Genomic DNA, 144,179 nt, shown 5'->3' with positions numbered 1-144,179 from the left:
GAAAGCCACGTTCTTAAACTCACATGCCCAACTTGATCTTTCCGCTTAGGAAATCCCCTGTCAAACACCGCCAACGGTATTGACACCAAATTCGAATAAGGGCAAATACAGACAAATAAAAGTAGGGAAAAATTACGAATCTTCCTAATCCATAAACTGCTTTAGCTATTAAAAGGGACACCGCAAAACTGTGACGGCTTTGTGGTCCGAACGCTCGTCTGAACACACTGGGCCTGTGCGCGAGACAAAGGGCCGATTGAGCCAATGTGTTCGCCCTCTGCCTTTCAATTCCCACTCTTTCAACTCGACCTTCATTGCCCTCCTCCTCCCTAGAACCCTTCACGCTGAATCAAACACTTGAAGTAGTCTTCTGGTCTTGTTCTGTGCCTCTGTGGAATGCATTTGGACAGAGATTCACTGATTTCTGCACCAGTCTATTCCCAGACACTAATGATCCAAATGTCAAATGTGCTTAAACGAGACGAAAACTCTTTCCATAAAGTCATGGAGCCAACTGGCAGGGTATTTTGTTGTTGTTCAGCCCCTAAACAGAATTTCACACTCACGGCTGTGAGAATCGTAGCGTGTAACTGGTTTGAGATTGCACACCTTAATGCGTAGATCCAAGATCGAAGCTTTAAAAGGATTAAAACCAGTTACATTACACTGAATTTTATCAATGTATTTGGGAGTTTTTAATCCAAACCACTTACAGTGCATTACATTTGATCAATATTTGTGTTCCCTGGGGGTCGAACCCATTACATTTTGGGCTACGCATGCAATGCTCAAACAACAGAGCTGCAGAACAGGAACAGGAGCTTATGTTTATCTAAAAAATTCAATAAGGACAGCAAAATAGATAAACCATATATAGCAGCCATGTTTGACCATATTCAATATCCATGTACACTCTCAGAAATAAAGGTACAAAACTGTACCTTTTCTGTCACTGGGGCTGTACCCTTTCAAAAAGTACAGCTTTGCACCTAAGGATTTCATTTTAGTACCTCAGAGGTACATACTGGGACCAAAGAGAGCTTATTAGTACCTCAAAAATACATATTAGTATTTCAAAGGTACATATTGGTACTAAATTTACATATCTGTACCTAATGGTCCATACAATTGCCTTCTTAAAGGTGCTGTCCCACTGACAGCTAGGTTATATATTTTGACTTTTTTCTAACAATGTAGGTTCTAAAGGTACAGTAATCTACCCAAAATTGTATTCTGTTTTTTATTTGTGTAAAGGTACCAAACGGAAACTTAGGGTACAGCCCATGGACGGAAAAGGTACAGTTTTGTACCTTTATTTCTGACAGTGTAACCCTGTCTGTGAAATTCAGGCTAAAGTCTCAATCTAATTATGAGATTAGAGCAGAAAAATAAAAATATGAAAAAATATGGGGAAAAAATATTACATAAATATAAATATAAATATAAATATAAATATAAATATAAATATAAATATAAATATAAATATAAATATAAATATAAATATAAATATAAATAAATAAAATAAATAAAATAAAAATTAATAAATATATATATAAATACATAAATAAAAATAAATAAATACATAAATATAATAACCCTTGATATTTTCATATCTATATATTAATCTATATGTTCTTTGCATTATGAAAAAATGTTATATGTAGAAAACAATTAATCACAAAAAAATGACTTTAAGATGGGTTTTCACAGACTGGGTCAGATATCACTAAAGGTTAGCGCTGCATTAAAAAAAATTACATATTACAATATTTCTGCTTTGAACTGACTGTAATCCAGATGCTCAGTTCTTAAAATGTACGGAGAGGGCAAAGCCTCCATAGTGGACGCTATAGCACAGGGTGGTACCCAGACAAAGGAAAATTCTGGGATTGAGGTTAAAGGGTCAAGGGATACAGGAAAATTATTGTTGAAAAACACTGAGTGGAACAAGAGGAGAGTTAGGTACAATGTGTGTGATGTCGTCATGTCAAGGACAGTGTGGGAACAAGTGAGAAAAAAACCCAGAGCCAAAACAAATAATAGACTTAACAAAATGTCTTACATAAGTGACAGGTGCAAACTGGAAAACTGAAAGTCCTAAATGTGAACAGCTATATCGAATTTTTAAGAAGTGAAAAAAATCCACAGCTGGAAAAGTTTCGGTTTAACTGACGCATGTTTTTTATTTCAAATGACAGATGTTGATTTGTGAGTGTTAAAGAGCTGCATTCCTCTGACAAAGCCAAGCATTGACAGTGAACCATTCAGCCTGTGCATGGAGACATTGCGTTTAGTCAACATCTGTCTTTAATGGATCGCTGCAAGAACTCCTGACAGCGTTTAAAATGACAGCTACGATACAAAGTCACTGCAGTTTCGTAGGATATCACTGTGGATGCACTGTATGATTTTAAGCCGTCCCTCTTGCCCCTAAAGAGGGATTTTTTGGCAACCCTTGGGAGGGCACTTCCTGTTTCCTCTTGCATATTTGAAGACAGGGAATATTATTGGTCTCGACCCCAAAATATTTTGATTAACTGCTTCTGGTTCCACTGTGGGATTGCATAGTGCTGCAAAATTTACCGCTGCAATGCCTAAGACTACATTTTAAGATTTACTAAGAAACTATCCAATTAAACATTTACTATACAATACAGTATATGTTTTGCATATAAATGTTATGCGATATACATTGTGAAAAATTGTGGGTGGAAATTGTCCCTAGTTGTCACTGGGGTGGCACCCTTTCAAAAAAGACACACATAAAGAGTTCATATTAATACCTCACACTGTAAAAAGTGAAAGCTGCCCTACTTAAAAAAAACATACTTTAATTGGTAACACCTTAAAAAAATAAGCTTTCATTTTCTTAGTTTAAGTGAAAAATCACTTTAAAAAAAATAATTCTTTCAATTGGTAACACCTAAAATATTAGACATTTTCAACTTACATTTTTTAATGAAAGTGAGAAAAATAAAGAAAACAAAACATCAACAAATTTAAAATTTTGTAATTTTGAAGTAATTTAAAGGAACACGCCCACATTTTGGGAATTTAACTTATTCACCGTATCCCCCAGAGTTAGATAAGTCCATACATACCTTTCTCATCTCCGTGCGTGCTGTAACTCTGTCTGAAGCAGCCCGCGCTAGCTTAGCTTAGCACAAAGACTAGAAGTGAATGGCTCCAGCTAGCAAACTGCTCCCAATAAGTGACAAAATAACGCAAACATTTTCCTATTTATGTGTTGTGATTTGTATAGTCACTCCGTGTACAAATAACAAGGTCATATGGGACACAGCCATCTTTTAAAAGTATACATACTGGGAACTATATTCTCAGAAGGCAAAGCACTGCTACTTAGGCGGTGATTTGCTTGCAGCACCCGAGAAGCCCCCTGGTGAGGAGCAGAGAGTTCGGTCAGAGTTGTGCAAATCACTCCACCCAAGTAGCAGTGCTTCACCTTCTAAGAATATAGTTCCCAGTATGCATACTGTTAAAAGATGGCTGTGTCTCATATGACCTTGTTATTTGTACACGGAGTGACTATACAAATCACAACACATAAATAGGAAAATGTTTGCGTTATTTCGTCACTTGTTGGGAGCAGTTTGCTAGCTGGAGCCATTCACTTCCAGTCTTTGTGCTAAGCTAAGCTAGCGGGAGCTGCGTCAGACAGAGTTGCGGCATGGACGGAGATGCAAAAAGATGTATTGACTTATCTTACTCTGGGGAATACTGTGAATAAGCTAAACTCCCAAAATGTAGGCATGTTCCTTTAAGTTAATCCAACTTTTACTTTTCACAATGCCAAATTATTGGTACCAAAGACTCCACATTAGTACCTCAAAGGTACAAATTAGTACCAAATGTATACTGTACCTAAATAGTACATAGTAGGCCCTCTTCAAAGGGTACTGCCGCAGTGACAGCCTGGGACCCTTTTTGACCATTTTTTTCTAACAGTGTAGCCAAAAATGTAGCATATAATGAATCACAGAAGATAAAAAGTTCAAAAAAGCTTTTTAAAAATCTCAATCAATGGATTGCCAGACTAGTTTAATTACACAAACTTTTTAACAACGTTTTATATTACATCGCCGATGATTGAAATATCACCCAGCTCTATGAAGACCAGCACAATGACCAAAATTTCACACAAAAGAGACAAAAACACATGAATGAATGATTGTAGATTCACAGAGTTTAAGCAAAGCCATAACATGGAACTTAATCTGAGAGATTTCAGCCCACACCAAGTGCTGTTAATGAGCTATCCACAGTTTCAAAGCAATCCTACACCATAATCAAAGTGGTGAGTTGAAAGTAGCGACATTTTGGAAACTAAGCTTTTATGTATTGAACGGCTACTGACAATTCCCTACTACAAAGCCCTCACTGTGATATCACAGATACAAAGCGGTCGCTTTTTTTTCTTTAAAGATAAAATGAGAGCCAGCACTCTCTCTCTTTCTGTATGTCTCTCTCACTCACTCACCCACTCAGTTAATTCTTTTGATCACTTGAACAATAGTTATAATTTATTTACTTTAGCCACTGGAACGAAAACCAGTTGCTTTATAAATCCCAAAAGACTGGCCGGTAATTTTTTACGAACGTTTCGACGTGTTGAACAGGAAACCCCTGAAGCACAATAAAAATGCTGAGCTGTGATAAGAAACAATGATGTTTCCATACGAGCTCAAATGAGTTTATTCAAAACCCTCTTATATTGTATATTAATCAACTTAAACCTACAGACATGGCACAACAATGGTCAATCTATTAAATCATCAGGTTGTGAAGACATGTGTTACATCATTAATCTGTTATAACAATCTGTTATAATCTATATGACTTTCAAATATGTTCTGTTTCATATTGTAAGGACATTTGTGACTGTAAATGTGTCCGCTGAGAGAAAAGAAGCACAGTTTCCAATGGAGGTGGATAAAGATTTTCCAAGGCAACGGTTACGTTACTTCCATAACAGAGTATCAATATTTTAGGCTGAAAATTAAAGCTTATGTGGAAGCCAGGAGACGGGCTATTACCTGACCAGAACCACCATAAAAATACCCTCGAAATTAAGTAAAAAAAAAAGCAAAATGAAACATTTATTTTTTCATATTACCAAGAACAGTGTAATCCTAAATATTATTATTTTTAACATATGAACGGAAATTTTCCATAAGCTTCTACAAATGAATGAGATCAGGAGGATCAGTTAAAAATCGCTGCTTGCTTACAAGACTTTCTTTATTTCCTCAATTCTTTGCTCTCTCTTTCTTACAGAATATTTACGGGTCACTAGAAATGCAGCTCAACAACAGCACAAAGACTAAAATAACCGCAGCTGCCTCTCCATGTCTCCAAATCCTGCTGTATAACTATCCCCTTCACAGCCTTAACACAACACCACATCAGCACCAGAACAAGCTGGGTGGCCTCAGATGTTTTAAAGCCCCCCTAACTTAAAAAATGCACTTTTAAATAGCAGAAAATGAGCTGCCAGTATGTGTGCAGAAACATCTTGTTATTATACAAATCCATCTATTCTTCTATGTGTAATCTCCTTTATACTGAACAGTCACACAAAACAGGCTGTTGGGGATTCCCTATCAATGTGATGGTTATGCCTAGGTTAGTGGGCCTTTAAGGTCATAAGACCTTATAACTTTGTAAAGTATTAAGTATTCCACTATGCAAACTGTTTCCGATATGCACATATTTCGGTAATTTCAATATATCTAGCTGTGGTAATAGCAATTATAAAAAACATACTTTTTATTTGACAATAATGTTTTTTTGAGTTTCTCACCTCATGAGCATCATATCAAACACAAATGCCATGTGGAGGTGTTGAGAAAAAAATTCTCATGGCCTCAATCCAAACTGATCTTTCAGCAATGCTTTCTAAGTGAAAGTCTATGTGTATGCTGTGGTAACCTTTGCCTCTGCAGTTTAAAGTGGCTGTATAACCCAATGTTCAGGGTCTCTGTGAGGGCCTGTGAATCCGCTGAAGACTTCAATCAAAGAAGAATGAGTGTCTTCTACATCTTTATCAGGCTATAAATAAACAGGTCGGGAATACACAGCGGCTCAGATAAAAGATAAAGCCTCTTATATGGGATTAAGGAATGATAAAGAAAGAATGCAGGATATTACTATTTTCAAATGCATATACTGGTATGTTCTTGCTATAAATAATGTTTTAAAATAATGACATTTGACCTTTTAATTATTGGCTGTTCAGCAAATGCCCTCTTATCACATCGAAATGTATGATTTTTAATTATACAGTACTGTGCACTACAGTAAATTTAATATACAGGCAGTACCCAAGAGCACCCATGGGTTACAGCTCAAAAATGTTCCAGCTCATAAATCATAATTTCTGTGGTTTAAACCAACAACCATTGGGTAACCAGCACAGATGTTTAACCACAAAAGCTAAAACCACTGCAGTTCAAACGCTCTAATGAATCAAGAGCTTTAGGATCTGTCTTACGAAACAAAAACCTCTTTGATCTCTCTAAAGTCAGCATTTAAGTAAACTGAAATAAAAACTTTTCTTGGGGCAATACAGAAACTTTTAACATTTTCAGACCTCAAATGCTGCCTGTCTCATTTGTAAACGTACAGGACAAGGAAATGCATTACAAAAACAGGATATGCTGTGTAATGGGTCTTTAAAGGACATAACTCTCATCATTGACAGGGGAGGAAAGGTGGTCACAAAGACCTCTGTGACAAAGCACAGGTTGGACATCCACAAATACTTCAATCCAGGAAACATTCCTTTTCCAAGTGCCATCAGACACGGATCTATAAATGGCTTTGGAAAACCAACTTCCGCACATAGATGTGGGAATTACCCCTGACTCATAACGTAAACCTCTCCAGACCCATAAATAAAGCCAATATGTGTTGTGTACAGCTAGGCAAAATTCTGTACTAGTCAATTTGGTCAGAGCAACCTTGTAAGAAGCGTTTTGGGGCCGAGGAAGCCCCAGTTCTTGAGGTCCCTTTTGCTCCTTCTTGAATTACTTGTTGCGCTCCACTGGTCTATTAAATAAGAAGGTAAAAATGGCAATAAATAGACTTAGAAAACTGATGCAAATTCACTGAGATCAGAAGTTGGCAAACTGCTTGGATAAATAGAGGGATTCTGACTTGAAACAAACCTCAAAACTAACCAACATGTAACATGGTGAACCTCAAAGATCATCACTGGGTCATCTGATGTCCCTTGTGCTCAATTTTCAGCTCAGTGGGATACTTCAAGCTAAACTTAGGCCTGAACATACCCAAACTATATAACTATATAAAAAACAGTGTTCACTTCATAATAACACGAACACTACGCCACAAACATATAATTACCTGTATTGCCAAAAATACACACACCTTCTTATCAGGTTCAGTAGTTGAGATCCAACATTTCATAGTTGCATTTTCTGGCACTCCATCTTTTGAATACATTGAAGCTCCTGTACAGCAGAAATGTCTCTTTCTAAATTAGGGCTTCAAATATTTGTGTGGAGGTGTCCAAGTGGTGCTATTTTGAGAATCCAGCTCAGGTGTCAGAACGCAAAGTTCTTACCAAAACACTCATTCCACCATGATGTCATGCAATACAAAGGCCGAGACTGACTCTTAAAAGGGCAAGCTGTGAAGTAAAAGTCATTCTGAAGAAAATTTCCAAAGATAGAAAGCTTTAGGGGGGAGAAATGCACCAGTTTGGACACTGAGGATCGTACACTGTCAGACACAATCTGAATAATGCAGGTCGGGATAAAAAAAAAAACGAGATTCGGTGCCACACAACTTTCAGGATAAAACCAAATTAACTGACTGGATTACAATTTTTAGTGGAGTCCAATAGTCTGAGACTACATTAACCATCTAGGGAATGTAATTTCAAACAAATTAAATCAAGAAACCTTTCATTTTAATTCACAATATTTGACATCCAGCACTATTTATAGACTACTAATCAAATTTGGGCCGTTAACTCAGATGTCTTTGCTTCATAAGTACATGAAACGCTCTTTGTAACTTTCTTAAATTAGACTGGGATCATCTGAATTTGCGCAACTTTTAGGGGTCATGCCAGCTCTATTGCATAAAGCAAAATGGGGACTTTACTAAATAGAATACTAAAAGAAACTGAGCTTTGTTTTATTTAATTGCAAAAATGTAATGAAAAATTATAATCTCATGGTGATTCATATGCATTTTAGGAAGTGACTAATTAGTATTAATTCGATGATAGGGGTGGAGATGGTTTCTTTTCTAATAATCTGATTTACTTCATACAAATTCATACAAATAAACCTACTTGTAAAATACATATGAACTCCTGTGGGTTCAGACTGGACCCAACTATATGACATGCTGTACAACTACACAAAACACGTAACAATATTAGAAAAGTGCTCACTCAAAAAGAAACAGATCTGCTATATGTAAATGTCTGGGAAACCACTACAGTCTGACATCACTGTTTGCATCATCTGTTGCAAGCTTTTACATGTTGCGCTTTGCATTCACCTCCATTGCTCATCTGGTGAAAAGAGAAGTCTGCATTGTTTGAATCTCTGACACAGATCTAAAGGGCCCTGTTATGACGAGACTACGCCTGATTCACTGAGAAAAAAAGGACGAGTGTCAGGATGTGCCGGAGACACAATTCAGACATATACGACAACTCTAAATAATGCCCCAAAAGATGATTAAACTGTTTCCGGTTTTACAGCAGAATCTGTTTAGACCTCTTTTGTACCATAGTGATATGAAACATGGCTATTTAAAGTCTCTTTGAAGGAAGTCATTGCACTCTGCGCCTACATGGCCAAGTCCAATCTACTTGAATGGGCGAGGACCAGAATAGTATATTTATTCTTGCCTAATAAGATCAAAATAAAATCAGCAAGTTCAACCTGATATAAACAATACCTCAAATTGTAAAAAAAAAAAAACTTTTCCAAGTTTCTCCAATTACTGCACATGTGCAAAGGCCATCAAGTACTTCACGTAGGTCACACCCCTAGAATATCATCATTCTTTAAAGGAAAACACCACCGTTTATCAATATTTTACTATGTTCTTACCTCAGCTTAGATGAATGAATACATATCTGTCTTCTTTCAATGCGTACACTTAATCTTTGTACAGCGCGTTGTGAATGTGTTAGCATTTAGCCTAGCCCCATTCATTCCTTAGGATCCAAACAGGGATGAATTTAAAGCAACACTAAAGAGTTTTTGCTCTTTGCTCCCCCTACAGGTTGGAAGCGGAATTGTCCATTACCACTGTCGTAAATAATTTAGCCTACTGCAGCAAAGCTGGCTCTGATTGGATTGTAGGTCTGCCGTAAAGCAAGTTTTTGTAGTTTTCACTCGGACCGTGACCCGACGGTTGGAAACTTCTTTAGTGCGGTTTTGGCCAATAGAGGGCTGCAAAGCGAATATGAAAGTGCCGTTTCGAGTGGTTGAACGATTGAAACTTTTTTGGAAATGCTATTTTAAGGTAAAAAAAAAAACTCTTTGGTGTTCCTTTAAAAGCCACCAAACACTTCCATGTTTTCCCTATGTAAAGACTGTTACATGAGTAGTTACACATAAGTATGGTGGTGCAAAATAAAACGTGTTAATTTTAAGCAGATAAAATTGAGAACTATATTGCATGGCGGAAGATCACTTAGTTTGTAGCACTTCAACCTGTATGTATTAATTTGTCAAAGTTGAGGTAAGAACATAGTCAAATATTGAAATACGGTGGTGTTTTCCTTTAACAACTGATGATTGGCTCTTTTTTTTAAAGCTGTACTTTCCAATTGTCCACCACTGCTCCAACTTTTTAATATGTATACTTATAGGTGCTACTCTCAAGTAATACTTCCTCTCAATAGGATAGACAGATGAATATTTTCTCACTTGTTGTGCCCGGGTACACCGTGCTTGGTTCCGGAGTGCTTCCATCCTCATCTCCACTGTTTGACTCTGAATGGGGAAAAAATATGTTTTTTTAACTGTAACATTGAATATTTTTTAGAGAATCTTAAGGAAACGTACCTCCCGAGCCTTCGTAGTACTCTTCATCATCCACGTAACCTCCCGGCAGCTTGTCTTCCTCCTCTAAATCCTCTGGAAAGGGCACTTCATCCCACACTTTGGAGCTCTGAGCCACCTGCAGACAAAACACACGAAACCACAATTTATGGGATTGTAATCAGCATTTTCAAACAGAAAGGAGGGGCAGAAACAACAGCCTCCGGCTCCACTGAAGGAGGGAGAGATAAATATCATGCCTTTGTGTTGTGTTTGGACAAAAAAATGCATATCGGACACATCACAAAGTGCATGCAAAACAGCCCCCGGTGTCATGATCCGTAAACATCAGTGAGCGTGTGTTTATATATTTGAGGGGGTGGTAATTTACCATGGTAAATTCCTTACACAAGAATGATAGATACAAAAAAATCTGTGTGACAAAACAACTTTTATGCCTCAGGTCACAAACTAATCTATGGTTAAACACAGGGCTGGTACTCAGGAAATACTTTATCATTGAGAGATTATGTCACACCCCTGAGGGGTAATAAAATCATAGCCATAACTGTAGCTTCCAATAAAGCCGAGTTTGCTTAAGATGCTCACCTCTTTTAAATATTGGTTCTCGTACTATAAACCTTATCATGATCTAGTACAAATTATTAGACTTTGAGCAAAAATGTGACCCTGCCTGTGAAAACCCACCTAAAATAATTTTTGTGATTTTCTGTTTTCTACATAAAATAGTTTCTCAAATTTATGGTCATGTCAAAGTGATATCAATGATTGAAATCAAACTTTAATGCTTCTAATCTCATAATTAGATTATGAGACTTAAAGGAACAGTATGTAGGATTGTGGCCAAAACCGGTATTGCAATCACAAAACTTGTGGCTAAAACTGGTACTGCAGTAACACAACTGGTGGCCAATACACAAAATGACAACATAAACATCAGTTGAGGGCTGCAACTCCACTTTTTAAATGACAATATCCTGGCCAGACCACTGTTGTCAGTAATATAAGTATTTGAAATGAAAATTATTTCTTAATGTCTAGTGACATATCAGGGCCATTTTATGATTAATTGATATCAATTTCTTACATACTGTTCCTTTAAACCTGGATTTCACAGGCAGGGTCGCATTTTTTATGTTTGTTTAGTTAAACCCCCAATCTTATCATCTTTACATTTGTGTACGTGTTTGGCAACATGCCATGATTGGCATTTTCTGTCTTCATAGTCTGCCAGTTCCTATTTCCCTACATCTCCATCATGGCCGCCATTCCCATTTAACCAGCTCCCAAAAATAAATAACTTGATCTCCCCCCCAAATCCTTTCTCCCCTGACTTAACACTCTGAAACAACAATCCTGGGACTTTCGCAAAAGGAAAGCGCTGACTGGCAAATTATTTTCAATCGGAGTTGCTCAGCAAACCTTTGGTCTGACTGTCGACTGCTTCCCCGTCCCTCGAGCCCTCTGAGAATGAGACGCTGTGTCATTATTCATTCATATCTGTAGCATCATTTTACTGAGAAGACTCAGCAAAAAAGACATGTGCCAAGATATACAATACGTCTACAGATATGACAGCACAGGGGGAAAAGAGAGATACTATAGTATTAAAAAACTATTTGACAAAATTGACAAAAAGTGAAATATCTGCAACAATTCAAAATTTTTGGTACATCTGCTTTCTTCGTATACTAGTTCTTTTGGAGGATGGGAAGACGTGGGGTATCAGATCGCTGTTATTGGGTCTTTATATAACTCGCCTGGAAAATTCATATCTCAACCTGCTCGAAATCTTAGGTCACTCAGCACCTTTAAAAGGCTTGAGATCACCTTGCCAAAATAAATAATAGCACAGACACACAGCAAAGGAATCCCAGTGTTTGCTTTTCAATCATGCTCTTCACAAAGCCAACTGTTTGTTTCACAGAAACAGCAAAGTAGATCAAACAAAGAGCAACATCAGGTCCCGGAGCTCGACAAGTGACATTTGAACCTGCTGGAACATCTCAAGACTGCCGCAGTTTGCCCAGCTGTTGTTTACAAGGCGAGGAACCAAATCACCATCGCTGCCCACAGACAATTGATAAGCACGAAGAGCCGATAAGAGGAACGTGATGGTCCCTCTAAGCTTAATGAGTGACTCACATTCAGCCTCTAAAGAGCTATAATGATGTCTAGAAAGGACAGATGTGCACTGCTGAAGTGTATTGGAAGATAATCTGCTCCCACACACACCCCTCTCTGGCATGTCTAACCCCCATTCAGATCCACGTCCAATATCCAATTGCTTGCAAAAGCACTGTGAGAAAAGGTTTTATGTGCACATTTAGTGCACAAACAAGTGCAGCTGTTAAACGGACATTATAGTATTGTGTTGAAAGAGATATCGAAATCAGAAAAAATTCAGCAAATGTGCATATCACAATAGTTTAAATGTTTTAAAGGGACACTGTACTTTTTTGAGCTCCTTTGGGGTTAAACAACGGATTTTTACCTTCTTGGAATCCATTCAGCCGATCACTGTGTCGGGTGTTACCACTTTTGACATAGCTTAACATAATCCATTGAATCTGATTAGACCATTAGCATTGCGCTAAAAATAACCAAAGAGTTTCGATATTTTTCTTATTTAAAACTTGACTCTTCTGTAGTTACATCGTGTACTAAAACCAACAGAAAATTAAAATTTGCGATTTTCTAGGCCGATATGGCTAGGAACTATACTCGTATTCTGGCGTAATAAGCAAGGACTTTGCTGCCGTAACATGGCTGCAGTAGGTAGATATTACGCAGTGTACGAAAATAGTCCCCTGCTATTGAAAGTTAACAAGGGGACTATTTTCGGGGACTGTGTAATATTATTGCGCCTACTGCAGCCATGGTGAGCGCGATGCTAATGGTCTAATCGGATTCAATGGATTATGCTAAACTATGTTAAAAGTGGTACGCCAGACCTGGAGATCGGCTGAATGGATTTCAAAATGGTAAAATGAAATGTTTAACTCTAGGGGAGCTGGAAAATGAGCCTATTTTCAAAAAAAGTCGAGTGTCCCTTTAACGCTACTTGGTTTAATCATTTGTAAATATAATGTCATACAGTATACTGTATGTTATGAAAATACATATTGTGTAATATTGTGTAAGTTTTGTGTAATATTAAACTGTACCTGTAAAAATTATTTGCAGCATCCGGGTTACCGTGTGTTACTAGTTTTGAGCAGTTGTTATGCAAGGAATAATTAACGACGGGCCATTAAATGATTCTAAAATAATGCACACCCAAGGTGGTAATGCGGCGCGAAGTGGAGTCAATTATACCACAGTTAGCACAGACATTGCCCTGGTGGTCATTTTAAGACATCAGGTGCGCGTTCATCGAAAAATAATGCATCCCCATGGAACATTTCTCAACTAATCAAAATAAAACATTCAACAGCACAATGGTATACCTGGCAATAATAAATCTGCAAATGTTGTGACTGGCCAATCAGAATCAAGAATTCCAAAAAGCTGTTTAATAATACAATTTAAATTGATTTTACAAATGTAAACATTATTGTATCACATATTGCACATCATATAACCCAGCGTATTGCAATACATATCGCAATTACATTTGTCTTTATTATCATGCAGCTCCACTAACATCCTGACTGCAAACTCTGCCATTAATTTACATCCAATATTTTCAACATTCCCCTTTTATAAGGCTGTTTGAAAGTACCAAACAGTTAAAATGTTTAAAAAAAATATTCCTGTACATGAATGATTTTGCTGTTGAAACAAAATTTTGAATGATTTTAAAAAGTATTTTTAATTTGTTCAGGTTTCCTAAGCACCACATTACTAGACTGACTTCCTCATCAAAAATCAAGCAAAGCTGATAAGTTCATTTCTATGAATCAGACTGTTGAAATGTTGCAATGCTTTAAAACTCTAACCCATTAACTTGTTTGCTTCAGCTTCAATGTAAGCCCATAACTTACAAACAGGAAACAAGCCCTTAAATGCACTGACTGTAAAACAGAATAAAATGTTGAAATACGGCAATAAATACCAGTGAAATTCTGAACTTGCCACACTGTATTACGTAAGGCTCGAGTTAATGTGAGCATGCATGGCAGGTTTTATAAACACGCAAATGGAATGTAAACTGTAGATCCCTAAGTGGGTGATAGTTTGAGATATGCACTTTATACCCTCATCTAAGTCCAAAGCACAACCTGACACAGACACACTGGAGGGCAAACAATCTGAACTCCATTCAAAAAACCTTACTGTAAATGTGCTTAAAAGTGCTTCCATTAACTTTCGGCTTTCATACAAGGCACTTAGTGCACTGATAAGGGGCGGCTTTGAGTCCTGGCACTCTCTTGAGGAGAGTTGTAAGCTATGGGTGAATTGGTGACAGGTGATGTTCTAAAACCAATCAAAGCGTCTAAAGAGACAACTTACAGTGGATTCAAGCACTGGATCACTGGAATCAAAGCCATGACCTTTGTGTAGCTAATGCGATGCTCTATCGTGACCTACAGGAATTAAGTAGTTATTTTTTTAACTTAAAGGGACATTCCACTTTTTTGAAAATATACTCATTTTCCAGCTCCCCTAGATTTAAACATTTGATTCTTACCGTTTTGAAATCCATTCAGCTGATCTCCAGGTCTGGCGCTAGCACTTTTAGCATAGCTTAGCACAATTCATTGAATCTTATTAGACCATTAGCACCATTAGCATTAGCGCTAAAAAAATAACCAAAGAGTTTCGATATTTTTCCTATTTAAAACTTGACTCTTCTGTAGTTACATCGTGTACTAAGACTGACTGAAAATTAAAAGTTGCGATTTTCTACGCAGACATGGCTAAGACTATACTTTTAAACTGGCGTAATAATCAAGGACTTTTTTACTGCAGCAGTATTATTATTATTTATTTTACGCACTGACCGAAAATAGTCCCCTTGATTGCTTTTAATTATCAATTTAAATGAAAATGACTAAACACTCAATATGTTCCTATGTGGCCAACTATAGGGTTTCAGAACAAAGCCCTGGATGAATAGAGGGAAAATTGTCATGTTCACTTTTTCCATATTCATCACACACAAGAGCTATAGAAAACACAACCTGACAACCAAAGGGATGACAATAGGGATACGACAACAGGAAGAGTTAACGCTTGCATGTACACGTACGTGAAGAAAAAAATAAACATACTGCTGAGAGAGCTGCGATTTCACTATAAGTTTAACCCCTAACAGGATGTCAAAATCCTGATAAGCTGACACTATTGACACTAAACTTCAGTTCAAACCCCTGTAGGACAAAGAACATGATGAAAGATCCTTCGGCTTAACAGACCACTACAAACAAGGGTTGACATATTGAACACTAGCCTCTCAACAACAACACACACACACTTCATCCACTTCTATCATGCACTTACACAGCGCTCGCATTCCTAAACAAGTCGTTACGGTCTTCTGCACGGGGTGGGGGGGTGGACAAAGGCCTACAGCAACTCAAAATCTTCCCCCAGGTCATTCATGCATTCCCACATACAGTGGAGCCATGGCATGCATTTGGGAATTAGTGAGGACTCCCTCCCACAGGCATTCCATCACGTAGTGGCCCGATTGGACATACGTGCTTTCAAAATGTGTCCATCACAGCTGTTTCCCATGGTGAAATCTAAGCTGGAAGCTGTTTAGACATTTTGCTATTCCTCATTTTTGCACAAAGTCTCTGTCTGTGGAATGAACATGCCTTCCTTATTGGGTGGCTCTGGTTGGAGCAGTCATCCAGCTCAGCCTCTTACCGATCTTCATACACGGTGGTCTCCTTTATCAGCAGCACTATCGTAGACTATAAGAATGAGCACTTTTTTGCAAAGCCATTTTTATAAGCTCATAACATGTCACACAGAATGTTCTTTACATGATTTTATGTAGATAATAAAAAATGACATTATCTGGGATTGGGTCACATTTCTTATCCACGACACAGCAAACATTTAGGAACCCAGAAAGCTCTGGCAATTTCCTTCAAGTGGAAACATATGTGTTGGCAGTAGAGATGCACCGATCGACCTGCCAGAGACCGGGTTTGGCCGATTTTACCCATGAGCGGCATGGACCGGTACCGACCGGTCAGTCTCACAACATTCCGATTATGAGCCGGTCTTTTTGTTGCCAATAACGTCACAGACCACACGTACACTCGCAGTGGAAGCAGCACTCGACCGTTATCCAAAACCAGCATTAAAGATCACCTATTGTCCGATTCACATTTTTTTAAAAATGAATCGTTTTGAAAAAAAAGTGTTATTAGTCATTGTTTACGATTTGCAAAAGGTACATACCCTAACTGTGGTTTTACACCAGATGTGTGTTCAACGATTTGCGTGAGTAGATTACATACAAAGTCAATGCAAAATCAGATGCGTCCTCGCGTGGGATGATGCGAATGATGTGATATGGGCGGCGCGTTTCCCGCGAAAACATGCGGTATTCGCCTCAAACGCATCTTCGCCCAAGTTGGAAATATTCAACGCGAGTGAAAAATTCGCATGACACGAAGTTAAATCCCGCGAGTAATCTAGAGCAAGTATCGCGATGCCCCGCTTTTGGTGTGTACGCAGGGCCGCAATAACACTGTAAGGGGCCCCTGGGCTTTACTTCTTGTGGGGCCCTTCATTCACCATTATTGAAGCCTACATTCACGCAATCTTTATAATCACTAAATGCAAGTTGTCAGCCTTTTATTTTGCTGGAATAAATGCAATAATAAAATAATAAAACCATAAGTGATCAGAATGCCCACAATCTACACAAATATCATTGCATAAATACACACACTGTAGTCCTAGTTAGGGGTGACCCGAATAGTCTAAGATTCGATTCTTTGACAGGAGAAGCCTGGTTCAACTAATGCACAGTCGAATCGTCGCAGATGTGTTGTAAAATGAGGATCATTTAATTATAGTTCTAAGCAAGAAAATCGGAATCTGCAAAAATCTGTAACAGCAGGTCACACTTACAGAAGAATCGGAAATCGGCCAAGAATTGCAATCGGTACATCTCTAGTTATCAGAAAAGCCAACTTCATCCTAGTGCATACTAGCAGCATTCAAAGTACACAGTTTTGCTTTGAATCCTGTGGCAAAAAATCCAGGTTTAGTGGATTTCACATCACTATTGCAATGATGGTGTCGGTGCAAAAAAGTGCAAAACAGAATGTTTGTCAATGGGCGTTTTTGCTTATGTTGTCAAGGTGCATCTACTTAATTTCCTTTCCACAAGCCACAATGGAAAGTGCAATGCAAGATGGATGTGGTTAAAAAACATTATTATGGAAAGTCTGAAAATGCAGCTTTCTTTGAATGAAGGGAAGTTTTTGGGAGTTGCCTTGTCTTAAGTTTTCTGACACATAATAGTGCCCATTTTAGCAATGTAATTGGTAGTGCTACCAAACTGATGCATTCTGACATGATGACATTCGAGTCAGAGAGAGTCAGGGGCTGCGCATAACACGGTCGCGAAACAGGAGCCTGGATGTCGCGCCTACACTTAAAACCAGGTCTATAGCCAGAAGACAAACCTTATCCAACTCTAATAATGGCAACTACAAAAAGAGTTGCCTGGACTTGACAACATGACTCAGACGGGTTGACAACATGACGCTATATGACCAAAAGCAAGGGAGTGGGCACAGTCTATTAAAAATGATTTAACTGCCTTGACACTATAATAAACAGAGAACTCAGCTGGTCACATTTGGAGTCTGATTGTGTCCATTGAACTACAGCTTTAGTCAAGTGGACTGATACCATCTTAATTGCCAGTTGTGTTTTGGGTGGGCCAAATGTGTGAGTGCATTCCTGTGAAAGCAGCTTTCTCTACTTGTGAGGGCCCAGATGGCACCTATAGGTGAAATCTCCCCTCAATTATCACCCCAGTAGGGGAGCGTCACTCTTCCAGACCCCCTATGTATGAATCCCAAGGTTTCAATATTGCTTCAGACCACACTGTCAGCACACTCCAATTTACACATTCAAAACGATCCTGAGGAGCCACAGTCGCTCCACTGTTTCAGTTTGGAATGCAGTTTTGACAGGTGAAGTTAATGCAGACCGAGTTTATGGACCTTTGCAATTATGCCACAGATATTATGGTCAGGGCTCATAAAACATGGGTCAGTATAGCAAATACTTGTAGTCTGTGTTTTTTAAGAGTTCTGTAAAAATTGCTTAAGCTAGGGGTTTTCAAACGTTTTAGTCAGCTGAACCCCCTTGACATGAGATTTTAAATAAATATTTAAATAATTTAATACCACATATGCACGTTTAACAAAAAAAAAACATTTATTGTTGTTGTCACATAAAACGTATGTCCATTTTGCCTGAGTTATCAGTTTTTTTTATATTTGGTAGTGTTATGACATGGTCACATGGTAAAATATTAAAATATGTATTTTTATTAGAATTTATCTATGTAGTAATGACCGCTGCACCCAATGATTTTGTGCATCACAGCGCACCACCCTTGTTCACAGTGGTTCAGGGACTATTTTTTCTGGTGGAAGAAAGGCTTTTAGTCATTTTACTTCATGAAAGTTGCGTTTATATGATAGAATGTAAACAATGTGAAGATAGACGTCACCCATTGGTTTGTGAAGGGCTTTTTTGAAGCCAATAGTTGGCGAGGCCTGCCGTCACCATCTTGGCATTGCGTCACCACCGAGGGGCAACCTTTCGCTTGAGGCTGTCTCCAAAAGGGAGTCAATTCCCAGAGACCTCCATGTTAAAATGGGCAACTTTACAGTAGAAAATAATATATTTAGAGCCTTGTACAAAAATTTTTTTTGTTCATGTTTCATGTGTAAAAAACGCAGTATTTTTCACACAATTTATTAAAAAAATTGGATCAGAAAGAACGTGACCTTTAAGCTTCAAAAACGATCTTCAGAAACCTATGGGTGATGTCACGGACACTACGTCCATCTTTTTTACAGTCTATGGTCTGAAATAGACTGTAATTGGGTAAAGAATTGGATAATTCTGAAATTGGATAACTGAAATTGGGTAAAGAGGCAGGACATGGGTGGAGCTGGTTGCTGAAACCACGCCCGCCTAGCTCGGCAGTAGTGACAGCAGTGGCAGTTCACTTGTCACTCAAGTGGCCACGCCCTTAATTATGCAGAACTTTAAGGCTTAAAGGGATAGTTCGGCCAAAAGTGATATTAAACCCATGATTTACTCACCCCCAAGCTGTCCGAGTTGCATATGTCCATCGTTTTTCAGACAAACACATGTTCGGATATTTTATAAAATGTTTTAGATCTTTTAGTTGATTAAATGTAATGTTACGGGGTCCACCCATAGTCCACGACCTTCAAGTCCAAAAAAAGTGCGTCCATCCTTCACAAATTAAATCCAAACGGCTCCAGGATGATAAACAAAGGTCTTCTGAGGGTAATCCGAGCGGTGTTGTTGTAGAAATATCCATATTTAAAACTTTATTAACGAAAATAAATACCTTCCGGTAGCGCCGCCATCTTAGTCGCGTCCGCATTCAGGATGAGATCTTACGCAGCCTACGGAGGCTACTCTGCTGCTGCTCTGTGCCCCCGCCCTCCGAATTTGTCATACGTCACTAAGAAAAGTGCGTACACTACGCTAATACTCTCTCCTGAATGCAGACGCGACTAAGATGGCGGCGCTACCGGAAGGTATTTATTTTCGTTAATAAAGTTTTAAATATGGATATTTCTACAATCAACACCGCGCGGATTACCCTCAGAAGACCTTTGTTTATCATCCTGGAGCCGTTTGGATTTAATTTGTGAAGGATGGGCGCACTTTTTTTGGACTTGAAGGTCGTGGACCCCGTAACATTACATTTAATCAACTGAAAGATCTAAAACATTTTCTAAAATATCCGAAAATGTGTTTGTCTGAAAAACGATGGACATATGCAACTCGGACAACTTGGGGGTGAGTAAATCATGGGTTTAATATCACTTTTGGCCGAACTATCCCTTTAATAAAATTTAAACGGATGGGTTACAAAAAAATTCCTTCACAGTTGTCATGAAGGGAAAATTAGCTATACAGGCCAAAAACACTTTTTGTACCAGACTGTAAAAACATTTATTTCTGCTGTAAAGTTGGACATGGGGGGTCTATGGTGTTTGACTCCCTTTTGGAGCCTGCCTCTAGTGGCCAGTCAATGAATTGCAGTTTAAGTTACTTCTCTATTGGCTTCACGATAGTGATCGGAGGGTTGTGTGACTTTACGTCGTGCCTAACAACGCCCTTTAGCTCTAACTTATTACCAGCACACCCTCTCATATCTTATTGCTTAAGTAGGCACTATTTGCGTTTTAACAGTTAAATAAAGCTGGTCACGGGTCAGATGCTAAAACAACACAGACAACACGTGTAAGTAAACAATGCCACCATCAGACACAATTTATTCATAGTGCATAAACCTGGATAAAGAGTAAGTAGCTGGTAGGCAAGGCAAGTTTATTTATGTAGCACACGTAATACACATGCTAGCCTATAGGTAATAGGTAAGTGTTTTACGCAGAAATATAATTTTAAATTACAAAAAGTTTGTAAAAAGTCAGAACATTCGTGGCCTCTTTTTCATTGACTACAAATAAACATAAACATGGCAGGGCAATGTAAGGGACTAAAAATACAACAGTGTTTCCGGTAACAGGAGCTTAATGGTGACCTGCACTTTGGAGGCAGCTCCAGTTCCTCCAGACGACAGCTGAGCAGGACGCTGCTGAGAATGGTGGCAGCATGCAGGGGAAGGGCTGTTTATTTATAACAGGAAGGGCCTCTGAACTGCAACAAGCTGTCATTTGAAAAGAAACCCCTTTCTTGCCTGTAAGACACACTGTCCGCTTTCCTAAGGAACTTTGACCTCAAGAAAGTGAACACATATTACCTTGAAAAGTGACACCGCATGAAAACTGAGGCACATATATGGACATAATCAAACTGAATAACGTTTTTCAGAAGGGAATGTGTCAAAAAAAAACTAAACCTGAATGTCAACACAGTGATGGTAGATGAGATCCTGAAAGTTTAGGAGTTTAAGAAAGACAACGATAGAGAGCCACCTGTTTTACAACAAAGCACAAGTTGAAAATAATAATAATAATAGGAATAATAATATCTGCTATTGGCTGGATAAATAGATAGCCCCGCCCAAAATGCATAGCATTGGTTAAATGAATGTTGGGCTTACTAAGATGCTTAATAAATACGGAAAATAGTAAATAACAAAACAAATAGCAAAATAATTATTACATGCATGAACCTGCCATGTTGCTTAACTAATTCAAAGGAATATAGTGACAGATATTTGTTGATTCTCACCGAGCTCCGATTTCCCACAAAGCCAGTAGTGTTGAATTAAACTTCCTTCGCTCTCACCACTAATCTGGCACCACCTGATATCTTGGCTATAAACTCACTGTGATACGGTCTCCGTTCAAATCCAATTGAATAAATCTCCATTTATTACATGCTGCACGTAGATGTTTAAGGAATGCGTGATGCAACTTAATCATTCTGTGCATTTACTGAAATACGAATATTCAATGGACAATGAGACAAAATGATGGGAATAATATTCTGCAGCCTATTTTTGCCAAAGAAAAATGTGAAGGAAACAACCCATTCTTTTAAGATTGCCTGTGCCAGTGTGGGAAGAGAGGTTTTATGTCGGATAACTGCTTACAATATGCTCTCAAGGTCCAGGCTCCATTTAAGACAGCTATGTCATAATTAAAGTGGATTTGGCCGCGTGGCTTTGTGAGCGGGCTTGGAAAGGTCAGCTATGACAATGGTTCAGGCATGTCATAACATCATTTGAACTATAGAGAATGTTGTTTAGAAACCTAATAGGGTGACTGAGTGTATAAGCTCATTACAAGGCACCTATGGTGTATTAATAAACAGTGAGAGACTATTGGCTGCTACTTTCTTCTGATCCTACATGTTTTAAAATCAAATAATAAAAAATAGGGTTCCTGTAATTTAATTGTTAGAGCATTTTGGTAACAGAGCAACTGTAATGGATTTAATCCCCCTTTAAATAAAAGCATCTGGCAAATAAATAAATGTAATGTGATAAAAGTTATTAAGTTTGTGCTCCACAGAAAAAATCAAGTCAATAGTGACAAAGAATTTATTTTCGGGTGAACTATTCTTTTAAAAATCCATCCGGAAAAGTCACAAGCGTGATCAAATGTACCTTAAATGCAGTATAATGTTTCTGGTATGATTTGCAATAAGTTTTAAAAGAATCAAATAAATCAAATAGGAAGTTTATCATATGATCAAAGGGAATCACTGCAGGCTTCAAAGACCTGTACATGCACCACACTTGGAAAATAAATTATAAAGCCCTGATAAGGTGGAGTATAAATGAAATTCTCTATAGCAGGTAAGACACAGGGAACAGAAAACAAAACACTACAGCGCCATTGACCCTTCTGTCCTGACTGTGGCACTCAAGATGGCTACCAGTTAAGTGGTTTCTTATTTTTTCTCTCCAAATAAAAGTTAAAATTTTGTTTGTCATAGTACCTAGACAACTTTTAAGTTCTCATTACCGAAACATGAGTTTGTAAATGTATATATTTAATGTAATATCATGTTGCGGTAATGATAATTTTTGATCATGATAATCTAAAAATGTAAATAATTCTATAGGAAATATTTTTTTAAATCCTCTAAAAATAATAGTTATAGTAAGTTCAGACCTTATTCTTATATGTGCAAAAAATTGGCTTTAAGGGCTAGGCCATTATGTTCTTAGATTGGTGTAATTTCTAGACGGTTTCAGCAGTAACAACATGAACAAGCGGCTTTCGTGGAAAACACGTAACTTCTAAGCTCCACTAAGATTAAATAACATCAAAATCCGTTTAAAGTAGTTTATTTATATAACAAGCAAAAGAAACGTAGATTACCTAGAACCAGAACATTTGTTATTTTCGACGAGGTATTTTTTTTAAGAGTTGAGTTTCAGTAACTAGTCAGACCATTAAACAAACAGAAACCAGAAGCAAAGTTCCGACCAGACGTTTAATCGCGTCACCGCACGTGCGTCCGATGAAACGGTCTATAAAAAAAGTTTCATTAATCTTTTAAAAGTTATTTTAAACAATGCATTTCTCCATTGTGTCATCATGGCCCTAGGTTATACATTCTGACCAGTTAATAGTAAATTTCAGTGAAACCGTGTAAGTATACTTCAGGCACTGGATCTAAGATAACAGTAGCCAGAGGACAACATTCTTTCAGGTAGTAAATTCCACAGAAAAAAAACATATTGTCCTGTTCTTACACTCCTTACTGTCACAATGTTAATGTTTTACATAGAAACCATTCCGCTCAAAGTATCGGTTAAAATAAAAAGGAAGACTGAAGAACCCAGATGACCTTGTTTGCAAATAAAAAACTATGTTACTGCTCATGGTTAAATATTAAAAGAGTGACAAAATAAATGTACACATTTTTAAAATACTCTGAAAGATATTTATTTTTTATGAGTGAATTTTTTCAGGTGGGACCCATGACTGCATCTTTAGTCAAAGCCTCTTTTGTGAGACTTCATCCAAGCTTTCCTCACTTCCTGGCGTCTTTGCTCAGTATGTACTAAACTCAACTAAATGTTCTGCACTGCAGTTGAGGTTAGTTGTGGCCACGCGCCAGTAAACAAATAGGAAAGACCAGTTTTACTGACATTTCTGTGCTAAAGGTGTTCATTGCTCAGCAGTTTAAGACCACCAGAGACCTGTCATTCACAAACAGCTCACTGTTGTAGCTGCTCTAAATCACCGAGTCCATAAAACAGGATATTGTGTAGAACTTTTTATTCATGTGTCATATAATATCTGCCATGAATTATACTTACTGGAAATGTTTACTTTAATCCTTTCAATGTGGCCTAAATGTCTTTAATACTGTACTTTTTAGATAGACCTCTTAACAGATGACGGATAATCTAGAACGTAATGCTGTCAAGAGACTGTACATAGTTTCAAAGGCCTGGATTCACAGACAGGTTGTAAGGTTAAGTTTGAGTTAGAGTTGAGCAGGGGCGAAAGTACCTTTTCAGAAAAAACTTTTTAAAAGATAATGTTTTAAACAGAGATAAATCTTCACAAGTCTGGTGTATCAATACCAGGTGGAATTTTTAACAAATGTAAAAGGACATATAATTTCACTTTGATCATAAGTAGCGCATTGTTACTTTTGACCCTGTAAGCTGGGACCAAAGTAACACACAGACAGGTGGGTCAAAAGTAACACAACAAAACAAGATAGATTTTGGGGTTACACTTGTTTTTATTAAATTTACATGACTATGACTATGAACTTGTTAATATGTAACTGCAAACATATTTTGTAGTTTATCTTTGCAAAAAATAATTAAACTACATTTTCATTTTAAATTTCAGTTTTATCAAATGTTTTAAAAGCAACCCGACAGTACAAACCTTAATTGTTTAAAATAAAAAAAAAGTATCAAAACTATGAAAAATGTAATTAATTAAAATTAAATCAAATTAGACACTATAACATAATGCAACAGTATTAGCAGCGGGACAAAAGAAACAAGTGTTAACAGGAGCTTTTAACATTTAAAATCGATTTACTTTTATTTTGGAAAAACTCTGAGAAGGCAAACTTCAGGATGTGTTAGAGCACTAAATAACCTCTAGATTGGTCAGTACTGTAACATAAAATGAGTAACACAACATTTTATAAGAAAAAATGACCGCTATAGGAATTTACTTATCATGGTCGAAAAACCGCTTTCTAGACCGCAAAAAACCCGAAACGATGACAAAATGATGACAAAATAATGCAATACAGTATTTGTCAGCTCCGTCAGGGATTGCGTGCTTAAGATGCGGTCATAGTTTGGAATGCAAATGTAGTCAGGGCTCTGAGAATATCACTTTGTTACTTTCGTCCCGCGTTAATTTCGCCCCGGTTCTCCCGTAAATAATTACATTTAAGTAGCTTTTATAAACGCATCTTAGAAATAAAAATGCCTATTGTGCATCTTGAAACAAAACAATGGCACTGATATATTTATATGATATATAAATGGCACAAGGTATGTCAGTGCAAATTGTTTATAGTAAAGACATTGCAGCTAGGGCTGCACGACTAAACGATCGGGACTACAATTACAGGTGAAACAATTACATAGCGCCAAAGCCTTATTTACAGCTCTCCATTTTTGCGCGTTTCGCAAGTGTTTGGGTACCAAATACAGTGGTGAATCAGAAATTTTAAAATTGATAAGTTGATGTGTCCTTTAGTCATTTGTTTTGGATTTTTTTACTAACAACATATATTTACATTATATTTAGTTTTGGATGTTTAGAATTTACCATGCAGCTGCTTCACAGAAAGTTATCAGAAATCTATTAATTGACAATAATAATCGCAATTACAAATCAAGGTAAATAATCAACAGTTATTTTTATCATAATCCTGCAGCCCTAATTTCAGCAGCCAATTATTTAGTTAAGAGGAAATCAGGTGCCTACTTCATCTTGAAATGTACATGCTCCAATTGGCTCATTTTAACTACATTCATGATTTTAAATCCTTGGGTTTAGCTTTGTCATCCATTGATAAAGGATCAAGAATCTGGCCGGTCAAAATCTACAGGATTATCTTTACTGGGTCAGAAAGGAAAAACTCTTGAAGCCCCACGAATGTTTCCATCAAGTGTAAGACAAAACTAAAGGAGTTTCTATCTACCTATAAAGAAGCATCCTTGCTTTTTTCAACACAGCATATCCTGAGATGATAATGAACAAGAAACTTGAATCTATGTGTTTACATATTGCCTATAAAATATAAATCTGGACTATAATTATCTGGGCACTATGCAATTTAGACAGCAAAAGAAGAAATTACAAAAGGAAAGGATTAAATTTCATTCGTTAATTATGATGTCAGACTGCCTTTAACTGAGCTTAGCAACTGTGATTTATTGGCAAGAGTATTTTAAAACATTGTAATGGATGGTATTTAAAAGTGCGGTAAGTGCAATTTATTTATGGAAGCCAAGGACGTACAAGACATTAATCAACAAAATTCAGTAAGGGTCCTGAAATATCACTCAAATTAACATTTCAAGAGCTCAAATGCAAAACCTGCTAAGTGTACGTATGATGACAAAATTTTCAAAAACCCCAAAGCTCAACATTTATCACATGACAAGACAGAGCAGACATTCCCATTTACAAAGATACCTTGATTGTAAAAATCCGTTGAGGATTAAGAAAGTTATGATATTTGTAATATTAGAAATCAGAGGGAAAAATTATATATGGATGTCAATGGTAGGTGTGTGACTGAAAATGCTGCTAATTTGCATGTTTTTGCTTGTAATATTTGCATGGAATTGTGACAGATTGTAGAATTTTGTAAGTTCATTCAAATGAAGTCATGAACATTTACTGTTTTAGTTGGAATAGGCCATTTAGTTGGTATTAGTTTGTCATATTCAGACTCATACCCATGGTTTTTAGAACGATGCCTGCAGTTCTGATGTTCTGACAGGATGTTCACTAATCTACCATCACAAACGTGACTACCAAATTTCCACGATTTATTTAAATACCTTCTCCTCCATAGGTTTCGATGAAATTTTGTCAGTACCAAGATAAAAGATATATATTTTGTCAACCATACTTTTCAGTTGTTCCCCGAGTCTACCGAAAGCACAGCGACCGGTTGAAAGTGACACAAATTTTCATACAGTTGCTGTAAAATAAAAACACCTCAGGACTGAAAGTTTAAAATATCAAACCCTTCCGATAGTTTTTCTCCTTCATGTATTTATTGTAGTATTTAGTAAAAAAAAATACTACAACCATGCGCCGAGAAGTGGATATTGCATGACACGCATTTTAAAGTAACACTTATGTTACTTCGACAGATTTTTCGACTGAGAAATTTGATGCGCGTGCCCACAATGTCAGCATTGCGACCTACTAAGTGTGTCTGACATTAGCATTTTTATCAGACAAACCGGTATTTCTGAATTAACTGAGGCTGGGATTAAACAAATTAAAGGAAAGTATCAGATGAATGTATAATATGTGCCAAGAGCATTTTTGGTTAATATCATTTTCTCATTTTTGACGCAGGTGGCGTTTAGTGCCGTTTGCGTCTGAGCTCCTCGAATTAGTCATTTCCTGCCTGTCAATTCATATCTCTGTGATCTTACAGTAAACAGCAGGCCACATGGACACCATGTCTTTATTGTAATTGGTGGCCGGTGAAAAATAATAAAACAAACACAAACAGACTCTAAACTTAAAAAATTACAAGCAAACCCATCTATCGACCCCTCGTGTCCCTGTGATGTCATTTATTTTTATTGTCCGACTAAAGACCGCTTTACCGCAAATGTATCCAAACAATTGTCTATTATAAAGCACTGCACCATGTGTTTCCCATTTCATAATCTATTTAACAGCAGCTAACAGCTGTGTTACGGATGCCGGGTAAAATTATGACTTGCAAAAAACATACTTTAAGCCTCTATCTTTGAACCCTAGACTCATAAAAAGTGTGGCACCTTAACAAATCTATCTTCTCCGAGTTTCACAGTAAAGACAAATCCTAAGCAGTATAAAGCAAAGACAATAGACTGTGTGTGTTGGAGGGAGTTTTGATGGTCAGTGGAAAGCTGGGAAAAGCTGTTGTGCTGTAGATAAACTCTCACCCAGTCCCGCTGTCCAAATAAAACTAACTGATACTGTTTGGGATGTTTATACATTGTATGATTCATGTGTCGGTTAAACTTTAAGCATTGTAGAATCCAACTTTATCTCTTGACCTGCCTTCCAGAGACATTAACCTTAGTTCTGCTTTAACTTCAGGTAAACTTAGTACAGTTTATCCGGTGTTGTTCCAGAGGATACAAAGCCTTGTGCTAATCTAAGTGTGGCTATATTAGCTGCTATTTTAAATACTGTGTAACGCAACACTTACATGAGAATGTGTAGACAAACTGAATGCACATACATTGCAAAGATCTAATACGAAACAACAGGTATTAAAAATTACAGCTGTAAATTATGCCAATCTTTGGGACCCCTCACAGTACCCCTTGACCTACAAAAAGGTTTGTGAAAGCACATTCGCTGCTAAAATTTTACTAATATAAAATTGGCAGTAATGAATGAATGGTTGTTTATTTGGTTTATGCCATTTGCTTTATGGCTGACTGAGAAGTTCCCTTGGAGAGCAAATTTGCTGACTGAGATTCTTAAAAGAAAGAGGCTTTTGTGGCATCCTAAGTTACAAGAAATGTCTTTAATAAAAAACTACATCAGCACTTTAAATCACTAAGATGCATGTTTAGGTGATAGCAGTAGTGACAGTCAAGTGTATCCTCAGGATAACAGCTCCATTGTCAGCGAGGGCTGACTAAGGAAGGAATTCCCCTAGACTGTACCACGCCTGTTTGATCTCATGCAATGAAAAGGCTGATAAAACTCCCAGACTAAAATTACACATAACTTTTGCCTTCCTGCCATGTCATCCAACACAAACAATCACTTAATAATAAAGCTGGAAACAATAACCAAGTACAAAACCAGTCGTTTCTGTTAAATAAACAGACAGCTGGTAAAAGATTTACAAGGTTATTAGCAACATATTTATTGGATGTTGAGCTGGCGGGCTGAACTGGATCTCTAAAGGTAACAGGAAATAGGAAATAGGTCAAGCACACAATACAGAACTAATGAGACTAGCTACTGTTGAATCTACTGACCTCTGACCTTCTCCACATTAGTGTGTACCAGACTTAAATTCTCTGAAACATATCATTTTTTAAGGCAACAACCACAACTCCGACTTAACATCTGCATGCCGGGAGAATTCTCACAATAAAGGAAAGCGAAGGGCCTCACCTGCCCATTCATTACAAACAGATGTCAAACATCATTTCCCACAGGCTAAGGCCTTGTCCACACTAATACTTTACTTTAAACATTTAATTTCTCTCTATTTTGGCATTCCGTCCATACGTAGACAGCATTTTTGTCAATTAAAATGAAGCTCCCGAAAGTGGATCAATTTGAAAACGATGATGCTTTTTTAGTCATCTGACACAGCTATGTGAACTATTCAGCCCAAAGCAAGATGCCGGACGAAATGGTCTGCGCAGCATGCATGATGTCAAAGACACCCCTGTTTGATCTGGGGTCATTTGGGATGGGGTGATACGCGGCTGTACTTGCCTAGTTCAGGCCACCAGCACCTTTCTCTCTGTGTGTCGCCCACAAGCCCTGAAATGTGAAGCCAAAACGTCTTGATCACCCCCCCAATGACTGGTCCTAGTATAGGTCATAAACCCTGCCTCCCCATGTTATCCAATGGGACTTGAGACCAACTTAACAATGTAATTACACTTCAATTATCTTTTTTCCGAAGCTGGTTTCCGTCATTAACTGTAGTTTTTAATAACGCTGATGTAAATTCAAGTGTTTGTTTTAAAAATAAGTTAGTTTTTAGTTAGTTATTTAATGGTATAAAAGCAGTGCTGTCACGTCATGATTGACAGCTGTGATATGCGCATTCTGCGAGAGAGAGGGCGGTGCCTAGATTTCGCGGCTTTACTTCCTGCTCACTACTGCGCAGGACTGGTCCCGAAATCGCTATTGCGCGGACTCAAGACCCAAGATGTCACCGCCATATCGGGACACTGTCGGCTTTTCACCAATGGAAGAGAGCTAACTGGCGTTGTCCATCTTTTTTTACAGTCTATGGTCGCCCACCTCTTTCAATGAGGTGTTTCTAAATCAGGTTGTCATAAACAAATGAATACTTCACTGCTTCGTTCCCATTGGTAGTCGCTCCCAAAAATCGTTCATCATTTGCATAAAGTTTAACTTTTCTTAGCTTTCTCTCGTGTTGCTGGACACGACCATACGGTTGTCACTCGTGTCACCGGAAGTCTGCAAGCCAGGGCCGGCGCCACGAGGGGGCGTGAGGGGGCGTCGCCCCCTCACTGGCACTATCCCGCCCCCTCAGATCACCATTAATGTTGAATGGGATTTTAATGATAAAATGCGCTATTTAAAAATCACGTTTGCCTCGTGTATTGTCTTCCTAAAGTGAATTTTAAAGTCTAATTATTTAACAAAACAAAAAAACAAGTGTGCATGTATTCTACCGTGACACACGCCCACTCATGTGTAGCCTATAGGCTTGTTCAAATTCATCAAGCGAAGACGTCAAAATGCCCCGAGAGCGAGACGAAACGACACATAGTATGATTTCTCGAATCGTTCTCGCGGTACTTTGACGTCATGTGGTTGTTGGTTCTTGCAGCCGCGCCTAAAGTTGAACAAGTTTGTGTTGACGGCTTGAGGCACGCCGACAAGCCCGCGTTCTGAGTCTCAGAGGGAAATCAAGATGTCGAAGTGGGAAATTATATAAAAATTTAAAGACAGGAGTGTGAGAGTGACCTGGGCCTGCCCTGTAGCAATGGATATATGGAAAATAGCATTGGAAGTTCTACAAACCGGACTCCGGATTGCCGTGGCGTGGATGAATTATCGGAGCATTTCAGGTGCAAAGATCCAAATGTTCGGCTGTCATTAAGTCAATTCGGGCACCATGAAGTTCAGCCAGACTGTACATAGTTTTGAAAAGTTCAGATGTTCATGTTCTTCAGCATCCTTGCAAGTCAACGTACAACCAACAGCCTATTATTGTTCTGCATTTAACGTTAAGGTAAGCCTGTACGATCTCTCTCTCACACACACCTGTTTATCAGGAGTAAATAGATAAAAAACAGACATTGTTAAATTTATTATTAACGAATTTGAATTAGCCTATCCTACAGCATATCTCTATATGTAAACGAGTTATTGTAGTTCTCTAGCTGCTTAATCGCTAGCTAATGGTGCATTACTTGTGGCAGTTAAAATAACTACGTTATATGATCAAATTGAACCAAAATGTTGATAAAATCTTGCGTTTGGACCGTTTTTGGGCTGAAAACCATCAACTCTATTTGCCAACACTGCCCCCCACCATTACGTAAAATTTATTTCTACCTCTGGGTCTGGACTTCTAATGAGTAGTGTTGTGCTAATATGTAACGTTAGGTATGCGTTTTTGTTGTTGTTGTTGTATTGTTCAGAGCTCTGTACGTTGCTCACTATAGCTGTAGTTTTTGTGGTTGTATTACAGAGATGTTTGTGTTTATAACACTTTAAAACTTAATGTACCAAACCTATGTATTTTCTAGCTGGGGGAATTATATGCATTCATGTGATCGCCCCCTCATCATCGCCCCCCCCCGCATTTTAGACGCCCCCTCATCAGCGCTCGGCTGGCGCCGGCACTGCTGCAAGCTTCCATTGAAATTAATGAGATTTTGTCGCTCTGCTTGTCGCTGGCTGTCTGAATGTGCAAGTCTTACATGACAAAATGCACAGTCGAATGCACAGCCTTCCAAAGTATAGTTTACTTGACTCGTACGTGTAGTAGAGGCTGACATTTTGTCGGGAATCCTGTGGGTCCCGCGGGTCCCGCGGGATTCCTGTGGGATCGGGAACAAAATCACTATTAATCACGGGATTGGGACGGGACAGGAAAAAATGTCAGCGGGAGTGGACGGGACCGGGATCGTAATAAAACTATGATACCCAACTTTATACACAAATATGCAGTTTCTATAAATAAACTTAGTTAATATATTGTGTGCGTGCATGCCTGTGTGTGTGTTTGCATGTGTAAGAAAGGTTGCATGAATGTTCACGGATGCGTCTCCCTGGTGCATAAGCACTCCAACGCAGCCTGAGCGCTTATGAGAAAAGGGAACAGCAGCAAAGAGTATAGCGGCTCTGATCAAACGGAGAGATAAGTGTGTGACAAGAGTTGTGTTGCGAAGAGATTTCCTGCTGGATAGTTTCTGTGCTTTATTGCGTGCATCAGTGCCGAATAGTACGTTTTTTTCTAGTTGTCTTTAAATTAGCAGCAAGATTACCGCGTCTTTTATGTTATATTGTCAGTTATCATTCATAATGTAAATGAAGCTGTTAGATAGCGCGAATCTTCTCATTAATAGTCATGGTACCCAGTTTATATTTGTGTTAGTTTATCTTGTTCATATTTATTCAGTATTATTTCCTTATATTGGAGATTGTATAGTTCTAAAACTTATACAGTTATTTAACAATTCTAACAAATATAGTTATTTACTGTATGTGTTATCTGATACATGTGCTAGTCACATTTTAGAACATATGACACCATTTCGCGGTATCTTGTATATTTTTGCATATTTTGAACTTAATTACAGCTGTTAATGCTTGTTATTTAAACAAATCTATATTAATGTTCTTTCATAAGGCTTTTATTCTTGTTTATTATTTGTTGTTGCAGAACCACACAAACACAGATACTTAAGTGCATATTAATGGAAGGTTTTATGCCCATACTGCAACTGTGAATTAAACACACATAATCCAATTATTCGTCTGGTTCTTGTGTTCTGGACTCCAGACTTTGGGTTTATTAAACTATTGTAGACATGGAGTAAACTATGTATTGTTTTTCTTTTATTTGCTGTATTCCATTTTCTGGATAAAATCTAGAAACCAGCTCAGCAACTGGTCCAAAACAGGATGTAGAGCAGATTAAATCAAATTCTTTGTATGAACTAAACACTAGTTGAAGAAAAAAATATATGGGAGCGATACAGGAGCGGGAGTCAGTTTAAACAGGAGCGGGATGGGAGTGGGAGTCAATTTACCAGGAGCGGGATGGGATGGGATTATTTTTTAAACTTTTGTCTGGGAGTGGGACGGGACAAGATTTATTTCTATGGGAGTGGGACGGGACAGGAGTGAAAATCCACTCCCGTGTCATCCTCTAACGTGTAGACGTTCAACGAATGTGCATTGCAACAAAATGTAACATCTTCTGGGCTACATACTACATTCTCCTGTAGGTGCACATACATGTACTTGGGTACGATTGCGCATGAAAAAATTAAAAGGATTATATTTAATTTTGTCTTGACTTTAGGGCCCTTATTCTGGCATAGAGCCCTGCACGGGTCAAAAACTCCAGCCCTAACCCGGCCCTGGTCCGTAGTGTTCAAGCTCTACCCGACCCCAGCCCGACAATGCCTGCAATTTTTTCAGCCCGAACCCGACCTGACCCGAGACTAATATCAATCACTTTTAAGCTCTCTCGGACGTGCACTCTCAGATGCGCACTGTCTCTGCTGCACACGCAACCACACACACACAATGAGGAGAGACGCTAAAATAAGCCAGACCCGAGCCCGTTCTGTAAAAAACGGCCCGAGCCATGCCCAAATGGGCTTGCAGGGCTCTATTCTGGCACTACCATGTTCCCTTCTTTCCCTTTCTTGCCAAATAAAATGAATAACTATTAAATCAAATTAGAAAAAATATGTAACGCCCGCACACTGACTTAACATTGACCAATCAGGTCTTCATCAGGCCCCAATTATTTTTAATTATGAAACCTCTTATTCTGTCAAAGATCTCAAAGACCGTGCCCATTCTTCTGTTCCTAGCCTCCACACTGCAGGTTTCCATCACAAAAGAACAAAGTACAGCAAAACTTGTACCTACAGGCAGGTCTTGTACCCGTGCCAAAGAATTTGACTCGCCGAATCTCGCCTCTGTGCCAGGTCTCAACAGTGGCGTGCCCCTGACATCACCTTTTGTCCTCATGTCAAGAACACAATAGAGCTCTGCAGTAATGCCAGGGCCTTGAGGTATACAGCTCCCGTCTAGTGCCTCTACAGCAGCAGGACATCCAGTTAGTCATAAATCACCACTGCAAGGGCTGTTTCATTATCTGCTTTGAGGTATAATTGCTTTTGCTGGCTCTAAGTTGTAGGCGATTATGAAGTCAGGGGTAATTAAGTTCTGGTTTGAAATGATGCCGCTGCAAGCTCCGGGTAACTGTCATGGGAAAGCAATACTTATTGCTTAAACTTCTATATTGCATTTTTTTCTTTCAGTATCATTTGGAAACATAAAATTCATATGAGTACAGAATTTGTTTAATAAATCTGAATCTAAATTAAAAACATAACTTATTGACTAATGCATGGGCAATACGTTGTGCCATGATCCAATAGGTACACAGTATACAAACAAAGACAACTACTGTAGGGTTGGGATACTTTCCCTTCTCAGCATTTATTTTTTCCAGCATTCAAAATAACTGCATCCGTATTTCCAGTGACAGATTTCCATGTTTTAAAACAAGGGGGTCCAATGATAGACTTTTCAATAAACACAAACAACTACGGTAAGCACGCAGTTGCCTGTCCCAATTGACTTCAATTGGATAAACAAATACTATGGAAGTCAATGGGTACAGTCTACTGTGTGTGCTTACAATCTTTTATCAAAATATCTCCTATTGTGTTCAACAGAATAAAGAAAAATACAGGTTTAGAACTACATGAGAAAGAGTAAATGATAACAAAATTTTCATTTTTGGTTGAACTATCCCTTTAAATGGGAAATTGTAGTTTAGGCCATAGAATGACCATGAGATGTGGGTAGAGACCAAATTACACACTCCAAATTTAGTCACCACAAAAAATTCGTTTTCAACCCAAAACCAGCTCCCAGCATGCTAAGATGCACCCTACTGTTATTTCTCAAAGTTAGCTCGTGCCCATAAGACAAGTATTTATCAACCAGTTTCAAAGGTTTTGTTTAACACCGTCTACTTATATAACCACAGTATACTACAGTAAACTAAGCTATGACTAATAAAATGGCAATATAAAGTAGTTAAATCAATTAACTGTGGTGATTATCATCTGGCAACGCACTTAACCGCACACATGATTCACATTTTCTCTTTATCATACAACAGATCAGGTTTCTTTCCTACTGCTCATGCCAGCATTCATCACATATGTGACTCGGTCAAGAAACGCTGAGCTCAATCATACAGGAGCTCGTGCACAGGAACGTCACCGAGTGAAATAAGAGTTCAGTTAAGATCAGCTACTTCCTTGCCATGAGATAAAGCCAACGTTTTAAGGCCAGCGGAATCCACAACAACCGTAACGTGCTTGAAATCACACTGATGTGTAATAACAGGATTCAAAATAAATTTGTGTTTTTTCCACTGGAGGGCTTTGGCATAAAACATGGCTCGGAAAAGTCAGTGGCAAAATTCCTACATGGAAAACCCTGCAGCCAAGCATTGAAACTTCTGGTCATGGAAATCTAAATGAGAGATCTTAAGTTTTAAAGAAGTTTGCTGTGTGGGATGTGGTTTTGGCTCTTTTAAGAGCAGGTGGCAATTTTTTCATTTCCAGTTTGAACATGTTAGCACTTATATTTTGCTACCAGGAATGCTGCTACTTTATCATCTCATACTGTACTCACCCCAGCATATTTATTTCCCTGGGAGGATGATGAATCAGCAAGTTAAAAACAAATAATGTTTTTTTCCATAAAGACATCCTCTGCTAGAACAGAGCAGATTTCCTCTCTTATCATAAACTGAGGGAAACTGGGGACACTGAAGTTCTTCATGCTGGATTTCATCCAAACGTCAATCTGCCAATCTGGCAACATGTACACTACACACAGTTTATGCAGTATTTGCTCAGGTGAGCTCCAGGTAAAATCCTATCTTTCTAAAACCACGTCCTCACCCATAACCCAGTTGAATTGCCTAACGTCTTGACTCACTCATCTAAATAACAAAGAAAGAGGCTGCCTGCCAACGGCGAAGTGCCAGAACAGCCAAACTCCTGCAGTGGAGCCGTTGACATGCTAATGTACATCGGTCTCCTGGGTGGCTCAAAGAGTTTTATCCGGTTGAACTCAGCAGGCAGAGCGGTCTTGAGAAGAAGCCTGATATGCTGAATAGAGGTCTAATCGCTCCAAGGGCCAACCACAGCAAGGCAAACTGTGACAAAACCTGGCAACCGCTTCAAAAGAAAGCATATTGCCAGCGCACTGGACTGAATATCACCATATCATGGGTACACTAGGTCAACAGCTCTTGTTAACAGTCACTCTCTTGTTTTGGTTAAACACACCAAAGCAAGTTTTGTTATGTCTGGTGTTCAGCAAACATAAAAGGCCACAATGATAGAAATCACCTGCACTTTGTTTTTGTCAATAGATAAAAGTAAAATTTATAAAATTAATGAGAGAAAAGGAAACATGGTTCATCTTGGTATTTTATTTCTCTTTAAATATAACCTTAGGGCACTTATATTCTGCACGATCTTAGGCTATGTAATAACAGCCTGGGAGATTTTGCTTTCTATGGGGGTTGAAGGAGACTTGGAAAAGTAAGTGGCAGGCTGAGGCATGTCTTAAGATTAATGGAAGAGTCTCTGCAGAGAGCTCCATTCACATGCTGCTTTCACAAGACAGCCATTACACCATCTTACCATAAATATCCCGCACGTGCTGACACAAGTCAGTTTATAACAAAACGTATTGAGTGATATGGAAAGGATGATGTGTAAGGATGATGTGCTGGTAGTATAAAAGAAACGAATGTCTTTCCAACTGACTGATGATAGTACTTACTATAGTCATGCCGTAGGTGTACTTTCACCACTAAAACAAAACTCCATAAATAGTAATCCTGCATAGAAAACACAAGTTTGGATAAATACTTACTGATATTTTTAGTACAACAAGTTATGCACATGAATCATGCGCTAGGCCGAGGGCTTTTAGGGGCTGTTGACACCGTTTTCAACTAAAAATGGAAAACTTATTTGTTTTATCTGTTTATTTACATGGCAACAGGAATTTGGGGTAGGGCTGAGTGATATTGACTGAAATTCGCATCTTAGTAATTTTAGGATGAATGGTGTTATATAATAAATATCTCAGTATTTTCTACAAATTGGAATAAATGTTTAAGTGTAAGGGATCCCCACATGCAAGATATCAAAATCAAAGTTTATTATGAAAATAAAAGAAAAAACATGGTTTCCTCCCCCGTTTAAAAATAAACAGCTGTACAACATGCTATCTGATTGAAAAACTAATACCAGACCTCAGTGTAAATTTTTTGGCAGAACTTCTGTTGCAAAAAAGGCTCATCTCAGAAAATACAGGAAACTATAAACTTTTCCTTTAAAGGCGGGGTGCATGATTTTTTAAAAACAATTGTAGACAATCAGCAGTAAGGGGCGTGTCTACTAACCAACATCGTTGCGTGAGTTGCGTATGTGTGGGGCAGGTCTATCAAAAGAAGGTCCAGATTCTTTTGGGGTAGGGGCTTGTTTGTTTAGGTGATTTCACATGTCAACATTGGCTTTCAAAGATCATGCATCCTGCCCTTAAGGCCAAAAAATTTCCATTTATGGTCCAATTTTCTTTATCAGAAGAGTGTGCTCATATTGTACGCACTAACTGTACATGCACCGCCAAATGTTGAAATTTTGTGTGTATTGTATGTGTAGATCACGCATGTGCCTACAGGAGAATAAAGCCCAGGAGATGCATTGCATTTTGTCACAATGCGCATACGTTGAATGTCTGTGTACATGAGTCAAATAAACTACACTTTGCACTATAGTCAGGGCCGGCGCCACGGGCGGCACTATTCCGCCCCCTTAGATCCCATTAATGTAGGACGGTCTGTGAGGCACGGTCGAATTTGATTCGTTGCGTGACTAAGTGTGGGTTCACACCAGACGTGAGTTCAATGATTTGCGCGAGTAGATTACATACAAAGTCAAAGTCAATGCAAATGGGTGGCGCGTTTGCCACGAAAACACGCGCTATTCACGCTTCTTCGCCAAGTTGAAAATATTGAAATTGAGCAAAAAATTTGCATTACACAAAGTTAAATCCAGCGAGTAATCTAGAGCGAGTAACGCGATGCCCCGTGTTTGGTGTGTACGTAGCATAAGTGTGTTCCCCCACCCTAATAACATTACGTACAATTTCTTGCACAACGGAAAGCAAACACAAAGGCTACAAACATTCCATAATTTGAAGGTTGTATATTGATTACCAATTTAACCATGGATATTCAAAAATGGATTAAAAAGAAAGAAACAACAGCAACTATCTACGTCTGGGTTGATGCGTTTTTGTTGTTGTTGTTGTATACAGTAAGATTGTTCAGAGCTCTGTACGTTGCTCATTATAGATGCAGTTTTTGTGGTTGTATTACCGAGATGTTTGTTTATAACGTCTTAAAACTTAAGGAACCTACCAAAGCTAAATGTATTTTCTAGCTGGAATAATATGCATTCATGTGATCATCCCCTCTCGGTATTTCAGACGCCCCCATATCATCGCTCGGCTGGCGCCAGCACTGACTAATAGTCCAAGCTAAAGTCCATTTCTGAAGACCCAACGTCCTGAAGAGAACACCAGGCTCCAACCCTAATCAAACTGATAATCTAAACTTCTTAGTTAAGGTGCATTTAATAAGAGTTTAAGCTAAACTCTGTAGGGCAGTACATTTTTAGGAGTAAGACTATTGAAGGGCCATTGCTTCTAGGGAATAAATAAGACATTTAGGATGGTCCCATACAAGAAATCAAAAGTTTTTAAGAGACAGACACCTAAACCCTTTCAGAGAGCTGAAACACTCTTCTAACTATAGGACAACCAAGCAAACACATAACTGGTTATGCAGGCATACTGACAAACCAACTTTGATAACATTGCATAAAACCGCACTATGACTACAGATGAACTTTTGGCTCATGTCTGCGCATGCAAGGGTTACAATACCAGCTGAGGTGCAGCTGTGTTTGGAGTCCAACCCCTCCTACTCTATCACAAACAGCTGGCAAATGAAAGATGAAAAATCCCACAGTGATGAACCACCACAGGTCACCTGCAAACGACGCGGAACGGTGGGACGGACTGATGTGCACAATCACAGAGCAAGGAAGGAACCATGAAAGAATCCTTTGGAAAATCCTGATAAAGATTTTCAACCAACGAAGCAAACTACAAAGAAATGTGCAGCACAAAAACAAAAAGCAAGCAAAACAAAACCATAAAGATGGTTTGGTTACTCAATTCATTATGGATTAAATGTTGGTTTTCTAACTGCTTTAAACCTAATCCAAACTTCAATCACACATCATTGCAGAACAAATAAGAACAACAGTATAGCTGCTCTCCATGTGTGTCAATAAGTCCCCATGTGGCTGTTTCTCTAAACAAGTCACACAATCTACGAGAATTAAACAACATTGAAAGACTGAAATAATACCCCAAAATCATCAAAGATCTGAAATTAAAATGCATACATATTTCCAAATCATATAGTGTGAGATATCATTAAAAAGATTGCATTAACAGTACCTAATCCGCTAGCACTCGCTGAATAAAACAAACAAGACAAATAAAAGCACACATTGAGACTATTAATAATCTCCTGTCCTCAAAATCTCATTGAACACGTTCCCAGTTATCCAATCGCTGTGTGCTAGATTCCCGGTGCTTACTTGGAAGATCACGTGGGTGTTAAAATGACCAGGATGTTTGGACTATATCTAGATGTCACATAAGATACAGTAAATGTGGGCATACTACAGATGCCAAGACAGTGAAAGACACAACAGAAATATGTCTGTGACTACGGACTGGTGCAGGAAGCCGAATATATCTAAAGGAATCGAGACCTGCATAAAAACCTAATAGTACTCTGCAGATGATGTCATGGTTTACTTGCAATGGCCTATTCGAAGAGGGATCCTAAAATAAAAAAGAACGTTGGATAGTATACCACCCAGAGACAAGCAATCTATTAAAAGGGTTTGTATAGTCAAAACAAAGCTGAAAATAAGCTGCAATACCTTTTAAGGTAACAAGTTTAAGGTTAATAAATATGCACAATTTATTCAATCGTTTTTAGAATAATTGCATTTTTTTATATTTGGAACACGATCTTATCCAAAGCAATGTAGAGAGTATTCAAGCTACACATTTTATCAGTAGGTTCTCTGGGAATCTGACCCATGACCTTTGTGCTGCTCTAACAATTAAGCTACATGAATTATAGGATACTTGAGTTGACCCATAGAGATTGACAAATAGAGTTAAGGTAATGTAAACTAAAATATGTATGGTGCCTATCTGCCTGGTTTGGCAAAACCAAAACTTAATTTGTTATTATCAACTAAAGTCAAATCTGACTACATTTGTATTCATCTTTAATTAAGATAAAATGATACAAAAGTGGAGATAAAGACATACTCGCGACCCACGTTTCAGCAGACCTTCAACGACCTCACAAGTAGCCAGTTTAACCCAAAAATTACATGCGTCAATAGACAGCAAAGAAACTTCTGTCAATTACCAGGCCATGGATAGTTAACAGCAGGGAGGGAGCACTTGATTGTGTCAGTAAACTAAAAGGTAATAAAGTGCTTTTATTGGGGTTTTGTCAGTGCTGATTGTTACTCACGACCCTGAAATTCCAATAGGCCACGCAGGACGCCAGTGGCAACGGGACCCTAACTGTTCAGCTGAATCAAACCAAGTCTTTGTCAAATCTTGGTCGGGCTTATAATGGAAAAAACACATGCCACTGCCTCCATTTAATTCAATTACGGTGCAATTGACACAGCGGTCCCTGAAAAAAAAAAACAAAGACCATCTCGAATTACGAAAGGCTAAGAGCGTAGCCCCCGTTACAGATCAGTAAGGTAACAGCGGCTCATTTTCACTGCTGTTTGAAGACAGCTACACAAGAAAGGGATTATATGTGGTATGCAGAAGGAACGCATAGCTGGGCAAACGGATTTAAAGAGTTTGATGCTATTCAAGACAAGACTTTCCGTTAACATGTGACCCAGGGGTACAGGATCATCGGTGGTCAGGTGATAAATGTCAAAGGCATCTCTGGTTTCGGCTAACTAGTTTCTAGACTACTAAAAAGGATATAAATGAGCACATAAACAAGCATAGGGGAAAATGATCATAGCCTATCAAGTGGCTGCATAAAAAAAACACTTCATGCTTGACAAGATCAAGAACTGAATCATTCAACTCTATGCGAAATGGAGCAGCACAGTTTGGAAATGTTTTAAGTTTACTTTGTGGCATAAGAATGTCAAACTTTTCCCACAGAACAATGCCAGTCAATATCTTAGTTACGCAATGGAGCCCAAAGCAGAATGGAAGTGATACAGTAATGCAGATTGTATTCAATCACAAGAAAGAAATATGAGATGTAGTAGAAAGCCTATTTGTTTTTTACACCATAGATTTCTTAATCCAGATGAATTGTTTCCTTTTTCACTAACCACATAAAAATGCCTCTACTCGAGTGTTTATTTATAATGGATGAGTGCGCATGACTCTTCACAGAGCATGCTGATATTTTGGATAGTATAGGCTTAACACAAATACATATAGCCTACGTATAGTCCACACTATCTGTTAAAAAATGTATACCATAAAAGTTGTCATTTCATGGGCTCCAAATGTTTTCATGTGCTAGTCTAAAATACAGCAGCAGACATTCAAGACGCCACTGAGAGCAACTATGAATAGCGCGTGCCTATGGATAAAATTAGACTTATAAAAGAACACACATGCAAAACTTCACATTAAAAATCCTTAAGAAACTGATAGTATTCATTTTCCTTACATGCACCATATGAAGAATGAGTAGAAAAAAATGAATGATTTATGTACGTGCAGAAAACTTGTTAAAGTTACTTTGTATTCTTTCATTGATACAATTACCTGCAGAGAACTTCCCCTATTGATAAGAGAGAGTAGGCTACAGGCAATGCACTATGTGTTATCTTAAATAAAAGCGGATAAATGACTTCACTTACTTTAAATAGATGCGACGCAAGTGCCAAAGAGATGATAAACACATAGAGTTTAAGGGCACTTATCCGAGTCCCCATTTTCTGCCAACCCAGCACGATTAAAGCACGCAGCTGGGGAAAAAATCAAAGTCCGTCACTTGAAGCCACCGAGTAGTTTATAAGTTTATAAGTCTTTCGCCTACAGCAAGACCACAGTCGTTTCTCCGTCCCACACTTCGTGGGACTTCATTTATCAAAAAAAAGAAAGAAATCCGTCCGCTATTGGCATGAAAGCAGAGGCAACTGATGGTTGAGTTGTAAATATCCGTTTGTCCGCTTGGTCCCACTTTGAGATGGGCTGCTGAAAGTTAAGCATGCGCTACCTTAGCGGATCACGAACCATAACCATTGGTCGAGTGACGTGTTTTTAAAATGTGGTTCAGCAGCCTACCAAGACAGCATTTTGGCTATCGTTCTGCCAGAAATAGGATGCCTAAAAATGTGATCTAGATAGGGATCTTATTGGTTTTAGACACAGCTTATGACTGACTATAAAAGACGGACTGGAATTCCTGTGTAAACGGACTGGAACTCGTGAATGCTACAGATGGCAAATATCTCTGCTTTTAACACGATGAAAATAAAACTTTGATATTCATACACAAAAATAAGACTTTTTGTTTAATTAATTATGCATTAAACCACGTAAATATCTTTAAATATGTACAATAAAATATTTAAATATTAATAACATAATATTTAATAACATTCGCATGACTTGAGGGATGGGCTGCTGTGCATGTATCTCAGTTTCAGAAGTCAGGCACAACAAACAGTGGTCCCACATCCATATTTGACAGTAACCAAATATGTAAATGCAGACTTTTAAGCAATGAAAAGTATATGAGAATATTTAATGTAAAATGTAAACTCTCAAAAATAAAGGTACAAAAGCTGTTACTGGGACGGTACTTATATTTACCATTATCCACATACATACCTTTGAGGTACCAATACTTCTGAGGTATCAAAAAAGTTAATAAATCTTGAATAAATCATATAAAAGTACATAAATTATTCTGGTCATACTTTTAAGGTCCAATTCTTATATGAACTAACTATTGACTACGTTTGCCTCAATATAATCCTAATTACTGCTTATTAATACTTAGTAAAGTAGTTGTTAAGTTGTTAAGTATTGGTAGGAATTGGGTAGGATTAAGGATGTAAAATAAGGTTTTGCAGAATCAGGCATTAATATGTGCTTTTCAATAATTAATAAGCCAATTTAAGCCAATATCTCATAAATATTAATGCTAGTAACTAACCAGTTAATAGTGAGAATTGGAAACTACACTTGAGTGTTCCTAATAGTTTTATTAACTCACCAAAGTATTTATAGTAAGAAGGATACATAAATAACATGAATTTTATCCATATACTTAAAGGAACAGTATGTAGGATTGTGGCCAAAACTGGTATTGCAAAAACAAAACTTGTGGCTAAAACTGGTACTGCAATTACCCAACTGGTGGCCAAAACACAACATGACAACATAAACATCAGTTGAGGGCTGCAACTCCACTTTTTAAATGACAATATCCTGACCGGACCACTGTTGTGAGTGATATAAGTATTTGAAATGAAAATGATTACTTAATGTCTAGTTGCATATCAGGGCCATTTTATAATTAATTGATATACATTTTTTACATACTGTTCCTTTAAAATGTTGATGCTAAATCTCCTATTGTATTATATATATAATTTTCCTTCTGTGCATATTTAGTTCAATCGCATCAGAAGTAACTGTATATAAATTACTGGAATCCCTATACTTTTTCAAGGAAACAGTAATTAAATGACAGTAACTAATTAGTTAGTAACTATTTACGCCCAACACTAGGTATCAGTAGGCTATCCTTTAAGGTGCTAAGATGCAACCTTTAGGTGCAAAGATATACTAATACTTTCCAATACTTTTCCCTTAAGTTACAACTAAGTAGATGAAAAAGTAACATGGTAAAATTTTTTGTGGCAGTACAATGATTTATCTTACCTTAAGGTTAAAATGTACTTGTTTTATGTAACTGATAACCTAAATAAAAAAACTTGGATATGCATACATGATCTAGTTTATAATCCAGTTCATGATTGGTTGATTAAAAAGCTTGTTCATGGATGCTTTCAGGACAGAATTTTCAGTATATTCAATTACTGTTACACCTGGCACAGTTCACATGAAGCGTCTAACAGGCCTAACTAAAGTATGGTCTGGTTAATGTCACTTTGTAGCAGTTGAACCTTCTAACAACGCAAAAATTCACGAGAGTTAATAAAAACCCTTTGGAAGATGTCAGTGTTTATTACATCTGGTAATATTTTGGCTTGGCCCACAAGGAACTCTCTTCTGAATAAAGTGAGCTTGCAGTTACATCATATTTGTACACAGCAAAATCACCAGTGTTAAATGCTTTCACATTTCTTGTACAGTTTTTTCAATTTTTTTGGCAAGCTAGACTCTTGGGGCTACATTCCAAGATGAAAATTGTCCTAGCAAGAATCCAAACAGAGCAAATGTGGTGTCAGGCTTCCTACCCTGAAAAAATAAAAGAAAATTGAACATCAAATTACACATCATTTTAAAATCATCAGTGATAGTCCAAGCGTATCCGGCCTGCTTATGCTTATACTACAGTAAAACAGGTGCATGAAGTATTTAGTCACGTGTCATGTGACATAAAATGCCTTTCTGGCCTTTAAAATAAAACATCTGAAGCTTATGTGAATAGATGTTTCAACATTTAACCCCAGATTGCTGATCACTGCTTGATTATTGCTGTCATTAAGAATAATTTGGCTGGGCCGGTCAGAATTTCATCCATCCGATATCACAGGACATCTGCATGGGATCTGTTTACATGCCCAGTCACATCCAAAACAAGGACAAAGTATGGCTCTGTCCAACAATGCGTTCTTACAGCAGCTGCTTTCAATTTAGACCGCATCTGCCCAGCTGGATCTCTACATACTCCAAAACAATACTGAAGAAAATGAATATGTCAATGAGATGCACTTTATCAAATGTATAAAGTGTTTCATTTGACACAAACTGAATAATGACTTGAAGCTGATGTGAATTAATCCAAATTGAAAAATCATGGTAGATTGTTTTTGGACTATTTCAGAACTGTTTCCTGTTTTTCTGATTTGAAAGGAGTAAATAAATTAAAATCCACCCTAAAACATGATATTCATTTTGTTTCAAATCATAATAAAATATTTTAAAAACATTAAAAACACTAAAATAAGTTAAATACTATAATGAAGTGACAATTGGTTTATCTTATCAAACGTGGCGAAAGGGGCATTGCATGTAGCCTACAACAAGTGTTGCCAAACTTGCCATATGCGTTTCTAAATCACTGTCTCCACCTGCTGGAGAGTTGCATACTTGTCTAGGCCAACCTTATATCAGTCAAGAACAGAAGGATGTGAAAAATATGTGTAAACACAAGATTGTAAATGTACTATTGTCTCCTACACTGATTTAAATGTTCCCCTCCACTATTTGGCTGCAGTAGCCTACTGAATAGAAATTGAAAATATTTTATAAATCAGTTTGTGCATTCACAATAATGTTATTTATTGTAAATCCATCAATAAATAAATAAATAAATAAAGATACTCTTTGTCTGTTTTAAACTTGACTTACACTTAACTTTCCAATGTTTAATATTTTCATTATAACATAATTAACAATATTATAAAAAATTATGTTTTTTTATTACTGCTTTACTGCTTTCTTTTCTTTTTTCATTACTACTCTTACCTGTAAAGAAAATATCATATTTTTATATATCATATTTGCCTTAAAAAAAAATGATGTGTTATTGACAAAAACATATTATGTGTACTGTAAATTGAAATGTGATTTAAAAAGAAATCTTTAGGAAACCCATTTTCTTTTGCAGTCAGTCAGGTTAAGCAGTTTATCAGGAAAGTCAAGTTTCCAGAGTTACTGTATATAGAAAGAGGAGAGTCAAACTGAGAAAGAAACAAAAACAGACCAAAGATAAGTAAATGTGTTCAATGCAGTCAAGCAAGATTGGCAGTTTTTAAGGACTCTTGGTTTTATGTATGATCATTTTGCAAAAGCAAAAAGCATGACATTACTTCAACACTTCAACCACCATGTAATCTTATTTTTATCAGTAAATTACATTTTTATCAGTTTTTATCAGAAAAAACCTAAAGAATTTAGAAAGATAGAATCTATGCTTATATAAGCAGAATGTACAGTATTTAGTATTTCTTCCGACAAGGAAATACAATGGTTTTGACCACCATAAATCCGAATATTGACGTTTTACGTTAAACTACTTTTAAAAAGTACGTTATATGTTAATCGTGTAAATTCATGTTTTATTATAAGTTTACATTTATTAACATTTTATTTAAAACCTTTTTTTTTGGTTTTACATCACATGACATGTATTAAACTGAATTGCGGCTACCTCTTTGGATAATCATGCATATTCATAAGGACATTCATCCAATGAAACTTGAGTATGCTAATTCTGCAGTACCGGTGTGAAGCCTCGAGGTGAGGAGAAGTCCAGTCACAAGTTAAACTGTTACGGACTGCGCCAGTCTTAATTTATTTTACTTAAAAAGTATACATTACACAAGCGTATTTATTGAACTCGGATAACCTTCTTAGTCTAATAACGTCTAATTATAATGCTTATATTTGTTCGCTTCATATGTTAAACGTGTTTACCAAGGTGGACAGCTACGAAACAGGGTAAGACCCTCAGCATGAGGGTGAATGACAGATGAAGTGAATGAATGTTATATGATAAGAGAGGAGATGGAGATAGATTCAGTGAGAGTCGAGTCCAGTCTGTGGATCGACAATAAGCGTTATAAGGCTTTTCTGAGCGGATGGTATTTCAGCTGGACTGAGATCGACAAGAGGAACCGCGAGAAGAAAACAGGTAACGTTATGACATAATCATAATGCCTCGCGACGCACCCGTGAAGCTTACTAAATAGACAGGTCACCAGTGTGAAGACGCACCTTAACTATTCTGTGTTAAAATCGGATGGAAATTAGTGGATAACATTTACAGTTAGTGTTTTTATAAGGTACTGTAGGTGTGCCAAGGGTGTGTGAAGATAATACTTTACATGACGCATTATAGTATAGTCTTATAGTAAAGTTGAAGTACTGGATTAATATTGACACATTTGTATGCATGCCTAGCCTATAAGTAATTTATTTACAGCCATTCATAGTTAGTAATCCCAGTAACCAGGTTTTAATGATACAGTGATGTGACATTACTAGGTGAATGAGATTTTATCAAGTCGAACATGAATACATTATCAACCTTTTTATCAGATTAGGTTGGATTATAGTTTAGGACTAGGTTAGGGTATTGCATAACACTTATCAACCCATTATTCACTCTTAAAAAATAAATGCTCCTAAAAGGTTTTTCAAACTATTAAAAGTTAGGAAGTACCTATTCATTTTAGAACAGCTGATTAAAAGGTTCTTTAGGGAACACAAATGGTTCCCTACAGTATGTCTTTGGTGTGAAAAACCCTTTATGGCGGTGGTTCTCAAACTTTTTTGGCAGGCGTCCCCCCTTGTGTACGGTGCATCCCTTCATGGCCCCCCAAAGAAAATGTATGATCTAAAACATTCCATAACTTATAATATGAATTAAACAAAACATATTAAATTATAAAATGTATTGCTGTTGGTTAGTAGCTATATTTTTCTGGTGTTTTATTACAGACAATGTATGATAAATTAATGTATTTTATAAAATGTCATAAAACTGGGGCCCCCGGGGGCCACGTGCCCCAGTTTGAGAACCACTGCTTTATGGGACCTTAGTTTTTCCTTCTGATTTCAGGGGTAAGTTATAACTGGTTATTGGAAGGGATTAGGTCAGGCTTTTTTGACAGAATATTGTTTTGGGACAAACAAAAGATGCTGATCCAGAAACACATCTTGGTAAAATCACGGCAACCACTATTACCATTAGTTAAATTTACATAAACTCTGGCAAAGATACAATAAACAAAAATCAAAAGCCAATGTGACACTTGTAAAGTATCTGCTGCCATATGCAAATATGTGTTTACTATGTTTCTAAAGCAATATTGCCATTACATAATCCACAAATAAATTAAATAAGGGTCTTTCGTATTGAGAATTGACATTTGCGCATTTGCTAGATGTTTTTTTCTAAAGCAGTATTGCCATTTTATACCATTGGAGCTACAGGAATGCAATTTGCTCTTGGCTGTGTTCTAATATCTAAAAACAAGTTAAACAGCACCATCCAGGCCTAACAATAAACACAAAACACATTACACTCAAAACATAAAACGCCTGAGTAGGAAAGGCGGAATGTTTCTTGAGAAACGGCTTTATCATTTTGCAAGAAACAAACTTTTTAACTGGAACAAAATTGACCCTTCCTTGTAAAATGTGTTCAATAATTCTGTCACAATAACCTTGATATCTTTAATATTGATTAAGGCCATGTCAACAATTAAAATCAATGTGAAATCAACTTAAAGAAAAACTTAAATACTCAAAGACATTCAAAGACGATTTTTTTGCACACAATTAAATTGCATTTACACATAAACAACACTTTATAGGTACTTTATCATTACTACTGATTTTAGTTTAGTTCTTTTAGCTATTTAGTTTAAAAAGTTTAGTGTCTTTTAGTTGTGTGCAGTGGCAGCCGGTGACTTCACTTTGGAGGGCGCAAATTCAAAATATGTGTTCAGAGTGTCGTGTGGTGCTCGTTATTTCAAAATATGTGTTTGTTGCGTCAGAGCGTCTCTTTTATCATAAACTTTTATCATAGCATCTGCAGCAAGCTCGTATTTTGACATCATGTGTAATGCACATAAGTTATTTGACTGTACAGTACAAATATTTTGAAATGATGGGCCACACACATGACGGGCTACATACATGTTGTGACGAGCTCTGCGTTGTGCGCCCTTTAAAAAAAAGAAGTCACCGGACGCCACTGGTTGTGTGTGGTGATGTCACATGTCTGCCTGTTTTTAGTTTCAGTGCCCATGTCAGAGGTGATCGCGGTAAAAGAGGGTCGGGTCGAGATCCAACCCCAGAAGAAATTGGAGGACACTGACCTTGATTTTACTTGTAAGTTTTAGAAAGTGAGATCTGTCTTGCATAGAGATCAAATACCACCAGGATAGACTAAACCACATATTTTCTTTTCTAATCACATAAGTATTTTATGTGAAGCGCAACCGCAGATGCAACACACGGGGGACGTTGTGGAGCCTGGGCAGGACCCAGTTCTGCTGTCCTAGCCGAGATGTTCGGGATCAGTGGATCACTCAAGTCAGAACGGCACTGAAAACTCACAGTACGTAAAGCTGCAAATATTTATTCATCTAGACTCATTATTCTCTAATGACTCATTAACATCTCCCCCTCCATCTGCTTCCCTTTATTAGGTCCTTCGCGTCCACACAGGTTGTTGGTGTTCATTAATCCGTTCGGAGGAAAGAAGAGGGGAAAACAGATCTACCACTCTCTGGTGGCTCCTCTGTTTGAGCTGGCTGGCATCAGCTCTCATATCGTGGGTGAGATACTGAGACGCTTCCAGTACTGTTCAATAACCAAGCGGTTATCAAGTGTCCTTCTGCTTGGTCTCTGATACGTTGTACATGTCAAGTAGCACGGTTCTCAAGTAACATCAGATGTTTATCAGGACTAGGGACGAGAGCTAAATTAAAGGAAAACACCACTGTATTTCAATTTTTTTCTATGTTCACCTCAACTTAGACTAATTAATACATATCTATCTTTTTCAATGCGTGGACTTAATCGTTGTACAGCGCATCGTGAATGTGTTAGCATTTAGCCTAGCCCCATTCATTTCTTAGGATCCAAACAGGTATACATTTAGAAGCCACCAAACACTTCCATGTTTTCCCTATTTAAAGACTGTTACATGAGTAGTTACATGAGTAAGTATGGTGGCACAAAATAAATACATGGAAGTGTTTGGTGGTAGTTTAAAAACAGCAGATAGTCATGACCGATATATTCTGTCCATCAAAAGAAAACAGGAAAATGCAATGAATTTGAGCTCTCTGTTTAGAAAATGTAAAGAAACATTACTTGTTTAAAGGTATTGCGGAGGATTTTCTTTTTCCAGGTGGATCATCAAGACTATTGGTCCTCCTAGTTGTCAATCAGGAGTGTTGCGCAATTGCATTTTTAAAAAAAGTGGAGAAGGCGGTTCTTTTCTAAAATTCGAGAAAATCCTTCACTACACCTTTAAAGGTTCTCTAAGCGAATTCACGCGTTTTAGACCATAAAACATTTTTTGTTACATACAGCACACATCTCCTCACTATCTGCTTGCTACCTGACCGCTGATCAAACTGTAAAAAAACGCGATCTCTGTAGACAGCCCAGGCTCTACAAACTTCAATATACACACAGTGGCCAAACCTGCACCACGAAACAAAACAAAGTTTTACAGCCAATAAACGGCAAGAAGGATTTGGGGGTGGGGGTTGGTCGCGTTCACGAAAGCACGGAAGGGAGGGGGAGGGGAGGAGTTAGCTACGCTCCGTTTGTTTGAAAACAGTTCAAATATCAACAACAAGTGACGTTGAACATATTCGCTTAGAGAGCCTTTAATGTTCAATTTTTATGGTCATTATATGAATGAAAACCATTCAGAAAATGTAATCTATAGAATTTAGTTAATGGAATTTAATAAAACTATCGGTATCGGCAGATATTAGTCTGAATAATCGGTATTGGTGGAAAACATTTTATAATTTTTTTTTAAATAGGATCTGTGTATATGACCCATTTATAAAATATAGAGGGTTTCTTTTCAGTGACTGAACGAGCAAATCAGGCCCGGGACTACATTTTGAAGAAAGATTTAACCGGGTTTGATGGGTAAGTTGTCCTTCCGTCATTTCTTATAAGAAATGTGCAGCAACAATAGTATCATTGTCACAAATTGTGTCACATGAGATCTGTTTTTTGTTCAAGCAGAAGTGCTTTGTGTGCTAACTGTAGAAATGTGACATGTTTCGATCTGTTAATGATACCCTACGTTCATTCTTTCTGTAGTGTGATTTGTGTGGGAGGAGACGGTATGTTCAGCGAGCTGCTGCACGGCGTGATTGGACGAACCCAGCAGGAGGCGGGAGTTTCAGAACACGACCCTACTGTAATGCTACAACCATGTGACCTCCACATTGGCATCATTCCAGCAGGTGAATATTTGTATAGCGCTGTGACTGACAGGTGTGCAGAAAAGGCGGCGTCTGTGGTCTGTTTATAGCCATTTAGATGAACGGCGAGATAGTGAGAGAGGAGTGCTAGTTTATCTTCCTGTGTTTACTCTTCTCCACAGGCTCAACAGATTGTGTGTGTTTCGCTACAGTGGGTGTAAATGACCCTGTTACATCAGCACTTCACATCATCATTGGTAATTTTTACTAAGTGAGAATTCTCCTTACTAAATGTCCAATTCAATACATTTATATATAATAAATGTGTTTCATTTTTTTATATTCAGGCGATTCTCAGCCTCTCGATGTATGTTCAGTCCATCATCATTCAACACATATAAGGTATTCTGTCTCTATGGTGGGCTATGGATTTTATGGAGATGTTTTAGCAGAGAGTGAGAGACACCGCTGGATGGGTCCTCTCAGATATGATTACTCAGGTAGTCTGCACTTTACATGCACATCTGTAATTGTAACTTCAATTATTTTTTACCTGCACCTCATGATGCATTAATTGTTATAACACAGAAATCGAAAATTAATAGTTAGTTACATCTTCAATCTTCCCTTGAAGCTCAGAGACGCTGTCAATCACAAAAGTCAATCATAACAACACGCCCCATTTCTAATTAAATGATTAGCTAAAATGAAACTAATCACAAAAATGAACAATGAAATCCAGATCTCATAATCTAATCATGCTTTGATTTCAAATTAATTAGAATCATTGACATGACCTTAATCAGTCAATATTAGAGATGTCAAGGTTATATTTTCACAGAATGCTCTTTACATTATGTAGGATGATTTTATGTAGAAAACGGTTAATCACTAAAATACTTTTCAGACTAGGCCACATATAGTCTAGATCAGTGGATCTCAACCTTTTTGACTTTAAGTCCAAATTTCTAAAACAATAGATATTTATATTAGGATATAGAAAATTTTGTTTGGCAATACTATATTGACCCTCAAAATTAGGGATGCACCGATACCGATACTGGTATTGGGTATCGGCCTCGATACCACATTTTCTAAAGTACTCGTTAAAAGTCCCCCGATACCAGGGATCGATACCACGGTCTGAGAAATGTCTATGTTTGAGCAGCGTGTAAGAGGTTAATGCCTCTTGTGTTGTCCTAAGAGGCAGAGTTTACAACAAACTGGAAAACTAGTCCCTTGTTTTTTTTTGTTAAATTATATGACTAAAGCTGTTACCTGTAAATTTAAATCATGTTTTCTATTAAGTACTCGATATCGGTATCGGTAAGTACTGAAATGCAAGTACTCGTACTCTTACTCGTATTCTAAAAAAGTGGTATCGGTGCATCCCTACTCAAAATAATGCAATTTTAATATTTTAAAATAGAAATGATACAAGATGCATGGCAGTTGTTTCATTTGAAGTTTACACATCCTGACCACTAAATAGCATTCTTCTTATGTCGGAACGGAAACAGTTTCAGGAAGTACTAGCATGGGGGGGCACCACAATTTTTTTGCTAAGGTTTGCATATGGGGGTGTTTTCTATGACAGCTTTCTAAAAATGATATCCTATTATACTCATTATATTATAATCAAATAGGAAATGTCGTAATATTCTGCATCGCTTTATAATATCCCAACGTATTTCAGCACACACCCTGTATTGATTCTTGCCTATACACAGTACTATTCTAGCCCATTCTTATGGAGATGAGGATAAATAGCACGAAGTGTAAAAACTCATGCAATTTATACACCAAATTCCAATTTGCATGCATATCAGTGGCGGCTCGTAACTCCTCATCCGAGGGGTGCAAATCCAAAATATGTGTCCTGCGTGTCGAGAGATCCTGTGTGCATCACGTGTTTTGTCAAAATAAGTGCCTGCTGCACACGCGTCAAAACCGTTTATGATAAAAGAGACGCTCATGTTCACAAAAAACACGCAAGACACTTACTTCCTTAATATTCAACTCTTGATTACGCATGAGATTATGCGAGTATCTGGCAAACGCGAGCGTCTCTTTTATCATAAACCCTTTAGACGTGTCTGCAGCAGGCACTTATTTTGGCACGACACATGATGCACACACAATCTCTCAAAGCGCAGAACACATATTTTGAAAAAAAACACACACACATGATGGGCTACATACATGTTGTGCCGGACTTCACATCGAGCGCCCTCAAAAAAAGAAGTCACCAGCTGCCACTGATGCATATGATATGCCAGTCCTTCCCATTCACTTAATACGGCGCACGTTCACAGGTAAGAACAATTTTTTGTTACCGTACATAAAATGATATCCTAACCCAAACCCAATTCTATCCCCAACTCCAAGCGACCTATGGTTTAAAAATGTGCAAAAACATGGTTATATATTAAATAACACCCTAAAGCAAATCTAACCCCAAACCCAAGCAGAATAGTTAAAAAACAGAAACATTTTGAGAAACCAATACATCAAAAGACAAAATATCGGGAAGGACTGGGGTATCACATGCACGCAAAAGTGGAATTTGGGGGATAAATTGCATGAGTTTTCACACTCTGTGCTATTTATAGGCATCTTATGAGACTGGGTAGCCTATTCCGCACTAACAATTTTCACCCAATAAAATATTCTAGAGATTGCCATAATGATTTTAAGTAATTTTTAAGGCCCCGTGTGGCTCCCCTGGTTGAGAAACATTGGTCTAGATGGAACATGAAGACATCAGCAGTGTGTACATTCTTTTATTATACGTAGTACTTGAATTGGAAAGCACTTTGTGTTTCAACTTTCAATGTCTGTTTGTTTTGCTTGTAGGTTGTTTAATGTACCTGTGCAACAGGAACTATCCAGGACTAGTGCAATATCTCCCTGCTGATTCGCATATCTCCAGTCCACGGGACAACACTCGCTGCCTCGCAGGGTAAAGATCAACCTTTATCTTTATATACCATAAAACATAGATGTTTCACTTAAGATGTTACATAGATGTTTATATATAAAGTACAACATTTGCTTTTAATGCCCCCTCAGGTTAAGTAAACCATCAAAATTGGAGGTGATACAAAATGGACAAAGCACTATGGGGCGGTTTCCCGGACAGGGTTTAGATTAAAGGTGCTCTAAGCGAATTCACACGTTTTAGGCCATAAACATTTTTTTTGTTTCATACAGTAAACATCTCCTCACTATCTGCCTGTCCCCTGAACACTCTGTAAAAAAACGCTGTCTCTGTAGACAGCCCAGGCTCCACAAACTGCACCAAAAACAAAGTGGCCAAACCTACCACCACGAAACATAACAAAGTGTTCCAGCCAATAAACGACAAGAAGGATTTGGTAGTGGGGGTTGGGCGCGTTCATAACTCTTTTAGAAAGCACGGAAGGGAGGGGGAGGAGTTAGCTATGCTCCGTTTTGTTTGACAACACTTCGAACGTCAACAAGAAGTGACGTCACACAGGGGCTGTTTACACTTGGTATTAAGATGTGTTTTCATCGATCGGATCACAAGTGGACGAGAGAGACACATTACGTTTACACCTGGTATTTAAATCCGTCTCTTTTGTCCACTTTCGACCGCATCTGTCCTGAATACTGTAAGGGGGGTGGTCTGTGAGACCGTGGGCGAGTCTCTCTGCTGTCATTCAAACCCGAGCGGGAGTAATTATGATTTTATATGGACGCAAACTAATATTATGTTGGAGTCCACTGCTTGTTTAGCAAGTAAACATGCTGCACAGAGTTTTGTACGTGTGTATGTAAGAGCTTTCTTTGAATTTTCAGCGCAATTGATGAAATAGGATCGCGCAACTTTCATATGCTTTCAAAACGAAACTACAGAGATCCTCCGCTTTAGTTTGATCAATGAAAGGCTAAAATAGCGCTGTTCACCGTATGTTCACGCCAGAATTCAGAAAAGACGTAAAACTTGTGTTTAATACCTCAGATTAGATTAATGGGCGGAGAGAAGGCGGTCGCGTGTGGCCGTTCGAACACATTCAACCACATTGCGTTCCGCAACTCCAAAGCGATCCGATCGAAAGTGGTTTCGACTACCTCTGGATGTGGTTGAAAGTGGTCGAAAGTGGACGAGCTCAAAACGTTTTGAACACCGTTTACACCTGGCATTAAAGTCGTCCACTTGTGATCCGATCGACGAAAACGCATGTTAATGCCAAGTGTAAACAGCCTCACAGATTCGCTTAGAGTGCCTTTAATCCAGGACTAGGCCTTACTGTGCATTCAGACCGCCACCGGCGAGAGCGTCAATAAAAGCTCTGGCTGCCCTGACAACGACGCTAAAGAAAAGTTGTAGTGGACGCTCTGACGCTCGAATGCATTCTCTGAACTCCTCTCAGGTGGAGGTTTACGCCTTCCGATTGGTTGCCAGTGAACATTTCCGCCTTCCGATTGGTTGCCGCTGAACCGCGTCATATCTCATTACCATAAAGTTGAGCTGATTTCAACTCTCCTCGACCCTCACGCTTTACATGACGCGCCGCACCGCTGCTCGCCGGAGCTCGCCGCCGGCTCTCATTGAAAATGAATGACTTCCGGCCACTTTGACGCTCTAGCCGGTGGAGGTCTGAATGCACAGTTAGTTATATTAGGACATTTATTTAATTTTTACAAACATACCTTACATAAAACATTACTAATGTGCATCCTGAGACAAAACAACGGCTCTGACATATTTTAGTGTTAGTTAAGACAGCTCAAACATCCATTTTAGTCTTATACTGGACTAAAGCCCTTTCCGGGAAACCGCCCTTATGCTGGATTCACACCAAACGTGGTTGAGGTGTCAAAAACGTGCTATTTTCACACGTAGTTAGACGCTTGGACATTTTGTGTTAGTTTTAGTCATTTCTAGACATTCAGACTTGCTTCCTGTAATCACGTGACTACTAGAGCAAGCTCCTGATTGGTTAACACAGCACAATTTTCCGACAGAGTTCATATTTTTTAACTTGCGCGTTTCCCGCAGCAACTCTCAATTCGTGTTTGAGCGAACTAGATGCGCGAATGAGGCGGATTTGTGTCTACCGCGCAGCGATAAATGGCTCATTTGCGCCTGAGACCACCAGACGCACGTAAGCGCGTCTTTACATTGACTTAACATTAAAATCATTAGCGCTTGACACCTCTACCGCGGCTGGTGTAAACGCAGCATTACACATCTTTAGTGGGCACAATAATTTGGCAATTGGCAAACCAAAGCATATTAGGGATTTAAATTTTAATGCAACTAAAGTTGTCAATTGTTCAAGTATGCACAAGTATGTATGGTATACACACAGCTGTTTTCATATTTATTTAAAATGCTTTTAACTTTAGCAACATAGCAAATCCAAAATAGTTTCTGTAGCTCAACTGGTTAAGCAAGGTGCCATAAACACCAAGATCATGGGTTTCCTTACCAGGTTTATTAAGACAAGCAAGTAATGCAGTGCATTATATAAAGTAGTAGTAGTAGTAGCAGCAGCAGCATTGAGTTCTTAATGTGATCATGGCCTTATCTTCTAGGTTTAATACATAGCAGTTTCCTCATAAATATATCACAAGTTGCTTGTTAAATTTATTTTACATTTTTATGTGTATATGTATGTATGTACAGGTGCAGAGTGTGTTCAGAGAGCAAAGAGAGGCTGTTCCCCCACTTTGATAGCTCCAGTTCCCTCTACAGCACAAATCTCAGTCAGCACAGCAGTGAGTTAGAGGGTAAGACCAGACTCATCTACAGCGGGCATCTGTTGCTTGACAATGCTGTCTGTGTAACGGTTGAGTCATCTCAGTAGAGACCCTGTTACTGGGATCACACTCGGCTGTTTTTCCCTTGGCTTTACTTCATGTGACTGTTGTCATGTTTGTACCAAAGCATTTGCATTGGTAGGTCTCTAAAGCAATAACGCACTTGTGATTTTAGTAAGAGACAATGCAAAATACTGACATTTCATCTGATCTTAAGAAACTGAAATAGGAAACAAGGTAATAGAGAGATAATAGTGAGGAAGAATTATTGGTGAAAATTCATTATTTGTGATTCTCACTGAAATCATCTTAGATAATGCAAAGTAAGTAAGTTTTTAGTAAGGTCATGTCAAAGATTGAAATCAGTGTGAAGTCAAACTTTGATGCTCCTAATCATAATTAGATCACAAAACTTTAGGCTGGATTTCACAGACAGGGTCACAGTATAATATCATCTTAACCTTCACCATTTCTCATCATCTTAGGTGAATGGGTCACTATTGAAGGCAGGTTCAAGTGTGTCTATCTCACCTGTATGTCAAGCTCATGCCCGCGGAGCCCGACGGGTCTCTCGCCCTCCGCTCACCTGGCCGATGGGACGGCGGATCTCATCCTGGTGCGACAAACGAACCCCCTGGGCTTCCTCACATACCTGCACCGGCACACAAACACACAAGATCAGGTAAATCCACGTGACATTCCCGTAATTCCCTACTGAAAAATACAGCTAAGACCAGCATAAGCTGGTAGCTTAGTAGTTTAAGGTGGTTTACGCTGGTCCTCCCAGCCTGACAAAGCTGGTCATGCTGGTGGGCCAGCTAAGTCCAGCTAGACCAGCTTAAAACGTGACCAAAACACAGCTAGACCAGCTTGCTACACCAGCAAAACCAGCTTCCTACACCAGCAAAACCAGCTAAAACCAAGCTGGAGACCAGCTAAAACCAGCTTATCCTGGTCTTAGCTGGATTTTTCAGTAGGGTTGTTCTTTGTGCTTTTGGAATAAACCCACAACTGACTGCTGAATCCATCATTTTAGTTTGACCTTCCCTTCGTCGAGGTACATCGCGTCAAGGCGGTTCGGTTTTCTCTACCACCTGGAGAAGAAGAAGAAGAAGAGGAGGAGGAGGAAGAGGTAGAGGAAGAGAGAGAAATACAGACCTCAGCTGAGAACGTATTGGATGATCCCAACAAACTTGTGAACTCTCAGAACAAAAGTACCTCTCAGCAGTGTCTCACGGGCCAGGAGAGAGGAGTTGTGAAAACCGGCAGGAAAAAGAAGAGAGGTTTTGTGTGTGGACCCTGCTGCACTAAACCTCCTTCAGTATCTGTGTGGAACTGTGATGGAGAAATTCTACCTCACACCAAAATTTTATGCAGGTAAGGGGACCTATTAGAAAATCATCTTAGAGTAAGTCAAGTACATCCTTGTGCCCTTGGTTGAGATTTTGCATACAGTTCTTATTTTGGTGCATGTATCAATAGAGCTGAAGAGTTCAAATGCAAAACCCTTTAACTCTACGTTCACACCACCACCAGTAAAAACGTCAAAGTGGCCGGAAGTTGTTTTTTTTATATGTGAGGTGGCGGCGAGCACCAGCTCGACGCGTCTTGATGGCGTGAGTGTCAGTCGGTTGAAATCGCTCAACTTGCAACCAGTCGCTCAACTTGCTGACGGCAACCAGTCAGAAGGCCAAAAATCAATAGAAGTCTTCCGCAGTTTTATCAGGCTCTTATGTTTAGGTTCAGGCATTTTATTTGAAAAGCAATGCTAAGGTTATTAGTCAGTTATTTTTACAAATTTCACTTAAGTTATATCATTGGTTTTTAACTAATTCAATTTTCTTAGCACTTTGCGGATTCTGCCAAAAAAAAACGGTATTTCTGAAAGGCCTGAAGTTGGGATTAAGTAGACTGAAGGGAAAGTATTTGATCAACGTAAATTTTGAGCTTCGAGGGAAGATTGCAGATATAACTAGCTATTCATTTTCGATTGCTGTGTTATTTCACACCGAAAAATGAGCCAGTCAAATGAGACGTTTAAGGGGCATGGTTGAACTGGGCAAAAAGTCCTGCTCCAAACTGACGTTTTTGCATAACATGTCAGCGCCCATCGTCTGACATTTACGTTCAGTTCATTACAATTGAAGGAAGTAGCGTCACATCGTGTCGCATACAGATCTGAGCTCTTCAGTTATTTCCAATTAGCTTTTAAGAAACAACACAAAATAATAGAGCAAGCTATTTGTCTGTCTTGCACGATGCAAGATTCACATGCATTGACAGGCTCACAACTCTTTACTAAATCCAGATCCAGTGTCTGGACAGTAGTTTATAGCTAAGTTTTGTAGTATAAATTCTGTTTTATTAACATTTAGATGCAAATTTGACACCCATAGTTGGGTCTCCATGTAAATTAGATTTTAAAATGATCCATTGCTTTATTTTGTGTGCATAGAAACAATGACTGTTGGAGTCATAGTGTTCCTTTATGGTTTATATGTAAGCCTATATTGTAAAACAGGCCTAATGGCTTGCTTGTGTAAAGAAATAAGAGATCACTAATCTAGCTCTGTGTTTTATACTGTGTTTACGCTAGCGAGCCCAAATTTAAGCCACAGGATTACATTTACATGTAAATTTGCATTGGGCAGATGCTGCTTTACAAGATATACATTTTATCATTATGTGTGTTCCCTGGAATCAAACCGACAACCTTTTGCGGTGCTAACCCAATGTTTTACCACTCAGCTATTGAAACACTTTAATATTGCCCTTTAACAAGGTATTCGAACCAAAATAACTTCTCTGCACTATAAGTGAATTGTAGTTAAAGATAAAGATTTACATAAAGTAGATAAAGATTTTTTTAAGGGAATCCCGTGTGTTACGCCAGCACTCTTTATCAGAAGGAAATCTCACTTTTATTTAATTGTATGCATTTAACATCCGGCTCTGATGATGTAAGCAAATCATATTTATCTATATCAAGTGAGAGTTCAGAGTTTCAGATTCAGAACTTTGCATCGTGTCATTTGAATGTTTTCAGATGTACATTAATAACACTTCTACTTTTTTCCACACTGTAGAGTTCATGGCCAGCTTGTGCGTCTCTTTGCCAGGGGCATTGAAGAATCAGCAGGTGCTTAACAATGGCGTGAAGAATACAGGAGCTACTGTTCAAAGAGAGACGTGTTCAACACAACGAATGATCTCACGAATAGTGGTTTATAAAAGAAAACAAATGTTAATACTATATGTGGCAGTGTGATGGGTAAGATATTGTACATGTAAATGCAATAATGTCATGCAAGCTTATTTGCCAGAAGGTTATTTCAGCTGTTTGTATGTAAGTTTATAATTGTTCATTTCAATTATTTAATATTTTTGCAGGGCAAAAAGTAAATGTACTGTATGCAATGTTTTAGTGCAATATGGCGTACTAACTCTTTCCCTTGCCACTGCTTGTTTAGGCCCCGTTTATGTCCATCCAGCGCAACTATTTTTTTTTTTTTAAGTTTTAAGAGACTGGATTGTGCTTTAAGCAGAGGAGCTACATTTTCTGGCAAAGGCTGTACATGTTTCAAACAGTATGATTGATGTATGGGACAGCTTTAAGGGAGGAGCCTCATTCCATTACCATTTTTAAAGATGTAGTGATCGACAGGAATGTGACCATACTGGGTGTCAAAGGGTTTCGAGCTCATTTTTGTGAATGTGGTAACCCCATGCATGCATGACTGTGTAGTGTGTATTAGATAAGTGTCATAAATATATAAACTATATATGTGGAACTGTCACCACTTGCTAATCTTTCAAAACATGTTATTAACCCCAACATACAGTACACTCTCAGAAAAAGTACAACATTTCTCACTGGCACGGTACCTTTTAAAAAGTCCTAGTATCATTTTGGTACAGATAGTGTATGTACCTTTGAACTACCAGTATGTACCTCTAATAATGCACCAATATGCACCTTTTAGGTGCAAAAGTGAAAAGGTGCCACCCCATTGACAGCTTTTGTACCTTTTTGTACCTTGTTTTCTGAGAGTGTAGAAATGTCCAAACAAAAATTATCCTTCAGCTGATGGCAGCTATGAAAGCCATATTTGAAAAAAGTTAGTATAATTTAAAGGAATGATAATAGCTAGAATGCACTGTATAATTTACATGAAGAATTATTCTGAGTAAATCTTTTCAGAAATATTAGAAGCATGTTACAGGGCTCTTCAGCATGACGTTTATCTTCTGATAAATTGATCTTCTTCTGCCTTTAGAGCAGACTTTTGTTCTTAGAAAACTACATGACAACCAAAGACAAATTATTGGAAGGGTTGCATTTGTTGATTATTATGGTGGAAATAAATTCAGAAAGTTTGTGAATTAAGTAATCTGGGAATATGATGTGACGTTTCACTTAAAAGTTTTTATGTTTTCTTATAGTTTCTGTTTAGACTTAAAGGAAACTCTGATCTCCGGGTCTGGTGCTAGCACTTTTAGCATAGCTTAGCACAATCCATTGAATCTGATTAGACCATTAGCATCACGCTAAAAAAATAACCAAAGAGTTTTGATATTTTTCCTATTTTAAACTTGACTCTTCTGTAGTTACATCGTGTACTAAGTTGAGATCTCAATTAAAAGTTGTGATTTTCTAGGCAGATATGTTTAGGAACTATACTCTCATTCTGGCGTATTAATCAAGGACTTTGCTGCCGTACCATGGCTGCAGGATGTGCAATGATGTTACGCAGCACCCAAAAATAATCCCCTTAGTAACTTTTAATAGTAGGGGAATATTTTTAAGCGTAATATCATTGCAACTCCTGCAGCCATGGTACGGCAGCAAAGTCCTTGATTAATACGCCAGAATGAGAGTATAGTCTCTAGCCATATCTGCCTAGAAAACCGCCACTTTTACATCTTAGTACACGATGTAACTACAGAAGAGTCAAGTTTTAAAAAGGAAAAATTTTGAAACTCTTTGGTTATTTTATAGCATGATGCTAATTGTCTAATCAGATTCAATGGATTATGCTAAGCTATGCTAAAAGTGGTACTGCCAGAGCCGGAGATCAGCTGAATGGATCCCAAAACGGTAAAAATCAAATGTTTAACGCTAGAAGAGCTAAAAAAAATAGCAGATTTTCAAAAAAAGTGGATTGTCCCTTTAAAGCAACACTATGTAGTTTCCATGTAAAAATGACTTACAGCTCCCCCATGAGGTTGAAAAGCGCAACAGTGCCTGGTATCAGACACTCTTTTGCAGGCAGGTGGAGGGGCTGGGCTCTGTTTCCTACCCTCCACCGCCACTTTCAGAGTGTGCTTGTAGCAGCTAGGAGGCTGCTCGGGTTGCAGCAACAGTACAATTTGTCCAGTTAAAAGTTGTTCTATCACTGAAATAATTTTAGAGACATTATTTAAATGTAAAAAAACTAAATAGTGTTGCTTTAACATAAAAATTGGTATTTTTTTTAAGTGTTTTTATGAGTTACATTATATATTATCTATAGGATCTGAAATCAGTTACCTTGGCTGTATGATCAAAAAAAAATGTCTGGGTTCTGGCATAAAATTAAAGACAGAAGTTGATAGTGGAGGCAGCAGTCATTGTCTGTTTTATGGCTGATTAAAACATTTATTAACTACAAGTCACGATAACCCTATAAGATTTAAATCTGCAAACTGGTTAATTAATAACCACCCATTGTGCCTCTATTGCAGAGAGCGTTACAGTCTGAAACTCAGCACTGTACGTAGCTTAAATCCTGCATGTAACATTATAGAGATGACAGGGTGTGTGCTTCGGTTAAACATATTTAAAGTATTCTCCCCTCACACGTGTATATTTATAAAAATAAAATGGTTTACATGCTTTCCACTAAACATTTGAAATGGATAAAACACTCAGCTAATCAATGTCACTTCTGAAGAAGGGGTGGGACAAATATCACAACAACCAACCCGCTCATCGTTCAACGAATGATAAACAAAGCAGACGTATCATAGCAACCAAAGCGCTCAGCTGAAAAAAGCTGGCAAGAGTCTACAGTCGGAGTCCGCCTGGTGTTTTAAGCGTTTAAACGCTTTGGTGTACACGGCCCTATCTTTGGGGAAAGAGAATCCTGTATTACAGTATTTGTGGTGGTTAAAGAAGTGAATCAAAAATTTGTATTTCTAAACAAGATAGGTATTTCTGCTAATAATATAATCTTTGGATTAGGGCTTCAGATATCCATAGTGAATGAAATAAATAAACTGTGAAATACAATAGTAGCTAGGTATTTATGTGGAAGCTAACAATTCTAATTACACTTGTTGAATGAGGTACTGTAATAGAGCCAGTAAGTTTAACTGAAGCGTGAATACAGTAAACCACATTAAGTACAATGATATGCTATAAAAGAATCATTCATGTGAAAAGAGGAAGTGAAATGCTTATTTCACAAGTTTACAGTAAAACAGAAAGCAAGCTACACTTCCTCTTCATTCACACAACAGTATTGAGAGCAGTACTGACTCAGCACCTTCATCTTAAATACTCACACTTGTTGCAGTATGTATAAAGACTTTAGGGGCGTGCACACCAAAGCTTTTACGCCAGCGTATGTCTTTATTGTTTCCAATGGAAGCGCAGCTTTTTTTTAAAAACAACTGATCAACAAAGCAGAACTATCACAGCAACCAAAGCGCTCAGCTGAAGAAAGTTGGCAGTCGGCTGAAATAAAGCTGTACACCGACTGTTTTCAGCCGCGTAAAGAAAGCTTTGATGTGCATTCCCCAAGTTTTTACGCCAGCGTTTGTTTTCAATGGAAGCGCAGCATTGTCAAAAACACCAGCAGCTGACTTTTTTCCGCGCTGAAAGACGGTACTCGGCACACTAAAGACTGTGATTGGACGGCCGTGTGAGAGCTGACATTGATGAGCTGAGCTTTTCATCCAAAGTTGAATATTTTTCAACTCTCAGCAAACTGTGTGGAAAAAACACCAAGTGCCGGCTTACAGTGTGGAAAAAAACTGCCAGCTGGTGGCTTTTTTGATCTTTCATTGGAAACAATTAACACAGTCTCACCCCATGTCGTCAATATTTGACGACACTTGACCATTCGTCAATATGTGACGCGGAGGGTATACCTTTCGCGTCATTTTTTGACGAACTGGGGACTTCAATACTATTACGTCCGTTGCATTCTCTTCTCCTATTTTCTTACCATTTTCGCGTCAATTTAGGGTTAGATTACGCAAAATTAAACAGTGTACGCGAAATTAAACAGTGTACGCGAAATTAAACAGTTGTCACCTGGCGTTGGGGTTAGAAACAGTTGTCACCTGGCGTTGGGGTTAGAGTTAGGTTTGGGTAGGGATGTCATTATGTAAATCTAACCCTAAACCGACGCGAAATTGGTAAGAAAATAGGAGAAGAGAATGCAACGGACGTAATAGTATTGAAGTCCCCAGTTCGTCAAAAAATGACGCGAAAGGTATACCCTCCGCGTCACATATTGACGAATGGTCAAGTGTCGTCAAATATTGACGACATGGGGTGAGACTTAAAAACATACACTCGCCATCGGCGTAAAAGCTTTGGTGTGCACGCTACCTAAGGGGTTGTGTACACCAAAAGGGGCTGGACACACCTAAACTTTTAAACGCGGCTGAAAACGCCTTGAGGATGCCGAATGCCAGCTGTTTTTCAGCTGAGTGCCAGCTTTCTTCAGCTGAGCGCTTTGGTAGCTGTGATACTTCAGCTGCGAGCCGGTTGGTTGCTGTGGTAATGTCCCGCCCCTCCTCCATTGTGATTGGGCGGCCGTGTGAGAACTGACATTGACACAACCCCAAACTTTTACGCCCGCGGCCGGCGCATGTTTTATCAATTATTTCCAATGGAAGCTCTGCGTTTTTCAAATAAGCCAGCAGCTAGCGGGTTTTTTCCATGCTGAAAACCGGCGCTCGGCGGTTTTTCCGCGCTCGGCGCTGAGCGTCGAGAGTTGAAAGAGATTCAAATTTGGGAGAAAAGCTCTGCTCGTCAATGTCAGTTCTCACACGGCCGCCCAATCACAGTGGAGGAGGGGCGGGACATTACCACAGCAACCAACCGGCTCGCAGCTGAAGTATCACAGCTACCAATGCGCTCAGCTGAAGAAAGCTGGCACTCAGCTGAAAAACAGCTGGCATTCGGCGTCCTCAAGGCGTTTTTAGCCGCGTTTAAAATTTTTGTTGTGTCCAGCCCCTTACCCTTTATGTGGCGCACCCTTTTTTGAGTGGGGGGTGGGGTAAAAAAGGTAATGTACACCTTCAAATTAATGACATCTAGAAGCCTAATTTTGGTCTTTTTTTTAAGAAGACATTTAAGGTTTTTACTGTAGTGTCTGGAGGGGAAATATTAAAGAATAAAAAAGTTATAGCAATTTAAAAAAATTTTGTTATGAAAAAAATTATTAAATATAGCTTATATTTTATACATAAAATTATCACACAAAAAATAGGTTTGTGTTGGTTTGCTGCATATCCTTGTCATAAATTAATAAATTAAAGTCACTGCATTATTATTACTGCTAAAAGGTTTTGAAATATGAAAACTACATTCTTAGACCTTTCCATTTGTATATAGTTTGTCATGCTAGATTAACATTTACATGAAAAATGTTGAAGTAAACTCAGGTGTCCCGCTCACAGGACAGCACCAATTAATGGGTTTTAAATATCCAGAACTGAAACATAATATCTACAATTTTGTATAATTATCCGGCATGCAGCTTATCACCTTGTTTTAATTGGGGAAACTATATGAAAAATAAGATGAATTGTTCTCACTTAGGCATATAAGATAGCCTTACAACAGTATATATTTATACACATACTTTAAACACAGTAACCTTCCGTAACAAATGTCTGGCTTTGTGGTATTTTGTATAGCGCTTCATAAAAGTCATTTCTCAAAGCGCTTACATAAGCAAAATCAAGATACATAAAATAAACATAGGCTAATAAACACATTACAGCAGGTATCACAAACAATGCAGTAAATATATATTTAAAAATTAGAAATAAAAAGAATAAGAAAAAATTTAATTTATGTTGTAATCTGGGGTGAAAAGTATTGTTTATGTAGTTTATGTAGTAAAATTTCCAAAAATTGTCCCAATCTGTCACTGGAACTGTACACTTTAGGTACATTTATGAATTAGTACCAATATGTGCCTCTGAGGTACTAATATGAACTCATTGGATGCAAAGGTATACTTTTCAAAAAGTTACCCCAGTGACAAATAAAAAACAATTTCTTCTGACAGTACAAGACCTACTGACCTTTATATACTGTAAAGTTATATTAGTCATAGTTTCCAGCAAAATACAGCTCACATAAATATAAAAAAACAAACTGAAATGAAGAGTCAATATGAAGCATTTGGTTCCAAAACGAGATTATGTTTTTATTGTGCTACTTAGTTGTATATATTTTTGTTGTGAAGGCTTAAATCAAAACAAACCAAATGCAGTGTGATATTAACTTATTAATAAAACTACAAAAAATAAAACAAGATTTTTGCACATTTCTCGAGAGTTATCTTGTTTTGAAAACCAACTCTTTATATATACTGTATGAATGTATATTGGATATATGAAGTCCAATATATTAATTTATTAGTAGTGTAAAACGATCATTGTAACATAATAGGTTTAATTGGTAACCATAGTTAGCCTATCTGAAAAGAGATAAAGGTTGAATAAAGCAGCCAATACAAACACTGCACTCAAATTTAAAAATGTAATTCCTGCTCCTTCCCTAAATTAAAACTTAACATGCTGGTTAAAGAGCACTAACTCACACGCAAACAGTATTTTCGCACATATTTTCCAGGAACCACCTTAAGTATTCCATTTCCAGGAACCACCTTAAGCTTTCAAGTTTCTTTTATAACCTTCATAAACCGAAACGTGTGTTTGCATGCCACCTACTGGTGAACCTAAGACATGACTGACACAAATAAAACACAGGGCAAATTTACGATGTCAACCAGTTTTCATTTACAGTACCATCATTTATTAAACCTGTTACAACTCAGAAAGAGTTCATTCAGTCAATGGAACCTTTTTTGTTACTGTCTGTGATTAATATGACTTTCTGCACTTTTAAAGTAAAAACTTATCTTTTGGCTGAAACTGTGGTGACCAAGGATTTTGCAATCAAACAAACACATCAGAAAATCATTTGAGAATACCAGCACACATCTCTAAAGGTTCATAAATTATATTGAAATGTCCAAAATACTACAGAATTGCAAAAGTCATCGTGATTTAGGCTTTATAAAGAACAATCCACGAAACAGTTTTAGGTGAATTCATACAGCTTTAGAGTCACACTTCCCGAAAGACATCACCCCTCCACAATAGCACATAAATTACAATATTTACATTTCACATACTGATGGTTCAAGTTCCAAGAGACTAAAGAGGGACCAAAAAACTGGTCCTGCATTTGAAAGGCAACCCTCATCCCACACAGCATTGGCAAGAATGACCATTCAGGGGCCTTAACACTAACAAATGTTTCAAAAGCATCCACTTCTTCTTTATAAATAAATAAAACCTACACCATTAAAAAAGCAGCAGTACTCATAATTAAACAGTCAATAAAATGTATCAGTAAATGGTGTTTTGCTGAATAGTTCACTTTTCAATGCTCCAGTGGGTTTGATGTGCATGATCTTCATTTGCGTCCTGACTCAAGTACCATCACAATGTCTTTCGGTAGCTCATGGATATTTAATCTATCCAATACACTTCCAGTCAGGCTAACAATATTCAGACTTATTTCAGCCTGAGCCGTGGCTGCTGGCTCTCCCACTTGGGACTTATGGGAGTGAACGTCCTTGCTCCTTGGTTGGAGTGCGAGTTCAACTGAAAGCCCAGTGCTGGTGAAGGTCTACTGGATTGCAAGGACTCATTACTATCTGATTGCCGTTGAGGTGGAGACACTTTCCAGAGCTGGGATTCTTTAATAGATTATCCTAAAGGAGAAAAGAAACAAAAACAATAGGGTGCAAGATGAATCATCTAAATAATTTAGTTAAAGATAATAAATATTAATATATTCATTGTGTATAAAATAATGTTAAAGGGTACCCTAACTATAAACAATAATAATACATTAACACTGACATGCAAAGGTAGCAAAAGGTTAAAGTCGCCATGAAACGGAAGTAGCGATTGCCTTATTTTCCCCGTGGTGACGTATATCCGAATGAAACGGCTTTTGAGATGAAATAAGGCAGGGCTGGATTTGAATTTGTCCATCGAGATCTGATTGGATCGTTTGAAGTTGGGTCGTGTTGCTAATTGCTAATCACTGCGATCTTCTCCCGGACCCCGCCCACCTGCCATACTTTTGACCGGAAGTGAAGAGAGATCGTTTTGAGGAGGGGAGGAGATTTGCATTTTTGATTAAAGATTATGAGCACACACGAATTTTTAAAAAATAATGAAGCTCACAGATAAGTCATTTGTTAATAATACCACACTATTAAAAATACATATATAGTTTTTCATTTCAATTTCATTGCGACTTTAACAAGTCTTCAATCAGTAGTAAATGAGAGTTATAAATGCACTCAGACAGTAGGTGGCGATATGTGGTCTTGACACCTGCATGCCATTAAAAATACAAGAACGTTTTCCATTTAGCACTTTCAATATGAACCATAGAGTAACATAAATGATGAACAATACCAAAAGTATTTAAGCACACAAGTCTCTATATGGCGTGCCGAATATGACGCATGAATTTACGCTTTATTCATAGCACACTTACTTCTGTAAACACCCACTCTTGTTCAGGAGTCTGGCTACTGCCTTTGCCCTTTAATGTACAGAGTTCAATCTTCACTTGCTCTGGGTAATGTGTCGCATGCAAACAGAGCTGCTTTCCTATGTTGTGCCTCAGCTCGTTGTGTGATGAATACTCAAAGTACTGAAAAAACAACAACAACATCATTCAAATCAATATTTATGTTACACTTTACTAGAATTACCAAACCTCCTTTCCAGGTATTATGACATTTATATCAAACATGTTTGAATAATAGTGCAACTTGACATAACGCTGTTTCTGTACCTGATTGCCACCCATGTTGTGACAAGTGTACATAATCATAGCCTTTCCACCATTGTTATTTTCTCCAACATCCAGACATTGCTGTGATCCACCGTTCTTTAGCTAAACACAATGAAAAACTGAAAATTAATGTTTGACTGCAGATTGGATTAAAGGAAAACACCACCGTTTTTCAATATTTTACTATGTTCTTACCTCAACCTGGACAAATGAATACATACCTATCTTTTGTCAATGCGTGCACTTTTAATCGTTGTACAGCGCTAGGGTTCCTACACAACTTTCATTTCAAAATCCCATACTTTTCTAAACTCCCAGACTACCCTACAAATTTTTCTGACCACTTGTTCTGATAAATTGTTTTAAACTTCAGCTGATAACAAGTATGTTACATTATAAACATTTAGTATTGGCGTTTTTGCTCTTTCATTAGGATAGGAAAGTAGCTAGACAAGAAGTGAGGTGGGAGAGAGAGGGGGCGGGATGAGGAAAAAGTCCCGAAGCACAACAGCGCTACATGGTGACGTACTCACCCACAATGCTATCCAGGGGCGTCATGCACCAATTTTTTTTAAAGGGGGCACAGTGTGCACAGCTCACAGAAATGTATGCATAGACATCAAACGAAATATTAGAGAGCTTTCAGTCTTTTCCATGGCACTTACATTTCTAACAATCTGAACACCCCTGCTTTCATGCAAAAATCTCCAAAATAAAAGTGTTGACTAACTTTCATATCCAACTCTATTCAATCGGAATAATGACATATTGGTATTTATATCTAAAACAGCAAGTTTTAATAAATGACTATGTAATTTATACTTTGTTTAATTGTGTCATTAATGCATTTTGCACAACAACTGCATTATCCTATAAAATTATATATACATATATAAATTATTATATACATTTAGAAATTCTTAATTTTATATTTAGAAAATGAAATGGGGATAATAGTCTGAAAACAAATATTTTTCCATACTTTTCTAGACCTGGAAATTACTCAAATCAAATTCCATACTTTTCCAAACCCGCCGTAGGAACCCTGCAGCGTGTCGTGAATGTGTTAGCATTTAGCCTAGCCCCATTCATTCCAATGGCTCCAGGGATGAATTCAGAAGCCACCAAACACTTCCATGTTTTCCCTATTTAAAAACTGTTACATGTGTAGTAAATATGGTGGCACAAAATAAAACTTTTGTTTGGAGCCATAGGAATGAATGGGACTAGGCTAAATGCTAACACATTTAAGAAGCGCTGTACAAAAATAAAAACTGCACGCATTAAAAAAAAAGATTAAAAGATATTAATTCATCCAAGTTGAGGTAAAAACATAGTAAAATTTTGAAAAACAGTGGTGATTTCCTTTAAATTGATCATTTATTGCCTTGAAAAAATACTTACGGCTCCAAACTTGATCGGGGTAAGATCAGGGACGAAAGCCTCTGGATAGACGGTGTTTAGGAACCAAGTAAAGTTCTTGCATTGTAACGTTTCTCTGAGTTTTAGACGGTCCGATATATCACCGTATTTTTTCTATGCGACAATAAAGTAAGTAAAATCACATAAGCGTTCACATGCTAGCAGATACATGTCCACAAATACAAACACATATTTAAAGAGACAGTTCAGCCAAAATTGTCATAATTTACTCACTTTCAAGTTGTTCCAAACCTATACATTTCTTTGTTTTGCATTTGAAAAATGTTTATAACCAAACAGGTCTGGGGCACCATTGACTTCCATAGTATTAGTTTTTTCTATTATTGAAGTCAATGGTGCCCCAGATCTGCTTGGTAACAAACATTTTTTTTAAATATCTTTTTTTTTAGCAGAACAAAGAAATGTATACAACTTGAGGGTGAGTAAATGACAAAATTACTATTTTGGGGTAAACTATCCCTTTTATATAAATATGAAAGCATTTCTTACATCCTTGGCCATTTTAGCAGCATTTTGATTGCGTCGATAGTAAATCAGCTTGTAGTCGTCCATCCACACCTCAGCCAGACGCACTTGATTACGTGTAATGACCTCTGTACCTTTGGGGAAAGTGTGAGGACTCTTGGTGCGAAAGACATGACCCACGACAGAACAAGGAATTATCTCCAACTGTCCACCGCACTGCCACACCTGACATCATAACATAACACAAACATTAATACCATTTATCAAAATAACTTGCATCATTATTTCATAACACAGTTACAGTTAAAGTGTAGTAATGCAATGAAATTTGGAGAACTAACCCTAAAGGACATCTCGACATTTTCACCACCCCAGATCTCCATTTTGTCATCATAGGTCCCAATTTTCTCAAAGTAGGCCTTGGATATAGAAAACAAGCCACCAGCAAAAGTTGGTGTTCTGATGGGGAGAAAAGAAATACAATTGGTCAAGCCCTAGTAAATACTAACTATAGCTGGAAAATTTTAAACGACAGGTGTTTTATACAGTGAACTGCTTAGCAGAACTGCTACCTTAACTAGTCTTGAATAGATGTAACTGTAGATGTAACTAAATAGATAGTGAGAGCAACCGCAGATATAAAGGCTACCTGTGTTGAGTATCAAATGAACAACTAAGTAATTACATCTATAAAAATCAGTTTGACAGCTGGTCTTTTGTGCAATTACATTTTATGCATTTGGCAAATAGTATGTGTGCCCTCTGGGATCAAACCCATGCCCTTTGTGGTGCCAATGCGATGCTCTACCGTTTAGCATGTTTTAAATACAGCTGTAAAAAGTAAACACCGCAGTGTTTGCTGCGTTATAATTGAGAATAAACACAAACTCACTTTACAGGATACGTCTCATCCTTGCGTTTAGCATTCTCATAGGCTGGAATTGCTTCCCAGCCAAACGTGAGACTCCAGTCGAAGTTGCCTCTGTTGTGGGCACGGGCAGTCGACACGGGTTTGTGAAACTGGAAGTTGTTTAAATCGATGGTTGTGATTTCGGGGCTCACCACCGCAGTGGGTTCCTCCACAATACGAGCCAGGAGTGGCTCAAGCCAACCGTGGAAGCACTCACCTTTAATGACAAAAACAAATGAGAAAACAAAATAGCTGGAGGGTTTTGTAAATTTACCACTTACTTAAGCAAATAAGCCGAGATGAGGCGTCTCATATTTCAACCCTTTTACTGTTCGCAGTACAAGGTAAAATATGAGAAATATTTTGTACGAGGTATTGTGTCATGGACATTCGATATTGCTCAATATTGCCAACAAAGGCTTAAAGTGAACGAGATATGCATCAAAGACTAGTTCTTTGTAACGCTGCATAACTTTGCAAACGTCGTGGGAGGAGCACCTGAAGAGCAGGTTTCCTCCACACATTCACCCATCCCATCCAAAAATGTAACAAGAATGGCAGCCGTTAATTATGTACAAACAGAAACCGGTACACCTTGTGAGACGACAAAGTGGCATAAGGACATAATTTCCGTGTATACGTACAATGGGCGTCCAGGAAGGTGAGGATATCTCCCTGAGCTTTGCTTGCCCCCAGAAGCCTTGCCGTGATCAGTCCCTTCCTCTCCGGCTGACGCACAACCTTCACGATCTTCAGCGACTTCACGTACTCGTCCAGTTTACCCTGGAGGTGGTCTGCAAAAATGCAGAGGTTAGAAAAGAGGCAATGGAAATCGAATCTCTTTGATGCTTTTCCATCTAAAGAGATGAAAGTTTTGAATGGGCTGATATTAATTTACATACGAGCATGTCACAGGGGAATAACAGTTTAAAGATAATATAAATATATAAAAAATATAAACATTTACATTTAGATATAGACATTTTCATTTTAAGGAACAGTATGTAAGAAATTTATATCAATTAATCAAAAAATGGCCCTGATATGTCACTAGACATTAAGAAATAATTTTCATTTCAAATACTTATATTACTGACAACAGTGGTCTGGCCAGGATATTGTCATCTAAAAAGTGGAGTTGCAGCCCTCAACTGATGTTTATGTTGTCATGTTGTGTATTGGCCACCAGTTGTGTGATTGCAGTACCAGTTTTAGCCACAAGTTTAGTGATTGCAATACCGGTTTTGGCCACAATCCTACATACTGTTCCTTTAACATTTGAATTGCTCAGAGAGTGTATTTATTACAAGTATATCATATATGTTTGTAATTATTATATCCTAAACTCCTGATGATTGAGTCTAGACATCAAAAAAATATCAGTCTATCATGTTTTCTGTTTTATATCATGGAAATACATGGATATGACAAAAATGTACAAGTTTATGGGATACTACTTAATAATACCCAACTAATGGAAAAGGAAAGGCACTTATAGGAAAAAATAATATTTCATTTTAACTTTTGTTGCCGCATATATGAGGTAGAAAAGGCATTATGGATGTCAAAATTCTGAAAGCTGCACTTCACTTACCCAACTATGGAAAAAGTTTTAAAACAAACAGACACCACACCTTGGTATTTAAAGGTGCAGTGTGTAGATTTCAGCGGCATCTAGTGGTGAGGTTGCGAATTTCAACTAACTAGTCCACTGCTCTCCCCTCCCTTTCGAAACAGCATCCAAAACCACCTACTTCCATACTATATAGCAGGGGTCTTCTAGGGCCAGATTTTAAAATTGTAAATATGACGCGGGCCAAACCTTTACCCCTATTTCTACTTTTTCTACATTTTTTACTTTTTTTACCGTACTTTCCGGACTATAAGACGCACCGGAGTATAAACCGCATTATCAAAAAATGCGCCATTAAGACAAAATAACATCCATAAGTCACAGTGTACTATACGTTGTGTTTATTTAGAAAAAAATTCACAAAAATCCAACAGACATTTAATCTGGAAAGGCAAGTTATTCAACTAAACAATAGTAGACAGAACAACAGGCTGAATAGATGTCTGTATGTTAAAGTAATATTATCAGTTATTTAAACGATAAACCATAGCATACAGAACTTACCTGGAAGGTTAAATAGGCTAAATTAACCGAACAAGCCAACTAGCGTGAAGTTTGCATACTCGTCATTCCACATTACAGAATCCATTGAATTATTTAATTACAAAAGCAGCATATGGCGGACTCTCGCGGCTGTAGACGATAATGTTGTCTCTTGCCTCATAAATGTCAAAATTAATTCATACTGACTTACAAGGCGCACCTGACTGTAAGACGCAGCACCAACCAAGATAATAAAAAAGGCGGCTTATAGACCGAATAAATACAGTACCATATATGTGTGAGTGTTGTTTTTGTTATGGTATATTATTACAAAAACATAACACGCATTTTCGAAAAAGATCCACACTTCTTGTATTCAGTATGCTACCTTTTAAATTACTGAAAACTCATATTTACTTTTTTAATATTGAAAAAGAATTGCCGTTTAACATGTAAGAGCCAAATGTTAATACGTTTATTTCTTTAATGCTTCCAAAGGCACCACACGCAGCCACTTTCGGACTCGCGTTCCGTGTTTTCGGCTGTTATTTGTCAGTGGAAAGGTAAAAGTAACCTTGCTGAATTTAAATCCGACTATGGCCGTTTTTTATTCGGAAGGCTGCTGCCTCCAGAGGTCGCATTTCCAGGCTACATTAAGTCTTATTTCAGAATTTTAACAATTATAAAGTTGACTATTATTCTTAGTTAATCGTATATTGTTGTATTATGCTTATGATTTGTGAATGTAATGCTCAGCTAACTTAAAGTTAATGACGTCTGCAGTCTTCATATGCGACCTCTGGAGGCTGCAGCCTTTTGATTGAGAAACGGACAAAGGTGACCCAGATGACCTACTACTTCTGATTTTAGATTCTGAAGTGTGCATTCGACGGACACTTCACTAGGGATGCACCGATACCACTTTTTTGGAATACGAGTACGAGTACTTGCATTTCAGTACTTGCCGATACTGATACAGAGTACTTAATAAAAAAACATGATTTAAATTTACAGGTAACAGCTTTAGTCATATAATTTAACAAAAAAACAAAGGACTAGTTTTCCAGTTTGTTGTAAACTCTGCCTCTTTGGACAACACAAGAGGCATTAACCCCTTACACGCTGCTCAAACATAGACATTTCTCAGACCGTGGTATCGATTCCAGGTACCGGGGGACTTTTAACGAGTACTTTAGAAAATGTGGTATCGAGGCCGATACCCGATACCAGTATCGGTATCGGTGCATCCCTACACTTCACTATCCCTTGATGCACCAGGAGAGGAGTTATCCAACGAAGAAGAAGAGTCGTCATTGGTGATGCGGCTGTTTCAAGCTGGTATGACATGACGTAATGACAACCTATGTCACGTGATGTATCAACATGGCGGATGTAGTATGTCCTAATCACATCCATACTACCAGGATTCATACTATACAGTACCTACTGTTTAAAAGGTCAGTAAGTAGGTACTTCATCTCATTCAGTACGTACTGTACAGCATGCGGTTTCGGACGCAGGCATAAAAGCTACAGTAGCCGTCACAGGACAAGCGTGTTGTCATCTGTTACAACATAGTGATGCGCTCTGTAGAGCAGTTTGTCAGTTTTGGGCGTGTATGTAGATAAAAACGGCTGATTAAAAGATAAAACAAACATAATTTATTATGCAAGATCTTTATACACCACTGAAAACATAGTTATGTATTGCATTACTGTCATTAGATCCTCCGAAAATGTACACATTGCACCTTTAAACCACTTAATATTGATATCTGAGATATCAGTACGATTGAAAACTTTTGGTTATAAATGTAAAATTTTCATGGTAAGGATGACATTTGCATGGAATTGCTGTCAAATTGCTGACATTTGCTCAGCTGCTGTCAAAATTGTCTCAACTCAACTGTAACTTAAAGACAGCCACTCGACGTGACACATTTCTGTATCCAAAAATAAGTAGACCTTCAGAGCAGTGACGAAACATTTCCTGTGGTAAGAGTTCAAGCGAACAGACAGTTTCCTTTATCTCTGCATTATCATTAGCACAACGGCGCATGATCTAGAATTCCATTTTGATGATTTAAAAAATATCTATTTTTAGAAACCTCTGATAAATATCTCTTCAATACCTCCCAAGCTGTTCTGTTGACTGGAAAATAAACACTGATCTGATAAGTGACACTATAGAATCAGATGCGATTTTACAGTAGATGTCTAGCCTCAAGCACCACCTTAAAGTCAATCATTTCTTGCCTTAAAGGGGACATTTCACAAGACATAAGATGTTAAATAAATATTTGGTGTCCCCAGAGTACATGTGTCACATGGCATGGTAAAATTGCGGCTTTTGTAGGTGTGTGCAAAAATGTGCCATTTTGGGTGTGTCCTTTAAAGTGCAAATGAGCTGATGAAATGCAAACACTTATCACAATGATGGTGGTTTGTTGAAATTGGAACTCAATAGGCTATATGCCCAGCTGCACTACTTTCTGAACTTCAGCCAGCTCCTTGTTTCCTGTCTGCCATTGTTGGACAAACTGATTAATCCAGGTGTGCCTGGATTAATCAGTTTGTTTGTGACTACTGAGGTCAGGCAAACCTGGATTAATCAGTCTGTCCAATAATGGAAGACAGGAAACAAGGAGCTGGCTGAAGTTCAGGAAGTAGTGCAGATGGGCATAAAGCCTATTGTGCTGTCAATTATTTTTTTCTCTCTGCAGTGCCATGGTTGGATAGTGCAGATTAAGGGGCGGTATTATTATAATAAGATCCCCTTATGGCATCATAAGGGGAGCCAAATTTCAATGACCTATTTTCTCCACATGTTTGCAGAGAATGCAACTAGGTTGTTCTTTTTCACATTTTCTAGGTTGATAGAAGCGCTGGGAACCCAATAATAGCACTTAAACATGGAAAAGTCTGATTTTCATGATATGGGCCCTTTAAGAGCAATGGATAGTAAGTTCAAATATTGCTTTTAAACATGAAATGAACTAGATTCTTATTTGTTTACCAGTTTATAGTATCAGTTAATTCCCTAGAACCCAACGTACTAAAATTGAGAGACTTTCTTAGTATTTTTTTCTTGTTTTCAGTAGAAAAATAAAAAAATTCTTAAATCAAGATGTATTTTCTTGATGAGCAAATGACCTAAGAACAGAAGGCTAGATTTTAGACAAAACATATAAAATTTAAGCGAATGTGTGTTTAAAACAAGCAAAAAATCTGCTAATAGAATAAGATATTTTTTGCTGAATTTTTCTTGTAATAAGTCAATTCAAGAAAAAATTTCTTATTCCATTGGCAGATTTTTTTTGCTTGTTTTAAGACAAATTAACTTAAATTTGATACGTTTTGTCTTAAAACGAAACTTATTTTCTTATGTCATTTGCTCATCAAGAAAATACAACTTGATTTAAGAATTTTTTAAATATTTCTATTGAAAACAAGACAAAAATCCTAAATAAGAAAGTCATTTTTTGTAGTGTATGCACCTCTATATTCCCTTTGAGTACATGGATTAACATTGTTTATACCAAGGGGCTGTTGAATGCTTTATTCTGATTGGTTGAGAATAAAATATAATTTTTCAATAAACACACACCTAAACTGTCAAATGTCTTAAAAAAAACACCAGACCAATGTCTTGGCAATGTCTGTGATAACCGTGGTATAAGCGGAATAATTGCCTCTGGTCCATTAAATTTTTTAACGTATTTTCCGGACTACAAGTCACACTTTTTTCATAGTTTGGCAAGTACAGGAACTTAGAGTCATGTGTGACTTATACGTCAAAATTATTTCATATGATCCAGGAGAAACCATTACCGTCTACAGCTGCGAGAGTCCGCTCTATGCTGCTCATGTATTTATGTAATTCAATGGATTCAGTGATGCCGAATGACTTCGGGACCTTTTTGAACTTGATTTGGCTTGTTGTGTTAATTTATCCTATTCAGCCTCCCAGGTATGTTCTGTATTGTGTATCATGTAAATAACAGTTTATGTTACGTTACATTAACGTGTACAGACACCTATTCAGCCTCCTGTTCTGTGCTATTGTTTAGTTCAATAACTTTAATTGTCTGTTCTTCGGCTTGGATTTTGTAAAATTATTTTCTAAATAAACGCGACATAATCCAGTGCGATTTATATATGTTTTTTCCTCTTAAAAACGCATTTTTGACTGATGCGACTTATACCCCGGAGCGACTTGTAGTCCGGAAAAAAAAGGTAAAAATAATGCTCACCTACGGTGTAACTACGACCTTGTGCATTATTCTCGAATAACGGCCCGTTGTCAATTACTCCTTACATAGTATTATAGAAGTACAGGATACATTTAATTTTAAATGGCATTTAATTTTTACAGGAGCAACTGATAAAGCTGTGCCCACCTGCTGTGCTGGCATCATCCACCATTATGATTTCTTTAAGGAAAACCGCCGGCGAGGTGTGCAGCACGCTGTACACAGTACGCAGAAGTGTCGACCAAGCTTCATTGTGGAAAACGATGATCACGCTGGTAGTGGGAAGCGGAGGACACCGGCGAAACTTTCGCTCGACACACCTGAAGCAAACAGATATTATATTAGAAAGAAACGTAATATAACCCAGCAACATATGTGCTGGATAAAAAACACATTATTATAAAAAGTAAAACACAATTATAGTATTAGTTGGTAGTATAAAATGTTGCATGTGTTAAAGGCACAGTTCACCCAAAAATGAAAATTCAGTTATAATTTACTCATCTTCGTGTTGTTTCAAACCTGTACACATTTCTTTGTTCTGCTAAACAGAAAAGTTTTATGAGGAATGTTTGTAATAACCAAGCAGTTTTGGAGCACCATTGAGTTCCACAGTAGAAAAAGAAAATACTATGAAAGCCAATGGTGCTCCAAAATGGTTACAAACATTGTTCAAAATATCTTCCTTTGTGTTCAGCAGAACAAAGAAATTTATACAAGTTGGAACAACTTAAGAGTGAGTAAATGAGAGTTTTGGGTAAACTATCCATTTAAACAAGTTGCTAGTTGCCTGATACTCAACAAAGAAAGAGTCTAAACATGATAAGATATAATTTAAAAAATAAAGCCTCCACCTAGTTTAAAGAGCGGTGTGAACGCAACAGGTGAAGGTCCGATTAGAAAGTATTGCTTTTGCCACACAGCATTAAAGACTCTAATCTACAATGAGTGTGTTTGGGCAGCATTTACTGTACGTGGCCTCAGTCCCAACACTGATATCAATGGTACAGCCCACACCTTAAATTTCTGTGCGAAAGATCAAAGTTGATTATGGGCGTATAAAAGCTAGCAAACATTATAAAGCACGTCATAGGTTCTATCCATTAAATTTTAACATATGAGGAAGGGCATTATTGATGTTGAATTGAATGTATTGTTGCTTCTCGTGGTGGTGGCTAACAATGTGGCCATTCTTACTCGGGGGGGCGGGTGTCATCACCGAGACTGCGGTGCAAGGAGATCCGGTCACTAGCAAACTGGTTAAAGCAGTGCCTGGTCATGCCCTCCTCTTTTTCCTTCTCCTCTTCCGGAGACATGCTGGCCTTCTGGAAGGCCGCGCCATCAGCTCCGGGAGCCTGAGGGTCCTGGGGTGGTCTTTCCATCCATGGTTTGAGGTCCGCTTGAGTGTAGAAGCCCGGAGGACATTGTTTGTCAGGGGTGGGCTGCACCTCCACCGGCGGGGGCTGCGGGGCTCCGATCTGGAAACCGAAGTTGTTGACCGCTCCGCGGACCATCTCGAACACTTTTTCTTTTTTGTCAGAAAGATCTCGCAGCCAGGGGTCCTGTAGGGAACTGCTGCCGACGTCCCTCTGGAGAACCACAAGAATCACCATAAAAAGCGTGCCACCCAAAACGGCAAGCTTGAGAGGGGAGATACGCCGCCGCATGAGACGCATTCTGCTGGTCGGATGGAAACGAACTCCTGTGAAATGAAAGATTAACAAGTTAGATTAAATAAGAATGAATGTGACGGACGGTATAAATGTTTTATTTATAACAAACACACACAAACTCCAAACAGGGAAAGTTGTAATTTATCAGGCAAAGTCTTACGTGGAGCACAGCAACAGAGCAAACAAACACACCCCTTACTGCACCTTATCCTTTTGGATTCACGTGGCACAGGTTACTCAAACACTACTTAATAAGTTTAATTGAGACATTTAAAGCTTTGCATAAGTACACTTCAAGTGACACGTCACCTTTGATCCATACCACAGAAAATTACCCACAACTCAAACAAGTCTGTTAATATCAAGACAATACTTTGCTGTATTGTGAAACAAAATCACAACAATGGTTTTAAATGAATCACACTCTGATGCTTCACAGTACCCATGGCACCAGTCTATTATAAACATCTACATCACAAATCCCAAGACATCCGATGGCCAACACAGACAAACAACTTCTGTTTTTTTCCGCATGGGTGTCTCGATACTTTCCCCATTCACTCAACCCCAAACCGGTTTTTCTACATAAATATGAATTAAATAGCCTACATAGTTATATGCTTCAATTGACATTCTTGACGTAACATTTACGATGCTCATGCTTGCGCAAACGTAAACGTCAAGCACTTCCTCAAAGAAAAAACTGAATGCCACGCAACATGACAGATGTAATGAAACTTATTTGAATAGATAGAAAAAGGAAGTGCGCTATGAATAGAGCTTATAGTTTACATTTACAAACACTATACATACATACTTTAGCAACACAATGTCGATTGTGTCAGAAATAATAAGACTAACACGACCAACTAACCTACTTTCCATGTTTTTAAACGCAATATTTGATATTAACAATAAGATGAAATCTACTCAAATCATTGAGAGGTTGAAACACCCTGAGGTTGATCTCGGTGACAACAGACGTGATGCACCGACCAAGCAAACGAGTCGAAATGAATAAAACACTTATTTAATAAAATCTTTAAAGTTTACCTGTATAAAGATTAGTCAATCACGTGCTGCTTCCTGAGGTCTGATAATATTGATAATAGTAGCGTTTCTTCGTCTATCACGAGAGGGTTTGTTCGCCTGTTCAGTTTCGCCTGTTACTCTTGAGTTTTTTTGAGGTGTTGGATTAACCGTGCGCGCGATGCGTTCACGCGACCAGCCGCGCTAGCCTCCCGGCTTCCCTTTGAACGCAACAGGTGCCATTCGTTCAATGATTGGAGAGTCCGCAGGGTCCTAAAGCCTGACGAATCGAAGCGTGCAAGATGCTCAATTCACATAGCTCTTAACCCTTTTGACCCCACAAAAATACTTCAAGCGGACACCACTCACAATGTATACCCAATAAAATATTCTTGAGATTTGCATGACAAAAAAACTTGAGTTTATTTCACTGCGTGTTTTGTCTTGTTTTTTAAAAAAATATTATTTTAGATCTTGATTCCACCTTGGAAGTTTGCTGAGGGCCACTAGTGGGCCCGTGTCCCCTCGTTAAGAAACACTGACCTAAATTTTCCCCAAACATTTTTTTCCACTCAAAGTACAGTTAAACATATTTTTTCCGGTTTAAGGCAGTTTCAGTTTTGGTTTGTGCTTTTATGTGTGTATTATACGGCAAGGCGTTGATTACTTAATTAAAGATATAGTAAGTTAACAAACTACACCTCAACTTATATCAATTATTAACAAGGATGCAATTAAATTCAATGCCTCTTGCCGTCCCGTCCGTGTAACCGAATACAGATTTATTCAGACATTTGAGAAAGGACAGCTAAGAGGAAATGGGGTCGGTAGTTTTGTAGGACAGAATCGTGATTACCAACTATCGACTGACATGATGAGACTAGACTCTGGATACTTGAAGAAAAGACACGCTGAGCACGAACAAAGAGTAGGGCCCATTAACACAACAATCACTAAAAGACACTCACAGCTAACAATGGCCTGTCTGTCCACCTGATAGCTTTCCATCGTTTTGAAGCATGCCTGTTATTCAGTAGATGTGTAACAGGTTATAAAGTGATAAAGCTTTTTTTAAAAGCCCTGTGAAACCGAAATTTTGATTTTCTGGCTTTTAGTTCCGGTTAATGTTCGTCTAAAAATTGCTATCCAGAATGAAAATGTGCAGTAAAAGGTAATTGTGGGTCATTAAAGTCTGTTAAAAAGTCCTGTCTTGGAGTGGTCCCCAGCACCGGACACACAAAACTCAATATGCTTGTGGGTTAAATCAAGTGTTGGATGGAGACATTCAAAATGTCCAACCAGGACTGGGTTAAGAATCACAGTTGTGAGCTGTGTGTTTTTGCCATCTTCAAGCCCTGGAAACAAAATTTGGGATTTTATCAAAAAAAAGACTATCCAGAATTTGGCTGTCATTTTTTGGGGACAGGTTGAAGAGTCAATATAAGTAAGCTTATTGGTAAAATTAGGTTTCAGATGAAGGGGACATCCATCCAAATGTCCAGTGTTGGGGGACGCACCAGGACTGGGTTCAGAATTCCAATGTTTTTGCCATCTTCAAGCCTGCATAAAGCTACATTAGCATGGTAATGAATAATAATACACTGTTAAAACCATTTCATTGGATCTTCTATTTACAATGTTAATCATGCTTGTGATATAAGATACAGAGACCAAATATATTTTAACAAAACACCCAATTTATTGATTTGCCAACTTTTTAATGGAAAATGTTTTGAAGGTCCATATTCCACCAACATATTTAAACTTAAAATCATATGTGCTTTTGTATTTATGAGAAGAATGTTATACATACATGTACATTCATATTGGTAAATGCATGTTAAGAAAGGGGAAGGATAATATTTCAAATATTCAAACTCAAAGCTGCATCTAAAGTAAGAATCATAAAAGACTCTGCATTAAACGTTGACCGGTAACTGCATAACTGTTAAAAATATTTCATTGCACATGGGATGACTAAGAACACTTTTGAGGAGATGCTGAAATGGACTTCTGCTGAACACTGTCAAATACTGTAAAAAGTGGTCCCGCCACGTTGTCAGCAACCACTAAGCCCTGTGGGACTCTGTCAGCACGGTAACATATTTTAACAAGGATCATAAGAAGACTACAACGTTGCTGACAATACTGTAATAGAATCTTACAGCTATGTACACTGTAAAAAGTGAAAGTTGTATTAACTTAAAAATTACTTTAATTGGTGAAAAAAATTCTCACTTTAAAGTTTTTTTAGATGTTACCAAATAAATTAGGTTAATTTTTAAAAGTTTTTTTACCTTAAATTTTCTTCAAATGGACAAAACTTAATTTTTTAAAAGTGTTATAGATTGAAGTAATTTGTTTAAGTAGTTTCAACTTTCACTTTTCACCGTGTAGAAGTGTTGGTCACATGTGGCTTTATATTCTTTGCAGGAATATTACAATGAAATGAAACAGAATTGAAACTAAATGAACATGTAATAATAATAAAGGCTATTTTAAATTAATTTTATAAATGTCACAGTGAGCTGTTATGCCCTTTGAAGATACTCAGACAGTCCTACGCACACAAACACACTCATACAAATGGCAATGCAAAAAATACTTAGCCTATCTAATACTATTTCTTATCCTTCATTTGAGCAGATTTTTTGCATTAGTGTCTATACTAGAATATGGCCTTTGTGGTAGAGTTACAAGAGGACAAAACCAAAACCAGACAATTGTATAACAGCTGTCTACCGACATATCAAACAGATTAGCAGATGTGTCGTGTTCCTACATCAAATACTTTGTTCTTTGGTCAGTTTCTTCTTGCTCCTTGATGCTTGCATATATAATCATGTTTAAGTCTCTTTTTATTTACATGCTTTAAAAACCTGTCAAAATAAATAAAGAATTCAAATTTTGGTACGGAAAAAGTCTTTCCTACAAAACAAAGGTTTCTTCAATGCTGTCTCCAAGGCAACAGTTCTTCATTAAATCATACATTAGGTGCGTATTTTAAATACTACACATATCCACTAATGCTCAGACAAAAGAGCTTGTGAGTGGTTATATTTGGATCTGTTCAAGATCAAGTTCAAAACCCATTCAGAGCGTTCTGTATCATCCGTCCTGCAATTCAGTGCATCAAGAGAAATTTGGTCAGTGTTAACTGCAGGCAGGACCACTATTGAGGAAGTAAGTGGTCATATCTCCTTTCCCCTTTACTTTCACCAGTCCACGGCATTCCAGCTGGTAACCTTTACTTGCTAATACATGGTAAAGATCGGTGGTCACCTGTAAAAATATAAAAGAACAGTTAAAAACTTCCCCAAATATACAGTAACTGATATCTGAGATAAGTAATGTATGTAACCTTTGCTATTAAACTAGGAGAAAGCACTTAGGCATAAAAATCTTTACATTTAAGTCATAACTATTGTAAGGTAGAAACTAGACAAGTCACATTCAGTATTACTACTGCTGATGGTGAACTGCAATTGCATTCATATGAAGATAGATGGCAGCACCATCTTATAAATTCAACATCAGTATGAAAGTGGTTACTTTGTGTTGTACTACATGAAAGTATCTGACTCAAAATAGTCACAGTATAAAATAAGCAAAGCACATGCAAAGTGATTTCCAGGTTGTGGTCACCTGGATGTGATCAGGAACACCTGTGCTGTCCATGCGACTGGCCACATTCACCGTGTTTCCCCATATGTCATACTGAGGCTTTCTGGCTCCAATCACACCAGCAACCACTGGTCCAATGTTCAGGCCTGTGTCAAAAAACCATTTGTCATTGTCAGCTATTACAAAGCAGTCACAGAACCTTCTAAGAAACTGTGAAACAATTTCTGTGATAAAAAATGTAGCGTAATAAAATTTTTAAAGAACACATTGTCCGATTCATGATTTTACATTTCCTTTGATGTGTAAGTGTCTATTAGTACATGTTAACAATATGCAAAAGGTACAAACACCAAAGTAAACAATGACGGGAATTATTGTTCCAATGTAAATCTCATTTTTTTTTGGACTACAACAAACACACGGATAATAGGCAACAGTTTATTTCCTGAGATTGGTAATGTAGACAATAGGGATGGGCATTCCATTAAGTTTTCTTTGTCGATCGTCGGGAGAATTAACGATCGACTATCGATTAATCATTAATATTTTTATAATAAAATTTGTTATTTAACTTTTATACTTAAAAAATGCAATGAATACAAATATACAGCGTGTTTTTCCTCGATGAGACCTTTATTACAAGATCAACTTGTGGCAGACAGTTAAACTATGTTTCAAACATATATGTGCGTGCATGTGCGGTGCTCTAAAGCAGCGGAACCTGCAGCTGCGAGCCAGCGTTCTTAAACAGAGACCTCATTATTTCCAAAATAAATAAAAAAAACAGATTCATGTTTAACATTAAATTAAACAAAACACATAATACTTAGATCTTAAAGGTTTTGGCAAAATGTAACTCAAAATTATTCAAGCCAGAAGAAAGTGCAAGATATTAGCCTTCCTAACATTAGGCTATAACAAATTAGGCTACTTAAAGCCTCGTGAAAAATAACTAACTTAAGTAACTCGCATAAAACTTCTGCACCAGTCTACTGATTTTTTTTGAGAAATAAAAGCATGTTTTGGGATCAGACGCGACCGCAACCCATGGTGACCGTCAGTCCAGCCGCCGCCGAAAACAGCCGCTCCGAGGAGACTGACCGGGATGCACAGGTACCTCAGCGCTAACTTGGCTAATTCCGCATACAGAGTATGTGTGAAACAGCGTGCGTTTTGTGAGCCCCTTTCACCATTGTTTAATTATTCTAACATAGTCTTTTAGTTTTTATTTGTTGTAAAACAACAGTAGACACAAATTTACTATGGTCTCCAACTCCACAATATACCATAACCATGGTATTTGTCGTACAATTGCGGAAATACAAATCGTTTTAATCTGCAAAAAAAAAAAAAACATTTTCACAATGATAAAATCATGGCTAATTTTCCTAAGGTAGTAATTACAAAATTATATATGTTTGAAAGACGGAGATGCGCACCTGTCAATCTATTACATAACAGAGCGAGGCCAGAGACAAACGTGCTCATAAACGGGAGTAATATGGAATAATGTGTGCATCTTTGATTAACTGTAAGTATACATTTCTTTTAAATATATTTTGTCATATAAAGTTTTGAGACATGGCCTAATAATGCTTTTTTCACTTTAATTGCTCATTTAGACTTATTGTGCGGGTAACAGCGTTTTTGACGCATTTACCTCAGAGATTATTTTAGCAATATTGCTTTTTTCCGGTAATAATAATACAATTTATATTTCAATCCTGTTTCATTGTCTGTTTATTCATTTCATTATGCTGTTATGTTAATGTGAGGATATTTATTTGCCATATGAAACGTGCCGTTATATGAATACTTTTGTATAATATTCAAATATATGCGGAATAATGTGTGCGTCTTTGAATTCATACAGTTGCTTATTTTTGTCATAACGTTTTGAGAAATAATAATATTGTGAGGATTTATTTCCATATGAGACGCTTTTTGTCGTTGAATACTCTCGTTTATTATTTGGAAATCATATACATAGGAAATTTATAATGTGGAAGGGTAGACTTGCAAAGTTACTCTGCTTATTTTTATTTATGATATATGTGGAGATAAATAAAGCATTGCAAAACTGCTGATTTGATCCATTCAGATCCTGACCACCAGGCTAGAGATTTTAAACATCCTTAATCCACATTTACTAGTCTGTCAAATATTATCTAACATATATTGTTTTGTGAAAAAAAATGATGCTTTGTTCTATTGTTTATGCGGAAAAGTGTTCAGAGAAAGTGTCAATCACATGAACGTTTTATATGCAGAATAAGCGGTCAGCAGCGCACTGCAACGGATGCTTGACGGATTCGCCGCACACATACGCAAACGCACTGCATACGCAGTATTTGTGAAACAGGAGTTAGATAAAAAAAATGCATTCAATTAATTGATAACAAATTAACGTGATCGACGAAATTCTTAACAATCAATTATCGATCGTCGATTAATTATTTATGCCCATCCCTAGTAGACAAGAGCGACATTATCATAATTATCCCGCTTCCGACTAACAGCCTATAAGTTAATCATGTCAGCATTGAATTGTAAGCAAATCTTTCAAACATGGTAAAGAGCGTAATGTTTCCGGCTGACATCACAATGTACAGAATACAGATTAGCTGGCCAATCAGGGACACAAAGATTTTTAAATCCATTTGTTTAAGGAAAAGAGTGAAATCTGGAGCTACAAAATGCTTTTTTTAACCGTAAACCACACAAACACATTGTATTATACCAAATACACAAAATAACATTTTTTTTTAAGCAATGAAATAGGTGGTCTTTTATTGTTATGGTGTTTTAGTAGATTTCAGTAGACTTGCCTATTTTCATCTGAAAGTTGTTGAACGAGTGTTCGTTGATGTACTTCATCTGTTCTCGTAGCCTCATGGCGTAGTCGGTCAGAGCTAGAATGTGGGTTTTGCCTTCTTTGTCGTACGTCGAGTCGTTCAGTCCAGATGCTGCCATGTATGTACTTCCAATAGTTTTGATCTTCTCTAATTGCTTAAACTTTTCCTCAGAAATGATCTATTAAGATCAAAGATCAGTGAAACACAGATAATATTAGAATGATGCTATAAAAAATATTTCATAAGTTGCATGGGTACATTTGTAACAATAGACAACAATACATTGTATTAAAGATACCCTGCTTATGGCTGATATAATTCATCTTCACACCCCACTTCGGTCTCTCAGGTCTAATGACCAAAATCTGCTATCTATGCCGCGTACTCGTTTAAAGACATGTTGGGATAGATCCTTTGCCCCTATGGCACCCAGACTCTGGAATGCTTTGCCAACCAGTATTAGGTTTGCAGAGAATGTGGACATTTTAAAGGGACAAGTGAAGACTCATTTGTTCAGGTTAGCTTTTGAGTAATCTATGTTCATGTCATATTTATCATTTTATGTGTTTTATTGATTTATTTTCTTTTTTAGCTTATTTTTATTATGTTGTACATTTTATATTGTAAAGCACTTTGTGACCTTGTCTGTAAAAGGCGCTGGATAAATAAAAATTACTTACTTACTTACTTGTATGGGTCAAAATTATTGCTTTTTTAATGCTAAAAATCATTAGGATATTAAATGAAGATGATGTTCCATGAAGATTTTTTTATAAATTTCCTTCTGTAAACATATATAAAATTTATATATATCAATAGTAATGTGTGTTGCTAAGGACTTTATATGGGCAACTTTAAAGACGATTTTTTTAATATTTAGATTTTTTGCACAATCAAACTCCAGATTTTTACTTTTTACTGCATGAGCTTTTTTGTTTGGGCTTCCAATAATCTTCGTCTTCGCATTTGTTATAGTACATATACATGCTGCTTTTTATTACAAAGGCTACTTATTACTGTTTACTTGTTTTGATACTTTATTTGAATAAAATATTATTACATCGTCATTATTATGTAATTTTAAAGGTTATTGCTAACTTGGGCCAATTTATTATTACCAAAAATATAAAAATACTTCATTATCAATAAGAAAAATAATTGTTAGGGACAGTCCTAGATTAGTTAAAACATTTAAAAATAATGTGATTTCAGTTTCCCATTCATTTATTTTATCATTGAGGATTTCTTAAAAAATGTAAAAATCTCGTCTCGTCTCGTGATCCCAGTCTCGTGTCTCGTCTCGTGGATTAAGTGTTTCATCACACCCCTACCAAACATGTATTAATTTCAATTTGAAAAAATTGATTTTTGTGGTCCAGGGTCACAAAAATGTTTGGATAAAATGGTTATTAGATGATATTAATTATTAGAATATAAATTATATTACAAATCATCAAGTAATGTTTTATACCTGAAGAAATATTTTAATGAACATACATAAATGATGTAAACTCACAAAAAAGTCATATCAGAGACTAAGAAAAAAATTATCTGGAAGCCACGCTGAAGATAGATAGCCAACCAGCCAACTTTGACAAAAAACACTTGGTCATTTCCTAAAAGTTAGTTTTTCTCACTTCTCACCTCATCAAAGTCAGCGATGATCTCATTGAGGAGTCTCAGGCACTCCACACCCTCATTGTTGGCCTCCAGTTCAGTGTAAAACTCTGAGAAGTTACTGATGGACGCAAACATAACAGCCACGCATTCACACGACTGATAGTAAAGCTCATCATTTCTCCGCTCTCTGGCAAGGAAGTGGGCAGCCACATCTTTGGGCAGGATGTTGTGAAGGAGACGACGATTGTAGGCCTGCAGTTCCTCCATCTCCTCTTTCTCTTCAGTCGCCTGGTGAGGAATGACACATGGAGGAGATCAGAAGACAAGGACATTGTAGTCTCCCGATGCATAATGCACTTGACCAAACTCTGAATTAAAAATCTCAAATGTCCTAGAAGTGATTTCTGTTAAAAATGTGTAGCAATTCAGACCAAAAGAGGACACACCTGTAGCTTCCACAGGAAGTCAAGGCGAGATGTGGACTCCACCTGCTGTGCGTGCAGGTAGAGAGCCAATACAAATACAGTAAGGATGACTGGAATCGTCACCCTCAGAGAAACTTTATTCACCGTTTGATGGCTTTACGGGAAAACAAAGTTTCAGAGAAAACTAATGAATAACAATAATACTTTGTTGTCTTGTAACTCAAATTATAAAGCTTCTGCCATACAATAAACCATGCCATGAACTTACCAATTCTCTGTTCCATTAAAAGACCTGTGCGAAAACAAAAATACAAAGAATCTTACCACAAACACCCTTCAAAGTTTTTCACACCTGGGTGATTCTCGCGAAATTAGACTTAATGAGACTTATGAGACTCATGAAACATTTTGATAAAAAAGTAAATTCTATCAAAATAAGAAGCATACAGTTACAACATCTCTATATGTACTATTTTGCACATGATTACAAATGACATCATACAAACCAATTTTGTTGTTTTTTCTACATTCAAGATAATTTTTTTCATTACCGCAACGTGTCCATGACTGGATTTGGGTTCTTTGACATGGAAATATTTATAATAAAAAAATTAAAAAATTAAAAAGCTTCAGTGCATGTTATACTATAAACATTTACAGTAAAGAAACATGTGGTATTTGGTGATCATTGGTAAATGTAGAGACAATAATAAGGAATATAAATGTGTCCAAGACCAATTCTCTCATCCTCTGCAACGATTTTCAATCATTGTTTAAGCCCTCAAAGAACTAACATTTAAAAAAAAATTATTGGAAGGGACATAATTGACTGTGACACTCAAGATGGCTACCAGGTAAGCAGTTCTTATTTTTTCTCTCCAGATAAAAGTTGACATTTTGTTTGTCATAGTACCTAGACAACTTTTTAGTTCTCATTACCGAAATATGAGTTTGTGAATGCATATATTTAATGAAATATCATGTTGCGGTAATGATAATTTTGATAATAATCTAAAAAAATTTAAACAATTCAATAGGAAATATTTTTTAAATCCTCTGAAAATAATGGTTATAGTCAGTTCAAACCTTAATCTTATATGTGCAAAAAAACTGGCTTCAAGGGCTGATTAAAATTTCTGATGCTGCGCACCTTCTAAATCTGGATTTCGTGAGAATCACCCACCTGTGTATTATTGTGAAAGAATCTATTTAATATAAACCCATCTCTAAATAGCACATAAAAACAAAATGAACTGTATCAACATGCCATTTGCTCATTGTCTTTTATGTGGTCAGTGTTTATTTCTTGACCAAGATAAGTTGCAATGTGCACTAGACCTTATAGACAACTTACAGTGCCTTGGCATTGACCAGAAGGTCGGCGTTGGTCAAAAGAGTGACCAGTGGCCACTCTACAAGCAGCAGAAAGCAGATCTGAATGAAGACCATGAGGATCAGCTTGCCTATACTGCTGATGTGTAGGAACACTGAGCAGCACAGCAGAGTCAGCAGCACACTGTATGTGAAATACTGAAAACACAGACAACACCAACAGTCAAGGCCATCACACAACATGCCATAAGACAATAAGGGCTGATGGGAAAACACACTATCCTTCAAAAGATTAAAAACTTTCTTTATTCATATTTTTTTCCCATTAGAATAATAGTACTATAAACTATATTATAGTATATTTTATAAACTATAAAAAAACAACTGTAACTACAGTATAGGAATTACGTGGTGACTAATAGCATCCAAAATAAATCAAAACTATATTTGAGCATATTCAAAAGTACACAGTACTCTAGAATTTCAAGAAGCTTCTTAGGTTCTCACCCTTATTTGCTTTTAAAACAGTATTGAAGAGTTTACATATATTCAGGGCTGCTTTTGCATAAACTGCTTAGACTAGCCTTACAGGTTAGTCATCAAATTTTTTCCAGTACTGATCATAACTTATATAAGTTATATTTAATGGTGGAATTTTTGGATTTGAATAGGACTAATCAGCCCTAAATGTGTGCATGTCCCATGAAATCATAAGCATTTTTTGGTAAAAATATAAAACATATGTACAAAACGTTACAACCAATGTTCCCTTTAAGTTGCATACGTGCGCAGCCTCGTAAGTTTATTGAATGTCCCGCGTGCAGTGCAATTTAAATTATTTAAAATATCTGAAAATAAGGCACTCAGCATGCAGCAGTAGCGACAGAAAAAATTAACATCTGCATAATAAAAAGGTAAATCATAAAGGCACTTTTGTCTTTCTTTCAGAATGTAATTTTAAGATTCAGTGCGACTTTCTGTGTTCTCATCTACTATATTTCTGAACTTGGATGGCTGTTTAAAGCAGTTTAGATTTGTTAATGCTGTAAAGCGATTATTCGACAGGCAACTGTGACAAAACTACCACTCGCATTTAAAATTAATGAAACGCATCCCATAGTACTGATAGTGCAAGATTTATAAATAATGTCTGTCCTGATTTACTAAAGATGTGCAGTGGATAAATAGCGCTGAAAAGGTATGGTCTTAAGTGATTTTTGAGACTGATCTTATTGCATATGCAATAAGAAGAGATTATTTAAATGATTCATGCAATGCGATTTACTAATGTTTGTGTTATGACTGGTATTTGCGCTTTTATTTTACGCCAAAAAAGCATGTCTTAAATTACTTTGCGCTTGAAATGGATGCAATTATTGCTAAAAAAAAATCTAAGTAGATTGTGTTTGTCATTGGAAATCAGCTGTTGCGTCTGTGTTATTTAATTAGCACTTGTTTAGTAAATAACCCGCAGATATTACCACTCCCATCAGCGCATTTTTGGAATTGCGCTCTCATGCTAATTTGCCCCATTTAGTAAATCTGGCCTTTAGTTGTATTGAAATGCAGACTAATAGCGATTGTCAAACATGTTGCTCTGCAAAAAATAAACTTGCGTAATAATGATCCACGAGAAAGGCAATGGACCCCAGAATTATAAAGTAGCATGTGTGTTCACCATCCGCTGCAACACACAGAAAAAGCAAAAAGATGGGTTCGCAAAGCAAGGACCTGCTTTTACAACAGAATCTATTACTGTATGTCTTCTGCAAAACAGCCTTTGTGCCATTCATGATCAGTCATCTTCATAAACTGAAAGCTCAGGTTCAGGTAAATATGTAATTCTCCATCTCATAGTAAAAGGCAAATTTGTTATGTATTGTGAAAAATTTACTATGTACAATAACAGCATGCGTAACAGTGCTAATGTACTAACATAGTATAGTGCAGTGAGACAATATGTTTGCTTCTATTTATAAAACAGTTCATTTTTGTCCTTGATTCTGATTGGTCAATATTTGTGCTTTACTCCATTTTGCCTTGTGCCTAATACAATAAAGCAGCCTCTCGTTATTATCAGGAGGTCCCTGCTCCATGCATCTCTCATCTAAGGGGTCCTTGCCCCAAAAATGTTAAAGACTCCAGGGGCCTCATTCAAAAACTGTGCGTATGATCTTAACTAAAAGTCTACGTATGCACAAAAGCAAAAAATGGCATACGCCAAAAAATATTAAGACTTAAAAAACAAAGCAATGTTCCCTTTATAAATCACACATCACCTGCACGTGTGCGTACATGAATCATCCTCAGATCCCACCCTGCAAGCCCATTCTCCCATTAAGTTTGTTTTTATTAATAACAACCTTTGCGTGGGAACTGGCGTACGCACGTTTCGAGCTCGTTTTGTGTGCACGCACGCTTTATAAATGAGACCCCTGGTGTATATAATGGTTTGTACAAATATATATTTAGGTCATTTTGAATTTCTGATGCTTCAATACATTTCAACTCCCACAGACTTTGCCTGGTGAACTGTTTTCTAAAATATGTGTGATAAAAAAACAAAACAAAAAAACCTAAACTAAAAAAAAAAGATTTCTGTTGAGAAAACAGAAACAGGTCAAATATTGCAACACTGTGAAATATCTATCCCCCCACCCATAATGTTGTTACCATGACAACACTCTGGCAACAAAACTGAGGCAAACCCTTAAAAGGTTTAAAGCAGTGGTCTCCAACATGTTGGCCGCGGGCAGCAGGTTGCCCGTAGAGTTTGTGAGTTGCCCACCAAAACATTTAATTCTATTAACTGCCTCAATCTTAATAATAATTTATTGCATATTTTTGAGTTAGCTTGGCTTTTTATGGATGTTAAAATTTTTATAAAACATATTAACAAATAAAAAATAAATCAAATCAAATAAGTTTTAATTAGACTACATCAAAAAGTAGTCCTTTAAATTGTTTTATCTATTTTGGTAGCCCTTGCTCATAAAAAGGTTGGAGACCCTTGTTTAAAGTAAACAAAAATTCTGCATATGTTGTAGAAAACAAAAATTTGGCCTCACTAAGCAAAAAGTACAGTAGGCAAATAAGATAGGGGGGGCATAAGAGAAAATATGCTAAGTTTACAGATAACATATGTACAGATGACATACACTGACCTCTGGTAAATGGCATGGTAAAGTTTGATCACACAGTGTTAGGGGGTCCTTTGCTGTTCCAGTCAGATTGTACAACAGACACACAGCGACCAAATCCGAACCATTCGACTGCTTGGCTACACAATCTAGTAGATTCACTCGGTCGCAGGTAAACTGAAAAGTTCGATTTGGAAAACATGTTTTATGTATAAAGCGTATTTGAAGAAGTGTACATTATGTTTTAGATAAAAATAAAAAAAATCCTGTTTGTTTTCTTTATCTTAGATAGGTCAACAGGGTGTTTAAGTAATTAGATGAAATACACAGGCTACAAATATTCGTGAGCTTGCTGAAAAGTGCCAAATCACACAGAGAAACAAGACAAACTTCAGAGACAGTACATCAACATCTGAGTATTATTCTCAGTATTGTCCATTAAAGTTAATTCACACGGGCAGATCAGATGCCTACCATATTAACAAAAGCAGAGATGAAGAGAAGCAGAATGGTGAAGACTCCGACTACAGTGCTGTTTGTACGGGACTGCACAATCCTCTTTGATACTGTCTGTAAGGCAGCTGGAAAAAACTAAGACAAAAAGTTGGAAGAAAGACTGTGAATAAATAGAAAACAGCTATAATACGCAACACAGAAAACCCTTAAAGTGTGTAATGTTTGTCCATGTTACAATACTTTATCCTATCTAAGAAAACAGTGCAAGCCATTTGCATGAGAATATGTGCAAACATTTCAATTATTTCCTATCAGGACATCCTACAAAATCAGCACTGTCTCAACCACATTTAAAAAGTGTGCAATAGATGAATATGCAGTACAGACATTACAATAAACAAAGAAAAAAGATTAAGTATGACTGACCTTAACACAGGAATAAATGGCACATATGAAGAGGACATTGGTGAGGATAATAAAGATGCTGATGAACATGCCCAGCATTAAGGGAGTACTGCAAAACAAAAACATTCAAACAAACTGCAACCATAGATAACATGGCTGTTATAAAACAAATCACTGGTAAATAACACAAATGAACTCACTGTGGGAAGATGATGATTTGAATAAAAACGATGAAGCAGTAGACGAGGAGCGTACAGGCCACGTAACCACCGAAACGCTCATCCACCTTTTTTGAATACTGAAAGCATGAAAATTGGTGTTATTGTTAGCTGTTATGGACATTTTCTCAGAACTATGAGTGTGTAAATATGCCATGTGTTGGATGCCATTAAAACAGGCATTTTGAAGGCAGACCTTTTTCTCCAGGAATGGCTTTTGGAATGTAAGCAGGAACTTCTTCACGTGGTCTTTTCTCAGCTGGTCGATGCTGCGAGCATCAATGGCACGGCCTAAAAACTCATCAACCTCATCCTCTGGATTTAAAGCCTCTTGAACACAGCGGCTGAGAAGGGAACATTTAATCAAGGGTAAGAAATGTTACAATGACGTGTAGTAAAAATTGCACATAGTATTGCACATAACATTAGATTATAATATTACAAAGTAAATATCAATACATGTGTTTTTTTCTGATAGAAGCATGAGGTGGTTACATATGAAACCTGATCTAGAATATTCATTTCACGTTGGCTTTCTCCCAGAGCAAACTTGTTAAAACAGCCTGTGAAAAGTAACCCATAAACCCCTGCAGAGCCACAGAGAATGAATTTGTGTCCTAATAAAACCAGAACTCACTTATCTTTGCTGGAGGCTTCATCTATGCCCTGAAAACAGACAGGTAGATTAGTTACAGTGGGCAATAAAAAGAGAAAAACACACCCGCAGTCGCATTTTACATGACTCCAAAGCTCCTACAAGAGCCACTGCCACTCAGAGACTTTAAATAACACCCAGAGTGAAGCTTGACAGGACCTGAGACAGGCTGTTATACTCCAACAAATGACTTTCGCATTCATTATTTTTGCCTTTAAACCTAAACCTCACTGATGTTTGTTAGATTTATGCCTAAAACAAAAAAACAACCAGAATTCAAGACTGTCCCTTGAAGACTGAGTGCGTTTACATGCACAGAATAACTATCAAAAATCTGCTTATTTTAGAAAACTGTTTTCATGCATTTACATGCAAATCAATAAACCGGCTATGCAGAAAACTGCGTTTACATGGGACTTGGAGATTTCTCAGGTTTCTCGCAGGCAATGACATCACCGATTAGAGTACATAATATTAGTTCAAAAAGCCATTGGCATATCTGCATATCTGTCTGTGTTGTATAACTTCTTAGGTGTTTCTCAATGTCAAGAATACTTCCTTAGCAGGATTGGTCCTTCCAAGTTACTTCCTTCATAGGAAGCTCCTCTTTAGCATTAGAAAAACATGTAAATGGAACAGGCTAGCAAGTGCAAGTCATTGCGTCAGTGAAAAGGTGTGCTTTCGGCGCTGTGCGCATAGGATTGTGTGTGATTTCAGAGCGCGAAGGCTACACATATGCATCCTTTCCTTTATATTGGATATTTTTTGAACGATGGACTTAGTCCTTGGTTGAAAATTTGAGGATCCTAGACATTGGAACAGTCCTTCGACAGATGTCGATGACGTAGCATCCTCGAAATTCTGGCATTGAGAAACCCCTCTTGTGTCTGCAGAACCTGTAAATGCAACATGAGCTTCTATCTTTACAGTTTCTCTGCCAACTGCTTCAGTCGTGCTGAGACTTTTATACATTACTTTGCGCTGACTTCCGCGCGTGACATTTATCTTTTACACGCAGAGACATGCGCACATGAACAAAACCGTGAGAAAGACGGTTAAGGTGTTTACATGCCACGTGAAATCGGGGTAATGAGCAAAAACTACCTGTGCCAATCGATTTTTGCTTACGCCGCTTACGGGCTTTCCCCGAGTCGGCGTAAGACTGTGCATGTAAACGCATTCACTTTCTCTTCAAGTCCGATTGGAAAATCTATTTAAAAAATCTATAAAAATTAAAGAGTAATAAGAAAATCTATAACTAGACAGACTCTGTAATTTACTAGCTGGTTTTCAACAATAAGTAACTATTAAATGCTCTCTCATTTGTAAGTTCTTAAGATAAAAGCATCTACTAATGAATACATTTAAAAGGTACCGCACACAAATTTGTGCCAATTTTCCCCAATTTACCCCCTTACCACAATCCTACACTCTAAAAAAAGATGTTCATTTCTTACACATTTTTTGTGTTATGCTATTTAACATATTATGTTTCATTTTGTGTTAAATTAAATAAAAGTGACAACACAAGTTGTGTTAAAAGTAACGCAAAATGTGATGTTTCAAAAATAACACAAAGATGTGTCTTGTTTGGGACAATGATTGTGTTGTTTTCCATTTTTAAAGTGTTGGTAAATTGCTGATCATTTTAGTGGCTGCACCATAAGATTTTTTGTGGTGCAGTTAGAGTGACTGAATCTGCTTGAAAGCATGTTGGGTGCGGTCCGATCGCAAATTGTAAATATTTAACATGTCGATAAGAAATGCTGTAAAAAGCATCTTGTAGACTGTCACGTGGCACGAAATAATACCCTATCAGAAAGTGAGCGGACGAAATATGAAAGCTTAACAATGGCAATCATGGCACACAAGCACAGGCCAAAGTGAGATGGACATCAGAAATGAACAGGGTTCCTACACTTTTTTCCATTTCAAAATTCCATACTTTTCCAGCCTCAAACATACAGACTTCCCTGAAGATTTTTCAGAACATATTTAACATCTGAAAAAAGCAGTGGTTTAAAAAAATCGAACTCACATGTATACATGTCTCATTTTTGTGTATTGTATTGGTTTCTAATTTTTTTCTGTTTTTAAACCATTTTCGCTTGGGTTTGGGGTTAGATTTGGGATTTAATATATAGGTTTCTCCATGTTTTTTGTCTATTTTTAAACCATGGTCACTTGGAGTTGGAGTTACAATTGGGGTTTGGGTTAGGATGTCCTTTTATGCAACAAAAAGTTGTTCTAACCCCAAACCCACGCCACAATGGTTAAAAAATAAATTAGAAACCAATGCATAAAACGACACAAAAAGATGCGTCCTATTAAGTGAACTGGAAGGACTGGCGTATCATATGCACGCAAAATTGGAATTTGTTGTATGTATTGCACGAGTTTTCAGACTTCGTGCTATTTACTCTATACGCATCTCCATGAGACTGGGCTGGACTAGCTCAAGTTCCCATCGTAAAACTTACACTTACCCATTGTGGCCGATCGTTTGGTTCAAACATTAATGCTAAATTTGACAATGTTCAATGTATTTAGTCGTAGAGTCGGTGGCCCCTGACTGTCATGTTTACTGCTGCCTAACTGCGTATCGTCCAATCACAGCAAACAGTCCTGCACAGATTTGATCTAGCGCTGATCTTATAGCAGTGCTCAAAACATGCTGCAAACATCATAAAATAAATGTATTATTAAAAACTCTTGATATATCTTTATATTATAGGAAAATGAATAGGCCAATAGTCTGGAAATTCATATTTTTCTCCATACTCTATTTTCTTTTTTCCATACTAATCCAGACTTGGAAAAAAATTAAATCAAATTCCATACTTTTACAAAACACGTAGGATGTAAATTAATGTAAAAAGCAGCCCCCATAGTAATAATACGATTTCTTCATATCAGCCTTAAATGTAATGTATCTAGTTTGGGACTCATACCTTAATAAAATTGCACATTTTTATTTTTTTATTAAGAAATTACAACTTTTCAACAAAAGAGCTACACCATTATATTAATTAATTTCCTTTTTTGATGTCATTTTCCTCTCTTTATTAATACTCTGAAACAAAAGATTTTATTTGTCACAGTATTATAATCTATGTTTTTCTTTTATTTGACACTGATGGAAAGCAGAAAAGCCCTCGCCTGGAAAAGCCGAAAAGCAATTCACACATACGCAATGGCCAGGTCATGAGAAAATCGCCTCAATTATTAGCTGTCGCTATACTCATAAACAACTGCAGAGGAGATCAGACGGTGTGAGGTGTAAGAGGCGGCACGTGAGTGGACAGACAGAGCAGAGCTTACCATTTGTCTGAAGACTTTTGAATCTTTAGTTCTAGAGAAAGATCTGTCAGGAACCCATCGCGGCATCAGGCCTTCTGAAGAGTTGGCCTTAGCTCTCTGTATTTTAGCCATCATTGCTTTTTCTTCTTTCTGCAAGAGAAATATTTGGCACAAACACACAGGAAATTAAACCGTATTCCGGCAAACGTCTAATACAGTAGATAGTTTAATTGATCCCCAAAGACAAAGTTGTAATTTTTGCGTTATAAATGACATATAAAAATGCTAAGATGTTGTAGATTTTTATTAAGGAGAACCTAAATGCACTTCCCCACCATCAAAAATTATGAAAACAGGAGTTCACTGACTGGGAATCTACTTGGGTAAGGTCAGTATAGTGCCAAATATATTTATATGTATAGACCCCTTAATCACCGCTGTAGCTGGAGGCAAAAAATAAGTAGGAACTCATAGCAGGCTCGCTAAAAGAGGTTTTTACTAAAATGTCATCATGTTGTGTTTTTGGCTGCCAGAATAGAAGGAACAGCACTTTTGGTTCAAAACTTAAGTTTTACCGGATCCCGGCAGACATTCTCTCACAGAAATCAAGACGACAATTGTGGATGAATGAAATACTGCGTACAGACTGGACGGAGAAGTGTTTGCAGTGCACACTTCATATCAGGTAAAATAATCTATGCATATGTACTGGTGTGTTGGTTTTATCTAGTACAAATCAGCAAGTTTCTGTTTTAGAGGTGAAAAGTCGCCAACCTTCAGCGCTATTGTTTAGCTTAAATGTTAAACAAACATACAGCGATAGTTGTGTGTGCTATCCTATGAATGGTCTCTTAAAATAATCCACATTGCTAATCATAGTTAGCGATAGGTTACATTAGACAATAAGCCTTGACAAAGTTCCCTAAACCACCGAAAGTAATTCATACGTTGTCTAGGAAGCTGTTTACACTTGGCATTTATGCGTTTTCATCGATCGGATTACAAGTGGACGACGTTAATACCAAGTGTAAATGGTTTTTAAAACGTTTTGAGCTCGTCTACTTTCAACCACATTCAGAGGTAGTCGAAACCCCTTTCGATCGGATTGTTTTTGTAGTGTAAACGCACATGTGGTTGAATGTGTTCGAACAGCCACAGGAGACCGCCTTCTCTCCCCCCATTTATCTAATCTGAGGTACTGAACACAATGTTTTACGTCTTTTCTGAATTCTGGCGCGAACACACGGTGAACAGCGCTATTTTTAGCCTTTCATTGATAAAAGTAAAGCGGCTGATCTTCGCAATTTCATTTTGCAAGCGTGTGAAAGTTGCACAATCCTATTTCATCAATTGCGCTGAAAATTCAGAGAAAGCTCCAACATATAGACGCGATTGTGCGTCTGGTCAGAACTTTACTTCCGGTTTCTGTTTGTTCATTGGTCTGACTAGTTGCTGAAACTGAACTCTTACACAAATACCTCATCGAAAAATAACAAATGTTTTGGTTTCCTAGGTAATCTACGTGTTGTTTATTTTGCTTGTTATATAAATAAACTACTTTAAGAGGACTTGTTATTTATTCTTAGCGGAGTTTACCGGAAGTTATGTGATGACCACGAAAGCTGCTTGTTCATGTTGTTACTGCTAAAACCGTCTATACATGTACAAAACACTGGGCAGCATATTTACTTACTACACAAGCAGCGGACTCAACATAAACATAATATTAGTTCGCGTCCATATAAACTCATCATTACTCCCGCTTACGCTTAAATGACAGTGGAGAGACTCGCCCACCGCCTCAACAGACCACCGCTTCACAGTAAGCAGTCGAAAATGGACAAAAGAGACGGATTTAAATACCAGGTGTAAACGTGATGTGTCTCTCTCGTCCACTTGTGATCCGATTGATGAAAACACATCTTAATACCAAGTGTAAACAGCCCCTAGGAAATATCCAATACCTGTTTAAAACTAAGAGAGTTAATTTACAAAAATAGCTGTCACGGTCCCGCAGAATCATTGACTGTACATATTCAGACAATTCCAAACTTTTTTCTGCATCCGTGTTTAAAAAATCCCTCCTAAAACGTGCTAGCATACGCTTGCTAACATTGCCTCCGCGGCTCTTTTTGCCTCCAGCTAAGCCCCGCCCACCCGGAGAAATGCAATGTTTACAAACTTTTAAGGGGTCTATATAGTTTACATTTAAAAGGTAAAATTCATGTATGTGTGTATTGTGTAACTGACCCTTTTCTGACTGCAGCCCAGCACAAAAAACGTCTCAATTTTGTTGTCCTTAAGATATGCGTTTCTGTCCCCTCCAAAACCTGGTTCAACTTCATAGTCCCCATTTAAATACTGCAGCGTGGCTTTGGTTATATGGATCCGCCTGTAAACATTTACAGCTTCGATTTTAGTACAGTCACATAAACATTCACAGTTTTGCAAACATCTATTACTGCAACATTTATTCCTGTGCATAATGTCTCACACCAAAATCAAATTTATTGTAGACCATTCCATAACAATTTGGAGAAACAATCCTGATGCATTAGCAATTTGGACCCCACCCACCTCTGAGATCATTTTTGCCAAATTTAAATTTGAAACAGATTATTACATCACATGTCCCCTCCGTTCTTCCCTACCCTGCTTGGCCTCCAGCCTCCATCTGGTTGGCCAGTGTGACATCGTTGGACCAGACATCAAACTGCCATTTGCGTAGCCCGAGCACCCCGCAGTGCACACGGCCGCTGTGTATACCCACACGCATGTTCACATTCACTCCGGTCACCTCTCGAACCAATCTGCAATGAATGCATGAATGCACATTAATTGACAAGTGTGTTGAAAAAAAAAATGAAGGGACACGTGGGAAATGAAGTAGAGAAAAACGTACGATATAGCCTCGATCATATCCACCCCCATCTCCACACAGCAGTGAGCGTGATCGGCCCTAGGTTCCGGAAGTCCAGACACACAGTAATAACAATCCCCCAGGATCTTGATCCGCAGACAGTGGTTTTCCTGAGAATACAGACATAACACACCGCATGTATATTAATGTTCATTACTGCATAGCGATGGATAAAACCTTAAAACTACAGTCTGATATTTATTTTCTGAGGGAAATGTAAGTGTTGCTTGCCCATGCGAAAGTCGTTTTTGTGATCCTGTGGTGTTTTTGCTAGTTGCCTTAGACTTGCTACACGGTTGTTAAGTCCTTGTTAGCACATCGCATCATATAATATCATATTTACGCATTTGGTACAAGCTTTTATCCAATTCTGTAATTGCTAAGGTCTTCTGAGTGTTTAAAGGGTGGCCATTCTCAATTCTTCAGTCTATCTTTTAATTAGAAACAATGCACCCTGGCTGGTATCCTGTATGTCCTGGTTGGTACAAGTAGGCATTTTGGGTGTTTCCAGGACCTGCTATGTGGTTGGGGGGGGGGTTTGGGTGTTGCCAGGGCAATGCTATGTGGTTTCTGGGGTGTATTTAATAATGATTCCCCTTTTCTGTGTTATCTGTTTTCATGTAAACTGTTATGAAATGATTCAAAATCATGCTAGATGAATAATTTGAATTGAACTGAAGTGTATTGTCTGCTTACCCAAGCTAATTTATCAAAGCGTGCGAAAAGCTCATTAAGGGTCATGACCAGCTCCTGGGCTGTGCACTGTGATGCCAAACTGGTGAAGCCCTCGATGTCCGCGAACAAGATACTGTTGAGAGGACAGACAGACGACGACAAAAGACAGACAGAAGAAAATGAGATCAATAATCACTCAGAGCCCTTGTCTGGGTCACTGCCGTTGGTTTGATGGGCTAAACAAGAAAAAAACATCGATTCGGATCGTTTCCTGAATAAAGGGTGGCCATTCTCAATTCTTCAGTCTATCTTTCAATTAGAAACAATGCACCCTGGCTGGTATCCTGTATGTCCTGGTTGGTACAAGTAGGATATACGGTCATAAACTACAATTTAAGAAATGACAGAATGGACACACACAGTCTGGACACATTACCACGTAAAAAATTGGCACTGATTTCTTTATAAATGCTTAAAAATGTCAAATTCAGATCCTTTCCTAGTTACATGTAGACATCCAAGTTTTCTGTGGCATGGATGCTCCCAACTCGCTTAGATAGAAATATGTGCTCATAGCTCTTTGTAACTACATCATTTTAATCTGCTGGCATTTTACCAAGGGGCCATATAGCAGCCTGACCCTCGATCTTGCCAGGCAGGAACTAAAAATGACAGAAAGTCACGTCTCAAGGACTGCAAACAACCTAATCTGCTTTTAAGCAATCAACTCAACCTTGGGAACAATAACCTTAAGCTGCCTTGGTGTCTAATGTCTCTCTGTTTTACACAGACTGCCGTCTGCTTTAATTACATTCAGACTTGAGTATTTAACACTGTTGTTTTTCATTCAGGAGGTGTGATGACAACACTGGCAACCGTAACAGTGTGACTCACGTGGCGGTCTTGGCATTTGCGTACCTGACGTTGTCGTGTTTCTGGATGTAGATCTTGTGAAACATCATATCCTCTTTCTTGGCGCTGATGTCGGCCTTCATCTCCATGGCAACGTGCCTTGGCAGCACCGAGAGCAGCAGGCGTTCCTGGATCGGGTTTACGAGATGACACTAGTAATCATGTGCACAAGCACACATGTGCCACGCTAACAAATAACATGTTTTTTTAGTTACTGCAACAAGCTTCCCATTTGTTTTGTTTTTCACGCATTTTTAAATGTAAAAACTTTTTGGATTTCAGGCGAAACATTTTTTTAAATCAAGCCGGCATGATGAGAAAACATTATAAAAAAAAACATAAAACATGTAACCTGAGTTTATGAGGTGCACAAAGACAAGAGATGAACAAACAGTGGGTGGGTGGATGTGTTTGCAGACCTGCTGCTGGTTTTCTCTCTGAAGGTGTAGCCTGGCTTGGATATATCCTCTAGTCTCTTTGAAGGCCTGTCTCTGAGACACCTCAGCTGGGTAGTGTGTGCAGATGCCAATGATGTTGGTGCACAGGAAAATCATTGCATTGGCACCTATCTGTACAGAAAGAGAAAGAGATATCAACTATAGAGAATAAGTGAAAAAGTACATAAGAGAGATAATGCTGTGTGCAAAAGACTGATGCGGACTTTTAAAGGAAAACACCACAGTTTTTCAATATTTTACTATGTTCTTACCTCAACTTAGACTTATTAATACAAACCTATATTTTTTCAATGTGTACACTTAATCTTTGTACAGCGTGTCGTGAATGTGTTAGCATTTAGCCTAGCCCCATTCATTCCTTAGGATCCAAACAGGGATGAATTTAGAAGCCACCAAACACTTCCATGTTTTCCCTATTTAAAGACTGTTACATGAGTAGTTACTAAGAGTGTCAAAACTTCAATTTTAAATCGAAATCGATCGAAATTAAGTCACAACCTCGAACTTCGAATTAAAAAAATGGGATTGCCGATGCGGCCACACCCCCGTGTCACGTCCGGTCGGCTTGCCAAGCTGGGGAAATAAACCTCTCAGAGGTGCCTTTAAAAACATCGATCCAGTTTTTAAAGGCACATGAGGGATGTATTGCTACAACTCCTTGAAATGCATATCATAAACAGGATTACTACCTAATGATCTGACTTCGGACAGAGCGCGACTCTTTGCACGTGCGCGAGAGAGCCGCCAAGATGCAGCGGGTTATATTTTAATCAATGGGAAAGTGTGCCTCACCTCGCATGAAACGCATAAAACTAAACAAATATGTAAGGCTAAACTACTTTAGTTTATGTTTATACTTCAGATAGATGTGAGAGCGCGTGCATATGAGACAGAGAGAAGCGTAGCTGCTTATGACGTGCTGCTTTAATTTCAGATGCTAGGAGTCCAAGACGTGCGCATTAAGTCCATGTGCGTGCAAGAAGAATCCTACAAGCCCTCTCGCGTATAGTGAAGCATACAAACACCCATGCGAGGTAAAGCATGCCATGTACATGTTGATGTGAAACTATAATAATAATAATAATAATAATAATAATAAATAATAAATAATAATGGCCTATAATTTTTGTCTTTAAAAAAAATGTAAAAATCGAGAATCGAATCGATTCGTGACCTTAGAATCGAAAATGTCATTGAATTGACGATTTGGAGAATTGTGACACCCCTAGTAGTTACACAAGTAAGTATGGTGGCACAAATAAAAAGTGGCGATTTTTTAAGCGGATAAAAATTTGAACTATACTATATGGCGGAGGGGCACTTAGTTTGCAGCACTTTGACCTCGGGTGCAGTAATATTGGTGGAAGTTTGAGCGAGAGGGGGAGTAGTCAGGAGTGATGATGTTACTGCGCGCCGAGGTCGAAGTGCTGCAAACTAAGTGCTCTTCCGCCATACGATATAGTTTTCATTTTTTATCTGCTCAAAAAATTACCACGTTTTATTTTGTGCCACCATTCTTACCCGTGTAACTACTCATGTAACAGTATTTAAATAGGGAAAATATGGAAGTGTTTGGTGGCTTCTAAATTCATCCCTGTTTGGATCCTAAGGAATGAATGGGGCTTAGGCTAAATGCTAACACATTCACAACACGCTGTACAAAGATTAAATGCACACATTGAAAAAAGATAGTTGTATTAATTGATCTAAGTTGAAGTAAGAACATAGTAAAATATTGAAAAAATGTGGTGTTTTCCTTTAACCACCAAACCTATAAATAACCCCTTCATCTGACTTTAATTACAACAGTGATTATGTTTTCAAGTCCACATAATAAAACAAGACTATCTTGGACTCAAAAGGGCTCAAGTAAGACAGATATATGTCATTATGTCAGGTTTTTATTGCTATGATACACTCATGTACAATTTTTCATCTTCTCACGTGTTAAAACTCATGATCTCTGTAGACGACACCAACTACCATCCTCTATGACTATTATAGCATCTGTAATGAATACAAAACGTAGAGACGAACACACTAACAATGTGTCATGAAGTCCTCAGAGGTGGGGTGGAGTATCTCGAACGTCTTACTTTATTACTTACTGCCTGTATTACATTATTCAGGCTGAAATAAATCACACTGAACTTTAAATGAGGAAACTGAATGTGGAATGAGTTCAAGAGCATCAAAGAGAGACATACAGAACAAATGAAATTCATCTGAATTGAACAGAGTACAGACAATTATCCATGACTAACTATGACTTTTGATGCAGTTCTTTAGCAAACTTTTAGCAGATTTATGCATCCTTAATACTTATACAATTAAATGCAGTAAAAAACTTCAAACAGTTTAGACAATAAAGCACAGTGCAGTACTATAAAAAGCATCCAGCAATCTGCTCTTTGTGTTTACAAGTATCAGTACAATTATCTTAGGTTTAGATGGTATGCCGTCAAACCTGTGTGTTTAAAAGAACTTGAGACGGTTATGCTGAAAATAGTTTTTAAGAGATGTGTTAACATGCACCATGAATAATGCGATGACATGCAGGCAAAATAAACACAAAACAGATTAATTATTATGAATTTTACAAAGGGCCCATATTTTAGTTTTTTTAATTGCAATGTTGCATAATGCAAAAATAAGTATTTGAACTGTACTGTAATGTCAAAATCATTTGATGCTGAACATTTTGGGTGTATTCAGGAACTTATGCAGACACTTTGCAAGTGAGAATTTTGTTGCAATCCAATGTGGTGCATTTTCATTTTTTGGTGAAGATGAACAAAAAATAAAAGCAGAGATCCAAAAAAATAACTCCACTCCCTCTTTCAAGAGTCCCTAGGGTGAATGTACAAACATCTTCAGAGTCCAGGAAGAAAAACCAGACCCACCAGGCATCAATTTGCTCAGATGACATTAATGATTTGGGTAATTTAACTTTCCAAAACCTCAAAAAAAGTTCTCATCAAAGGATCCTTACTACAGCCAACAGCCCAAAAAAAACAAAAGCCCTTTATACATACAGATTCTGGAAAATACGCAGAAACTCTGTTTGGGATGTGTCCTGGGATCATTTGATTTTGGTTTTTCACACCATGATCTACATTTAAAACCCCCCGTGTTAAAGAGCTGAACCATGACCATGTTGTTGCGATGACACACACGTCCCACTACAGCACCTCCATTATGGTATTGTTTTTGCCTTTTGTTCACACATGATGCGCTTCGGGACTGTTACGGCAATGTTACTAGATCTCACAAAGCAAATTTTCATAAAATAAAGAGCCTTCTGTGTTAACACAAGCACGTCCCGTAAATGTTCTAGGATCACTCCCGTAAAGGGGACCTACTGTTGTAACACTGCCTTAACATTTAAGGACCGTGTCCTGTGTGAACAAAAGGCAGAAACAAGGGGGATTTAAATGCAGATTAACATTCACAACGAGAAATGTCTGCAAACTGGACTGTCTGCATAATTACATGCAACTAACCCTAAACCAAACCCTAACCCTACTGTAAGTACATAACGTTAATCCTTATTACTCAGTAATTAAAAATATAATTACACTGTTGCAAGGATATCATAAAATAAAGTCTTAACAAATACTCATTGTTTTGATAATTTACTTGTGTCATCGTTTACTTTTGGGTTTGTAACTTTTACATATCGTTAACATGTACTACTAATACACACTTACACACCAAAGGAAATTTAAAGGAGCGGTGAATCAAATACTCAATTTTAACTTGATACTTTGTTTTATAAGAGGTCATCATAGTTAAATGAACATCCTGCAAGTTTCAGAACTGAAAACGTCCGTGCTACTGAAATATAACCGTTTTTGGCACCAAGCCAGTTTTACAACCAAGTGTGAAATTCGGAGAAATATGACGTCAAAGTAGAATTGAAGCACCTCCCCATAGCCAAATACAATGACCACTTTTGTAGCCCCGCCCACAGCTTCGCGTGACACACATGTGTCTCAATCAGTAAACATGTCTTTAAAAGATTGCCAAATGTAACCAAAATGACTTTTAAATACATTTTTTCTGATAGACTTTTATTTTGACGCGGTGATCTGTTATGATAGAGTAACCATGGTAACGAAGTCTTGGCCTGGGTTGTGGAAGAACCGCGTGGGAACAACACAGAAGCTGAATACTTTAATTCGGAGGCTCGGAAAATAAAATTAGGAATGCGTGGATAAAGGTTGTTTTTGAAGATTTCCAGCTCGCGTGGGGAGTGTTTGATTAACTGTGCGGATTCACTTGTAAAGAAGCAAGTCGATGCTGGATTTGCAGAGAGACTGTGATTAAAAGCACCACTAATATTGGATCTGATGAAAATGACACAGCAAGTAAGACATTTTACTTTATTTAAGTTACTGCGTTTCACTATTGCTTTGTTAGAAGAGATCGCTTGATATGTCCTGTTGTAACATCCGTGTCTAAACACGTATGTTTGACTGTTTTAATTTACTCAAAACATGAAACAATTAATAAAGGTGCAACACATAACAATACGATTGTAATTTAACGGTAGAAATATGCAAAGGTAGTGATAAGGAAGGACTTATCAGCCGCAATTTAGATTATGATGCCTGCTTACTGTGTTGTATACGGTAATTTAGGCAAGTTGCGTTTGAACGGTCAAACACTCAACAAAGCTTTTTTATCATATAACTGTGGTATGTAACGTTACGTGTTTCTAAGAGCAACCTCACAAGCACAATAGAAATATACAAAGTTATTGATAGGAGTTTATCAGCCGCAGTTTATAATCTGATGCGCGCTTACTGTGTTGTATACGGTAATTTAGTCACGTCGAGTTTAAAGTTTTGTTTCTACTTTACTATACGTATTGTCATTTATGTGTATCATCTTTAGCACCCAGAATCTTTTGTGGCTCAAACATATATGTGTTCGGCTGCTATTTTCACACATTAATGTTTTTATAACATTTCCCCACATGTAATGACAGGGAATGAAGCCGTCCAATCATAGTAGTGGGTGTTTACATCCAGGTCTTCAGTTCGGCCCGCCCCTTCAAACGAAGCTTTTCTCCAGAAAGCCACTAATCCATGTTACAAAATAGCCTATTACTCATTGTTTTTGAATGTAAAAACCACGCGAACATCATAAGTAGACCTCAGACAACAGTATAAAACAATAAAATTGACAAATTCACTGCCCCTTTAAAAACGTGAATCGGACAATATGTGCTCTTTAAATTATAAAAAAATAAAACACGCCTGTTGACGTAGTTACAATCATGCATTTGGCAGATGCTTTAATCCAAAGTGACTTAAAGTGACTGTGTGCTACAACCAATCCACTATATCACACTAAATGAGAGTAGATTATATCAGTGAAATTTTAAAAACCGACTGACATTTGAGCTGGCACATCGGGAAGAGGGAATGTCACATGCTTTTACCTCTGAACAAGACTGATTAAATGAGATCGCTCACTGAGCATATGGGTGTGTGTGGTGAGGAGCATAAGAGGACTGTGCATTTAGAAATATCACAGTATAAAGGGAGTGCTGTTGTATTTAATCCCTGTCTTGACTTTCTTAGAAAGCCTGTTGATTATGTTCCCTAAAGTTACTTATGCACTTTGGCAGAAGCATGTTCGCATAACCCTGCCAATCGTTGGGAACAGCTGCTGACTTCACTCTCTCCGAGAATCCCTCTGACATTCCTCTTCAACCCCAATTCCCACTTTCCTTCTCCAATGTTATGTCCGAGCTTGATTGAAGCCTCAAATTTAAATCATTTTATTGGAGTCAAACCAGACTAACTCGCTTGTGAAACAGTTACTTGCTCCCAAGTTAACACGTCTGCATGCGTACAGTACACACAATTTTTCTGCAATTTATGGTAATGTTGCTGACAATGCATGGGACAAGACTGGTGTGGAGTGTGAGACTTTATTGAGAGAAATACTTTACGCATTCCACATTAACGCGGCAAGAGTCTAAACATTGGCTTATAAGGCGTTTAAGTCCGACTGAATGTTTTTGGTTGTAGCAAAAATATGGCAGGTCTGAATATTTAGGCTGAATAATACTACCATTTTATTTCTCAAGGGTTAGGGTCATGACTATGATATATAAGGATGTGTTAATTTTGTACAATTTAAATTTTTGTGCTATTTAACACATTTTGTGTTGATTTTGTTTTAAAAGTGACAACACAAGTTGTGTTTAAGGGAACGCAAACAGTGTTGTTCCAATAATGACACAGTGATGTACTGTATGTATTCTGGGACACCGCATTTAGTGTGTTGTCCCTAAACTTACTAACAGTGTTATTTTAAAACATCAATTTTAATAGTGGAATGGTGGATATGGTAAACACATACATTTGCTGTGGCCAGATGATTTTGTTGCTGTCTTGGCAGCTCCAAGTTAACAAAATAGGGAGTGGTGTCACTTCAATTTGTTAGGGTGGATAAGCTCACATTCACTTTCTTCAAAGAAAAGATATACGAAAGGAAAAGATAAGGAAAGGATAAGGAAAATAAATGCTAAGAAAAAACTATTTGACTTTGGCCGTTTTGGCAGTAAAACTCATTCATGGTTTAGGCCAAAATTGGTCTCAGCTGAGCAATGATGCTTAAAAGTGATCTTATCAAACACCATGGGCTCAGCAGATCTGGACAAAAGCCATGCAACAGGGAGATAACTTTGTATTAAGGTTTTAAAATTATGTGGAAAATTTCCCAGACCTCTTCATCAGCCATCTTCATTATTCTCTATTTTTTTTTTTTAGTCCCACCCAAAGAGCATCTCAGTGCTGGCACGATAATACACAACATCCTAAGGGAAGAACTTGTTTTCTTTACTTGTATTGCTCTGAGCAACAACACTCTGAAACCCCTTAAGCTTAAAGGGCCCTCAACACTATAACCGCATAAAAGATAGAAACACTGAATTCCAGCACTTGACCGACTTCTTTGCTATATTAGTGCTTGAAATGCCTCTGTGACACTTAAATAAAGTGAAATGTCACAATTTACAACTTGGGTCAGAAGATAGCTTTTGCATGGTCTTGATTCTCATTCATGGTTGGTTTGTAAAGTCTCTTCATGTTGATTCGCTTCAATCCAAAGTTTAATTTGCACTTGTGAAACAATGCACGTTTCATTAAAGGCGGGGTGCATGATCTCTGAAAGCCAATGTTGACATTTGAAATCACCTAAACATACACACCCTTACACCAATAGAATCTGGATCTCATTTGATAGATCGCCCCACACATACGCAACCCAGGCAATGATGTCGGTTAGTAGACACGCCCCTTACTGCTGATTGGCTACAAGAGTGTTTTCACTGTAAAAAATCCAACTTCAAAATGTTCAATGAACAAAGAAAATTAAGTAACTTGAACAAAGATTTCTTTGTTAAAGGGCGTCAATTCATTATTTGTGTTCACTGAATGAAAAAAACATAATCATTCAGCTAACAAATATTATTTTGTTGACTGGACTTAGATATATAAGTTTTTGTCCAATTCGTTCACCCAACTTGCCAAACTTAGAAATCTGAACATTTAAAAAAAAACAATGGTCGGAATGGTTCCCAGCATGCTTGCGACATGTTCACTTCTTTGGTTAATATTTACTAAAAAAGATGACTGTTTTAATGTTTGCTGGCATTATTTATGTTGTTAATGTTAGTTATATGTTGTATTTAGAGTAATTTTGAAAGAATGATGTTTGTTCATTGTTACCACGATTGAGAAGTGTGTGTTAAGTGTAGAGGGCAGCACAGTGAGTTAGGCAGTGTGCACGATTTTTGAGAAACGCTTTGGAAAAGGGAGTCGGGCCGAGTACCAAAACACACTTGTAGCCAATCAGCAGTAAGGGGCGTGTCTACTAACTGACATCGTTGCCTGGGTTGCGTATGTGTGGGGCGGTCTATCAAAAAAAGGTCCAGATTCTATTGGGGTAGGGGCGTGTTTGTTTAGGTGATTTCAAATGTCAACATTGGCTTTCAAAGATCATGCACCCCGCCTTTAACAATATTCTAGTTAAGGACTAACGTGTTGTTATGACGACGTATGTTACGTGATGTATCAACATGGCAAATGTAGTATGTCCGAAATCATTCATACTATCCAATTCATTCATACTACTATTGATTAGGGGTGGGCGATATGACCAAAATCTTCTATCACGATAGGATTAATTTTATATCATGATAACGATATGTATCACGGTAGAGTTTTTTATGTTTTAATAAGGTTTAAATCTTTAATACCATAGAAATGTTCATAATTCTCACAAAAAACATATACAAGCATAGAAAGAAGATAAAAACAAACAAAACTCAAGCTCTCTGAAGATACACAGTCAATAAGAATGATAATAAATAATTATGCATGTATGTATAGGCCTATATATATTTTTATTTAAGGTAGAAAAGTGATTTAATCAGGAGCAGTGAGAGATTTTTTTCTCAATGCTGTTTGATTAACACGGGTGACAGACAGGAGCAAAATTAGGTAACTTCCCCTTTAAGACCAAAGTCCGGATCCAATACACATGCGCTTTCTCTTTTAGCTGTTTACTTTCTCTTAAGACCTTACTGGTCGTGTTTATGATGATGCTTGCAAAGACGGGAATTTTGACGCATATGTGTATTTAAGGCCAATAAAGCGGGAAAAATGCTCACAAGCTTAATAAGCAGAGGTCGCGCGATTTGCGCGCTCCTCACAGACAGAAAGAGCAGCGGTTGCGCGACTTGTCCGCTCCTGACACACAGAAAGAACGCACGCATACAGATCTGTTGTCTGTGTTTCAATGGCTTAAAATAACTTGTTTTAAAACTGCAGTGCTTAAATACGTGTACAAACGTTACGTTTTCGCGACCACACGCACAGGAGCGTGACGTGGGCACGTAACCTCGATAGAAACGATAGTCCAAAATCTCTACCGGTTGACAAATTTCTACCGGTTAATTTTGTCTACCGGTTTATCGCCCACCCCTACTATTGATGAGTATGTTTTATCTAATTGAGTACCTACTGTATGAGTACCCCAGTATGCAGATACAGATATCACAGATTTCGAACACCGCCCTGGTCTATAAAAAAGTTGGGAACAGCATTACGGTAAGTAAATTATTTTAAAATTTTATTCTTGGGTAAACTATCCTGTTAACTGACCAAAAAGTCATGAAATCATAAAATCAACAAAACCTCACCCACAGAGACAAACATACCAGCTGTATCTAATTCAGTAAACTGAACGCATATCTAATGTCTAGAAATTAACCTTATAAAGGTAACCTTATAAAGATTTTATGTGAGGAGGGTCAAAATTCAAACCAAGCCCTGTCTATACTAAACCAACATAAAGAACTCTTTATCTTCTGTCTGATCTCAGGAGCCACTGGATGAAAAAAACAAGATCAGAGAGAATTAGGAGCATGAAGACTGCTGGAGAATGCATGAAGATGAAAAAAAGCAGAAAAGAGAGATCTTCTAAATGAATAGATAAGTAGGCAAAACAATCGGTTTCTGGGAAGTCGCTGTTGAACAAAAAGCTCTGATTTCACAGGGCAGTTACATAAGAGGGACGAAGACCTACACGCACTGGAGCTAAGCCCAGAAACGTAATGTTATACATACAGTACACTTATTCACATAGATGAGATGACAGGATTTAGTTAAATGTCCATTGAGGGCTATAGTCATCATTTAAATAATGTTTATTCAATTCATGCAATGTTGAAAGCAGCTGGTCTCTCTTCCAACTTGACCAATACATTTGGTGTTTAAGGTTGGTCTGCGGTCTGCCATACAGAGATGATTCCTGGTAATAAAAACCATATTAAAGCATTTATGACCTTAAAAGAACTCGTACTGACTATCATTAAAGTCAAAAGCGTGCAAACTTGCTCATTAACATGCACTTTAACCTACAATGTATGGTACATAAATTTTAGTTTACGGCGATTGAAAGTCCACTTGTAAAAAGGTATTTGATGTACTGTTTTTCTCTACATACTGTGGGCATAAACATGAAGACCTATTTGCAGATCATTGAAAATCATAGCGTGCACTCATCTCCACTTCTAACTTTCTGGTTTCTGCAAAGGGAAGGTTTATATCATTTCACAACAGTTTGGGTCCCCGGGCCCCTGGTAAATTACCATGCTAGCCTGAAGAAAAGAGCAAATTTACAAATAGGCCAGCTAGTCAGTCATCTGATTCGAAAGTATAAAAATACGCCCATAGCAGAGCAAAAGATGAATATCCCTTTTATAGCACAATGATTATCCCATCTGTGGTGTAGTATCAAAACAAACAGCTGTGAATTAGACACATTCAGCAACAGTACAATAGGCTTGATGGCTTCAGGCTCAGGTCATATGAGAGCTGTATACAAATGATCACAAACAGAAAACCAATGGAAAACAAATTAGGGATCCAAACAAAAATACGAATTAAAATTGACCCAATAAGCCTTAGTGCGACTGAAAACTTTAATTATTGTTGTTAATATTACCAATAAGTATGATTGGTGAAACAGTAAGAAAAAATAAATAAAATAAAAATTCATTATTTATCTATGCTTTTCATATACATTTCTTAGTGCTCCTGTATAGATCAGCAGAGCAAAAGGTCATGGGTTCGAAGGATCATGCATGCTGATAAAAAATATACCTTGCAAGGCACTGCAAGTAGGTTTTGGATAAAAGTTTCTGCATAAATGTAAATGTAAATACTCATAAGAGCTTTCAAGTGCCATAAAAGTAGGGGTGCACGTGGCAAAAACGAACTCGGGGTTAGTTTTAACACAGACTGTTTACATTGTTGCACAAGGTTGAGCGTTTTGAATTTCCGGTATTTTTTCACGCTGCCAAAAGACGATCTCCAGCAAATTATTGGAAATGTAGAATGTTTTCCAGAGAGTTATTGATGAACGAGTGTTTTGGTGGCATGCAAGTAAATTTTTTCAACATATTTTTTTTTTCGGTTTCTGAGTTAGGTGTGTAAGATACCAAATCCAATGCTATGTCATATCAATCAGTGTCTTGTTGACTAAAACATAGCATCATTTTGAAATATGTCTGCAGCTCTTAGCAACTTTTTTGGTGGGTTCTAAAATATTGTTAACGCTGTGTTACAACTAACCCCTCAGCACTTACGATATAAAAAAAACACTAACGTTAGCGTAATTCTTGCCGTTGTTTTAAATAGGCTACACACGAATGACTGCTGGCTGCCAACAGAATAAATGTGCCTGTCTTATCAAAAATCATGTGTCAAATTGATTTTTGTTCATATCTTTAATATTGATTAAATAAGGTCATGTCAAAGATTGAAATCATAATGAAATGAATGGCTAAAATCAGACTTTGATGCTCATTATTTCAGAATTTGATTTTAAAACTGTAAAATGGTTATTACAGACTGGGTCACATATAAAAAAAATGTTTTGTCATAATTGTGCTGCTTTTTCTCACATATTTAGACATTTGTATCCATTTGTAATTGAATTATTGTTAGAAAAGGGCTGGATGAATGAATACAGTGTGGATACCTGTCTATTATAGACAGATATATAAACAATATCCACTTCAAGTATAACGACAAAATGGTATTGAAATTTTTGCCTGCAAACTTTAGCAAGTGTTACAACTAAGCCCCTGCCTGTTACAATGAACCCCACCTATGGGGTAAGTTGTAACGTTTGCACTTCTGTCACGTTTGGTGTAATTGTCCGAGAATGATAAGTACTAGAAACAAACTTCAAATGTTCATTTGTAGCAGAGATGTGTGCTTGTGTAAAAATATAATTAATCAAACTAATTTTTTTTTAATGATTGAGCCAAAACCAAAAAGCGTTAGTTGTGCCCCGCTCTCCCCTACTCCATAAAACTAAAAATACTCAAAGTTTTGGGTTTAGAAGACTTGTAATAAAGTGCATGATTCAAACGAATGACATTTATGGTGTTGCCTGGTAACTTTGAAAAGTTGTTTGGCAAGAGCTACGTATCAATTATCCAAATAGTTTTACATTCGTGCTTCATGGAAACAAATACCAGCATGCGGGTTTGGAATGACATGAGGGTAAGTAAATAATAACAGACTTTTAATTTTTTTAGGTGAGCTGTCCCTTTAAGAGATAAGCATGGATGAATCAATAAAGTTGCACCACTTCCATAAAATGAATGTGTTCCTCTCATTTCTATTCTGAGCACTGTACTAATGCGCTCCAGGACTACGCGGAGCCTGTCTGTCACAAGCACACAAGGTCAGTCAAGCACATTGATGGGCACGTGACCACCTCCTCCTCACTGGCCTGGACATAATGTATTGTTTACATAAACACACAGAGAAAATGGCTTAAGAGAAAGTTCTCATGGGGAACCGGCATCTCCATGAGAGAATTTAAAGCACCCTGTCAGGAATTTCTTATCATGATGACAAAAAGGGCAAAAGTGACACAGGCTTGCTTGACAAATTCAAGCTGAGCAGCAAACACTGTGCATGAAAACACAAATAATTCAAAACAGAAATGACACACATGTGATGTCATTCCAGTCTTGGGATTATGCATTGCCATTGTATGCTATTGATCTCTCAACGGCCACAAAATTTGAGCCAAGTGGTGGTAATGACAATTGCCAAGGCAAATAAAGCATCACTTCTCCAATGCACAGCAAAACACAAAGTTCACCACATGGCCTGAAACTAAAAAGAGCTGAAGAAAGAATGACATGGAGGTACAAAGGTGCATGAGGAGAGATGGAGAACTGTGGAGATCAATAGTTTCGGATGAACAAGAGGACAGTAAGAAAATACTACAAAGGTACATCAATAGCTGAATGATATGATTGATTAGATCTACTGTATGTTGAAATAGCATGAAAAAGAGCCTGATAACATACAGTACCATAACAATAACTACAAAGTTAAAGGAAAAGTTTACTCAGAGAAGAAACTTCTCTTATTATTTCCATCATCCTTATGTTGTTTCAAACCCGTATAACTTTCTTTGCTCCATGGAGCACAAAAAGAGATAATCTGAAGAATGCACCTCTTTTACAGGCGATTAAAATAATTGGGAAAGATGCTTTAAAAAAAGATATGCATCATCATAATAAAGGACCATACTAGGTTTGATAGACATAATGAGAAGGTAGAGGTGAGAAGGTTGAGTTTTTAATTACCTGTTTTTGCAGGTGAACTACCTTTAGTGAAGTGTTATGACTGCCCATGCTGACCTCTATCGAGTTTGTTCTGCTATCCCCTCGTTTTTTTCTCTTGCAATGAGAAAAACAACTCAAGAAACAGCGTAGGAATAAACTAGCAAATGCAAAGTGAAAATAACCACATGCTATTTATTGCTTATCATCATTAACCGAATCCTACGGCAGACTCACAGCATGCAGTGCTGAAACCTTTTAATAGCTTTTAAGGAAAAGGCCCCATTCATTAGCAAACCATACAGTCTGCTATTAAAGTCCTTAATGTGTTCCTCCTCACTCGAAAAGTTATTATTAGCCGCGCTATTATTACCTTTATCAGCACACTTCTGTCAAGTGCAATATTCTCCTTATCATTAATCCTAATTTATGGCACCTTCTGAGCTGATCGGTCAGGCATGGTGGTCCGGGCAAAGCAGGCTGACCTGAGCTGAACCTGAAGTTTTGATTAAATGCTCAGCAAGCAAAACAGTACTGTGTGTTATCATTTTTAAATGTTCGCTAAGTTTTTGCTAGCTTTCCAGTTGTGCTGAGCATTGTAGCTAAAAGCTTGATTTTTTCTGTCCATTTTTCTCACCATATGTGATGGTTCAAAAGGGTAATTTTATAACAAGCAGAAAGAAAGATTCAAAATGACATTTACATTTGTGCATTTGCCAGACACCTTTCCCAAAGCAGTAGTGCATTCAGGGTATACATTTCTATGTGTATGTGTGTTCCCTGGGAATCGAAACCATAACCATTCACTTTACTTTACTTCACTTTGCTTTGCTGTCTGTTCCTGAGAACAGAAATTCATCTATGACACTGGCATTAAAAACACAATGTAACCGACAATACAAAGAACCCACAACACATTCAAGCAGCATGACAAAAACATATGATACAACACAATAGCATATGCACTAGCACTAGAAATTGAGTGGATGAGTTTTATCCGAATATACAGCGATTGCTTAATCCTTCATAAGAACTGAAAACAGATCTTGCATTGTACTCAGCCTCTGGCCAATAATCTGTTTAATGGAAAAAGTTCAATACAGTCAAATCCTAACAGAAAAAAATCTAGATAATCATTCCATGTTTTCCAACTTCCACTGTTTTTAACTTTTTCCCCGCCATCGAGGAGTTATCTCGTCAATAAAGAGAAAACATTTACATAAAAAACCTGTTCCTGATGAGGTTTTATGTTAATCTGTAATACCGCAATTATCCATTAGATGGTGCACTTACCAAATGTATAAAAACTGAAGCAAAAAATATTTACTAATTTTAAACTCGGTGTATGTTTTGATAATCGTTCTGAATCTGATCTCTAACAATATTCCTTCATAAAAATGCAATTATTTCAGTTTTTGAAGATAAATACCAGGGTTTCCCGCAGCACTTTGCCGTTCGGGCGGCCCGCCTAAGCTGGGAAACCCTACCGCCTGAACTATGTTGTCCCATTTTTTTTTTTTTTTTAATAAAAATTTGCTTTTTTTGTTTGTTTGTTTGTGGTCTGTTGTTTCATTTGATATATTTGTATGTTTATATATTTTTAGAAGAAAATTTTCCTGGAAGTCATTTTGTGAAAATCACAAAAAAATGCTGGCGGGCAACTTTTCAAAAAAATGGCTGATGGGGAGAATGAGTTAATAAATATTTTTTAAAATAAATAATTTGATGTTGGTGGCATTTCTTGTAGTTTTTTGTTAGGTGACCAACTACATGCCTATGGACCAAGCACAAAACCTTCAGTGAGCTCCCAAGTATATTAAATATTAAATATAAAAACTGATAAAAAAAGCTGTTTTACATTATTGCATTATAAGTGCATTATGTACCTTTTACTAAAAAACTCAAGTGCAGCAATCTCCTCTACTGCAGTGTAATGACCATCAGTACATCTCATCTGTTCTCATGCGTAACAACCCATAGTACTCAATAAACTGTTAACTCTTTCACCACCATTGACGAGATATCTTGTCAATTAAGAGAAAACGCTTCCCCGCCAATGATGAGATTTTCTGTCTTTCCGCAATACCGCTATTATCCACCAGGCATATAATTACTGTGTTCTACATATAATCATCCAACGTAACATAATGAACATATAACCTTATCCACCTAACCCTTCCGCAACTTTTTAAACCCGGAAGTATTGCCCTATGGCAAGCGGCTGCATGTCCGTGTCTGTTTTAAAGATCGCTATGAATGGGATCTCTATGAAAAGTCCGTCACAAAAATGGAATTATCTCTGCTTTTTGCTCAAAATGTGGTGTTTTTGCAGAAACGTACCCATATTCAAAAGCTGTTCTTTCATTTGGTATTGTGTATGTTTATATATTTAAAGAAGAACATTTTCTGGAAGGCATTAAACTTTGGTGAAAATCATGAAAAACGCTGGCGCTGGCTGGCAACTTTTTTTAAAAACGCTGGCGGTGAAAGAGTTAAAATATTTTTTTCCTCAGCTACATTTTGCACATGCTATGGAGAAATGCCCAAAATGTCATTTTTAAAATTATTAAGTTGACTTATGCTGATTGCTGACAGTAGTTGATTCGGTTTTAGTGAAACTTCCAGTGTAAAGATGCAGTGTGGCATTATTGGCTGCAAAAATTGACGTGGACCTGACAATACTGCATTACACAGACAGTGAATGACAGTAATCATCACCATTACGATTCTTTATCTTTACTGTGTAGTTATTCAAAACAATGCAGATGAAAGTGAAACAAGGAAAAGATTCCATTAAAGTGTCAATATATGTATATTGTACCATCTGTGCATTTGGCAATCTATTGGTTAATTAAGCTGCTATAGACACACGTGTGTAACCAGGTCTCAAGCTAAAAATAAGACGTTCAGAGCTCGGTGACTCTAAAAAGGTGTTAAACTTATGTATCTAATTTGCTGGTCTCTTTGTGAGCCTAGTTAAACCCCAAGGGATAGCATTGGAACAAAAGCCACAGAACAGGTGGGGTAATAAAGTATCAGTCAGAAAGCGCCAGTGAAATCGGTGGCTGTCACTTCTCCAATAACAACAATAACTTTTATCTCAGGACAGCAAACTTACGTGTCAATTCAGCTTAGTTGGTAGAGCTTTCATTAGCAGTGCAAAATGTCATTGGAACGATTCCCAGGGAGTGTGCATGCTTATAGACCAGTGGTCTCCAACACGGTGCCCGCAGGCACCAGGTTGCCCGCACGGAGTCTGTGAGTTACATTCTATTAATAGCCTTCATTATATTATGTATGTATTACATATTAAAACATATCAATAATTAAAATCAAATCAACAAATAAAAGAAAAAAGTTTTAAAGGCAGGGTGCATGATCTCTGAATGCCAATGTTGACATATGAAATCACCTAAACAAACATGCCCCTCCCCTAATAGAATCTGGACCTACTTTTGATAGACCAACACATACGCAACCCAGGCAACAATGTCGGTTAGTAGTAGACACGCCCCTTACCGTGTCTTACTTTTTAAAAATTGCCATAAACACACTCCTAAAACTTATAGAAAGTCTTCCAAAAAGAGTTGAAGCTGTTATAGCTGCAAAGGGTGGGCCAACTCCATATTAACTCTTTCACCGCCATTGACGAGATATCTCGTCAATTAAGAGAAAACGCTTCCCCGCCAATGACGAGATTTTCCGTCTTTCCGCAATACCGCTATTATCCACCAGGTGGATAATTCCGCAACTTTTTAAACCCGAAAATATTGCCCTATGGCAAGCTGCTGCATGTCCGTGTCTGTTTTAAAGATCGCTCTGAATGGGGTCTCTATGAAAAGTCCGTCACAAAAATGGAATTATCTCTGCTTTTTGCTCAAAATGTGGTGTTTTTGCAGAAACCTACCCATATTCAAAAGCTGATTACAAAAGAACCACTGAAGGTAGGATGAAACGGGTTTTTTTGTTTGAAAACAGAGGGTCTGTTCTTTCATTTGGTATATTGTATGTTTATATATTTAAAGAAGAACAGTTTCTGGAAGGCATTAAACTTTGGTGAAAATCATGAAAAACACTGGTGCTGGCTGGCAACTTTTTCAAAAAACGCTGGCGGTGAAAGAGTTAAACCCTATGGAGTAAGAATGGGATGTCATTCAGGTTCATGTGCATATCAAGGCAGGTGTCCCAAAATGTTTGGCAATATAGTGTAACTTCGAGTCAGGCACGTAAAATTTATATGTATGCAATGTAATGTATGCAAGTCACTGTATAAATGCAAATGTTAAGTGGGGGATAAAATACAGTTGGGGCTTGGTTTTCGATAAGAAAATTGATTGGGTTGTGAAAAGTGGGCGTTCCTACAAGAACAATCAGACCTGAATGCTTGTCAAAACAATAGCAAAGTAGCTATCTAGTTATTGGTTAACATTATATAAATGTACTTAATGTAATCTACTAAGTCTACACAACAAAATCAATAAGTGCCCTCCTTGTCATTACCCCAGAACTGTAAGAAAACTTTAAGTAGCAAGCGGCAGGAATGCACACCAGTATTGATACAACAGACCATCTTATGGACCCTGATGAATTTGTGACTGAGAGAGAGAGATACTTTTTTAGCCCTGCATGTCATTTGGGCACTATTTCATACTGTCAATCTACAGCCATTCCTGTCACCACATTCCACCCCATCACTGTGTATCTTCACAAAGACAGCTATTGTCCCTCTACTGATCGCCCACTGACCTGCTCTATCTGCTCAGCACTGCTGGCCATCTCAGCAGGACACAAACAGCACAGTGAGACGAAGAGCAGGGCATGAGAGGGAGGGACAGTTGCGAAAGAGAAAAAAATGAAGAAGGGAGAGAAAGAGATGTAAAAAAAAGCCAGCAGTAGATTAGGTTCCTGAGGTATAACCACATTTATCAGATTGGCCACATGCTTTAGAAGAAAACGCAGCCCTGTGTGCCATACACAAATATGGTTTAGGCTTACCGCACAATGGCATTCATAAAACTTTAGTAAAGCCGAGCAGTATGTGTAAGACAGTAGAAATGTGTTCACTCATTCTGCTCTTCAAGATCAAAAATAGACTTTTATGTGAATCTAAAAGGTATATTTCAGAGATCGATATACATGCAAAAATACCATTACCATGAAAAAAAATCCTAGGGAGTACTTGTCATGCACTGATAAAAGTATATGCATTAAATGCATTGTCAGTCTATTTGAATTAACTCCAAATGCGTCAATGTGACTGTAAAAATCCATCTAAATAATTTTATTGCGAATTACTGGGACACTATGCTCAGTTTCCAGCTACCCTAGGGTTAAACATTTGATTTTTACCGTTTTTTGGAATCCATTCAGCTGATCTCCGGGTCTGGCAGTACCACTTTAAGCATAGCTTAGCACAATCCATTGAATCTGATTAGGCCATTAGCATTGCGCAAAAAAATAACCAAAGAGTTTCGATAGTTTTCCTATTTAAAGGCGCAATGATATTACGCAGTGCCCAAAAATTGTCCCCTGCTAATGAAAGTTACCAAGGGGACTATTTTCGGCTGCTGCATAATATCATTGCGCCGCATGCAGTCATGTTACGGCATCAAAGTCCTTGATTATTACACCAGAATGAGAGTATAGTTCCTAGCCATATCGGCCTAGAAAATCGCAACTTTTCATTTTCCATCAGTCTTTGTACACAATGTAACTACAGAAGATTTTAAATAGGAAAATTATCGAAACTCTTTGGTTATTTTTTAACGTGATGCTAATGGTCTAATCGGATTCAATGGATTGTGCTAAGCTATGCTAAAAGTGGTAAAAATCAAATGTTTAACTTTAGAGAAGCTGGAAAATGAGCCTATTTTCAAAAAAAAGTCGAGTGTCCCTTTAACTTCTGCTTATAATAACTGTGTTCTACATATAATCATCCAACATAATAACCTTAATATCTTTAAAATTGACTAAGCAAGGTCATGTCAAAGATTGAAATCAATGTGAAATCAATAAAATACACTTCGATGCTCCTAATCTCATAATTACATTGAGATTTTAGCCTGGATTTCCCACCCTACTACCTGATCCAAGTTTCTGTGTCCATGAGAAACTCTAGTTTTTGTATTTCAGCTATTGAGTCACTCTACATTAGCAAACCAATACATGAGCTCCAAGCTCCACCCTCAACCCAAAAATTTTCTCTCGATGTGCTCTTGAATAAAAGACCATGAATCCAAGGGGGCAGCATACCTTGCTTGCTCCATGCATTTTAGGAAGCGTTTAAAGGCACTAACCAGCCACCAACACAACCACTGGACTTTTGTCCTGCATTGATTGCACACAAGGCCGGAAACTATCCCAAATGTCTATGACGATAATCAACAAGTACATGCTCCGGGGCATGGCCTGAGTCAATCGGCAGCCATTATCCCGATCCATTTCTCTTGGGTTAAGCTCCAAGTAGAAAGCCCACAGCCCAGCTGTCTAAGATGCAAACACACAATAGCATAAGCTCACTGAACCAGCATTAACCTGGACAATGTCAGAAATAGTTCAAATTGAGCACGGGGATGGCACGCGGGAGATATTGCATTCGAGATAATGCTTTTGAGATAATGCGTTTTAACTCCTGCAAGTCTCTATGCCAAAGGTTATATAGCTAAATACTGTGGCATTGTGAAGCTGAGGTACCTGGCATATCTTGAAAAAACCCTGAATCAATCAAAGCTTTCCAAATAATTATCTTGGTCTCTTCAAAGCATTTGGAGACACAAAGATTGGGAGATTGTGCCTTCAATTGATTAGTTATTTGTTGGCATGTAACTTATTAACTAATATCTAACTATTGTAGCTCTTTCTTTTAGTGACCCGCACCATAACCAGCGCCTTCATAAAGGTATCAAGGTTGAAGGTAAGATAACAGTTAACAGTTCAAGACATATCACAAGATCCCTGTTCTGTTCTTTTGTGATCCCTCCTATTTTTTTTTTCAAAAGACTTTAATTTCCTGTACACTGAATGAGATGAGCACACACATACCTGCTTCCAAAGTAGACTGTCCTCAAGGTTGAGTCTCCATGACATTATAACATGAATTGTGGAAAGCACCACCCCAGTAATAACGGCCGCTCTCATTCGCACCGGCAGCAGCGTGTAGATGATGTAGATGAAGAACATCGTCCACCAGATCCCTTCAGAGGAGCTGCGGGGAGCCATCATCCACACGCCTAACACCTGCACGACCATCAACACCACCATCACCAGGTAGCTTACAATCCACATGTAGTCCTGATGGAAGCAATTTCTGTTACACACCACCGTCAATACTAAAAAGAGGGCCATGGCTACAGAAAGCACCGTGGCGTATGCCACATCAGGTGGACCTTGGAGGCAGTGGAAAGCCAGCATGACGCCACAAACGACAACCAGCATCCCCATCAGCATCGTAAGAGAGTTCTGGTTTAGCCTGAAGAAGTATCGCTGATACAGTCGTTCAAGTTTGGTGGACTGGAACTTCTTGGTCTGAAAAACATGAGCCAACCGCAACAAGCAAGCCAAAAAACACCTGTCCGGACCATCCCTCTCCTCCCCACCATCATCGGACTCCTCGCCACCTTTTGTTTGCCTCGTCTCGGCATCTTCGAAAGCCAGGTCTACGGATCTGAGACCTAGATCACCCTTCTTGCCATAGTGGTCCTCCTGCCAGACGCAGCGTGTGCTGAAGTTGCTGCTGGTGGCACCCCCTGCTGCACGGGAGTAGTTTTGCGATGGGCGATCCATGGACTCAGGGTCCCGAAGACAGCTCATGTAGCGTGGGTTACACAGGGACGAGTTCCTCTTACGCCTCGACTTCCTGCCATTGCGTTCACCCCATGCCGTCTTGTGGTTGTCCACTCTGGTAGCTTTAATGCCGTTGACCCAAGACATTCTGACAAAAAAATATATCCTGAATAAGAACAACATGGGTATATACAGTAGCAAGCAACTAGGGCTGCATGATACCGAAGAAAAATCAAAGCTATATCAAAAAATAAACATGAAAATTATGTAACCAACATATGTCAGTCAAAAGTTCAGACACACCACTGATTTTTTTCTATTTTTTTCAAGTCATGAACACAAATATAACTATGGTGGTTACAAAGTGGCCAAAAAAATGGCAAACAGATGAAGGCTGACATTTTATGTTCTTCAAACTAGCCGGATTTCAGCCCTGCACACTCTTTACCAGCTTTACTGATTGCCATCTGGGATGCTTCCAGTTTTCTTGTTGGCCATGATGAGAAACAACGTTCAGTCAGGTGTGTCTAAACTCTTCACTGACTGTATTTACAGAGTGATTGTTGTCAAGCGATTCGGAAAGGTCAGCTTACCTGTGTGGCTTCCCCTTTGTGTGGCACTGCTCTGTTTTACAAGGCACCGCATTTACTCTAGTGTAGAGAGATAATATTACCGGCGGTTTTCTGAACACATCCAAGGTTTGTCTGTGGGTTCTGGGACAGCCACTCCAGCACAGGGTCAATAGAAACTCCTCGTGTACTGCTGAGATCTCTGCATCTCTCACCCAACAGAGTCTGTTGGTACAACACAAACAGAGCAGATGACATTAAGTAACCAGACACAATTTGTTGCTAAAAGACTTGGTTTAAAGATTTTTTTACTTTGTCAATGTATAAAATGTAAACATGTTAATAAATGTATTTAATATAGTGTAAAAAACAAATGTTGCTCTGATTTATGCTTGTTTATTCATCTATCTGTGGTATAAAAAAATTATTATTCTGGAAAAATATGGTGCACGCACATACTTCATGTCAGATGAACATCTGTCAGTACTTTGTCCCTTAAAAACGCGTTTTTATTACCGTCAGATGAGATTGTGAGACTATACCCCAATAAGTCATGTTTAAATGCTGTTTTCATAACTCTTGAGCAACTGAAATAAGTTGTTGTGAAACTTAAATGGATCTCAGTTCAGAGAAACGACCGGTCCTATCACAGACGCCACTCGGCTGCTTTTTGTTTCCCATGTAAAGGGTAAAGAGCAGCTTGCGTCTGCACTCAACACATGTTTTTTTTTTCGCGTGGCAGCATCAACGATTCCAAATCGTGACACCCTTAATGTAAACTGTAAAATGCACAAAATACAAATAATAAGGGTACACATAAATGCATTGCAATAGTTTTTTCCCTAATACTGCATGTTTACCGTGCTTAACCCTTATTCACAGTTAACCTTTCTGCAGCTGATTTCCAAAAGTATACATATTTACACAAAAACAAAATAAGAAAGGAAAAGATCTGCTGACAGGCAAAAAGTGTTCCCTCCAACAGTCAATCTTTTAGTAAATCTGTGTATGCACAAGAAAAAAGTGCAAATACATATGTTTAAAAAGATGCAGGTTAAGCCATCTCTGTGCAAATGACAAGGGTTGGATGTTCAAAGAGCAAACCAAAATAAGAGTGCATTTTAAAGGGACACTCCACTTTAAAAAAAAAAAATATGCTAATTTTCCAGCTACCGATTTGTAGATCTAGATTTGAATTTTTGATTAAAGATTACGAGGGCACATGAATTTCTAAAAAATAATAATGAAGCTCACAGATAAGTCATTTGTAAAAACAACAACAACAAAAACACAATAATCCAAAACAAATTACAGTTTTTAATTTAAATTTGATTGCGACTTTAAAATGAAAACGATCATTGTCTTTGCTGCCATTTCAGATAAGATCTCCGTCAACACTATACACAGATATATGGCAGAGGCTCTGCATTAATGCTGATAATGTTGTAAATTACATTCAATTTCTTGGAAATGTCTTCACAAGACGTCAATATGTCACCAGGAGTCATGGGGATTACTTTTGTATTGGATATATCTGCTTGTTAACTCTCAAAAAGGCAGAACTCTTGACTTCCATTAAGTTTATATGAATTACAGAGCACTGGGGTATCTGCAAAATATCTTTTTTATTGTTCTACTGAAGAAAAAAATGTCATCAAACTGGCCTGAGGGTGAGTAAATAAACTGAAAATTTTCATTTTGGGTGAATGCCTTTTTAAGTACCAAGGCAAAAGCAGAGGAAGAGCCAACTTGTTGTGTACATTGTTGGAGAAGCATCAGCAACAACAGAGGTAAATAATAGACAGCGTCTTTGTTGCAGCTTGATTTGTTAAATATTTCTTCTCAACTTGGTCCATCTTTGTTTTTAACTGGAAATGCAAGCAGGCCAATCACAGCACTTGTGGTCTGCGTAGTACTGGCCCTTTTCACACAGACATTATGGAAAATACACGGAAAACGCAACCGGGATTTGTCAGAGATCGATAGATTTTTTTGTTCTTTCAAACTGCCAATGATTATCCGAAATCTGTGCCTGCATTCACACAGATCCCGTAAAGATCCCGTAAAGACACGTGACGTATTTAAAGTCCTGCACTTGGTTGGTTTTTTTCCGCAGCATCTAATGTTTGCTTATTATCCGTTATTTATCTCTCCAGAAACCATACGTGTGAATTTTTGTTTATGAGAAGACTATAAAGGAGTGAGTGAAGTGCTATTCTAGTATGCTGGTGAATAATCTCAGCACCCTAATTGCTGCTTCATTCCAGTTTGCATACATTTCTCATCAGGAATGTCAATGTGCATTTAAAATTCCCTTTTTAAAGAGCTGAACGATATTTCTTGTTATTTCATAACTGCATGTTGCAATGAGATGCTACGGCATGCCCCTTAAGGCATTATTTCTGCATCTTGTTCACACACAACGCTTTCAGTGTATCTTACGGCAATGTTAATAGTTCCTCTTTCCGGGAGCGATCCCAGAACATTTACGGGACGTGTTTGTGTTCACACTGAAGACTGTCTGCCAATTTTACAGAAATTTACTGGGCCAAAGGTGCTGTGTGAATGAGGTTACTGAATCATTGTTTAATTTTTGGAGAGGTGCTCGTCAGGTTCACACCCATCCGTAGACTATGCCATACAATTGACACAGAAGTACAAATTGGGCTTTATTAATTTCCAATGGCAATGGCATTTACACTTTGCTAACAAACTTCTAAAAGAGCCCATCAAGGAGGGATTCAGAGTTGTTTACTTTTATTTGGAACGCCTTTACAGATGGCATACCCTTCACGAAGGGCCCTTATGCGGTTTAGAAAATGCCCAGTGTATGCAGCATTTACAAAAGTCTCTGTTGTTTGTAAACTCTGGAGTAGTCTGGAAGACAGGCATAAATGTAGCAAAAGTAATGCGCTTTAAAACGAAAACGCATTCATGTAAACATAGCCTTAAGCTTGCTGTCTAACAACAAAGGGCTTACTGCCTGTGTGGCATCACAAGTCAACGCTCTGTAATTCAGACTAAATTGTCCATGCTTCCTAAATGTGCTCAGATGAGTCACTACTCTACTTCATGTGAAGGACATTAGTAACTTCAAACGATTTGTTAACTGTCTGCAAATGAAATAAAATGTACTCCAATTGGAAATAATGATTTTACCACTACGACAACACAACTTGTTTTATGCATGACCTGAAAGCATGAACAATATAACAGATTTAAATCAGACACAGCTATGTCAATAAAGTTAAGGTGGTCTACGGGAAAGTTGGGCTTATTTTTCCTCTGTGGATCCCACACTATAGACATTGCGGTTTGATATTCTTCAATTTAACTTGGCAGGAAGATTCAACCATTCATTCAGTGCTGCTGACAGGAGAAAATATAAAGTGAAGTAAGGGATGACACCCTCAAACCTTTAACTTTATAGCAGTAAAGCAATAAAACGAGAGGCATGACTCCAAACAGCTTGACACTTCACATGGGACACAACAAATTCATGAAATAACTGTCAAAAATCCCCTTGTTAGAAGAAACAAGCGTACATCATACTTTGCCTGTTTCTCAAAAGCAAGAACATACAGACTCATTGCATCTAAATGTTATGTCGTAGTTGTTAAACAAGTAAATACCACAAACCCAAACTCTTATATGTGAAAAATGTGGCAGGATTCTGTAGACTCTTGCATTACGATTACTGTATGAATGTCCGCGCGCCACATCTAATCGTAAAGATGTTCGCCTAACTGCAGCTACATTATTATATTTTCGTAAACGTGCGTTTAAACGACGCGTGCAATTGTAACATGTTGACTAAAGCTCGTATGCCGCTGCTATCAAGATGCACAACACACTAAAACAAGCACACGTTTGAAGAGTAAACGAAACCACATCCAAAGGGCAGCTAGCACTCACCATAAACCCCATGAATCCGCAGCGCGTTTCAGTGGCAAAATCACGACTGGAACTGTGTGTTATCCGACAGCGCGTGTAGGGCGATGGTTACATTCTTGCGCGCGCTAGTCGAAACCGTCACGTTCGTCTTCATGCTCCCTTAACGCGCTGCTACTATTCACTGAAGTCGGGAGTCCCCCTAGAGGTGCACGAGCATGCAAGTCTCTCTCTCTCTCTCTGTGTGTGTGTAACTGCGTGTGTGTGTGTGTGTAACTGTACATGATTATCTATATCTGTGAGGGTCAAATGTCCGCACAATAGTGAAATATCATGACAACCAACTTGTGAGGACAATTTCCTCACTAAACCACGTTTCTCTAATGTAAAGCACATGTTTCTGTGAGGGTTAGGGGATAAAAAAAAATCGTTCACATGATAAACAATGGAAGTCTATGGAATGACCTCACTTATATTGTGAAACAAATGTGTGTAACTGTGTGTGTTTGTGCTGCTGGAGCAGGCCGAACAGATCATAATCCACAATACACTGAGAATATGGCACAATATGGTTTTAGTCAGAATAATTACTTGACAGTACATTGCAAACTTACTTTGAAAGTGGACCTCCACAACGTTTTCCCTTCTGTTTCGCTTTTCATTGCCTGAGGATCCTCCTGAGTTGATAAAAACAATGTGCGTGTTTATGTGTGTTACTGGTGCCCCCCCACTATGCAAATAAAGCTTTATTTGTTCTGCTCGCAGAACACGTAACCTTTGAATGCAGTTTGGTCTCTTTTAGTCAGAATCTCTGTGGTTTGTTATTGAGTTCCCAGATTAAAACCCACTTTTGCATGAACCATTGTATTGTTTTAAAATACAAAATTGATTTATTTCAAACAAGCCCTTAAAATAGGATAACTTCAAGCAATTGCATGGCCTTAATGTTAGAAAGCCAAAATCAAGACAGACCGAAGCATTCTTATTTGAAAGGTGAAGCATTAATAATAACAAAATAATAATAATAATATTGGCACGGTATATAGTATAAGACAGGGGTCTCCAACCTTTTTGTGAGCAAGGGCTACCACAATGGATATTGCTGGAGTGCTACTTTTTGATATAGACTACTCAACACTTTTTTGTTTCACATGTTAATTTTTTTTTTTTACTTGTTGATATGTTTTACTATTGTTAAAAATGTTAAAGGTGACATAGAATGATTGAAAAGGGTATTTATCCTTGTTCTGTGATGTGACATGTAGACAATTTTTTTTGGGGGGGGTCTGTAATTCCTTAGAAGCTTCCTAAAAACCTCTCTCAGATAGTTCTATTAGGGTGGGAGATTTTAAACAAGTGGTTTGGCACCTATTTGGCTCCCCCTACTGGCTTTACTTGCAATCTCATTACTGATTGGCTGACTTTGCTGCCACTCTAAAAATGTAGCCAATTATTTTAAAGTGGGGGGGCAGTGAGATGCCTGTGATGTCATAAGCATCAGTTTTTCAGATTGGGCCGTTTTCTGGCTGACATTTCTAAAAGAGGAATTTCTATGAGACTGAGAAGTTCAGCATGTCTAGCACTTTTTGAATGTTTGTGAATGTGGGTAGACTACCATTATTCAATAAAGACAAGGTAAAATGGTTTTTCATTCTCTGTCCCCTTTAACACGTAAAACAAGCCAAGCTAATATAAAAAATATGTAATAAAACAATATGTGCTTTGGAGGGTACCTCACAGACTCGCGGGCACCACGTTGGAGACCCCTGGTAAAAGACATATACCATTATATGGTATATAGGGTTTGTCACAAATTACTTACTATATTTCCACTGTGCTTTAAGTGCACAAAAACTCAGTGACATTTGGAAAAAAATGTTTCTGTAAATACTGCCACTCCTACAATTTTAAAGTTCCAAATTCCATTCAATAGCAATAAAGTATTATTGCAACATAAATTCTGATGGTAAATGCCAACTTGACTTGTCATCTATCAAATCAATCTGCCCAAATTAGCACTTATGATCATGCTGTACAGTAATCACATATTGATACAGAGACTGTGCACACACACACACACACACACACACACACACACACACACACACACTTATAAATAAACCACCATCCTACTTTTATTCTACAAGAGGAAGCAATTCAACAATATGAACTTTGAGTTATAGGTGCTGGAAGGCGGTGTTCTGCTTCCCAGCACATAAAGTCCATTCTGTTTTAAATGTCGACTGCATCCACATTCTCAGAACATAACCATTACCTGTGGTTTATTATCTAAACTTGCCTTCACTTTCCTCTGACTTCTACTTCTACCTTCTCCAACCATCTATCTGTGATGACGGAAGGGTCTGGACTTTCATCTCAGGAGCTTTAATTTCCTGTCTTAAACCCTGAACAACCCCAAGCAAAGAATTCAATTGAGGGTCAAAGACAAAACTACATGTCTTCTAACAGGTTCCTGCAAAAATCTATATTTTTGCTGGCTTTAATATTTTTTTACATTTTTATGCATTTGGCAAAAACTATATAGACTTCAGAATAGTCTTTTTAAAAACTATAATGTTTTTTCTTTCTTTTGCTTGTATTTTTTAGTGCGTCTTTTACGGATAGATGTCATTCAGTTTAAGTAGTTCTGTTTCTTGTCTCTTCAAAACCATTTATGCAGTTATTATTAGTCAATGTTTGTCCTTTCTTCCTTATAAAAATTACCCATGGTTTTACTACGGTTAAAAAAAAAGCTAGGGCATGTGGCCTTTCTGTGTGGAGTTTGCACGTTCTCCCTGTGAGCGCGTGGGCTGAATCCAGGTACTCCAGTTTCCTCCCACAGGCCAAAAACATGCTTAGGCAAATTGGAGATGCCAAATGGTCCCTCACCCAATCTGAATAAAACTTGTGTATGGATTAACTTTTATGACATTTTATAAAATACATTAATTTATCATGAATTCTGTGTAACTAAACCTAAAAAATAAGGCTACTAACCAAAAGCACTACTTTTTTGTATAATTTAATGTTTTTTTATTAACATGTTGAGTTTTAGAACAGTTTTTTGTCACAAATTTTCTTTGGGGGGCCGTGAAGGAATGCACCATACACAAGGGGGGCCGCACGCTGAAAAAGTTTGGGAACCACTGGATTAACTGGTTCTTGCCATGAATATAGCCGTAGATGCTGGAATGGCGTATAGAATGGGTCTTTAACAGGGGGTCCGGGGCCTCTTGGGGGTCCGTGGTGGTATTACTGGGGGTCCCCCAAATATTATTTGAATTCAATCAAAAAAAAAATTAGACATTAATGAAAAATGCATTAATAAACTAATAACACAAATGATAAAAAAACTTGATTAAAATGAATGTTCCCATATATAATATAATACTTTACTAAAATAAAGGTTCCCTAATATGTAGTTATTTAAAATGTAATTTTAAATGCAAATTTAAAAGTATGTTAACAGTATGTGTCTATGTATACAAAAAATAATATATATTTGTAATGTAACCATCATAAAAAAATATAAATCCAGTTTTTATTTGATACATGTATTAGGGGTCCTTGGTCCTCCTCTTTATCCAATAAGGGGTCCTTGGACTGAAAATGGTTGAAGACCTCTGGCGTATAGAAATAAAGGAAGAAGAAAAAAAACATAGTAAAACCATGGTAACCACAAAATAACCATGGTTTTGACAACCATGGTTTTCAAAAAACATAGTTAAACCATGGTTGGTTTACTGAAACCATGGCTTTGCTGATAGTAATAAATACACACACACACACACACACACACACACACACACACACACACACACACACACACACACACACACACACACACACACACACACACACACACACACACAAAAAAAAAATGGTTACTACACTTTTACCACAATAAAACCATGATTAATTTTCATGAAGGCAGATATATTCATGAAAGGAAAAGCTGAAATGAATACAAATAATAATATTAATAATAAAATAATAACGCAGCAAATGAAAGGCATTTACCAAAACAAATTAGTGTTCAAAAACCTATTGGATGGAAGTGACCAAAATGTGTGACAATGCTCTTTGTTTATAGCAAACAAGTTTATATCATTGAATTGTTTCCTCATAAAAAATTAAATCCTATAAAATAACATTTTATATAATATAAAAGTTAATACAAGTTTTGCTAAAGATTTTCTTGCCTGCTACTGCCACCTAGTGTTTGTACCATTTTTTCATGTCGTCCTATTTTGCAAGGCCTTTGTCGTTCAATTTATTGTAAAAAAGCGGATTGCTGAGAGGATTGGTACATGTAAATAATCCCTGTAACCAATAACTTCGTGATATTGATTGACTAATTAATGAATTAACCCACAAGTTTCTTCTTACAAATTTCATTAACAAACAAAACAAAACAAAAATAAGCAAACAAGGCAATTTATTCAAACTATATCAGTCTCAACATTTGCACAGTTTCTACATGTTCACCAGAGGGCACCATTGGAGATAGTTTGCCTTATTGTGTAACAAAAACACACTAGCTCTTTTAATAAATAATTTAGTGAGCTCATAATTCTAAGATGTAATACGATGTGACAAAAAATTGTGTGCTAGTCAGATTACAGAAATCTTTTGTCTTTTTGACATTGATATAATCTGCCACGGTAGTCAATAGTTCAATCTAAAATAAACAGCACTGCAACTCCTGTACCCTACCGAAGTGCCACATCAGTGAAAAATGAGAGCAGCTATGTTCCTGCACGCATAACCAAATACACTTATTCCTCAATGGAAGACAGACTAATCCTTGCTCTCTGTTCATGGGAAGCTTGCATGACAAAAACATTTGGCAAAATTTGCTTCATTTACCATTTTCTTTCATTCTTATAAATATTAAAGTCTTATAAGTATAAATGTAATAGAATTTTATTTGACCATTATCAACGAACAGACTAGACTTTTTGCAACACAGTAAAGCATTAATGAGAACTGTGAGAAACCTAAAGAAAGCTAAACAATGCGCTTGCTTTAGCTAACATGATAATAATGAACAATATATTTTCAGAATTAGATTCAGAATGAGGTTTATTCGCTAAGTGGGAGCTCTGGGTACATACATACACGAAATCAAAGGAAAAAATAAAAGACCAAAGAACATCAAAGCATATATGGTATGGATAGATAGATCTGAAAGTGCTACTGCATTATTTATTATAATAAAGGTAATCCAATCTTTCCATGTCAGTAATAAAGCCTATAGTGGTTCTAGTCTGCAACATTAAAAATGCAGTTTACCTTGGCATCTAATCGGAAAGAAAGTGCTTCCACAATGCCAGTGGTGCATTACCATGGCTGTGTCTCTATACTGAGTGAGCAGTCTACCTAGACAGCATTTTTGGTATCATTGGTTTAATCTTTTTTAATAATGAAAACTGATAAAAAATTGATAAAGAAAATAAAGACAAAGTTTAAAATTCAAATTAAAAGAAACCCCTAAAATAAAGAGTGTTTATGCATAATGCATGTTGAAGCGTTCAACTCAGTGAACAAGTCCAAGAGGACTGAGCTCATGGGGCTGCCAACATCCTGCCAGAAATTTAGCCCTCTCTCTCTCTCTTTCACTTTCTTCCTCACTTTCTATCTCTGCTCTGATAACATTGTGGATTTCAAGCCTCTATCCATGTTTTATTCACATGCAGCACTCATATGGAGCTCAAACGGATGGGTCCCTTCTTCTGCTTTGCATGCCTGACTGTTTTGAGCAACATGTCCTCATCTATTATGGATCTACTGGACAGTGAAAATTAAAAAGTTATTTGAGATCTACCATCTGCTGTCAGCTACTTATATGATATCTCCATATATTTGATCCACTATTATGATCTATTATTGTTTACAATATGCCTGCAATGTTTGTCTAAAATAAAGGTTTTGAAAGAATACAAGCTGTCCAGTTGTGTGTTACAGTTTTTCTGAATTGCTAAAAGACTAAATCCCAATCTCTGAACCAAATTCACAGTGGCCTAATCCCATTTGTCAAATCAGGCACTCTTAAACTCTAAACACAAACTTATCACTAAAACAAACATTTTACACCGCAATGCACTTGTTTTATAAATGCTAAACACAGGCAGGCAAAAGTTAAACACAACAACAACACAGTTGTCATCAAGAAAACACAACAACTCAAAATTGTACACATTGTTTTTTACCAATTGTGTGGATTGGAAACAGATGAAGAGTATGAGGAAGAACAGGACACCAGAGACAATGCAATTGGCAACTTTTGGAATTACAGTAACGGAATTACTTTGTACCCCGTTACTCCCGTCACTGTTTTTAACACAACTTGTGTTGTCCCTTTCATTTATTTTAACATGAAATAACGCCTTAAATGGCATGACACACAAAATGTGTTAAAAATAAAGTTGGACAATTTGGATTTGTGTTTAAAGTTTTTATAAAATGAGTGATGGTTTAGAAAAAATTTATTTTAGCAATTCAAAAAACTGTAATAACACAAAACTTAACCCAGGTCAAACTAGCACTTGGCTTTTTTAAAGGGTGCTGCCACAGCCAGGGTCCATTTTTTATCATTTTGCTGTGATAGTAGTGTAGTAGTATAGTTTTTGAAAAAAATTCAATTTATTTATTTATTTTTATTTTACTTGTATACCATCCCTATACATATGATAATAAAGGACATTGACTTTGCATGTACAGTATGGCTCAGCAGCCTATAGAGAACATTTATGTAAGACAGCCCTGTCTCTCTAGAATAGATCACACATGGGACATGTCCATATATCTCACATAAACAGAGCAAAATAGACATATGGCAATTCCACATTCCCTCCCAAACCAACAGAACTGTCACTGGATTAAACGTTTTACCTATTAGTTTAACATCAGACGATAGTGAGATAATTAGTTGGTATCCAAATTCAAAGTGGACATGGAGGAACATTTTCTTTCATACCTCACGAGACACAGGCCTAATATCAGTGGCGGCCAGTGCACGATGTGAAGTTCGTCACAACACACTGAAAAAAATGATTCATTCAGTTTACTCATTTTTTTAAGGTAAGTGGTTGCAAACAATTTATTTAAGCTACATTTAAACAAATACATTTGTAAAATAAAAAAATCAAATACAACACTTTTGTTTAAATGTAGCTTAAATAAATTGATTGCAACCACTTACCTTAAAAAATTGAGTAAACTGAATAAATCTTCAACGCATGTATGTAGCCCATCATGTGAGGTTCGTTATTTCAAAATATGTGTTCGGTGCGTCAAGTGAACCTATGTGCATCACGTGTCTTGTCAAAATAAGTGCCTGCTGCAGACGTGTCTAAAGGGTTTATAATAAAAGAGACGCTCGCGTTTAATAATATTTAATAAACCAACATTAAACACTATAAAGTGTTTCTCTTTACCTAAAAATGCATAAAATAACACTTAATTAAAAAATTACTCTCCAAAGGCAGTTGCATGCAAAGCATGATGGGAAATACAGATTCACGGCCCAGTAAGTAATAGCAACAAAAATCATTAATGTGGTCCCAATATAAAATTATTGAGTTCATGTAATTTTTTTAATTTAAGCAGATTGAACATTATAAAAATAGGTTGAGACAAAAAAAAATTGTGTTGTATTAAAGGACAAGTTCGGTATTTTAGACTTAAAGCCCTGTTTTCAGATTGTTTATGGTGAAATAGAATGGTTTTGACTGAAATTTCGACATTTTCGGCTGCCCTGAGAATTTTCGCGTGTTTGTGTTTCAGCTCAGACCTCTATAATGGATTTAATGGTGCACTGGAACAATCCTTCCTAAAATGCATTAAACTTTCGTTTACAAAGACGTGAAACTCACCGAGTGGTCAGGGGTGTTCACTGGTATGCTCACACAAAAATCGCTCCAAAAGACGCATTCCAACAGGTTTTATCGTAGTTTTTACCAGCCCCATGGACTTGTATTAGATGTCCTGTGAGGTACGGTATTACTCCGCGCCGGGAACTTTGTTTCTATTCTTGCAATAGGCAAAGGCGGATTGGCGCCACCACCTGGGCTGGAGTGTTTATTATTCAAGCTCTAAGCGGAAGAATGTACGGGTGTGAGGCGTTTGGAAAAATAGGTCCACAAGTTAACAACGAATGCTAAAACAGCTGTTGGAAAGCATCTTTTGCAGCGATTTTTGTGTGAGCATACCAGTGAACACCCCTGACCACTCGGTGAGTTTCACGTCTTTGTAAACGAAAGTTTAATGCATTTTAGGAAGGATTGTTCCAGTGCACCATTAAACCCATTGCAGAGGTCTGAGCTGAAACACAAACACGCGAAAATTCTCAGGGCACCCGCAAATGTCGAAATTTCAGTCAAAACCATTCTATTTCACCATAAACAATCTGAAAACAGGGCTTTAAGTCTAAAATACCGAACTTGTCCTTTAACTTGTTTCATTTAAGTTAATTACACAAGGTGACATTACTGAAGTTATTGTAGTATTGGTTAAGAATTGTTCACATTGATATCTATAGAGAACATTTATGTAAGACAGCCCTGTCTCTCTAGAATAGATCACACATGGGACATGTCCACATATCTGACATAAACAGAGAAAAATAGACATATGGCAATTCCACATTCCCTCCCAAACCAACAGAACTGTCACTGGATTAAACGTTTTACCTATTAGTTTAACATCAGACGATAGTGAGATAATTAGTTGGTATCCAAATTCAAAGTGGACATGGAGGAACATTTTCTTTCATACCTCACGAGACACAGGCCTAATATCAGTGGCGGCCACTTACCTTAAAAAATTGAGTAAACTGAATAAATAATTTTTTTCAGCGCATGTATGTAGCCCATCATGTGAGGTTCGTTATTTCAAAAATATGTGTTCGGTGCGTCAAGTGAACCTATGTGCATCACGTGTCTTGTCAAAATAAGTGCCTGCTGCAGACGTGTCTAAAGGGTTTATGAGAAAAGAGACGCTCGCGTTTAATAATATTTAATAAACCAACATTTAAAACTATAAAATAACACTTAATTAAAAAATTACTCTCCAAAGGCAGTTGCATGCAAATCATGCAGGGAAATACAGATTCACCGCCCAGTAAGTAATAGCAACCAAAATCATTAATGTGTCCCAATATAAAATTATTGAGTTCATGTAATTTTTTAAATTTAAGCAGATTGAACATTATAAAAATAGGTTGAAACAAAAAAAATAAAAAATTGTGTTGTATTAACTTGTTTCATTTAAGTAAATTAGACAAGGTGACATTACTGAAGTTATTGTAGCATTGAATAAGAATTGTTCACATTGATATCTTTGACTTTATTAACTGTTTGTGACATTGCTGAAATCAATGTGTTTCCCTCTGTAAAACACCAGAGCCATACAGACTTACATTTTCATTCTTATTTCCTTCTTGAAGAAACAACTGAGAGAACTTCTTTGTGGTTCTTTTCAGTTCTGTTGGACATTAGGTTCCTGTGCTTAAAACATTATGGATTCATTGCAGCTGGTCAAAAAAATGAGTAATGTTATGCATTGTGACAATTACTATCATTAGATGGTGGCATGTGTGATGGACACTGGAACCACTTTGAAATGAAGTGAAAGTGCACTTTACCAAAGCTGAGAGAGGCAAAGCGATGACCTCAATCAAATTTCAGCAAAAAGTGTCATGAATATCCTTTTGAGATATCAGCTTTGTAATGGGAGTGGACTCACCCTATGACTATGATGCTTGAGCTGAGCCAGTGTGATGCGAGAAAAATGAGAAGACACAAAGGCATAAAGAGCTAAGTTTGTCTGTGTGGGGAGAGAGAGAGAGAGAGAGAGAGAGAGAGAGAGAGAGAGAGAGAGAGAGAGAGAGAGAGAGAGAGAGAGAGAGAGAGAGAGAGAGGGAGAGAGAGAGGGAGGGAGGGAGCTGGGAAAGAAATAAGACAGTGGGAATATGAGAATCTGTCTAATGTGCAGGGGGAGGGAGAAAACAGGAGAGGGAACTGAAGTCTGAATCTACAGTACACTTCACTTCACTTCTGCCCTAAGAGGAAGCACACCATGATCAGCTAGCTGTACGATTATAGGCTCTCTCCACACCTCCAACTGAGTGAGTACACTTACATTTCCAACCTTAAGCAGAATGAAAACATTTTAGTCAGTATTTCATCTTTAAGTTACAACTTTAGTTTAGGTTAAGTCTGAAAAACCTCTTGTATATGAAATATTACAAACAATTAAAACAGAATGTGATCTAACTTGACTGATGGAGTTGTGCTAAGTGGGAATAAAGTATTCTGTCACTTATCATAAGGCCAACATCTTGAACCTGCTGAGGTTTCAACTCTTGAAATGGAGCTAAATGGAAATCAAAGAAAATCTGTTATCCTGCAGTTTTGGTGTAATATGTATAGATTTCTCTTTTGATGCACACGATCAGTGCCTATAGGGCCGTTGGCATACTTGCGGGCATTCATGGTGTTTCCTTTGTGTTGGGGGAAGGAGTGCATTTGGAACCGCTGGGCTTCCTGTGTGAGGTCAATTAAATACTGCATGAGACTAGAGCACTAAAAGCCCGTCCCGTGAGGAGGGGAGTGCTTTGTGTTTGTGTGTGTGTGTGATGGAGCATCAGTGCACAATGCCTTGATTCAATTTGATGAACTAGCAGTTTATAGAGATGTAGACATTTTATGTAAATATTTCTTCATTTAGGTGCTTTAAAAGGTTGATGTCACTAACTGATGCTTGCTTTCTGCATAAAAGGAAAGTAAATAAAAAAGTTACAGTTTTTCAATATTTTACTAGGTTTTTAACTCAACTTTTTTCTTATTGATACATACCTATCTTTTTTCAATGCATGCACTTTTAATCTTTGTTCAGCGCTTCTTGAATGTGTTAGCATTTAGCCTTGCCCTATTCATTTTTATGGCTCCAAACAAAAGTTTTATTTTGTGCCACCATACTTCCTCGTGTAACTACTCATGTAACAGTCTTTAAGGCGCTCTATGCATTTTCCGTTTTTGTCAAACAGCGACCCCTAGAGTCGCTGGGGAATACTTAACACATAAATACGAGAAGGTCAGCGAGAATGATCCGAGAAATCATACGAAGTGTACTTTTGTCTCACTCTCGCGGCACTTTGACGTCATCCGTCTGTCAGTTCTAGCAGCGCCGCACGAAGTCGAACAAGCCTAAAGTGTGTGACATCATTGCCGTAGAGCAAGTCGTGATTCTCGCGAGATTTGTCAGGGGCGCTCCTCTCAAGCTTGCATTGCTGGTTTTTCCAGCGGCGTCCTCCCGAGCTTCAACAGGAGGATGATTCGCCCTACTATGACTTTGTTTACCACCGAAATAACTTTGAAGCTGTTATATTATGGTAAAATTACTGCATAGTGTGTCTTAAATAGGGAAAACATGGAAGTGTTTGGTGGCTTCTAAATTCATCCCTGTTTGGAGCCATAGGAATGAATGGGGCTAGGCTTAATGCTAACACATTCATAACACGCTGTACAAAGATTAAAAGTGCATGCATTGAAAAAAAATAGGTATGTATTAATTTGTCTAAGTGGAGGTAAGAACATAGTAAAATATTGAAAAATGGTGGTGTTGTCCTTTAAAATGTCATGGTCAGGGCATAGTGTTATATAATAGCATACAGTGGTAATAGTAAAAAAGAATCATATTTTGTTGCTTTGCTGCCTGAAATAAAGACGGACACAATTTTTGTTTTAGCTGTATTAACTTATAACATCTAAGTGCACAATAAAACAGAAATAAAATGAAACTAGGTTGGATAAAGGATCACACCCCTCCTAAAAATGACTTTGTCAGGTGTAGCTACTCACAGACTCAATGGCACAAAAGACATTTGACTTCCCTCAACTGTTGTTATTTTGACTAGCTCAGCATAAAAAAAATGTCAAGATGCACACACTTGTCAGGATAAAAGGAAAATGAGAAGAGGGTTTGCCTTCTAACATGACAAGCACAATTGACCAGACAGTTGTTGAAAGAGAAGGGTGAATGTCCTTGCATTGAGTACCACCAAAGGTCACCATCAAATTAAACTGAACTTGAAAAGATAAAGTGTGCAAATATTACTAAGTCTACTTTAGATGTGCAAAGTCGACACAAATGTACCCCAACAGACTAAAGGCTAAAAATGAAAGCAAAATGTACACTCTAAAAACCGTTGGGTTATTTGTTTTACCCAACAGGTGGGTTAAACATATTGGGTTGTTGTGTTGGGTTATTCCTAGCTTGTATTGGGTTATTTCTATAACAACCCAGACCGATGGGTTAAAATCGGGCTCACGTCACGCATTTTGAATTTCAATGGTCGACAGGTGCCACTGCTGAGTGCGGACAGACACGAGAGGTACGTTTTAAAATATATATCTCTGTGTAATGTTTTATTTGCTACAAAGTGTCTTTAAGCTCTAACACACAGTAAACTATCAGCCACGATTTCTACAAATACTTGTACAAAACGCTGTTGTCTAGTTTTTGTCCGTTACACGTGTTCCATTGATTAACTGTTACCGATGCAAACACGCGTTTTTAAACCATCATAAAGGTGGAAAAACATCGCAATTTATTTTAATACTAAACAGCACCAACAGCATGATCCCTTACGAAAATGAATCATGTCTTTTTTTAGTATTATAACGTTAGTTTCATGGCGTATTGATTGCCATATTGCTTTAACCGTGTTTTCTGTAACAGACAATGCTTTTTTGTTTAAAGTGTAGTAAAAACCGTTTTTAACTTTTGTAAGAGAATGCGACCGGCTGTTTTTGGCTCCAAATATTTTTTTAGCCGGTCTGTGTTATAGAAACAGAGCTGTAATATAAATGTGCTTCTGAATGGAATGTCTTAAGAAGCTATTATATTGTCGTCTTACTGTCGCCTGATAAAGCGCTGTTTAATCCTGCACGTCTTTTACTGTTTACTGTAACCCCGGTAACGGTTGAACTTGCTCTTCAGCGCCATCTACTGTCAAAGTAGAGTATTTATTCAGCTTGCCAGATGTGTTTGCTTTGAGATTTAATTCATTATTCTTTTCATTAAATGTAGACATTCTTGGAGATGTTGCATTAAAAACCTTTCAAAATGGCCAGCAAGATGGTTCAGCCTTCCTACAGTACCAAGAAGCAAAGCAAGCATTTATAAATTTTCAACCTGTAAGTATCATTTATGACACTTGTTTTTTTATCCTGTTTATGTGTGCATATTTACATTGTGAAAATTCTGTCTTTAGGTCAGAAAACAAACATAATTCAGTATTTGGAGGAGGAGGTAGGACGAAGACCCCATGTCCTGTTATGGGATGAATTCGACTAATCACAAGCCTTTGTTTTCGTGGGGAGGCATGGCCCAGGAGCAAGACCAGCAGTTGACATGTGCTTTAATATTTTTTACATTTTAGACAGAGTATCCCAAGCCTTTCACTACTGTTAAGTAGTTTCTGTAACACAATACATTTTGTACCAGGTGATGTTTCCTTAACACACTGTCACCTGTTTAAAGGGACAGTTCCCCCAAAAAATGAAAATTATGTCATAATTTTCTTCCTCTCCTGTCGTTACAAACATACATTTTTTTTATTCTGATGACCATAAAGGAAGATTTTTTGAAAAATGTTTGAAACCAAACAGATCATGAGCCCCATTGACTGTCATAGTAGAAAAAAAGAATACTATGAAAATGAATGGGGCTCATGATCGGTTTGATTTCAAACATTCTTTGAAATATACCTTTGTGGTTATCAAAGTAAAGACTTATATACAGGTTTATAAGAACATGAGAGGATGAAAATGATGACAAAATGTGTGAACTATGCTTTTAAGCAGTTTTTAGTTGGATAAGATGGAGTAGATTTGTTCTGTTCTTATGTTTTTGTTTATTTATGTATGTATATATTTATGTATGTGTGTATGTATTTATGCTTCTATACATGTATGTATTTATACATTTAAATGCAGGTGCAAATGACTAAATGAAAATAAAGCATTATAAATGTATTTGTAAGTTTTGTATTATTTATTTATAAAGCAAATAATAGTAATAAATAATAATAATAATAATAATAATGAGGTTAAAACAGCATTGCAAAAATAACCCAACAAATTGGTTATTTCATAACCCAACTAATTGGGTTAAACTTTCTACCCAATGCATTGGGTTAAAATAACCCAACAATGGGTCGGTGCTATAGTAACCCACCATTGGGTTATTTATTGGGTTATTTTTAACCCAACTGTTTTTAGTGAGTAGTTCAACACAATTGCAGATACAAAGGCGTGACACTTTATTCAACTCAATTGTTTTTAAATCTGTATTTGACCAATAACACATCTGCAAGGATCACTTACACTGTTAAAAGTGAAAGTTGGATTAACTTTCTTTAATTGCTAACACCTAAAAAATTTAAGTGGATAACGCTTACATTTTAAAGGACAAGTTCGGTATTTTACACTTAAAGCCCTATTTTCAGGGTGTTTTTTGGGTGTTTGTTTTTCACCTCCCACCTCTACAATGGGTCTATACAGTAGGTGCACAGGAACAATCCTTCCTAAAATGCATTAAACTTTTGTTTACAAAGACGTGAAACTCACCGAGTGGTCAGGGGTGTTCACTGATATGCTCACACAAAAATCGCTGCAAAAGATGCTTTCCAACAGGTGTTTTACCATTCGTTGTAAACTTGTGGACCTATTTTTTTAAACGCCTCACAC

At 37.5% G+C, this 144,179-nt stretch overlaps 4 protein-coding genes across 22 annotated transcripts in view; 1 reads left to right on the top strand and 3 right to left on the bottom strand.

Moving 5' to 3' along the window:
* The window catches only part of hspg2 (heparan sulfate proteoglycan 2), a 122,391-nt gene extending 79,972 nt beyond the window's left edge, over positions 1–42,419 (bottom strand). For 12 of the 19 annotated variants that reach the window (XM_073812936.1, XM_073812941.1, XM_073812938.1 and 9 more), the window contains exons 1-3: positions 41,965–42,419; positions 10,080–10,194; positions 9,942–10,007 (exon numbers count right to left, since the gene is read on the bottom strand). In XM_073812936.1, the coding sequence (XP_073669037.1) occupies positions 9,942–10,007; positions 10,080–10,194; positions 41,965–42,039 (256 nt within the window). In that variant the 5' untranslated portion in view covers positions 42,040–42,419. The remainder of the gene's footprint in view (positions 1–9,941; positions 10,008–10,079; positions 10,195–41,964) is intronic. The other 7 variants (XM_073812940.1, XM_073812947.1, XM_073812951.1 and 4 more) reach the window with 2 other exon arrangements.
* Positions 42,420–46,565: 4,146 nt separating this feature from the next.
* LOC135775466 (ceramide kinase) lies at positions 46,566–61,522 on the top strand. The gene is made up of 13 exons (XM_065285679.2): positions 46,566–46,940; positions 49,052–49,147; positions 49,239–49,376; positions 49,468–49,596; positions 50,872–50,935; positions 51,113–51,258; positions 51,399–51,473; positions 51,564–51,716; positions 54,073–54,178; positions 56,873–56,976; positions 57,492–57,688; positions 58,043–58,383; positions 60,093–61,522. Exons 1-13 carry the CDS (start codon positions 46,772–46,774, stop codon positions 60,151–60,153), a joined length of 1,779 nt encoding a protein of 592 aa, XP_065141751.1. The 5' UTR covers positions 46,566–46,771; the 3' UTR covers positions 60,154–61,522.
* A 5,097-nt stretch (positions 61,523–66,619) lies between these two features.
* On the bottom strand, positions 66,620–81,252 carry galnt6 (UDP-N-acetyl-alpha-D-galactosamine:polypeptide N-acetylgalactosaminyltransferase 6 (GalNAc-T6)). Its single transcript, XM_065285678.2, has 11 exons — positions 81,034–81,252; positions 79,505–80,009; positions 78,455–78,627; positions 72,584–72,733; positions 71,922–72,156; positions 71,371–71,488; positions 71,054–71,254; positions 70,526–70,657; positions 69,122–69,223; positions 68,819–68,977; positions 66,620–68,018 (listed from the first exon to the last, which is right to left on the bottom strand). The coding sequence occupies exons 2-11, from the start codon at positions 79,981–79,983 to the stop codon at positions 67,905–67,907; spliced, it is 1,863 nt and encodes a 620-aa protein (XP_065141750.1). The 5' UTR covers positions 79,984–80,009; positions 81,034–81,252; the 3' UTR covers positions 66,620–67,904.
* A 1,432-nt stretch (positions 81,253–82,684) lies between these two features.
* adcy6b (adenylate cyclase 6b) lies at positions 82,685–129,727 on the bottom strand. The gene is made up of 23 exons (XM_065285676.2): positions 129,448–129,727; positions 125,557–125,757; positions 124,223–125,111; positions 103,966–104,115; positions 103,553–103,674; positions 102,656–102,767; positions 101,942–102,069; positions 101,691–101,849; positions 101,290–101,431; positions 99,061–99,189; positions 95,722–95,750; positions 95,281–95,428; positions 95,067–95,164; positions 94,888–94,975; positions 94,480–94,596; positions 94,030–94,182; positions 90,888–91,063; positions 89,802–89,825; positions 89,555–89,687; positions 89,133–89,396; positions 87,462–87,666; positions 84,655–84,779; positions 82,685–84,291 (listed from the first exon to the last, which is right to left on the bottom strand). The coding sequence occupies exons 3-23, from the start codon at positions 125,108–125,110 to the stop codon at positions 84,163–84,165; spliced, it is 3,519 nt and encodes a 1,172-aa protein (XP_065141748.1). The 5' UTR covers position 125,111; positions 125,557–125,757; positions 129,448–129,727; the 3' UTR covers positions 82,685–84,162.
* Positions 129,728–144,179: the final 14,452 nt, after the last annotated feature.

The sequence above is a fragment of the Paramisgurnus dabryanus genome, chromosome 21, assembly GCF_030506205.2.
Source record: "Paramisgurnus dabryanus chromosome 21, PD_genome_1.1, whole genome shotgun sequence".
Lineage (NCBI taxonomy): Eukaryota > Metazoa > Chordata > Actinopteri > Cypriniformes > Cobitidae > Paramisgurnus > Paramisgurnus dabryanus.
Note: the sequence above shows the minus strand (reverse complement) of the source record. Positions and strands in the feature narration are given on the sequence as shown.

Bases quoted from the DNA above. Each gene is read 5' to 3' on its own strand.
- LOC135775466 (XM_065285679.2), top strand. From the start codon at position 46,772: ATGACAGATGAAGTGAATGAATGTTATATGATAAGAGAGGAGATGGAG. The intron at 50,936-51,112 runs GTAAGTTGTCCT...TTCTTTCTGTAG, and splicing joins GATTTAACCGGGTTTGATGG to TGTGATTTGTGTGGGAGGAG. The intron at 51,717-54,072 runs GTAGTCTGCACT...TTTTGCTTGTAG, and splicing joins TCTCAGATATGATTACTCAG to GTTGTTTAATGTACCTGTGC.
- galnt6 (XM_065285678.2), bottom strand. From the start codon at position 79,983: ATGCGTCTCATGCGGCGGCGTATCTCCCCTCTCAAGCTTGCCGTTTTG. The intron at 78,628-79,504 runs GTAAGAATGGCC...TGTTTGCTTCAG, and splicing joins GATGACACCCGCCCCCCCGA to GTGTGTCGAGCGAAAGTTTC. The intron at 72,734-78,454 runs GTGGGCACAGCT...GCATTTTTGCAG, and splicing joins GGATGATGCCAGCACAGCAG to ACCACCTCCAGGGTAAACTG.
- adcy6b (XM_065285676.2), bottom strand. From the start codon at position 125,110: ATGTCTTGGGTCAACGGCATTAAAGCTACCAGAGTGGACAACCACAAG. The intron at 104,116-124,222 runs GTATGTGTGTGC...CTTTCTGTACAG, and splicing joins ACAGTCTACTTTGGAAGCAG to ATAGGTGCCAATGCAATGAT. The intron at 95,165-95,280 runs GTCTGCCTTCAA...TCATGCTTTCAG, and splicing joins AGCCATTCCTGGAGAAAAAG to TATTCAAAAAAGGTGGATGA.